Source organism: Cynocephalus volans, chromosome 2, assembly GCF_027409185.1.
Source record: "Cynocephalus volans isolate mCynVol1 chromosome 2, mCynVol1.pri, whole genome shotgun sequence".
Taxonomy (NCBI): Eukaryota; Metazoa; Chordata; class Mammalia; order Dermoptera; family Cynocephalidae; genus Cynocephalus; species Cynocephalus volans.
In genome coordinates this window covers 212,606,980-212,747,399 of record NC_084461.1, presented here as the reverse complement: position 1 = coordinate 212,747,399, position 140,420 = coordinate 212,606,980, and the positions used below count along the sequence as shown (strand labels likewise).

Below are 140,420 nucleotides of genomic sequence, written 5' to 3'. Positions count from 1 at the left end.
GCTGCTATAAGAAAATACCATAGACTTACAAACAACAGAAGTTTATATCTCACAGCTCTTGAGACTGGAAGTCCAAGATCAAGGCACCAGCAGATTCAGTGTGTGGTGAGGGCCTACTTTCTGGTTCATACATGGCACCTTCTTGCTGTGTCCTCACATGTTGGAAGTGGTAAGGGTCTCTGTCAGGCCTCTTGTAAAAGGACACTCATACTGTTCATGAGGACTCCACCCTCATGACCTAATCACCTCCGAAAGGCCCCACCTCTTAATCCTTCATATTGGGGATTAGGATTTCAACATATAAATTTTGGCAAGGGCTAGCAGGTTAGCTCAGAGTGCTGCCTTGTAACACCAAGGTCAAAGGTTTGGATTCCGGTACTGGCAAGCTGCTAAAAAACAAACAAAAAAAATTTGGGGGGGACAAAAACATTCAAACCCTAAGATATCTCAGCTAGGTCAATTTTGGTGTAAATGTGTGATTCTTTCCTAAACACTGTCACTGCTTACTATAAGCCATGTTAAAGTGGTATCTTACACTTTAATTTTCCTGACTTATTACATTTGACATTTACTATTTTTTCATGACCATTTATTTGTACTTCTTCTCTGTAAATGTGCAATATGTGTTCTTATTCGGTTTTCCAGAAGTCTGCCAATATTATATAACTGATTTGTAAGAACAATATACAGTATGTGAATATAAAAACTTCCCATATATGTTACAATTTTTTATTGCATTTTGCCATATAATCTCATTTATTATTTTTTTGGTGAGAGAATTTTACTTTTTATGTAGTTATGTGTATATACACATATACATATACGTGTGTGCATATGTGCACACACATACATTTTTCCGTTATATTGTATGCTTTGCTCTTATGCTGAAAACGATTTCCCTCTACAAAGATAATATGTATTTTTTTATTTATTATTTAACTATTTTCTTTTCCATTTGAAACTGTAATCAACCTAGATTAACTTTGGTATGTGATGTGAAATAGAAAGAGAATCTTTTCAGATGTGTAGTATTTTTACTCAATAACATTTATTGAGAAAGCAGCAATTACGTATAGTCATATTTATCATATTTCATACCCTCATAAAATAAACCTGCTTTAGGGCTTCCTTATCATTTCATCAATCTTCTGTTCATATTTGCAGCAGCTGTTCTTGGCATATTCAGTTTCAAGGTGCTTCAAAATTAGTAGCAACGTGTTAACAGTGATTGGGTATGTCTCCCAATCTATCTTCTGACTTTGCAGTTCCCTGGCTGTTACCGTGTGTTCATTCCTTCCAGATGATTTTAAAATATCATCACATAATTAGTACATTTATGTATTTACTTATTTATTTTAAGGCATTCAAATTTAGGAGTGGGGGATTGTACACCAATTTTAGTGACACTAATGTTAATAAGTTCTGATAACCCACTACCATCGGACCAGCCTAATATATTTAATGAAATTCATGTAATATGTGACAAGCATCTTCATAGATACTAGAAAGATAGTTGATAAAATTAACTGCATTTTTGTGTGTGTGTGTGTGTGTGGTTGTCCATATGAGATCCCCTGCATTTAAAACTTAAAATTTTGGGAGAGGGGAAAGGGAGGAATTGGCGAAGGGCCACGAAAATTGATTACATTGTATAATAAATAAATAAATAAATAAAATTGCTCAGTAGCGTAAGAAATGTTTGTATTTTCTTAATAATCTCAGGTCAGAAGCTAAAATCCACCTGACAAAAGAATCATAGAGCAATCCTTTTAAATCCAAGAAGGAAATAATGATTCTTATTGCCCCAGTTACTAAGTGTTTTTCTACTGGAAGTATTCTCCAAATCTTGAGAGTAAAAACACAGGAAAAGAAATAAAATAGGAGTATTAAAATTGTGAAGCAGAGGATAAGAATAGTCCTATTCACATTAGATAAGGTTTTATACCAGGAAAACCTAAGAGAAACGACTGAGAATTCACTATCATCTCACTCAAAGTGTTGTAAAATGTCAACACCAGTAAACCATGATAGGTTGTACATGTATATTTTAATACACAATGAATAGATATCTATATCTGTATATACATATAGATACACTGTAAAACACTGTAGATAAAAATAGGATTCAATTTATAGGGGAAAAAAGATATTTTCAACAAATCATGCTAAAATAACTGGAAATATGCATGGGAAAAAACGAACATTTCTACTTTCCTCATACCATATACAAAAACTAATTTCAGATGAATCATAGACCTAAACATAAAAGCTAAAACCATAATGTTTCAGAAAATAACATCGGTGAATATTTTTAAGAGTTGAGGGTAGGCAAAATTTTCTTAGATATTTCTCAGAAAATAATACCCATAGAAGAAAAAAATGATGAGTTAGAGTCCATCAAAAATTGAAACCTCTCCTCACCAGACCTACAGCCTGGAAGAAAATATTTGCAGAACATATGTCTGACAAAGTGCTGGTACTCATGACATATAAATAATCCTACATCTTATTAATAATTGTAAAACATCAAGCAGACCAACTGAAAAATAGGCGAAAGATTTGATCAAGCCCATCAGAAAAACATACAACAATAAAACGTCAATAACCAAGAGACCAAAGGTGCCCAGGATGTGGAGCCACCCAACTGTAGCACAGTGGAGACCACTGTGGAAAGATGGCTGGCAGCTTCTTATCAAATAGTATAAACCTGCCCTGTGACCCAGCAATTTCTGTCCCAAGAAAAGTAAAAACCTATTGACACAAACACTTGACCCGAAAGTTCATTGCAGCTCTATTCACAGGAGGCAAAAACAGGTAACAACCCAGATAAATTTCCATCAACAGGTGAACTGTGGTCCATCCATACAATGAGCTACTTTTGGACAGGGAAAAGGAACAAACACTGATACAGGAAATGACACGGATGAATCTGAAAGTCACGGCATGGGCATGGGGTGAGAAGAAGCAGGCACAACAGGCTACCTACTGGAGGAGTCCATTTACACAGTGCTCAAGAACAGGCCAAACTAATCCATGGTGGAAAAAAATTAGAACAGTGGGTGCCAGTGGCAGTGGGGTGTGACAGAACTTTCCAGATCAATGCTAATAGTCGGTTTCAGTAGATACACTTTTTAGACATCCCTGAGTGGCACATTTAAGATTTGAGGATGTTATTGAATGTAAATTTTATATCAAAATAAAAATCCGTAGACAAACGCTAAACTCTAGTTTATTATATGAGTGCAAAGGTATTTGGGGGAAAGTGCACTGTTTCTACATCTACTTTGAAGTGCGTGAAGAGAAATAAGATGGATGGAGAGAGTGACGGATGGATAGCAAAGTGGTGGTGGTGGACTGGAAATGGGAGATCTAAGGGCATTCACTGTAAAATTGTATCAACTTGCTGTAGGTTTGAACACTTTCATAATAAAATGCTAGGGAAAATCTTCACTAAGGAGATGTTCTTTGAGCTGGGCCTCCCTGTGAGGGTGCCGTGGGCATAGGCACCAGCTAGGTCTGTGGGGGAAGGTCAGAGTGCAGGGAGGAGGGACAAAATGGGGAGCAGTAGCAAAGAGAATGCATGGAAACTGACCAGTGGGCACTTTCCCTCGTCCCCAACAAGAGCCCAAGGGAAAACACACATCCTAAGTTCAAGACCACCACTGGGGGTCAACTGCCTCTTTCCAAGACCTGGTGGGAGCCACCACTGCAGTCAATCAGAGCCAAGAAGAAGCCACTCTCGTCTCTATAATGCCAGGCAAGGGTGTGAGGCTGGTTGACTGTAGAAGAAGCCTAGTGGTTAGGAAATGGGCCTTCCCTGTGGGAAGGGGAGCAGAGGCCACCAGGAAAGCAACTCGTAAGGTTGTGGGTACCTATGAGGAGAGAGACTAATGTATCTTTCCCTAGGCTGGAGGCTTCAGGTGATCCTAAAGAGCCTGGGGCATGAGGGCAGTTGATGAGAGTGGACAGGGAAGTAGAGTCTGGCAGGGAAACTCCCCAGAGACTGCCATCCCCAAGGAATTGGGAAGATGGACCTACCAGTGCCCACATACCCCAGGCTGGTGCTGCAGGTGGTCAGTACTGGGGTCTACAGGCTTTTACAGGAGAAGCTCCAATCCCGTTGCTGCTCTGGGGGTGTCCTTGGCACAAAGCCCTTGGGCACAGCGACGTTTCAGCCTCCACTATCCCCTCAGTCTGGCGATGGCAATAGCCCAAGAAAATGAGAAACTCTGCCATAGGTCCTGGAGGAGCAGGGCAGGAAGGGAGGGCACAGGACATTGACCACAGACTCCTCCCAAGGGGTCCTGACAGGACAGGGTTAGAGGGGAATGAGAGACCCACATTTGAACTTGGCTGATCCACCAAGATTTGTGAAGCAAGGAGCCTACATCCATGACATGGACCGTCCCTGATGGACAAATACAAATAGACATCTTTCTATCTATACCTGGGCCTAGTGCCAGCCCAGTAATGTCATCTGAAATAGTTAATCGTATTATTCTCCTTTTTACCAATGACAATTCTCATTGACTGTCATCTCAAAGGTCACGTGTGTAGGAACAGTGGCACGAATTAAACAATGGTGATCACTCCTTGCACTCCTGTGACACGTTCTCCCAAGGTGAGTCTTTAGAAATGGCTGCTGGGCTGGCCAATTTGTTCAGCTGGTTAGAACATGGTGTTATAACACCAGGTCGAGGGTTAGAATCCCTGTATCCACCAGCCGCAAAAAAAAAAAAAAAAAAAAATCTTTGGTGGATTGGCTTCCCTGCTAGTTTTGGCAGGAACCATTCTGGGATAGAGCTCATACTTCTTTGTAAGTCCTGAGGCTGCTGTCTGTGCTTGGCAGCCCTCTTTGCAGCTTCAGGAATTTGCAGGTTTGATGTTGGTGCAGCAGTCTTTGCAGAGATAGCCCAGGACCCTCGTTCCCCCATCCTTGGGGCTGACAGCCCTCTGACTGGCCTGGTATTCCCCATGCAACATCACACAACAGAGAGTGGTGGTTGTGACACTCTCACAGCTGCACAAGGTCCTGGGAATTACTGTGGGATTTTGGGGAACCACAGGAAGGTGCAGCAGGCATCTCCCAAGAAGATATACAGATGTCAAAATGCATATGAAAAGATGCTCAACATCATAGGTCATTAGGGAAATGAGAATTAAAACAATGATATACTACTATACACCTGTTAGAATGGACAAAATCCAAAACACTGACAACACCAAATGCTGGTGAGGACGTGGAGCAACAGGAAGTCTCGTTCATGGCTGGTGGGAATGTGAAATGGTCCAGCTACTCTGGAAGACAGTTTGGCAGTTTCTTAAAAATCTAAACACACTCTTACCATATGATCCAGCAATCACACTCCTCGGTGTTTACCCAAATAAATTGAAAACTACGTCCACTTGGTGTTGATAACACCAATGTCCGGGGTTCGATTCCTGTTCCAGCCAGCACTCAAAAAAAATAAATAAATAAATAAAATAAATAAATAAAAAGAAAAGAAGAAAGAAAAAGAAAAAGGAAACTACATGCATACAAAAACCTGCACACAAATGTGTATGTCAGCTTCAGTCATAGTTGCCAAAGCCTGGAAGTAACCAAGGTGCCCTTCAATAGGTGGTGAACGGAGAAGCAAACTGTGGTACATTCATACAATGGAATATTATACAACAATTAAAAAAAAAAAGCTGCCAAGCCACAAAAAGACATGGAGGAAACTTAAATGCATATTGCTAGGTGAAAGAAGCCAGTCTGAAAAAGCTACATACTTCATGATTCCAACGATATGAAAATTATAGACACACTAAGAAGATCAGTGGCTGCCAGGAGTTCAGGGAGCAGGGTGGGGTGGGGTTGCTGTGGCTGGGGGGTGGGGGGTGGGGTGGAAAGAATGAATAGGTGGAGCACAGGGGATCTTTAGGACAGTGAAACTACTGTGTGATACTGTAATGGTGGGTACATGACATTACGTGTGTGTTGAAACCCATAGAACCATACAACACAGAGTGAACCTGAATTTAAACTGTGAACTTGAGTTAATAATATATCAGTATTAGCTCATCAATTGTACAACTGTACCACACTAATGTAAGATGTTTACAATAGAGGAAGCTGTATGTATAGTGGGGGCAGGAGGTATAAGGGAATTCTCTGTACTGTCTGTTTGATTTTTCTGTAATCCTAAAACAAAGCCTATGAATAAAAATGTCTGTGTTAATAAAACTCATAAGTTAAACCTAACCCTTAGTCAAATACCCAAATTACCTCTCACACTAAGGAACACATAAATTTACCCAAAATGAACACAAATCCTAATTCTGAACTCTTTAAGCCTAACCCGACCCTAATAGCTCTGCCACCAAATTTAACCTTAATCCTTCAGATCCCCACAGCAGCCAGCCACCAACCCCTATTCCGAAAATTACCACTTATTCTAAACTGCAACCCTAACCCTAACCCAAAATTAATGTAATCCTAACCTGATCCTCAAACCTAAAACTAACCCTAACCTTAAATCTAACCCTAAACTAATTATAATTCCAACTCTAACTCCAGCTCTGAGAATTAACTTTACCTTAACTCTGTTTTGTAAACCTAAACACTAATCTTATTCTTCACCCTGATCCTAACTCTAACCAAAATCTTCTCACCCCAACCAAATATTAAGCCTAACCATAATCATAAATCCAATCATATTGCAAAATCCAATTCAAATTTAACCCTAACCCCAGATTTAGCCCTAACCCAACACTAATTCCAACCCTAATATTTGAATCAATCCCAAATGTTAACCCTTCATCACAGTCATACACTTCACCATTTTACCAACCCTAACTGTAGCACCAACATTACCATTAACCTTAAATTTAATCCTAACAGTATCACTAAATCTTACCACTAATCTTAACCCTAATATTAACTCTGATATTAAACAACCCTAGATTAACAAAACCTCGTTTCAATTCTTTTTTTTTTTTTTAAATGACCAGTAAAGGGATCTTAACCCTTGACTTGGTGTTGTCAGCACCACGCTCTCCAAGTGAGCAATGGGTCGGCGCCTAGTTTCAGTTCTAACACAACCATTAACTATAGCATGACTCTTACGTAATTCTTAACTCTAATCCTAAACCTAACCCTGACTCTCCAACTAAAAGAAAAAACTGTAGCCCTAATGCTAACTTTAACCCTAAGCCCAGTGCCAACTCTAGCACTAAATTTATCCTTAAACATAATACTAATCCCAACAGGAACCTAACTCTAACATTAGCCCTCAGATTTGAATAAATAATCCAACCTGAAATCTCTGTCACTTTTTTTTGTATTCCGACATCTAATAAGATGAAAAGAACTGTGCCATCTGACCAGCACACTCCCCACTAATCTGCTGGACGTGTAGAAATTCTGAAGAGAAGTTATGTGATGGTTTTCAGGGAGGTTGGTGCCCATCCCGGGAAGGCCCCTTCTCTGACACCTTAGTCTCTGTACCAGATCCTGGTCTGGTCCTCGTCTTTCCTGGAGCCTCAAGCAGAGCTGGTCAGGCTTTTGGAGACTGACTCATACTAACCCAAATCTAACAGACAAACATACAATTCACAGATTTATTAATTTACTGGGTTATTGAAATATTTGTGCCTGCCATTCATGAGACCCAGCACAACAGTGAGAAGTGACACGGGAGGGTGGCTCCATGTGACCACTGCTCCTCCTCGAATGCTCCTCTTCAGACATCACCCCCTGTGCTTAGGGAAGGGGCCCCCCAGTGGGGGTGAGGCCATTGAGAGACTAGATATATAAACAGACAACCAGACCATTTATACAACAAGAACTCTGACCCACGACCTGTGCAACCTGCCCAAGAAACCTCCCCCTCTGCTGCAGTGACCGGCCCAGGAGGCCAGCCTGCTGTAAGTCTGACTTGCGGGAAGCCAGGTGCTCTTTCCAGTGACAGCCCAGGAAGCTAAACAGTAACTTCTGCAACAATCGGCCCCAAATGGCCAGGACTTGATTAATAACTGGCAGCTTCCCTAATTTAGTCTCCACTTCCAACTAGGATCAACCAGAGAGAGCCAAGTATGCCCCCTAGCCAATCACATGGGAGGTGGCGTCTAGTGAGCCCCCCCGGCTCCCCCAGGCCCACAGCCTCTGATGGCTCAGCCGGAGCCTCCCCCACCCACTAAGAAGCTTTTCCACTCTCGGCCTGTCTGTGAGTCTCGGCCAAAATGCAAGTGAGGGTGGCCGAACCCCTCGCCATAGCCCGCTCTGGATAACCAGCCTCTGACTGTTCTCATTTGGATGGTCTGTGTTTATTTCCACACTGATCTTGGACGTGCTGTTTTCCATGCTGGTGATGGGCCTGGCCACAGGCATAAGGTCTGACCCTGGCTGGGGGTTCCTGGGAGAGATCTTCTCCCTGATAAAAGGCTGCAGTGAGGGGAACCCTTCCGTTCTCCTTTGGACTCAGCCGGGTGAGATTCTGATGTGTGAAGCCACACAGGGCAGCCAGCCTGCATCTGTAGGGCTGGGCATTCGGTGAAGAGCCGCTCGGAAGCCGGTTGTCAAGCCCCACACAGCCAATACTGGCTCAGCACTTCCACCTGGCCGGGGAGCACATAAGTCAGGCACTCTGTCCCCTGCAACCAGAGCATCCTAGTGGATTCACCTGGCAAGCAGATCAGAGCGCGGAGAGCTGCCCTCCAGGTGAGGTGCATCCAGGAGACTGCGGTTGGGCTAAGGTGCCAAATTATTATTTTTAATAAATACAGTATTTGGTTTTTTAAATGTGGCAAAATACACATGACATAAAGTTTGCCATCTTAACCACTTTTAAGTGTGCAGTTCAGTGGCATTGTGCAACCATCAGCACCATCCATCTCCAGGACTCTTTTCGTCTTCCCTGACAGAAACTCCACGTCCATCGAACGCTCGCTCCCCATCCCCCCTGCCCCTGCCCCTCACACCCACCACTCTACTTCCTGTCTCTATGGAGTTGACCACTCTAGGACCTCATTTAAGTGGGACCATATACAGTACTTGTCCTTCTGTGACTGGCTTATTGCACTCAACATAATGTCCTCAAGGCTCATCCACGGTGTAGCACGTGTCAGAATTTCCTCCCTTTTTAAGGCTGAATAATATTCCATTGTATGTGTACGCCACGTTTTGTCCATCCGTCCATCCATCCATTGGTGGACACTTGGGTTGCTTCCACATTTTAACTATTGTGAATAATGCTGCTATAAATATGGATGTAACAAATATCTATTGAAGATGCTGCTCTTTTTTCCCAATGCATTATATAACACTTTATTATAATACAGATTATTATTAGTAATAGACAACTATTTTAAAGTATGTTAAATTTTTGCAAATCAAATATTTTAAAATACACTGACTAGGAAGTTTTTGTCCCCATTCTCTGCAGGAATTCTGTGGTGCACCTTTTCATAAATGAAAAATAAATCTCTTACAAAACTAATTCTGAATCCCAGATTGATGTTTGGTTGTCAATTTAGAGTCTTTATATAAGATCTGTTCATGTAACTATTTCAAGAGAAATTTTTTGAGTGCCCACTCTGCCAGGAACATCAGTTATCTTATTTAACCCTCCCCAAATAAAGTGGGATCTATTATCACCACTACAGAAGAGAGATGTGTAGGCACTCTGCTGTGATAAACCACAAATTCCCTGCTTGTTTCCAGATACCCCTGAACAAATCACTTCTTAACAGCATCCCACAGCCTTTCTCTGCATCTGGTTTCACGTGTCCATGTTGGTCTTCAGACAATAGCCTTAGGGCTTTTTCCTTCCACAGGGACTTCCACACATTTTGCTCCATGCTCCTTTTAGTTTTGGAGGCTGGGAAGTCCATGGTCCAGAAAACACACCTGGTGAAGGCTTTCTTCTGGGTGGGAACTTTCTACAGGGTCCCGTGGTGACCAGGGTATCACATGGTGAGAATGGTCTGAGCCTGATGCTGCTTTTGATTATTCTGTACGTATAACCAGAAATGCGATTGCTGGATCATATGGTGATTAAAAATTTTTTTTTGAGGAACTGCCACACTGTTTTCTGTAGTGACTAGTGCCAAATCCTTATCTTAACTCTTCAGTCCATTTTGAGCTGCTATAACAGAATACCACAGTCTGGGTAATTTATAATGAATAGAAATTTATTTCTTGCAGTCTGGAGGCTGGGAAATCCAAGATCAAGGTGTTGGCAACTGGTGAGGGCTTTCTTGCTGCATCCTCACATGGCAGAAGGCAGAGGGCAAGAGAGCAGGGAGGGCTCCGTTCCATTAATGAGGAAGGAGTCTTCATGGTGTAGTCATGTCATAAAGGCCCTACCTCTTAATACCATCGCATTAGCAACACCTGAATTTTGGCTTTTCTTTTTTTGTGTTTTTTGGACAGCTGGCCAGTACAGGGATTGAACTCCAGACCTTGGTGTCATTAGCACCATGTTCTAACCAACTGAGCAACCAGCCAGTCCCTGACACCTGAATTTTGGAGGGCACACATTCAAGCCATAGAGCACCACCCGTCTCTTGGGAACACATTTTTTTCAGACAAGCCCTGAACAGCCTCTTTGTCTCGATCACCTGGTCTGGCCTTCTCAAAACTCAGTGTCACTCTCTGGTGCCTGGCCTTTCACTCTGTGCTTGCTGCTGTCCTCTCCACCCATGCTGCTGTCCCCACACTCATTCCAGAGGCTGTTTGCTGCCCAGGGGTTCTCACCTCAACACCCAGCCTGTCCTTGCAGCAGCTGCTGCCAGTCTCTCTCCGCGGGTCTCCCCGTGCTCAGCCTGGGGTGGGGGGCTGGGGTCTGCCCCACTTTGGGGAGAAATAGTCAGCATGGCTTATAGCCAAGGAAGAGCTGGGAGGTTAGGAAGTTTCTGTACAGTTATGTTCACTTGGAAAATGTATTGATTGTTTTGATTTCACATTTCGATTTCTGATAAACAGGACAGAATAACTGATGGTATATGGGAAGCGGAGCTGGGGAACTAACCCCATAGCACCGTGACCTGGACCTTGTGACTTGTGCTGTTTCTCCAGCTGCAGGACTATTCTCCCATTTGCTTAGTGAAGATTTAAACTGAACAGATGGTCATGCTTCTATAGATTTGGTTTCTGGAATATTCCGAACTTTTGTAACCTGTGAGGGTTTTTCTCTCCTAAGCAAAAGTAAGAGTGCACCTTCGTTCCACAGGATGTTGACTAACTCAGGCGGTCTGTGCGGGTCTCTGAGTCTCAGGACTTCTCCCAGTCCCTGCTCTGTGGGAGCTGGTGCCATGGACTCCCCATCAGGTGCTGGAGGTGGAGGCCTCACAGGGAGCCCTGCCCGATCCTGCCTCCCAGGCCACAGAAGAGGATGATTCTCACCCACCATGTGCACGCTGACCACAGCCGGGTCAAATTCCCCAACTCCAGCCTCAAGAGGTACAGTCTAACAACTGACAGACAGGGATGGAGGAACAGTCGTGGCCAGTGAGCCTGAGGAGCGGGTAGGGGTTAATGGGAAGCTGCACCCCCAAGCTGCTTATCATGGTCCTGGGGATCCTTGGGGTCCTGGGCTGTTGTCAGGACAGGAGCTGGCCCCACCCCCTGATGAGATACTGGACAGCTGCTAAGAGCCCTGCATATGTGGTATGGGGGCTGAGAGCCCAGACAACCCCCTTATTTTGTCCATAGCCATAGGCCAGTAAGCAAGGCTAGGTAACATTCACTGTAGGAATTTTAGGGAAAACAGAAAAACACCTGCAGAGCTAGGATAGAAACCACCTGCAGTCCCACCAGCCAGACACAAGACTCCCAGCGTTCTGGTGTTTCCTTCTGTCTTTTTTCTACATATGCCGGCAGACAGACAGACAGACAGAGGATGTGGACGCTGCAGTGCATCTTGTCTGTTTCTGCCCAACCCTGGCCGGCACCGCCTATTTCCAGGCCCTTACTGCATCATGCCTGGATCTGTTTCACTCATCGAGGTCTGGCCTGGGCTCCCGGGAAGGATGCCAAGGCACAGTCTCATGGTGGACTCTGGCTCCGTGTGGCTTGCGGGCTGCAGGCTGAGGGTCACTGCTCCATCTCATTCTTCAGGATCCCCCAGGGCTGAGCATCACCCGAGACCATGGCAGAGCTCCCAGAGGACACCACTGCATTCTAGGGGAGAGGCTGAGCAATCTTCCCCGTGTGCGCAAAGCTTTGTCCCTTCTGGGCACCAGGAATGCTTTTGGGGGTGGATGGTAAGTTGGCCTATGTGGCTGTGGGACTGCTGTCCGGCCACTGCCACACTGCCAGGCGGGGAGGGGGTTGCAGCAGACAGAGGCCGGAGCCAGGTGCTGCCTGCTTGCAAAGGAGCACCTGGTGACCACAGGATGATGGCCAATGGCCCATGAATCATCTCTGGTACACACCTCGTCTGAGATGAATGGTGCTCCCATGAGTCAACCTCCTTCTTGCTGGATTGTTGACAGAACAAGCAGCTCATAAGGCAAGAGGGAAACGCCTGGGTTAGATGTCACCTGCACTTAGGGTGTTGGCTTTGGGCTGAGAAGCAGATCTTTTCCTAGTGTTTCAAACACACATTTGAGGGTCTGCCCCCAATATTCATGTGACTCTGATTTTACTCCATGCACAATATAAAAACAAGCCTTACATTTTTTTACTTACAAAAAAGCGGCAGAGTATCCAGAATACATAAATAACTCTTACAACTCAACGATAAAAAGACAAATAACCCAGTTTCAAACTGGTCAAAGAATTTGAATAAACATTTCTCCAAAGAAGATGTAGAAGCGTTAAGTAAGCACATGAAAAGTTGTCTAGCATCAACCTTCATTAGGGAAAGGCGCATCAAAACCACACTCTCTAGGACAGCAAGAAAAAAAAAAAAATGAAGACGTGGAGAAGTTGGAACCCTCATACATTGCTGGTGGGAATGTAAAATAGGGCAGCCACTCTGGAAAACCATCTCAATATTCCTCAGAAAGTTAAACATGGAGTTACCATTTGACCTGGAGATTTCACCCTTAGCTATATACCAAGAGAGTTGAAAACATGTGTCCATGCAAAACTTGTACACGAGTGTTCCTAGCACCACTATTCATAATAGCCAACCCAAGTGTCTATCAACTGATGAATGGATAAACAAAATGTGGAATATCTATGCAATGGATCTGTCCATAGAAGAATGAAGTACTGATATACGCTACGGTATGGTTGAACCTTGAAAACATGTTCAGCGAAAGAAACCAGACAGATGAGGCCATAGATTGCATGATCTCATTTATATGAAATATCCTGAATAGGTTTATCTGTAGAGACAGAGAGTGGGTTAGTGGTTGCCCAAGGCTGGGGTTAGTTAATGGAAAGTGACTGCTAATGGGTACAGGTTTCTTTTTGGGGTAATGAGAAAGTTCTAAAATTAAATACTAGGGTGGGTTGGTTGTGCAATCTTATGAACACAGTAGAAATTACTGAATTGCACATTTTCAAATGGTAAATTTTATGGTGTGTGAATTATAATGTTTCATAAATTTTTAATTTTATGGTGTGTGAATTACCTTCAATAAAGAAGTGGCAGGAGTATATGTGAGGATAATTAAAAGAATTGAGTCTAAGCATTTTTTCAGGGGAGACCAATTTTGATTAAAAAAATAAAAAATAAAAAATGTCCTCCTTTATGGTTCTGTTTCCCCATCTGCAAGATGGAGGTGGACATTCCACTCCCAGAGCTGCCCAAGGACCAGCCACTGTGGGAAGGGAAGCTGACCTGAGCCCATGGATGGGATTCTCCTCTCCCCAAATATTCTTATTCTCCCCAGAATAAGGGTTGCCTCTGTGCACACAACATCTTCCCCCACTGTCTCCTGTGATCCTTGTAACAACTTGAGGGGAAGGTTCTAGCAAACTCGTTCTGTTGATAGTAAATGTGGATGGGCTGGGACAAGTGGGCAGGAGCTGGACCTGGTCAAGGCACTGTCCTTCACCAGCTGGTGACCCCATCCCAATGCTCAGGTTCCACTCCCTATCTGCAAAGTGACGGTCCTATTGGGCCATGGGGGCCGCATTGGTGTGACATGAGCCACTTTGAGACCTCGCACCCTCTCCGCACTTGGGGGTGTTGGGCAGGCCATGGAACCTCTGTTTCCCCACCTGTAACTGGGGTAATGACAGTAACTTCGGCCTTGAAGGTATCAGGTGGGGGATATCTGCAAAGCGCTAGAGCCAGGGCACACAGCACACTACTTACATAGATGTGTCAAAGTGATTGGTGGTGTATGTGAACTGCCTGCTGTGGGGCCAGATTTCACTAGACAGGCTTCTATCGCCTTCTCCTTCCTTGTGCATTTCCCACCCCTTGGGCTAGATCTCAGGACCCCAGGAACCTTGTGGCAGTCGTAACCTTTCTCCCTCGAGGCTCTGGGCCTGGGCAGAGAGTGACCCCCAGCAGGCTAGACTCCAAATGTAGCTCCCACTCTGGGCTTCCCTGAGGTTTTCCCTCGCTTGTTAAGGCCTTCCCCTCAGCCTGGCAGAGGGCCTTCTTGCAGATCTGGGAAGAGCTTTCACAGAGGTGGTTTAGGTTCCCCCCTCCTCTCCCCTTGCCCAGTGCAGAAGGGAGGAGAATTTGGATAGGGAGTGGGCAGATGCCGTGGAGCTCTCTGATGAGGTGATCTGCAAAGGGCAAGGACCCACCTAATGTCTAGGACCATTTAGGATTATGCAATTGAAGGGAACCCTTCACGTCTGATCGCTCTGTGAGGGCGGCGCCTGGCCCAGTCCTGAAGCCACCAGAGCCAGGGAGAGAATCTGGAAGTTGTTATGTGGAGGCTTCTGGAGCCTTCTGGGCTGAGCTGGAAGGCAGCTCCTCCCCTGCAGGAACAGTTAGACACTGACCTGCATGCAAGAGGTGACCCTGACTTCTGGCACCCTCAGATGCCTGGGCATATAGACAGGGAGTCTCAGTAGGTACAGGGGCCCGGATGACCCTGCACACTCATGCCTCACCCAAAGGCCATGGCAGGAGACACTGACCTACTCCCACACCAAAGAGGCACAAGCTATTGAGGATGTCCCTGAATTTAGGGTGCTCCAGGAAAAGGAGGGAGTGAGCAGCTGTGAGGGCAGAGAGGACTCCTGTGGAAGAAAGAGAGGAAGGGCCTGAGGGGCTGAGAGTTAAGAGTTGATGATCTGAGGGGTTAAGGGGCTGAGAGTCTGAGAGTATGAAGATTGAGGGTCTGCGGTTATGAGATTTGAGGGGTTGAGGGGCAGAGGGCTGTGGGGCTGAGGATTGAGGGATTCAGGATCTGAGGGGCTGAGGGCTGAGGGGATGTGGGGGCTGGGGGAGTTGGGAGGACTGGAGATGAGGGGTCCGAGGGTCTGGCAGGGATGGGCATGGCTGGAGAAGGGCTCAGTCTGCTAGAGGAGTGGAGGTGGTATTCACCTTGGCCTCCCTCTTGGTGGCTTTCCAAGAAACCCCAGAATCACACCCTGCTCCCTGATGCTGGGAGGTGCTGGCTGCTGGGCCAGGTCTCTCCGTGGCTCCTCTGCAGATGTAGCTCCCACTGCCTTAGACATATACACCCAGCACCCTATAGGGCTAGCAGCTGGGACAGTGTCAGCCCCGGGCCATGGCTGTCTGGCAGCACACTTGTGATGGCCCTCAGGCTGCTCTGTGCCTCGGGGGGTGCTTTACCCCAGCTTTGCCCAAAGATGACCCTGGGACCCCAAGCCTTCCCCTGTGGCCCAGTAGAAACAGGCACGAGCCACGCAGGGCACAGATGCAGTGTCTTTATTGCGCAGTGTTTGGGCAGGGGCGGACAAGTCCTTGGCCAGCAGGGTGGCCAGGGCCAGATGCAAGGACCTGGTGTGAGGCCAGGGGCTGCGGCTCAGTGGCTCGGCCAGAGGAGGGTGAAGGTACTGCGGCTACAGCGGAAATCGGGCTCTGGTTGCTCTGGCCGGGGCTCCACGGAGATGAGGCGCCGGGCCCCACGCTGGCTCAGTGGGATGCAGTCGGAGACACGGACCTCCAGGGCTCGTCCCTCCCTGCAGTAGGAGGGGGGTCAGGGCAGCAGGGGGTGTGTAGCCCCATGTCCCCACAGCTGCCCAGGCTGGACTCCGCCCCTCCACCTGGACTCACCCCTGGCAGTGTGCGGCCAGCACGCCCACCAGCTCCCCGATGCGGTTGTCCAGTGGTGGTCGGGAGCGGTGCAGACACACTACAAGGTCATCCCGGCCCCGGGAGTGCAGCACCACCAGCTGGTCCTGCCCACTGGTCACACTCAGCCCAGTCACCTGAGCGGGAGCTCTGGATCAGGGTGTGGCAGGCCCCGACCTGAACCCCAGCCCTCACCTCCCCAGGAAGCCTCTCCTGAACCCTGCCCTGGGCCAGTGCAGCTGCCCCAGGGCCCAGCAATCCCCCCAGTGCCCCTTCCTTCCTTTTCTGATCCTTGCTGACAAAGGGGAGGCTTGGGCAGGGCGTCGCACAATAGAATTTCTGCCATGATGGAACGTTCTAGATCCTTGCTGTCCAACACAGCAGCACCTGCTCACCTGTGGCTACTGAGCACTTGAATGTGCTACTGTGGCTGAGGGGCTGAGTTTTCAGTTTCACTTCATTTTACTGACATGCTGTGTCAGACAGTGCAGCACCAACAGCCCCTTCTACTCTGACTGTCATAAGACCCCAAAACCCTGGGACACCCAGAGGTCACCCAGCCTTCATCCCTGCCCCAGCTGCTGCTTGTCCCATGGGGAAGAGAATTCTTGGGAACAAGGATTCCTGGGACGTGAGGGAGTAAGCAGCCCACAGAGCCTGGCAGAAGGTGCGAGAGCAGTGGGGACAGGGAAGCAGCTGATCACAGTGGTGGGGACATGGGTGTGTTTTGCGTACTCAGGTGGAAGAACCCCAGACAGCACAGGTGGAGAAAGGGGCCATTTGGCTTGGGCCAGAGTGTGAGAGTGTGGGGACGACAAGGTAGCTGTGCCAGCAGGGCTTGCAGAGCTGCACCCTTCACCCCGTGGGCAATGGGAAGTCCCTGCAGGGCTTTCAGCAGGGCTACCGCCACTGGCTGAGGTTTAGGCAGCTCTAGGCCATCACAGGAAGTCAGGAGGGGAGGAGACTGAGGCAGGGTTCCCCACCTGGCAGTGTCCCTTGCAGATGTTCCACATGCTGTCCCCCGCCCGCAATGCTCACCGTGTCAAGGGGCACAGCCCGCATCACACGGTACTGGCGACCTGGCTCCAGCTTGTACAGATGCCGGTCTGTGAGCAGGAGGGCCCGGTCCCGGCTCTTGTGGAAGCGGTTCACCTGCAGGAGAGCTGTCTGAACCTAGGCTGCTGCTGCCCAGTCACCCGCCCAGGCCCCAGGCCGTGGCCGTCCCTACCGCTTACCCTTCCCAGGGCCCCTCCTCACTGACCAGGCTGGAACTGACGGTTCCTGAAGTTTAAAGAGCAACTGGCCTGGGCTAGGGCTGCCCCTGCTCCCTACAGAGCCCTTCCCACCCACCATATCCCTCTAAGTGCCCCTGCACCAGCTCCTAACCTTGCGAACATGGCTAGAAAAGAGCACAGCCCCAAAGCCGTCCTTCTCCCGAAGAGCCTTCAGTCGCTGAGTGAACAAGCCTGAGGCCGTCGGGTTGTCAGTGGCCTGAGGACAGATGGTGGGGAGAGGGGCTGTTTGGGATGGGGTTCTGTGAGGGCTGAGGACACACAGTCCTCTTGCTCTGACATTCTAGGCCATGTCTGTGCCCTGCCCAGCACACCCGCCCCCACCAACTGCCACTCCTCAAGTCCCAGGCCTGGACTTGTGTAGCTCTGGTGACAGTCCCCCAGGGAGGCAGGGCACAGGTGGTGATCTGGCCCCTCCCCACAGAAGCTGCCAACTGGATGAGCCTCTAGCACCCTGAGCTTTCATCCCTGAAGAACAGGGCCAGGGACACCAAACTCACAGAAGCCATGTGAAGAATAAGGGAGAGATGGCAGGTGTGGGGCTGGGGGCTTTACTTGAGGACATGGTGGGGGGCACTTGTACCTGAGAACATGGGGAAGGGGGGAGACAGCTATACCTGAGAACACAGGGGGGACAGCTGTATCTGAGAACACGGGGTACAGCTGTACCTGAGAACACGGGGTACAGCTGTACCTGAGAACACGGGGGGGGACAGCTATACCTGAGAACACGGGGGGGACAGCTGTACCTGAGAACACAGGGTACAGCTGTACCTGAGAACACGGCGGGGACAGCTGTACCTGATATATAGAGGTGGGGGAATGTGCAGGAGTCAAGGCTGCTCAGTGAATGCCATGACAGCAGGGCCAGATGAAAACCTTTCAACCCCAGGGATGAAAACCTTAGGGAGATTGGTGGGAGCTCAGGAGCACGGTCACAGGATGGACAACACCAGGCCCAGGAGAGGATGGCTGAGGAGACTCAGGCACAGTGTCAGCTGTGAGCCCTCCTGGCAGTCTGGTCCCCCACAGCCCTGCACCTGCCCAGTACTCACGGAGGACAAGTAGTCTCGGGCCCAGGCTCGCCGGCACCCCCAGTCCTGACGCAGCCCCTGAAGGGCCCCCATGGCGGCCACCTTGGCCTTGATCTGGGCCATGTCTGAAGGTGGGATGTTTTTCACCAGCTGCTGGGCCCGCCACCTAGGAGAGGGCTGCAGTCAGATGGCATGTCTCCCATGGCCCCTTCCCTACAGGAGAGAGCCAAGCCCTCAGCCTGGGGCTGCTGCCTAGCACTCGCCCCTGGAAGGTGGCCTCAACACCTGCAGCCACCCAGCACCCTCCCACTCTGAGCACACTGTTTGCTCTGTCCCCCTCGTCCTGGAGAACTACTCAGCCTTTAAGGCCCTGCTCAGATGCAGAGTCCTCTGCATGGCAGCCCCAACTGGCCATCCTCACCCTGCAGGCTGTAGTCCTGGACCTTGAATGGCCAGCACAGCTCCAGGGATGGTCAGGGCTCTGCCGCCACCCATGGTGGTACAGCCCCCATTTTCCTGCTTATCAAGGGGGCTGGTGTGTCTCCTAGCTGGGTGCCTTGGAGCTGGGATGACAGGGTCAGGTGTTTAGTGGATGTTGGCTGAAAGGAAAAAGTGGCAAGCTGGGTGCAGTACCTGCAGAAGAGTGCGTGGCACGTGTCCTGGAAAGGCTGCAGCACGGTGGGGGGTGGTGGCCACTCAAGGTCACGGCCATAGAGTGGGGGCTGACGTGCAGACTGGAATCGGCGCTGCAGCTCCGCCAGGTGAGCCCGCACCTTGTGCCTCCGGAACCAGCGCATGATGGTGTAGATGGCCCGCAGCCGCCGGCAGCGCCACCTCGCCAAGGTGCCCCGCCACGCCTGGGCAGGCCGGGTAGGATGGGACACATGGTCAGGCCAGCCAGACCCTGGCCTCCCAACCCCAATTCTCACTTTAAGTCTTTCCTGAGCACCCCCGGTTTGTTTCTAGGAATGCTGACCCACCCTCTGGCTGGGGGTTGGTTCCTGGGTGGGCATGTGGCCAGAGAGGCCAGGTGAGCCCTGCCCAAGGCCTGCAGATTCTTGGGAAAGAGCTGCTCACTTGTTCTAGGCTTTTGAAGCTGGTACCTGGGACCACTGGGGACCCTCAGCACCCCTAGACAGAAAGTTCATATGAGAAGAGAGGTGGGGCCAGATGGAAGTGCTTTCCCACCTCCCAGGGCACCTACCAACAAGTCTACCTGGAATCAACCTGGTGTAGATTTAACCTCCAACTCCTGGAGACCCCAAGATGCAGGGATACCCCAAGAATGCCACCATCAAAGCCCAAACTGGAAACCTGACAAAGCAGGCAGCCCAGGCACCCACAGATTAAAACAGACTGAAGCAACACAGCCATCGATAGCAGCGTATGGACCAAGGATGCCATTGTGAGAAGGTGGGGGCAGTCCGAGGATCGAGTGGCCATGGCAGCAGCATACAGTGCACATTTTCTACACTGGAACAGTGGTGCTGGGGCCACGTGCTTCAAACAAAGGGGACACAGTGGCAGCCACCGATGCAGAGTGTGATCATTGATTTTTAGAAGATGTAATGGGTAATGATGGGACATTGCGGACATTTGAATATGGCCTACATATTAGCTATTCAGGTATGTATGTTATTATTTTATCAGGGTTAGATTTCTTAAGTGTTCTAGCGTTACCATGGTTATAAAGGAGAATGTCCTTATTCTTACGACATGCATGCAGAGGTATTTAGGGGTGTCATGACTTCATTTAATTCAGGAAAAAATATAAATAGATACGTGTATGGATGCATGTATATGGAGAGAGATGAGAAAGTGAGAGAGACAGAGACAGAGAAGGAGAGACAGAGGAAGAGAGGGAAGGGGAAAGGAAGGATAGAAGGAAGGAAAGGAGGGAGGGAGGGAAGCCAGATTTCTAAAAACTTTGAGCATTTGGATCCACCTGGACCTGAAGCTGGCAGCCACAGGACTGTGGTGCCTCAACTGCCTCTGTACTCTTTGCTTAAATCAATTTCAATCCTGGCTTGTCTCCATGAAGTGTGCTTGTGGCCCCTGTGGTGCGTCACCCCCCGTTCCACACACACACCTTCTGCAGCAGCAGCACTATGATGGGAATGAGGCGGGCTCGGCTCTGCTCCAGTGTGACCAGCGTCCGGGGTGAGCGGATGAACAGCTTGCTGTGGCCAAAGGCTACATCCCCCTGCAGCCCATGCTGCTCCAGGAGGGCACTCACGGCTGCCTTGTCAGAGCCCAGCAGGTGGTTGGGCCACGTGTACTCACAGGTCATCTTGTACCTGTCACCACAGGACAGGGCAGTGGGGGTTGGGCCTTGGGGAGTGGGTGTGGAGCCTGCCCCTGGGGAGATGACAGCAGTGCTGAGAGTCCCAGGGGGGCCGAAATCCTCTTTGTACATTCCTGGAGCACCTACGACACCCATGTGCACACGGGTCCCCCACTTTTGTGTCCTCACACACATGTCCTCCCTCATGTGCTCATACACATGGCCACACAGACATTTCCGTGTCTAAGGCCAGCAGCATGGTGCCTCCCACTTGCATCTATGCTTGCAAAGCCCTCTTTAGGGACCCTTAGGTCCTACCACTAGGACTTCACTTGGGGACTGCAGCCCACGAGTGGTGGGCATCGGCTGCCAGTACCTGAGCAAGAATCGAGGGTAAGGCTGGCGGGAAGCGAAGCCGGCTCTGCGGACCCTCACATTCTCCAGCAGCCCCAGGTATGCGACCTGGTGGCGACAGTGATCCTCGTCCAGCTTCCTAGGCATCTTGTCTTCGTTGGGCTTGATGCAGCGGACGTAGAAGGGCTCCTGGGGGGACAGAGGGACCTGGGCAGGGGCTCGGGGCAGCGGCGACCATATACACTGTCCCAAGCCAGAGGCTTCCATGAACCCCCCATGGGCCCAGAGTCAAATTCTAACCCAGGGGAGCAGGAGCAGGCCTCACCCCCTGTCTGCGCGTCCTCTCTTCTTCCAAGAGGGACTGCCACCTCTGCATGTTCTACTGTTTAACCGCCCTGCCGTGTCCCCCTCAGCTGGGCCTGAAGCTCCACAGGAAAGCTAGTGCCAGTTTCTGTCCCTGTGGCCCCAGCTGCCAGAGGAAGCCCCGGGTCTCAGCAGGGTCTCCCCCATCCCCTCCAAGAGACAAGGCAGGAGGGGAAGGTCCGTTTGAATCCTGCTGTGTGCTCAGAGACTGACCCAGCCTCAGCCCAGCCCCTGGATTCCTCTTCTCCTACCTGTGCAGTGGGAGGGGTCCCCTGCTGGGGCAGATGCTGCTCCCACAGATGGGAATGAGCCCCATGATGTGCAGAGGTGGTTGGGGGCACTCAGGGCACAGAGAGAAGAATCCAGAAGGGATGGGGTGGGGGTGGGGCAGCATACCTTGGAGGCCAGGTTCTCCACCAGGGCCACCATGGAGTTCTTGAAGAGTGTGCCAGCTGTCAGGGGGCGCTTGGTTACCTCTGTGATGTCCTGCTGCCCATCTGGCCACATGGCCCGCAGGGTGGGGTCTGTGCTGCAGATACAGGCCATATGCCCAGCCGCCCTCTGGGAGAAAAGCCCCACCCGTAGCTGCCTGGCCATAGCGTTGAGCCTCAGGCTGCCCACTTGTCAGGGGGGTCACACTCCAGAGTCCCTGACCCTCCAGTGCCCACACATCCCGTGAGTCATGCTCACCTGTTATACAGCAGTCGCTTGAAGTCCTGGAAGAGGAAGTCTCTGTTCTTGTCAATGAAGCCCTCCACAGAGTACCTGCCACAGGCCGGGCCGGTGAGACAGGAGCAAGGGCCAGGCTGCCGTCCCCCCAAGAAAGCCCCCCACCCTCCTCCCACCTGCCTCTGTCCTCATAAGTCAGCCTCCCCTCCTCCCTGCTGCCACTGGTTCCTCTCCTGCCCCCTCACACCTGCTTTCTCTTTCATCACCTAAGATTCCCTCCTACAGGAGAAGTTTCTCTCCTGGAAGATGAATCACGCGGTTAAGCCCTCAGCTCTGAAGCCAAATGTCCTAGAACTAAGTTCCAGCTCTACCACGTGCCTGCTGTGTGACCTTGGACAAGCTGCTCAACCTCTCTGTGCCTTGATGTACATGCAATGCGTGGAAGAGTGCCTACTGAGTTTTGATAAATATCACCAACTGCAATTATGACCGAGAACTCCTGAGTCTTAGTCTATTTTAATCTTGTAGGCACTGAGAACCTCAGAATCACTGCCTCCTTCTTGGACCACTCAAAGGCTCCATGCCAAATCTTGGCTCCACCTGCAGCACCTGTGAAGGCTGAGGGCATGACTTTTGTGAAACGGATCTGACATCTGGCAGCTTCATCAACTCTACTTCCTCTCCTTATAAAGTTCACATTAGACACTTGTAACTCTCTTTGAGTCACCTCAAATCTGTTTTGGGATGAGGGGATGAGGGGAGCAAGATGTAAATTAACAATCATCATGACAATCTCTGCAGGACACCCTGGGCCTTTGTACTCAGATTGTGGTTGGAGGACTGCGAGCTTGTTAGAAATGCAGAATCTTGGCCCCCTCCCCACCCCCACCTTGCTAAACTGCAGCTCTCCTCCCCCGTAGATGCTGTTATGGGGTAGGGCCTAGACATGGGTATTTTTTAAAAGCCCCTAAATGAATGCAGCCAGGGTTAAGCTCCGCTATCCTCAAAACCTCATTTCCTGCTCTTCACATGCGAATCTAGTAAAGAGCATGTTTCCAACATCTTAAAAAGGCGGGGGTGACAGAGGGGCAATATCATTGTGTCTCCCAGCCACTCCCCTGGAGCTTTCCTGCCCCTTGACACATGCAATGTGGCCTGGCGGGGAACAAGGGACATGGGTGGGCGGGGGTCCTTACGTGACGTCCCCTGCATAGTGCTTGATCCGGAAGTCTCGGCCAAACTCCATGGTCTTGTCTGTGGGGCAGAGCTGTGGGGACAAGCTGAGGTCACGGCACAGAAGGCATGTGTGGGGGGGTCTGTGTGAGGGGACAGTCCTGTGTCCACTCCGCCCAGGCAGAGGAAGGAGGCCCCCCCAGTGACGACAATGGCACCAAAGTGGGGTCCTTGGTGGGGACCAGGCAGCATGGTGCCTGCAGGGCATGCCCTATCAGCCCACCACGCTGGTATGGGACAGCTGGGGGCACCTGGCGGCTGGTGTAGTGTGGGTGGTGACGGTGGTGGGTGTCCAGGGTCTGCAGGAAGATGCGGTCAGTGATGGTGCCCGCGGTGCTACAGGCTTCATCTAGTACAGCCAGGATGCCGCGGTGTGGCCGCTCCACCAGGTCCACAATGGTGGCGTTATTGAAGTACTCCACCTGGGCAGAGGCGGCAGGCAGGGAGGCTCAGCACCTGCCAGGCCAGCCGGGGCCGCGCCCCGTGTACACTTCTGATGCTCCCTCCATGCCCCATCTGCCCACCCCTTCTGTCCCAGCCCCGAGTGCCCCTCCTGGTGACAGCCGGCACTCACGCTCTGCCAGGTGATGCCCTCGCGCTCATACTCCTCCTGCTCCTGCTTCAGGATGAGCTGGATGAAGAGCTGCTGCAGCTTCTCGTTGCAGTAGTTGATGCAGAACTGCTCAAAGCTGCGGGTGGATGTGGGGGGCTTCAGAGGGACTCACTCCTGGAGGAGCGAGTGGTAATGGTGGCTGCCTCACCCTGAACATCTCCCTGGCCATTCCTTGAGGGGTCTGGTGTCAGACCCCCATGGCTTCCCCAGTGGATGATGCATCCCTGCCCTGGGCTGCTCCTTTGCCCCACCCTGACCTCTGGCATGCTTGTTTTGCAGTGGACTTGGGAATCACAGCCAGGAACTTGAGCCCTGCAATTTTCCCTTCCATCAGGATATCATGGGTCAGGGTGGCATGAGCCCTGGGGCCCAGGGGTCAGCTGGGAGAACTCAGACACTGCTGCTTCCCAGTCCCAGCTGAGCTTTCTGGGACTGTGGTGGGGGGTCAGAGGTGGGGACTGTTGTGCAGGGCACTCACCTGTTGACAGGAAACACCTCAAAGCCATAGATGTCTAGCACGCCGATGACCGTGTCCTTGCCATAATGCCGAGGGTCCCGGCCCCGGGCTTCCATGATGCTGTTGATTCTGTCCACTACCCACTCAAACAGCCGCTGGTACACTGCCTGGGGATGGGAACACACTGCTTCCTGCTGCCTGTGCCCTGGCTCCCCCATGAAGGCCTTCTGGGTTTCCCTCCCTCTGCCTACCCACATGTACCTTGGCACAGGCATCCCTGGCATAGCTGGCCTCGGCTGCGGTGTGGCCCTTCTCTATGAGATCCCTGCCTCCTGAAGCCACTGTGCGAGCCAGCAGGGAGCGGAGCACGAGGTCCCGGGGTGTGGCTGTCAGCTCAGCCACGTGGTTCACCAGTGCCTCCTCGGCCACCCTCAGGTTCCCCTTCTGCAGCCCGCCCTCCTCCATCTCCACAAACTCGATGTTTCCCTGTTGATGGGAAAGTCACGAACAGTCCAGGGTCCATTGGGACAGGAGCCTTTGGACAGGGAGGAGGAAGGGAGGCAGGGGACATGGATGTAGTGGAGCTCAACTTCTGCTCAGACCAACACGGTCAGCTGGTCACCATGGGCCACAGACACAGCCAGAGATTGGGGGCAGGGGGTGGGCAGGAGCACACCAGAGCCTTTGCCTCACGTCAAAATGATTCTAGAACGACCCCATTGCACCCTCCCGGCAGCCAGAGGAGCTCTGTCCTACTCACTCATTGAGCCACCAGAGAGAACCAAGGCTGAGAGGTGCTGAGTGATGTTCCCAAAGCTGCACAGCCCATCTGCACAGTGCTCATCTGTTACTGCACCTGCCTGGCTGCCCTGGCCCCTAAGAGCAGCTCTCTACCAAACACTGATGGAAACATCGCCCATGAGGACATCGCAGCCCTGTCTCCCCCTCCTCCTGGGGCAGTCCCATCCAGGAAACCCCCGTGGGGAGGTGGCCCTCACATGACCTCCTAGCTAGGCTCACCAGGTGCAATATGGCAGCCAGGATGCGATGCACAGACTCCACCTCCTCAGGACTGAAGCCGATAACCCGCATGGCTTCAGTCACTGCCTGGTGGCTCCTTTCATCACTGTCCAAGGCCTGGGGAAGAAGAGGTTCACCACCGCAGGGCCACTATGAGCCCAGGGCACCTGACTCTCTGAAGTCCGATTCCTCCATTCCAGACACCTGCTCATCCCTGCCCCCGGTCCCCACACTGAGACCCGATTCCTTCATCCCACGCACCTGCTTACCCCTGCCCCGTCCCCACGCTGAGCCATTTTCTCTCTACCCTGAGTGCCCTCTGCACTCACCTGAGCTGTTCACACCACCCTGGCCTGTGCTGGTCACTGCCCATTTGCTGCCACCCTTCCCAGGACCCTGAACCAAAGCCTGATTTGAGCCCGGTGTCCCTCACACTCACATTGCGCATACTTGCATTGAGCCCGGCTCCCTGGCGTGTGAAATTATACAGAGCAGGGTTTCTCTCCAAGTGCAGTCCTTGCAGTTCCTCATCCTCACTGCCCCTCAGCAACTAGAGTACACAGAAACCCCTTAGTTAGGCGACTAAGTTCTAAAATACCCCCTGAACCCCCACCCATTCCTACACAGGCAGGATGACACAGACACAGGCTTTCTTCCAGCGCTGAACCAACAAACACAGGGGAAGTTCAGACACTATGGACATTTCCCATGTGCCAGTGAGCTCCCAGTTCAGGGGCTCAGAAATGGTGGAGAATCTCCTGCACCCCAAAGAGTTCCACTTAAGGGAGAAGCTCAGAGGCCTTGGAGACACTGTCCATGTGCCAAGGAGCTCTGACTTCAGTGGAGAGCTCAGATCAATGAACACAATTTCATGCCCCAGGGAGCTCACTTTAAAGGGAAGCTCAGAGTCCTTGGAGGCACTGCTTGTGAGCCATGGCACTCCTCGTCAGTGGGAACTCAGAGTTCATGGAGACAGTGCCTGTGTCCCAGGGAGTTCACACTTTAAGAGGAACTCAGAGCCCCTGGAAACACTCCTCATACTCAGAGTTCACGGAGACATTGCTTGTGTCCCATGGAGCTCAAGTTGGTGGAGACTCCGCCCATGTCCCATAGTGCTCCACTTAAGTGGGGAGCTCATCCACAAAGGTACTGCCCGTGTTCCAAGCAGCTCCCACTTCGGTGGAGAGCTCAGAGCAATGAACACAATTCTGTGTCGCAGGGGAGCTCTTCTTCATAGGAGCTCAGAGTCCCTAGAGACACTGCCCATGTCCCAGGGAGTTCCCACCTTAGGGGGAGCTCATAATTTGTGGAGACACTGCCTGTGTCCCAGGGAGTTCCCTTCAGTGGGAGCTCAAGTCCATAGAGATGCTGCCTGTGTCCCAGGGAGTTTTCTTCAGTGGGAGCTGAGTCCCTGGAGACATTGTCTGGTCTCTTGTAGCTCCCATTTCTTAGGTTCTCAGATAGTGGGGACAGCTCCACTCCTGTTTCCTGTTAGCTCCCACCCTCTCTGTGTGGGGCGAGGAGTGACGATTGGGGTGTGTGTGGTGGGGAAGAGGACGATGGCCTGGGACTGGTGGAGTAGGGGCTGGGGGGGAATTGGGGTAGTGAGAGAGGGGTCGCACATGGGCCCAGGCTGCTGCCCTCCCCTCTCCCCCTCATTGCCCCTCCTTGTGTCTGCAGCAGCTCACCTGGTAGAAGGCATGGAAGTTCCTTTCGCCCACGTGCTGCTTGAGGACCCGAGACTGAGAAGAGAGGGGCGGCTGGACTCTGGCCTGGGAAGGGGTCCACCCCTAGGGCTTTATCTGAGTGTTCCCAGGTACAGAGCAGGCAGGGGGTCAGAAGGCCTGGGTCTCAGGGACACTGAGGCCCAGAGAAGCCCACTGCAAGAGCCCAGCCTTCCTAAACTGTGATGTCAGGGCTGGTATGTTCACAGCCCCCTAGGGCCCCCGGGCCTTGGAAGGGTCTCAGCCAAGATGTCCCATGGGGTCTCCTCAGCCCATTTGCCCACCTTTTCCAGCAGGTAACTGTGGATGTGTCCCCCGACAGGGTCTCCCTTGAAGTCGAAGTTGATGTCCATGTACTTGCCGAAGCGACTGGAGTTGTGGTTGCGGTTGGTGCGGGCATTGCCAAAGGCCTCCAGCACGCAGGTGGATTTGAGCAGCACATCCTTGACCCTGTGGGCACAGAGGGGCCAGGGGCTCAAGGCAAAGACCCCCCATCCTGGGAACAGTGTCGTGCTGCTAAGCCTTCCCCACAGACATCACAGCATCTCAGGATGGGTAGAGCGGCTGACTGAGAGGGAGCTGAGGCCAGGCCTCCCAGTGCTTACCCTGGGGCCCTGAGAGGGCCACTTCACCTCTGAGATGCTGGGAAGTGTATTCGCCAGACTGGCTTGTGGTTGACTTGGTCTTTGCCACACTGAGCCCAGGACAGGCCCTTGGCAGATGCTGTTGTCTTTGTTTCTCATGGTCACCTCATCTCCCTCCCAGACCTCAGCAGCCTTGGGAAGAGGGGCTGGTCTGACCCTTCCCCAGGACCTCCAGCTGCAGAGGTGGGCAGCAGGGCCAGCCACATGTGCTCAGCAACTGACATCACTGGCCCCCTCTGAACCCCACAGCACCTGGCACCTGGCACCTCGACAGGAAGAGATGACACAGGGAGCTTCTTCCACAGGCCCCGAGGGTGAGTGTGGCAGCCAGCCCTGCTTTCCTGGTTGCCGTATCCCACATCCCTGCCTGGACTGTTTCTCAGGCTCTCATGCACTCCGCCGAAGGCCACCCACTGTCCGCCTATGAGCCATTTCAGGTGTCCCTAGGCCCTGCTACACTCCACACCCTAGCTGTTCCTGCCACCGCCTCCCCAGCTGTAGCCTGCGCCCCTTGCTGTGTCTTGTCCCACCTCACTTGAGAGGTCCTGGGCGTGGGCCAGCCACGTCCCACCCCTGGGTGTGTGGGGGGAGTTACCCAGAGGCTTCCTGATGGACAAGCCCCCTGAAGGAGGCCTGCACTGGGCTCCAGTCCTCATCTCCTGCTTCTGGGTTCCAGGCCCTTCCCCAGTACCTAGGTCCCTGGCTTTCCATGGCCCAGGCCCTGCACCTTGCCGCTCACCTCTCCACCTCAGCCCTCTGGCTGGGGTTGGTGATGGCCGCGATGTACTGCATGATGTGCTTGCTGGCTTCTGTCTTCCCTGCCCCACTCTCCCCTGCCGGAAAGACAGACGACAGAATTAGCGAGCCTGCGCCCCTTAGTCCAGCTCCCTGTCCCCAACCAAACCCCCAGGCTGGAGCGATGGGGGTTTCTGGGGCTCTAATCACCCCTCATCCCCAGGCTGGGGGCCTGGACGCAGGAACAAGTACCTGAGATGACGATGCAGGTGTCCCTGGACCGGCGCTTCATTGCCTTGTAGGCAGCATTGGCCACAGCGTAGAGGTGGGGCGGCCGCTCATAGAGCTCACGGCCCTGGTACTTGGTGATGACCTTGGGCCCATACAGAGGCAACTCCTGGTAGGGGTTCACAGACACCAGCACCTCGCCGATGTAGGTATAGATGCGGCCTGTCTCGAACCTGGACACAGGAGGGCCAGGCTTCAGGACCTGGGCACAGGCCTCTTGCTGTAGCCACATTGGGGGGAGGGCATCGGGACCCTGGTGAGCCAGGGCTCCCACCTGAGGGGCTGAGAGCAGAGGAGGAAGGGCCCAGCACTCTCCCTGCAGCCACTCAGAGCCTGCCCCCACCGTGGCATAGAGTTTGGGGTTCAGGCTGCTCTCCACAGGGGTCCTGAGGTTACAGCAATCATAACCACCCATTTTACCAAGGGAACCAATTTGCCCAAGACCGCCCTGGGCACGGCAGAGTCAGGGCTGGCTTCTGTGGTGGGCCCCGCAGGGCAGGTGGGGAGTAAGGTTGAAAGAAAGGGGCTGGGCTGGGAATGGAGGGAGGGGTCTTTGCGGTTTCCTGAGTCTAGCCCTGGGCGGGAACGTGGAGACAGAAGGCCCACAGCCGTGGCCAGCAGCTGCGCTCCTCCCCCAGCACACCCCCAGACTTCTTGACCCTTCCCTTCACAAAGCCAGTTGCCAGTGGAGGCCTGTGTCAGTCCCTCTCTTGACCTTTCTGCCCCTGGGAGGAGGACTGGCTGGCCTGCTCCTCAGGCCTGACTCCTTCAGTGTGTGGGATCCGCCCTTCCCGGGCGGCAGCCCTGCCCTCGGGTTCCTCTTCTGCTACCACCTCTGACATGGGTGTTCCCTGGCTCAGCTCTTTCCCTTGTACAAGCTGCATGGTCTGGACCAGTCAGCCACCTCTCTGGGCTCACTACTGTCATCATGAACACAGAGCTGACAGTGCCCGTCTCATGCGGTCGTTTTCATGAAAACAGGGGATAACGTGCACACAGTGCTCACTCCTTTCCTGTCTAGCTCTCTTCTCGGGTCAGGCCCTTGGCCTCTTGACTTCTGGGGATCCTTAGTGGGGTCGCCAAGCTCAATCAGGGAGCTTCCTGAGCACACAGCAGGCCGCCTTCGCCCCTCCCTGGGAGTCTGGTTATGAAACCCACCTGCTTGCATGGCCACCCTGACGTGCCATGCCCTTGCCTCCTGGACTCCTCTCTGCCCTCTGTCCACCCTCAAGGGCAAATTGGGCTCTGATGTCATTTTTTCTACCAGCCATGTCCTGTGATACCCCACGCATCCCCTGAGTGTCATCTCAACCTGGTGAGATTGTTTGAACACCAGGGTGGGTCCTGCCCACTTCAGAGTCCCCAAAGCTCAGGCCGGGCCCCACCCATGAGGTACAGTGAGGGAGCATCAATCAGCTGGGAAGGGTTTGGAAGGAGAGCGCAGCCCCTGGTCCCAGTGCCTGGAGCCTGTCTGTCACAGCGGGGTTGTGCTCTGGCCCTGCCCCGCAGGAAGGAAGGAGCAAAAGGCACCTGGACTGTGTGGGAGGTTGGGTTGGGCAGTGCCAGCCCTAACTTTCCAGCTCCAACAGGGATGGTTGCTTCCTGGTCTGCTACCTTGTCCCTGGGGAAATGCTTTGAGGTGCTCAATTCAGCTGAGCATGGCCTGGGTAGGTGGGTGCCACTGCCCCCTCCCCTGCTGATGGAGACCGGAGGCTTCCCTGTTTCCCACGGGTCTCTGCGAGGCTGAGGGCTGGGGGGCCATGGAGGAGGGGAGCCCAGTGCCCCTGGCCAGGGGTCTACCTGAGTTGCAGGTTCTTCATGAAGTCCTCCATGGTCACTTGGTCCAAAAGCACAAAGTCGGGTTTGCCATACTCAGGGCCTTCCTCCTCCTCCATCCTGCAGCTGGAAACACCCAGGCCAGGTTGCCCTGGCCTTCTCGTGCCGCAGCAGGAGGGCGGAGGGGAGGGGAGGTATGGGGCAGGCTCAGCTCCCCTGTCAGCCTCCTCCAGCGCTGCAGAAAAGTAGGAAGTGGGTTCTGGCCCTGGGAGGGGCTGCCCTCCCCTCTGAGATGCTCTGAGCCCACTTCCTGTTCCCTGCACCTCACAGGGAGGCTGTGCTTAACGGTCTACCCTACCCGTTTGCATGCCAGGGCCTGGGGCTGAGGCTGGATGCCAGCCCCTCCCCTCTGGAGGGCTCCTGGCTAGCCTCCTTTGGAAGCTCTCATACATCCCCAAACAGTAGGCAAGACTCTGTGAGCTGGTTTCCAACCCTGGCAGCATGCTAGAGTCACCTGTGTGACTTTAAAGGGAGATTTCTTGACATGGTTGTGGTTCCCTGCTGTATGTGTCTGTTAACTCAGAACTGAACACTAGATGAATTTTACTACATGTACCTTATACATTAATACAAAAATGAAAAAGGATCCTAATGCCCAGGCCTTTGGGGTGGGAGACTAGATAACATTCTTAACAGAGTGCCCAAGCTGCACTGGGGTGTAAATGACAAAGGGTCTTGTCTGACCTGGCCAAGGGACCAGTGGTCAGTACTCCTCACACTGCAACTCACCACCCCAGTGACCTGGAAGGGACAGAAAACCTATAATGTCCTCTGGGTGAAGCTGGCCTGCGATGGGACCCCTGTGCCCCTGATTGACCTTTGCTTTGTACTTCCAGCTGGCCCACCCTCCATGGACAGTGGCGAGTCCAGACACATGCCTGCAGCCCTCCTGCCTCATCTCAGCTTGCATGGCTCTCAGGGCCTGTTGTCGTCATGCTTTGTCAATGAGGCAGCACATTTAGGAGGTGACCCAGCTGGCCACAGCTCAGATTTGTCTCCAAGTACAGGCTTCCTGACAGCAATGCCCGCCTCCGGGCCAACTGGGGCAGTTCTCTCTCATCCCTCCTCTCCCTGGGAGGCCAGAGGGCAGACTTCAGTATCCTCAACTTGAGTCCTTCATGTGCCACCTTTGAGATATGCTGTACTCAACAAACACTAGTTTAACAACTGTCTTTCAGTCATCTCACTTTTTAAACTTTGAAAACATTATTTAATATGCAAGCTATTTTTTCTCTCAGATACCTTAAAATAAATGCATACTTAATAAAATTAAAACTGTTTATCTAAGTACCTGATAAAACTAAACCATGCATGAGCAGTGGTAAGGTGCCTCTGGCCTGAAAAACCCCCACATCCGGAAATGGTGCTGGCTCCACCCTGGGCTGGGCCTAGGGTTCCTCTTGGGCAAATTCGGGTCAAGCTTCATCCTTCCAAGCTCTGACAAGTGAGGTTCCCTCCCCACCCCCAGCTTCTGGGCTGGTGCTTTTGAAGGGTTTCCCAAACCCACGCTCAAGAGCCTGCGGAATTCTCACTGAGTCAAGCAGACCATCGTGGCTGTGTTCCAGTAAGATCTTAAGAGACACTGAAATGTGAACTTCACAAAATTTTCACCTGTTACAAAAAAGTAATCTTTTGGGTTTTTTCTCCCCTTAACGATTTAAAACTGTCAAGACCATTCTTAGCTCAGAGATCTGGGCTGCAGGCAGTTCGTTAGCCCTGGTTTTAGAGGCTGGTTGCTGTGTGACTGGGCATGACCACAGTCATGACCACGCCGCCTCCGCCCTGAGTTTGCACAAGCACTTGCCTGCATTGCTCGCTTGACTCTCACGTAGCACTTGCTGTCATTCTTATATCTATTGAAATTGAGGCCCAGAGGTGACATCATACCAAAGGAAGTTCCCCGCTGGGTGTGTACTGAATTTGGTGGCTCCTACTCAGACCTCAGGGAAATCCTGGCCTGCTGTTCAGCAGGCAGCACAAATGGTAGCCCTGTTTGCAGCTTTCCCAGGGCATGTCCTTATAGGGTCGACTAGTAGGGGAACAGCTGACAGGTGGGTGGCCAAAGGCAGAGACCACCAGATAGAAGGACAGCAGGAAGGGATCACTACCCACTCTGGCTGTTGTGGGCTGAGGAAACCCTCCTGGACTGGTGGCAGTTTTACTCTCCTTATTTCATCTGGATCAGTTTCAAGATGCCTCCCTCTAGGGGACCCTACTGCCTCACCCAGCTGCCTCCAAGCCCCAGACTAGCTGACCTGCTGCTGACCGCTGCAGCAGATCCTGGGAAAGTATCCCTTTCCAGTTTATCAGCTGTCCTGTACAATTGTACAATGCAGGAATCTGGACACTTTAAAATTTTCATGTCATCTGAGGATATGGGTAGTTAGGTTAGTTGTAGGGGAATGACTCCCCTATGGCATCCTGGAAAGCCTGCACGTACCCACATGGGCCACACAGCTCACCTGAGCCTCATGAGCCTCCTGGAACTGAAGGTAGAGGATTGTAGGAGCTGCTCTGGCGCCACCCAGACTCACCTCACCTCTCTGTGAGTTGCTGCAGTCTCCTGGGTTCTGAGGAAGCATGAAGCTTCCTGCCAACTCCCCCGTTATAGCTGCCGACCAGAAAACTGCTCAGAATTGGCTTCTTAGCAAGGGAACATGCTGTACCTCCAGCTGAAGGCCCTTTCCTTTCACCCTTTTTAGTGTATGAGACCAGGACCCAGGGACCTGGCAGCTTTAGGTACTTTCCCTTTCACTACGTCAGTGGTAAATTGAATGATAGTTGCTCACTGTATCCGTAGTGGCTGAATTTGTCAGGCTTTGGCTGCTGTGACATTCTTTGATAACAGTATCACCAGCATCTAGCTAGATGAGCTAGACCTGGGTGCAGCCACTGGTGGATTGTGACTAGTTACCTTTCAAATGAACTAGGAGATACTGAGGCACACTGCACATACTAAGAGTATTAGCTCACATACTTTGGTTTCCATACTTAGGTGAGTATCTTGAGAGTATCTAAAGAAACACAAGCATCCTATCAAGCCAACTGCTGAATATTACTGGAACCTACTCCAGGATCTCAAAGCAGATGTGCCTTCATGCCCCATCACCCCCACTGCAGAATTCACCAGTCGGCCTCAGATCTGTGATAATTACCACCACAGCATGCCACCATCAGTCCAAGCAGGTGGCACACACACACACAAAAGGTGATCACAAGTTCCAAGTGGCTATTGACAAGGAATGAGCACCAGGAATGGTGAACCACCTGGGGCTCCCAGACTTAGCTGTCAACACCTTCAGGAAGGGGCAGGGTCTTCCTCATCTTTGCATCTAGCATATGGAAAGGAGAAACAGAGGCTGAACTGAACCACACATTTAAGCCATTGTTTATTAAGTATTCCTTATTTTTCATTCAGAAGATGCTGGAGGGGCCTGGGTCCCGATCCACAGTGAGGCCCCTCATTCTGGAAGCAGAGCACTTAGTGTCCAAACCTGGAGTCAAAAGAATGTCAAACAAGCAGCCCAGGCCTTGACCCACTCATACCCCAAGCCTGGGCCAAGAACCAGAAGTTCCTGACTCCTAGAAGGGGAGCAAGTGAGGCTTCAAACCTGCTCAGAAAATTAAGGTGCCAACATCTGGGTTCAAATTCTGCTCCACTCCTCACTATGTGTGTCAACACGGGCTCACTCTGCTTCTCAGTATCCACATCCTCATCTCTAAAAATGAGATTAGAAACACTTCAGAGACCTTGTGGAAACTAAGTGACCCAATACACACAACCCTGGATGTTATAAACATCTATTGCCATGAGTGGCAATAACAGAAGTGACCCTAAGTTCTCGACTCCTAAACCCACTCCCACCATGAGCTGAGGCGTCTGTGACCGACCTAGCAGCAGCCACACCCTTTCCAGGCTGGCACACCACTGACCCAAGGAGATTCTGGGGAAAATGTTGTAGGTTGAATCCAAACCACAAAGGCAGTCAAATACTATCCCCAAGAATCAGGGCCCCATGAGTCCAGATACTACACAACTGTCCCAAATAGTCTCTTGAGCTTCAAGACAACTAACCTTTCTAGGACTCAATCACCTGACTTATAATATAGGAAGGTCAGAATAAGTTCACGGGTTTTGAACTTTTTTTTGGCCCTGAGACTCATGGAAAACTAACACACAAGGCAGTTCCTGCACTCTTACCGCTGCACAGGTTCCACGGGAACAGCCTGACATCCACTGAGGGGATCTCTTCAGGCCTTTGTAGCTCTGGCATCCTGGGATTGCTGCTTCTGAAACTCCAAGGTACAGCAGACACCCTTGTGCCACGTGCTGGGGCAGGAACACAGAGTGGAGCTGCTGGGCAGAGACAGCTGTCAGGAACTGGGAGATGCCCCCTCCTTGCAGCTAGCTTGCCAGCTTCATGGATGCTGGCAGAAAAAATAAAAACTCCTCGAGTAGAGACAAAGGACAATCATGGCTACTGCTTTGCCATGATTATTCATGGCAAAGCAGTAGCCAGCATTTTCCACCACCCTCCCAAGCCCCAGTTTCTATAGGGTGATATAAGCGGAGTTAGAAGGCACCTGCACAAGCAAGGGGCTGTGCTATAGTAAAGGCACCTTGAGTGCAGGACTCATGATATTTTACGATGGACAGCAAGCATGCCTCCGCTCTGCCCTGGAGGAGGCTGTCTGCTGCATAAACATCCTTGAAAAGATTACCTGGGACAAAGGGCAGACAGTGCCTCATTCACAAGACTGTGGAAACATGACACTCCCAGAGAAGCGCTTCCTGACAGCAGACCTGAAGCCTTCAGTAGCTGCTCCTAGACTGAAGAGACAGATAGTCAGCTGGAAGCCTCGACCTTCGAGAGGTGACCCCACCACCCAGACAAACACAGGAGCTGTGCTGCTTGTGCTATGACCAAGCTGGCAATACTCTCCTCACCACACCTCTTCCTTCCCTCACTGCACCTAAAAGTCCTCACACCAAGACAAGAACATAAGCGCATTTCCCTCCAACTCAAACTTCCCACCCGCTTCTAGATCCCAGTCAGCCTTCCTGGCCTGTCATCCGAAAAAAGAGCACAGGCTGTAGGGTTAAGGGACCTAGTGTCAAACCCCCATCTGCCAGTTTTTGGGTCCCTCTCATCTGTACTGGACCTCATGTACTACCTCATGGTGTTGCCTCGAATATTTAACTAGGTGAAAAATGAGCAGGTTTGGCACAATCCAGGCAGTTAACCAACATTAGCGCCCTCCTCTCCCATGAGGTGTTCCTTTAAGATCAGCATACCAACCTCGCCCTCCATTAGCTCCCAGGTATTCAGCCCTTCTGCAGAACAGAGCCTTTGTTTCTCTTTGCTTTGCCCTCTAACTATAAATACCCTGTACCATCAGTCTGTCAGGACAAGGCTCTTCCCTGTTATTTGTCTCTACTCTGGTTCAACTCCCACCATTTAGCTTCTACTCTGGATCAACTCCACCTCTCTGAGCTTCATTTTGCACTTATAAGGCTTTTAAGGACATAATAAAATTTGTACTGAGCTTGAAGCATACACACACTCAGCGAATCCCTTTGCACCTTTTACACCAGTATTGTCCAAAACAACTTCTGCAAAGACAGAGATATTCTCTATTCTGCATGGTCTGATATGGTAGCCACATGTGGCTACTGAACACCTGAAATGCGGCTAATGTGACTGAAAAACCGGATTTTAAATTTTATTCAATTTTAACTTAACCATATGTGCCAAGTGGCTGCCACATCAGTTGGTGCAGATCTGTACAACGCCCAACACCCCAGATCCAGAAGGGAGCAAGCAATTGTCTGAAATTTCTATAACCTTGCTCTGGATGGAGCAGGGCAAGGCCTCAAACCATTTCGAAAGTGTTCTGGCAAGCACTGTAGGAATGCATAGGGTCACTGCAGACCCAAGCACGCTGGAGGCTTGCTGCCCACATTCACTCAAACTCCCCACACCCCAGGCACCTGGCAGTACACTTTCACTGAGACCAGCCCCTGCAGTAGGTTTAGGGGAAAACAGACCATGGAGCTGAATTAGGCACAGTGAGCTCAGTTCCAGGAGCCTGCAGCTACAGATAACTCTCAGGGGAACAGCCCTTCTGGCTGAGGGAGTAAGAGAAGGTGTAAACTAGTATTAAATAGATCAGACAAAAGGAGCTAGACTTTCACACCAGTCTCTGAGACACTATAATTCTAGTGTGGTGCTTCTTAAACTCATATGACTACAGAAATGTCCATACCGGCATGTAGTTATACAAAAACAGCGGTTTTTTCCTTATTCTTCTCAACATGTACTTTATATCTTGCAAAACACTCTGAACTAGGGTATAGACCACGACACATGAGTAGATTCGATAAGGACTTTCCCCACGAAATAATGGTTGAGAGAAAACGTGGGCCCAGTTCCGGGAAGGCGGAGATTGGGCCTCCACAATGTGACTTACCGGGGCATCTCACAGAACAGCGGCTGTGACAGTCCTACTTCGCGGGACCGTCCACCTGGCCACGATTTCCACCTAGAAGGAGACAAATGCAGTCAGCTCCAGCCTATGTCCCTGAACCATCACCCAGCTCTAATTCATCGCCACGCCTGAATCCCTCTACAGCATCTCTTTTTTCATTATCTTTTTATTTTTTTGCGGCTGGCCGGTACAGGGATCGACCTGGACCTTGGTGTTATCAGCTCCACGTTCTAACCAATGAGTAACCCGCCCAGCCCTCTACAGATCTCTTGAGGCGGGCTTACTCGCGATCCAGTCCCCATTGGAGTCCCTCGAGGTTTAGCAGGAGAAACCCCTCTTCTCTTCTGAACGAGACCCTCAGACGGACTGCTTGAGTCACTCTATGGCTGCTCAGTCTTCTCCGGGGAAAATGCTCCAAACACTGTCGACTGTCCCTCGCAAGGAAGCAGCACGCGTAGGCCCGGCCTCCCGCCACCGAGTCCTCACGACCCCTATCCGGGCTCAGGAAAAGGCAGGCATCGCCTGGGATTCCCGATGGCGGGGGATGACGAAGGCGCCCGGGAGTAGGAAGCCGGGAGAAGGGACAGCCGCCATCACCAGCCGCCTCACGCCTGGCGTCGGTGTGCCCCGCCCCGAAGCCGCGCGCGCGCCACGTCACCGCGTCCCGGGCAGATGAGGAAGGCGCCGGCGCGGGGGCGTGGCCTAGGGCGCTCCGGGGCGCAGCGGGCTGGGGTCGAGTGAACCGGTTGTCGGCTGCTGGTGGTAGGCGACCTGAGGCGTCTGCGTGTCTGCTGAGTGCAGTCTCTCCACCGCCTTTAGGAGGCTGGAGTTACGTAAACTGCCCAGGGTCCCGCAGCTGAGAGGGACCGAGCAGGACGGGGCCCGGGCTGCCTGGTCCGGGGAGACGTGGGGGGAGGGGAGAGGCGCTGAGCCCCGGAGTGGCGGGGCCTTCCCGGTGCGGGAAGAAGACTGGGTCGGGGGTTGCGAGGACGACGTGGGCGTGGGGCGTTCCCGTTGCGGCCGCGCCTACTCTGTGGCACCAGGCTAAGGATTACATGAAGGCAGGGCCTTGGGAGTGGACAGGAGGCTGCCTGTGGGACTAGCACGTGGGAACGGTGAAAGAGCAAATACATATTAAGCATAGGGACTTAATTCTCCCTTGGGGGAAATAAAGGAAGAGAAACCCTGTCCCACTCGCCTTTTTAGAATTTCGTTCTCTGTTTCAAATGCGTGCAAGTCTTTTTAATGGCTAAATATGCCTATGGCCAGTCTCAACTCAGGAATGTTTCCTGGGACCTATCTCTTTGAAATGTAATCGTTAGGATAAAGCTCAATCTTCATGTTTCCTGGGAGGACAAAGGCCTAACTTGTCACCTGACTTCAAATTGCAAAACCTACTTACTGTGATGGGTTGTGTCCACTTAGCTCTATAAAAGAGTGAGTTTCTGTCTTTGTGGTTCCTTTAGCGAGTTGCCTGTGATGCGCATCACATTTTGATTTAATGCTTATTCAGTAATAAAATTGTTTTCTTCTGTCTTTGTGGAGAGATTTTCTGGGTTGGGAGATTTTATTTTTGATTATATTCCGCTACACAGGCTGAGGAAACCACATTGGAAAGACCTGAAACTGGGAAAGACGTGGTTTGTTGAAGATTACAGCCAAGTATCACAGGATTGTAGAGTGTTCTGAAAGGGACTGCTCGATTTGTAGAAGATACGGACTACATATTCAAGGGTCTTGAATATGAGGCTGGGAAAGCAAGTACTTGGTTCTGTAGGTAAAGAAAAGCCGAGCAGTGTCTGAAACTCCTATTTTGTGTGTGGCACCTAGTAAACACATTCAATCACTTTACAAAATAGATTCTATATTTCGTTAATGTCAAAACCCTAAGACACAGGACTATTACTTCCAGATTACTAACATGGAATCTAATGCTTACTCAAAAAGGTTAAGTGGTTTGCCCAAAATCTAGAATGCCCAGGGCCTGATGCAGGTTGTCCTAGCATGGGGAAGGTGACCAGGAAAATCAGTGTAAACAAATGTAAGGTTTGTTGTGCAGATTTAAGTCCCTGCCTTCACTGATAAGGGTCTCTAGTAACTTAGTCATCCTCTTCTTCATGGTACAGAGCAGACACCCTTACAAATGGAGATTTCTTTTATAAATGTAAATTTCCCTTACAAAAGGGTAGCTTCTGCTATTTCTGAAAATAATTAGCTCAAAATAATCCTTATGCCAATGAGGCATATTTTGGGGTGGCATATTCTGGTCTCTTACAAATGAATGCCTGAAAAGAAAATTAGCAAGTTGACTCTGGAACAATAAGCACTTATAACCAAGGAGATGTCAAAGTGGGGCTTGCAAGATTGCCTCGGTTGGGGGCCAAACAGGACTGCTGTATTTCTTTTTAAACAATGTTTAAAATTTTAAAATTTTTATTGAATCATATTTGATTATACATATTTTGGGGGTTCGACGTTGACATATGTTGATCAAATCAATATTATTAGCATATATATTGTTACAAATCTTTTTATTCTTTATGCCCTCTGTCCAATCTCTCCCTATCCCCCTCTCTCCCCCCTCCCACCTCTGATAACCCTAGATTTCTTCTCTCCTTCTGAAAGAGTAATGGTTACTTCTGTTGATTTGTTGCCTAGATAATCTGTCCATTGCTGAGAAGTGTGTTCAGGTCCTCCAATATTACGTAGAGCAGATGCTGCTTCTGTCACTCTGGAATGGGCTTTGGGGAGAGAGACGTCCTCTTCTTTTCTTTGGTCTCTTCTGGTGACTCTCCTTGTGTCAATGCATTCCAGTGGCTGGTGGACCATCTGCGTGGTGGTTGTGGCATCTAGCTGCTTTCGTGGCAGCTGTGGTTATTGTGGCTGTGGTGGGCCACCCACATGGATGTGATTTTTTGGCATGCTCCTTGGCACTGGCGATGTACCTGGTTGTGGGAGTGGGGGGGGGTGGTCCCCAGCTTCGTGCCTCAGGGCCCCAGGTGGTCCCTGAGGTGCTGGCAGTGTGCCTGGTTGTGGGAAGGGGTTCTGGTCCCCGGCTCCATGAGGATGGCTATATTTCTGAGGAGTTATGTGATACAGAGTTGGTTTGGTCCTTCATGATTTAGAAGGCTGGAAACTGGATATTATAAATTCATTGAGACTTCACTGTAACCAACTCTAAAGGGACTAAGTCTTTCCTTCATTGATTAAGTCAACACAGATTCATTACATGCAGGGATGGCACAGTGTGAAGTGTTGTATGGCATATGCCAAAGAGTAACTCAGAGACATCTAGTTATGTGCAGGCTGTGAGTTTGCATAAGGACAATTGGCTGAGAGGGACAAAAAGGGAAAAACTGGTCAGCCTCAGGAACAGTAAAAAGATCAACTTTAAAAAAATCAATTAGCTGGAATCTAGCCAAGATGCAAGTCTGGGGACATTGTCTTTGAGTAGGCGAATTAAGGGTAAATTTTCAGTGTTTAGGGGTTTCCTGAAAACCCAAGATTCTATCTGGGAAGCATCTGTGTGAAGCTGTGTCCAGGCAGTGTTGCCAGTGTCCTTCCAACTCAGTGTGGCCAGGTGTGCATCATCTCCCTCATTAGAGTTTCTCAGAGGTGTGTGGAAATGTCCCTTCCTTCAAAGGAGCTTATAGTCGAGTAGAGGAAATGTCCTAAACGTGATTTTCTCTAGCATCATAGCCACACAAATTGCTCTGGGAACCGGAGGAGGGAAAAATTGCACCCAAAGATTTATTGGAAGGGCCAGCCCGTGGCTCACTCGGGAGAGTGCGGTGCTGATAACACCAAGGCCCCGGGTTCGGATCCCATATACGGATGGCCGGTTCGCTCACTGGCTGAGTGTGGTGCTGACAACACCAAGTCAAGGGTTAAGATCCCCTTACCGGTCATCTTTAAAAAAAAAAAAAAAAAAAAAAAAAAAAAAAAAAAAAGATTTATTGGAAGAGGTGATACTTGAGTTAGGTGACAAAGTCCAACAGCCAAATTCACCAGGAGACCAACAAAGTTGGGTTTATTAATGTGCTGCAACCACCTGAGGAAGGTGGGCCACCTTTTATTATGAGGGGGTAGGAAGGGGGTTTTGTAAGGTTTGGGCTGGCCCTGAATAATTCTGAGGAGGGGAGAGGGGAGCTGGGGATCAGCTCTAGATTGTTGCTTTCATGAAGTGTGGGTAATTTAGTAACTGGGTATGTAAGTCATTTTTGATCAAGAGGTGGGAGCCTCAAAACAGGTTAGAGAGTTGTTGGTAAGAAAGCAGTAATTGCTCAAAAGAAGGAGACTATTGGGGCACTTTACAGTCGAGGTATGATGTTGGGAGAAATATTGTTTTCTGTTGTCATTGCAGCTGGTCTTATTGAGGTCTGTTATGAATATACAAACAGAAAATGGCCAGGCCATTTATAAAACTAGAACTCTGACCTGCAACCTACCTAGAAAACCAACTCATTATCTACAGTAATCAGCCCAGGAAACCAGCCTGCTGTAAGTCAGATTTGAAGGAAGCCAGATTGCTGTCTCCTCACAATCCAGGAGGCCAAACAATAACTTCTATAACACTCATCCCGAATGGCTACGACTTGACTAATAACTGAGAGCTTCCCTAATTTTTATCCCCACTTCCAACTTAGGACCAACTAGAAAAAGTCAAATATGCACCCCTAACCAATCACATGGATGCCCTGCCTCCAGCTTCCCCAGGCCAACAGCCTCCAATCAAGGCATTCCTGGAGCCTTCCCTTTTTCCACTAGAAGGCTTACATACTCCTCTGCCTACCTTTGAGTCTCTGCCAAATGCAAATGATGGTGTCAGACTCCCTTGTTGCAGCAAACTGAATAAATAGCTTTTGCTTTTCTCATTTGGTTGTCTTTATTTCCAGTTTTCGCCATCTGATTATGAGTAGGTGGATTTTTACTTAAGCATGGGCTTGTCTATGCAGAGATGAGGCAAAGTTATTCTAATGGGTAGGAGCAGCCTGAGGAAGTCAGCACCTTCAGAATCAGGCTAAGGGAAGGTTTAGTAGTGTTATTTATTGCATTACAAGGCTGGCCGGTTCTCAGTTGGTTAGAGCGTGGTGCTGATAACACCAATGTCCAGAGTTTGATCCCTATACCAGCCAGCCACCAAAAAAACCAAAAACGGAAAAGTCAGTTTATTGCATTACAGAGTGATAAATGTGGAAAGTTACAATAATGGAAGACTGCAGAAGACTTTAAACATCAAACCTTTATTCTGTGAGTTGTGGTGGAATAATGACAACCACGTTTACTGCACCTTTTTTTCCCTGGTGGCTGGGGCTGGCGGTTGCACTGCAACATTTGTGTTTGTGAATGTGGCAAGCTGGCTTATAGCAGAATGTAGACTGAAAGGGCATTTCCTGCACCGCTGCTTTATCTGCCAAAGGGACTGGAATACCTTTGGGGAGTGCTAGGTACCAACTATTTCTTTGGTATCTGTATCAAACAGGTCCAATCAGGAGACAGAAACTCAGTATAGGAAAGATTTAATATAAAGAATTATTAAGTATAACAGGAGGTTAGGGTAACAAGAGATTAAAGAAGACAAGAACAGTAGACAGAAGGAGCAGCTACTATTCTGAGGGCTGACATAAAGCATCCCAGGAAGTACCTCCACCCCCTCCTCACCTCACCCCCAGGGCTGAGACCCAGACCTTGTTGGAGAGGGCATAGCCTCAACTAGCTGAACAGCACAGAACTTCTGGGAGAACTTGTTGGAATTCTGCTCTCTAGGGTGCCAGGGAAGGCTGTTGATGGGGAGCTGTCTTGCTGAAGCACTGGGATATAAAGCTTTCTGAGGGCGTTGCTGGAAGAAACTCCTGGCTGCTGCGTTCCACTGGCAGGTGTGCACTGCAGAAGCCAGGTGCTGGGGAAGCCGCCCGAGCTGCGGAGAACCTAAAACTAAAGAAGCTACCCTTGATGTGAGAGGTGGGCACAGAGGAGGCCTCTCCTTCTGCAGGCACTTGCCAAGAGCGCTCAGCAGAACCAGGCAGCCAGTCCCTCCCTTATGCTGGCTGTGCTTAATATTGCGCCCTCTGGCAAAGGAAGAATGCTTAAAAGGCCCAGCTCCACGTTCTCGTAGAAGGAAGTGAGAAATGAATGTGGAGCTGAGAGCCAATACATTGACAATTGGCACAGTATCCAATATTTTTAAGAATCAGCTGAGACAAATGTTGGTTTCCTTTGGTTTCAGTTTATGTTCTAGTTGTGTTGCAAGGTCCTTACTGGCCATTTCATTTAGTGGCAAAATAGCGGGCCTGCTGGTGACTCTGATTTGCAGTTTGATTTTGGGCAAAATCACCTGATTCCCTGGACCTCGTCTGTAAAATGTGGTAATTATTCTAGATGGCTGTTATGGTTCCACGGCTTTATTCTTATAGGGCCTGGACGCCCTTGCTGTTGCAATAATATTTTCCTGTGTCGTCCAAGAAAGGCAGGTATTAGAACAGAAAGAAGGTCAAGGGTTTGGTGTTCCAACCGGCCAGTCGCTTTCTCCGCCCCCCCCAAACCCAGGCATTTTGCTGTCCGGTTAGCTCACCTGAGAGAGCGTGGTGCTGACGACGCCAAGGTCAAGTGTTCGGAGCCCCTTAGCGGCCAACCGCCAAAAAAAAAAAAAAAAAAAGGAGAGGAAGGATTAGAAAAGGGTTTCCCTGAGGCGGAGGGAATCACAGGGGATAACACAAGAAAAAGGAGGAAGTGGCGTCACACCCCGCCCCTGAACGGAACGCCCCGCCCCTCCAGAGGCCCCACCCCTCCCCGCGGACCCCGCCCCCTACCCACGCACTTGAGTCCGGCCTCTCTATGCGCGATGCAGACTGGGAAGTCAGACGACCTAAAGATGGCAGCAGAGTTGAAAAATTGGAACTGTGCGCGCTCCCGCGGCCTTGAAGAGGCAGGGAGAAGGGAGTCGGTCCGGGCGGCTCTCGCGAAGGGCGCATGGCGGGCTAGGGGCGGGGCAAGGCAGGCGCGTTCTCAGTGGCCCTGGAGAGGGCCTTGTGGGCTGTGGGCGGGGCCTCCTCGAGGAGCGGGGCCTGCGCGCTCCGTCCTCACAGAAGGGGCGGGGCAGGGCGCCCTCGGGCCCGGAAGTGTGGGCGCGGGGCGCGGCCGGGGCGGGGACTCCGGGGCTGGGCGGGCTGGCAGGCGGTGCCGCGAGCGCGGGGGTGGCGGGCTGGGGTGAGCATGTAGCGGCCTCCGGCAGCGGGGCTCCCGGGGCGGGCCGGGCGGGCCGCGGGGGCCGCTCGCGGCGACATGGAGGAGGAGGGCAAGAAGGGCAAGAAGGTGAGCGGTCGCGGGCGCGTGCTGCGGCGGCGTCGGGGCGGCAGGCGCGGGCGTGGGTCCCCCGGGCCTGGCGGGTGGGGGCGCGCGGCGGGCGGGCCCTGGACAATGGTCTGGCGGGCTTCTCGGCGGCTGCGGACAGGAAGCGCCGCGCCTTTCCGTGGGTGCAGCCCGGCCCGGAGCCTTCCGGGGCCTTCCGCTGCGGGGCCGGGGCTGTGGAGGAGTGGGCCGGCGAGGGACCACACGGTGTGCGGTAAAAGCACAGATGGGCTCGCTTCCCGGTCCGCACGCTCGTGGAGTGTCGCTCTCACCTACAGCCATTGCGTGGTTTCGGTGACGTTACATTTGGCAGTGGGGTTTAGGACATAGTTCAAGAGGCTCCTTAGTTAGTGTAGTTTTAAAAATATGGCTTTAATTACAGGCTAGAGTAGTTGATAAAGAAACAACACTTTAAGGAGACTGGAAAATTGATGTGGGATAAGTTATTAAAGTGGAAAAGGGGTTTAATAAAATGTATCCTTTTCAAATAAATGCTTTATAATCTTCATGTCTTGCCTATCATTTTCTTTTTGACAAATGTGTGTGGGCACTTTCATGCACAAGTTTAAAACAGACCTTGATAAGTCCTAACTGTGATCTTATCACCTGGCACTCTGCAGAGCAGACACTGTCCTTTCATTGACTACTCCTCTGCCATGTTTTACAAGATGCCCCGTTTTTAAAAGTTGAATGTAGCCAGATGGCCTTCAGGGAGCCCTGTGGTGCTGCTTCTCTACTTTCTCTCCACTCATTGTTTTGTTATGTTAGGAACACGCATGTCTAATTTAGATACAATATCAATTGTGGTTACAAAGATGGCTTAAAGTAGAAAAACAGCCCAAGAAAGTGATTCAGCTTGCAAGCATTAGAGTAGAGAGGGGTGTCGTGCACCTCTAGAAAAGGGGGAAGCTGAGCAGCATCAGAGGAGGTGGTAGGAAAGGAGACGTGCTAACCCAGTGACTGCTTAGCAGGGACCAGCAGCAGGCCTGAGTGGACGATGCTGAGCTTTGCTGGAACTGAGCCTGCTGTTCTGGGGAATGCAGGCAGCTGAGAGCGCTGGGGACTTTCAGCTCCTCAATGTGCACAACTTATTTGGGCACCTGGCCCTCCTACCTGTCTGCCAGGCAAGGATGGAATTGACTGTCTTTTGGAGCCTTCTACCAGCTTTGATAGAAACACTAAACATTCAGCAATATTAAGAGAGAAGCAGTAAGACCTTCCTGAGCTTTTGGAATAGAACTGAAGAACCAGTAAAACTATCAAGAATTTTTCTTTCTTTCATTTTTTTCTGGCAGCTGGGTGGTACTGGGTTCCTAACCTGTGACCTTGCTGTTATAAGGCTTTGCTCTAACTAACTGAACTAACAGGCCAGCCCCCCCCAATTTTTAATTGGGGGCAATGAAAAAATTTAGGCATAGACAAGATTAATGATTAATTTTATCGTCCCTACTTTTAGAGGAGGTAATCAATTGTTATGTAGTTGCCTAAGCCAGGAGTTTTGTGTTTTTTTTTTTTTTTTAAAAGATGACCGGTAAGGGGATCTTAACCCTTGACTTGGTGTTGTCAGCACCACGCTCACCCAGTGAGCTAACCGGCCATCCCTATATGGGATCCGAACCCGTGGCCTTGGTGTTATCAGCACCACACTCTCCCGAGTGAGCCACGGGCCGGCCCTGGGAGTTTTGTGTTTTCTTTGTATTTTGCCACTTGCCTTAGCTCGTTTCCTGTAGGCAGGCTAGACAGAGAGCTTTGGGGCGTGGATTTTTATTCAGGCTGTGACTTCACACATTTTACCTAGTATACCCTGCCCATCTCAAGATGGCAGGACATTCCTTCTCTGCTCCTCCAGTCAGTGTGAGATCACCTCCAACTTATGAACTTTGGAGCTTAAATCATTCCCATTACTGTAAATTAACCAGAGATACCTGTCTTAAACTCATACACAAATTGAAGCTTAAATAGCAGAAGTAATGACTTCATAGTGTTACACTAGTAGTTTGGACATTTAAATTCTCTTTCTAGGTTAGCTCCTTCAAAAAAAATGCAGATTTAAACCTTTGAAAATGTGGATTGGTAGGCTTTTTCCAGATCTCAGATTCTTGTCTTGGTGTCTTGTCAAGCAGTAATTCAGTCTTATTCTATTGTGGCCTCTTTTCCTTGGGACACAGGAATCAGTGAGCTGCCAGAGAACCGATAGACCCAAGTGGATTTCGTGGACAGTGGTCCCAGGTGTAGTCCTGCCCTTCTCAAGGTACTGGGCACGTCTGGTTATGGTGACTGTACACCTGGGATTTCCTCGAGCAGGCTGTAGATCATTCAACAAACATGTGTTGAGCCCTAGTTGTGTCCCATGAAACCCACTGGGTGATAGGTATGCAGGAGGAGCCAGTGACCTTGAGGAGCTAGTGGGAAGACAGCTCAGTCCTGGTTATGTATGGAAGGATGAATGCATTAACAGAGAAGTCCACTGGCCACTGGAGGCATGGGGCCCAGGACAACTTGGGAGCTGCCCTCCTGTCCTGATATCTGGTACTTTTTAAACTGCAAGTCCTGATTTGGGGTTTGGGGAATAAGCTTCTGTTTTGGACCTACATTCCATGCATTGTGGCACTGTTCTGTCAAGTTGTAATTCCTTTTTGTGGGAAACTTAGGTGTACACTTGAGTTGGGTTGTGTGTGTTTTTATACTTGACTCAGATCCATTTGGCCTTTTCCCTGTTGGGGTCTCGGCTTCTGCCTCTGCTCTTAGGTCTTAGTTCACCCCACCTGGTGGCCATGATTTCAACCTGAACAAAGTTAAACATTTGCATTGATCTAATTCATTTGCATTGTTTAAAAAAAGGTTATAAGCTTCTCTAAAAGTATGGAAGTGAATATTAAATGATAATAAGGAATAATTATTAATTTTGTTGGGTATGATATCTGTATTATGTTTTGTTAAGTTCTGATCTGATAGACATGTGTACTGAGGTATTTATAGGTGAAATAATATGATTTCTGGGATTTGCTTTACTCAAACTAGAAGTAAAAAAGGAGGGGGAGTGGCTGAATGCTTTGGTAATGGGTATACATTCTGTTTACTTTTGTGTATTTTTGAGAGTTTCCATAATAAAAAGTGGGTAGGAACAGATCCTCTAGGTTACAGGCCCTGGGCTAACACCTCGCTTGCCTGCCGTGTCACCCCAAGGCTAATGTCTGTGCAAATTTGGTAACTTAGGCTGGAACAGCTCCTTTTAAAGATTGGTCACTGCAGTTCCCAAAAAGCCAGGCCTTCTCCACACTGACCCAGTGCCCAGACGTGTGTGTGTGTGTGTGTGTGTGTGTGTGTAAATGTCTATAACTAAAATGAAAGTTTAAGGACTGGTACTTACTATACAACACACTCAGATATTTTTATTGTCTTCTGTTTTGTTTTTTTTTTCCATTAAAAAACTGCTGGTCATGACCTACTAAATTGCCTTTATAACTAAATTGATTCTGTAACTGTCACAAGCTGAAACATGAGTTAAGAAAGTGAATTTGGGCCTGCTATACCTTATTTCATCTTTCCTCTTGGATAGTTGTCATAGCAATTCTTGGGTGGCAACTTGTTGACCCTGGGTCAGGAGGCTGGAAGACCAGGGCAGGATGTGGAGGGCAGAGACCCTAAGTCAGGTGGTCGGTAGACAAAGCTGGAATGACTGGCAACATGAGGCTTGTTATTCTTCTGGCTTAGAAAGTTATCTTTTACAGAATATCGTGTATTTATTAGTTTTCACCATATAGTCGGATTCCATAATCATAATTTAGATTCAGAGAGCACACCAGAATCTTCCAGTGCTTCTTCGAGGGGAAGATAGCATAGAGGAAAACATTTATCTTAGCAATAGTGCTGCAGTGTGGAGGGGCGCACCCTGCAGATGAGAAGGGCTCTGAGCATTCTGTCCCCATGAGGTCAGTTACTGTTGACCTGCCTGTTTCTTCATTTCTGTCACCAGTGTCCCCATATCATCATCACTCTGCAGTGTGTGAGTAAATGGCCATGATCAAGTCCTGTAAATCTAACTGTTCAGCATTTAAATCATCCTCTTTATTTTCTCAAGTGCCTACAGTGAGAAGAGGGTTAGGGACATTGTACTTTGGAAAGTAAGCTGCTCACACCTAAAATTAGAGAAGGGCAGATGCTACGATGTGTCAGTAGAGACATCAGGTAGATGTTAGCCGATTCCAGAGGGGGACCGAGGATTGTGGACTGAAGTTCAGAAGTGTAGAAGAAGTGGAGACAGCCCCATGGTGCTGTGAGAGCCTGGGGCCGGGTGAGTTTGGTGTTGGTCCTGTGTGCACCTGAAGCCACGGATGGTGTTCAACAACTGCTGGTTCATTTATCCATTAAATGTTCGTCAGCACTCACTGTGCCAGGCACAGACGCCGAGGAGACCGAGCTGTGTGGGATGAGCCTGCGGCCTCAGAGCAGGAGATGAAGCTGAGGACAGATGGAGAAAGTGGGCTTCGATAAGAGTGATCAGGAAAATGTTTCTCTTAGTGAAAATTTCAAGAACAAGTATAGAGAAGAGCGTGTAATGAAGCCCCCATTCCTAACTTCAAACAGCGTTGATGTGTGGGCAGTCTATTTCATGTGCATCTTCTCGTCCCTGCTCCCCTAACCGTGTGCTGAGGCCCCATCCACAGGACCTCGGGATGTGACTGTGTTTAAATGGGGACTTTATTAGTGCCATGCTCTATCTACCTGAGTTAACCGGCTACCCTATAATAGATAGGGTCTTTAAAAAGGTGATTAAGGTAAAATGAGGTTGTTAGGATGGGCCCTAATCCAAACTGACTGTGTCCTTATAAGAAGAGGTTAGGATACAGACACAGAGAGATGACCACGTGAGGACACAGGGAGAAGACTACAAGCCAAGGAGAGAGGCTTCAGAAGGAACCACCTTGCCCACATCTTCATCTGGGGCCTCCAGCACTGTGAGAGAGTAAGTTTCTGTTGTGGAATGCGCCCAGCCTGTGGTCCTTAGTGCTGATGGCCCAGATAGACTAATGTGCCAAGTCACTTTGAAGCAAACCTTAGAAGTCAGTTTGTCAGTAGATGGGAGTGCTGTGGTCCTGGGATGGGTTCCAAGGACCGACTGGGTCTGCATGTTGCCTTGGACACTAAGGGCCGCCAGAGTGACAGGATGACCTGCACCATGCTCTGTGTGGATCATAAATCAAAGCTCGCTGTTTGTGGTTGGGAAAATGTGTATGGCATTTCAGGGTCAGTAGAACGAGGGACGGCTTTGTCACCTGGGACAGGCTTTGTGCTCAGGAATCTGTAGTGGGAGGAAAGGGCCCCTCTGCATGTGTCACTGTGTCATTGTGGACGGTAGACCCTTGTTAGTGCACTTTCCATTTCTTGGCTTTCTTATTCCTCAGTCCGAGGACAGCAGCTGTTGAAATGATTACTCAGGTGTGAGGGCATTTACCTTTGGATTTTCAATCGAACCAGGAGGTGTTTGTTTTTTAGTAGAATACGACGTTTTTTCCTTAGCTCTGTGCCTGTGCCAAAAATGTGACACTTTTTTTTCTCCCAAGTGTGCCTGAACAGTAACAGTTTTTTGCTTGGATTGTGTTAAGAATTAGGGCATTTGATTGCAGGCATTAGATGTGCTCAATGAATATAATCCCCTTTAATAGCATAGTGGGAGTTGGAATTTGGGCTTTTGTTTGCAGCTTAGGATGGTATATCTTGTAACCCAGGGAGGTGGAAAGAATAGTTGAATTCTGAAGGTGAGAAAACTGGTCAGCCTAAATCCTTGGGGTTACTGTTCCTAAGGGAAACCTGGTGTACTGTGTGACTCAGTTGGGAGATGCTGTTTCACGTATGTTGTTACTGTTAACTTTGAGAAGAAAAAGAGAGAAGCCTTTACTTAATCTTTATATCCATTCTATAGTTTAAAATTCCATGCAAGTTTTCCCCCCAAATCTTTTTTGTTTCTTTTTTCTTTTTTTTGGTGGCTGACTGATACAGGGATCAAACCCTGGATCTTGGTGTTATCAGTAACATATGCTCTAACAAACGGAGCTAACAGACCAGCCCCCCCCAAATCTAATTTGCTTCCGGTGTTGTTATCATGTACTCTTGGGTCAGGCGTGGTTTGCAGTATAGACAGTCCCTGACTTGATGGTTTGATTTACAATTTTTTTGACTTTACAATGGTGCGAAAGTAGAATGCATTCAGTAGAAACCGTACTTCAAGTATCCATGCAACCATTCTGTTCTTCACTTGCAGTACAGTATTCAACAAATTACATGAGTCATTCAGAGTTTTCTTGTAAGATAGGCTTTGTGTTAGATGATGTTGCCCAGCTCTAGGCTAATGTAAGTCAGGGAGCACCTGTATTCATTTTCCCTTGTTGGTTTGGGTGGGGACACATGTTACTAAAGAGGTGCCTTGGACAGGTTTGAGTGTCAGTTATGTTACCCTGCATGTTGACTCTCTGTCACATGTGAGAAAATGCCCCAGGTCTGATTATGTCTAAGTGTTTTGTTACTGCCATTAAATGGGTCACCCTAACCAGCTCTTACATTTTGTGCTCTTATGTTCTTAGACATAGTAACTGAAGCCCACCTGCACATCTGAAGTCAGACCCAGTTTGAGCTCCTCTCCACAGTATTATCTGTCTTCACACCCACTCCTTGAAAGAGGATTGTGCAGCCTCTGTCTCTGCTTTTTGCAGCCTGTTCCCTTCACCCCCAGCATTTTATGATAAAATTTTTTGAATACATCAAAGTTAAAAGGCTTTTACAGTGAATATTCCCACATCCACCACCTAGATTCTTTTTTTTGTTTAAATTTTATTTTGTCGATATACATTGTGGTTGATTATTGTTGCCCCTTACCAAAACCTCCCTCCCTCTTCCCTCTCCTCCCTCCCCCACAACAATGTCCTTTCTGTTTCCTTGTTGTATCAACTTCAAGTAATTGTGGTTGTTATATCTTTATATCTTCTCCCCCCGCCGGTTTTTTTTTTCTTTGTGTGTGTGTGTGTGTGAATTTATATATTAATTTTTAGCTCCCACCAATAAGTGAGAACATGTGGTATTTCTCGTTCTGTGCCTGACTCGTTTCACTTAATATAATTCTCTCAAGGTCCATCCATGTTGTTGCAAATGGCAGTATTTCATTCGTTTTTATAGCTGAGTAGTATTCCATTGTGTATGTAGATGTACCACATTTTCTGTATCCACTCATCCGATGATGGACATTTGGGCTGGTTCCAACTCTTGGCTATTGTAAAGAGTGCTGCAATGAACATTGGGGAACAGGTATACCTTCGACTTGATGATTTCCATTCCTCTGGGTATATTCCCAGCAGTGGGATAGCTGGGTCGTATGGTAGATCTATCTGCAATTGTTTGAGGAACCTCCATACCATTTTCCATAGAGGCTGCACCATTTTGCAGTCCCACCAACAATGTATGAGAGTTCCTTTTTCTGCGCAACCTCGCCAGCATTTATCGTTCAGAGTCTTTTGGATTTTAGCCATCCTAACTGGGGTGAGATGGTATCTCAGTGTGGTTTTGATTTGCATTTCCCGGATGCTGAGTGATGTTGAGCATTTTTTCATATGTCTGTTGGCCATTTGTATATCTTCCTTAGAGAAATGCCTACTTAGCTCTTTTGCCCATTTTTAAATTGGGTTGCTTGTTTTTTTCTTGTAAAGTTGTTTGAGTTCCTTGTATATTCTGGATATTAATCCTTTGTCAGATGTATATTGTGCAAGTATTTTCTCCCACTCTGTTGGTTGTCTTTTAACTCTGTTAATTGTTTCTTTTGCTGTGCAGAAGCTCTTTAGTTTGATATAATCCCATTTGTTTATTTTTCCTTTGGTTGCCCGTGCTTCTGGGGTCGTATTCATGAAGTCTGTGTCCAGTCCTATTTCCTGAAGTGTCTCTCCTATGTTTTCTTTAAGAAGTTTTATTGTTTCAGGGTGTATATTTAATTCTTTAATCCATTTTGAATTGACTTTAGTGTATGGTGAAAGGTGTGGGTCTAGTTTCATTCTCCTGCATATTGATATCCAGTTCTCCCAGCACCATTTGCTAAAGAGGCAGTCTCTTTCCCAGTGTATAGGCTTGGTGCCTTTGTCAAACATCAGATGGCTGTAGGTGTGTGGGTTGATTTCTAGATTCTCTATTCTATTCCATTGGTCAGTGTGTCTGTTTTTATGCCAGTACCATACTGTTTTGATTATTATAGCTTTGTAGTATAGTTTAAAGTCAGGTAGTGTTATGCCTCCAGCTTTCTTTTTTTTTGCTCAGCATTGCTTTGGCTATGCGTGGTCTTTTGTTATTCCATATAAATGTCTGGATAGTTCTTTCCATTTCTGAGAAAAATGTCATTGGAATTTTGATGGTGATTGCACTGAATTTGTATATCACTTTGGGTAGTATGGACATTTTCACTATGTTGATTCTTCCAATCCGAGACCGTGGGATATCTTTCCATCTTCTTGTATCCTCTCTAATTTCTCTCAGCAGTGGTTTGTAGTTCTCATGATAGAGATTTTTCACATCCTTGGTTAACTGAATTCCTAAGTATTTTATTTTTTTGGTGACTATTGTAAATGGGCAGGCTTTCTTGATTTCTCTTTCTGCATGTTCACTATTGGAGAAAAGAAATGCTACTGATTTTTGTGTGTTGATTTTGTATCCTGCTACTTTGCTGAAATCATTTATCAATTCCAGCAGTTTTTTTGTAGAGGTTTTAGGCTGTTCGATAAATAGGATCATGTCATCTGCAAACAGGGACAGTTTGACTTCATCTTTTCCAATCTGGATGCCCTTTATTTCCTTCTCTTCTCTGATTGCTCTGGCTAGTACTTCCAACACTATGTTGAATAGGATTGGTGAGAGTGGGCATCCTTGTCTAGTTCCTGTTCTTAAAGGAAAAGCTTTCAGCTTTTCCCTATTCAGGATGATATTGGCAGTGGGTTTGGTATATATGGCTTTAATTATGTTGAGATACTTTCCCTCTATACCTAACTTATAGAGGGTCTTTGTCAAGAATGAGTGCTGAACTTTATCAAATGCTTTTTCAGCATCTATAGAGATGATCATATGGTCCTTGTGTTTGAGTTTGTTAATATGGTGTATCACATTTATTGATTTGCGTATGGTGAACCAACCTTGCATCCCTGGAATGAATCCCACTTGATCGTGATGAATAATTTTTCGTATGTGTTGCTGTTTTCTGTTTGCTAGTATTTTAGTGAGGATTTTTGCATCTATATTCATCAAGGATATCGGTCTGTAGTTTTCTTTTTGGTTATATCTTTACCTGGTTTTGGTGTCAGGATGATGTTTGCTTCATAGAATGAGTTTGGGAGATTTGCGTCCATTTCAATGTTTTGGAATAGTTTGTAAAGAATCGGTGTCCATTCCTCTTTGAATGTTTGGTAAAATTCTGCTGTGAATCCATCTGGTCCTGGGCTTTTCTTTGTTGGGAGCCTTCTGATAACAGCTTCAATCTCCTTTATTGTTATTGGTCTGTTCAAATTTTCTCCGTCTTCATGGTTCAGTTTTGGGAGCTTGTGTGTGTCCAGAAATTTATCCATTTCCTCCAGATTTTCAAATTTGTTGGCGTATAGTTGTTTATAGTAGTCTCGAATGATTCCTTGTATTTCAGATGAATCAGTTGTAATATCGCCTTTTTCATTTCTAATTTTTGTTATTTGAGTCTTCTCTCTTCTTTTTTTTGTTAGCCATGCTAATGGTTTGTCAATTTTATTTATCTTTTCAAAAAAACAACTTTTTGATTCGTTGATCTTTTGAATTGTTTTTTGGTTTTCAATTTCATTCAGTTCTGCTCTGATCTTATGATTTCTTTCCTTCTGCTAACTTTAGGTTTGGATTGTTCTTGTTTTTCTAGTTCTTTAAGGTGAAGTTGTTAGGTTGTTCACTTGCCATCTTTCCAATCTTCTGAAGTGAGCGTTTAATGCAATAAATTTTCCCCTCAAAACTGCTTTTGCGGTATCCCACAGGTTTTGGTATGATGTATCATTATTTTCATTAGTTTCAGTAAATTTTTTGATTTCCTGCTTGATTTCTTGGACCCATATATCATTAAATAGAATGCTGTTTAATTTCCATGTGTTTGTATAGTTTCCAGAATTTCGTTTGTTATTGATTTGTAGTTTTAATCCATAATGGTCTGAGAAAATACATGGGATATATCCAATCTTTTTGACTTTGTTGAGACTTGATTTGTGACCTAATATGTGATCTATCCTGGAGAATGATCCATGTGCTGATGAGAAGAATGAATATTCTGAGGTTGTTGGATGGAATGTTCTGTAAATATCTGCCAAGTCCGATTGGTCTAGAGTATTGTTTAGATCTTGTGTTTCTCTGCTGATTCTTTGCCTAGATGATTGGTCCAATATTGACAGTGGGGTGTTCAGGTCCCCTGCTATTATGGTATTAGTGTCTATTTCCTTCTGTAGGTCTAATAGAGTTTGTTTTATAAATCTGGCTGCTCCAACATTGGGTGCATACATATTTATGATTGTTATGTCTTCTTGATGGATCAGTACTTTTATCATTAAGTAGTGTCCCTCATTGTCTCTTTTTATGGTTTTTAGTTTAAAGTCTGCTTTGTCTGATATAAGAATAGCTACTCCAGCTCGTTTTTCTTTTCTGTTTGCATGGTAAATCTTTTTCTATCCTTTCACTCTTAGTCTGTGTGAGTCTTTATGGGTGAGGTGCGTCTCTTGAAGGCAGCATATAGTTGGGTCCGTCTTTTTAATCCAGTCAGCCAGTCTGTGTCTTTTGATTGGGGAATTTAAGCCTTTTACATTAAGAATTGTTATTGAAAAGTGTTGATTTAGGGCCGGCCCGTGGCTCTCTCGGAAGAGTGAGGTGCTGATAACACCAAGGCCCCGGGTTCGGATCCTATATATGGATGGCCGGTTCGCTCACTGGCTGAGCGTGGTGCTGACAACACCAAGTCAAGGGTTAAGATCCTCTTACCAGTCATCTTTTTAAAAAAAAAAAAAAAAGAAAAGGGTTGATTTATTCCTAGCATTTTATCGGTTGTTTGGTTGTCTTAGGTGTCTTTTGTTCCTTTCTTTCTGATTTACTGTTTGTTTTCTGTGTTTGTTGGTTCCTTGGGTTGTAGATAGCGTTTTTATTTGTTTTCTCTTCATGAATGCCATTTTTATTATACTAGTGGGTTTAGATTTTTCTTGAGTTTTTATGGCAGTGGTAGTTATTTTTCAGGAACCAAACCCAGTACTCCCTTGAGAATTTCTTGTAAGGGTGGTCGTGTGGTAGTGAATTCCCGCAGTTTTTGTTTCTCTGAGAAATATACTATTTGCCCTTCATTTCGGAAGGATAGCCTTGCAGAGTAGAGTATTCTTGGCTGACAATCTCTGTCTTTTAGTATTTTGAATATATCATCCTATTCCTTTCTGGCTTTTAGGGTTTGTGATGAAAAGTCTGATGTTAGCCTGATTGGGGCTCCCTTATAGGTGATTTGACGCTTCTCTCTTGCAGCTTTTAAGATTCTCTCTTTGTCTTTGAGTTTTGCCAATTTGACTATAACATGTCTTGGAGAAGTCCTTTTTGGGTTGAATACGTTTGGAGATCGTTGAGCTTCCTGGATCTGAAGATCTGTGATTTTTCCTATACCTGGGAATTTTTCTGCCACTATTTTGTTGAATATGTTTTCAATGCAATCTCCTTTTTCCTCCCCTTCTGGAATACCCATGACTCGGATATTTGAGCGCTTAATGTTGTCTGATATCTCTCTCAGATTTTCTTCAATGCCTTTCATTCCTTTTTCTTTTTTTTTGTCTGCTTGTGTTATTTCAAACAGCCCATCTTCAAGTTCGGAAGTTCTCTCTTCAACTTCCACAAGCCTGTTGGTTAAACTCTCCGTTGTGTTTTTTATTTCGCTGAATAACTTCTTTAGTTTTGCAAGTTCTTCTACATTTTTTTTCAGGGCATTGATTTCCTTGTACATTTCTTCTTTCAGGTCCTGTATACTTTTCCTCATTTCATCATGATGTCTAGCTGAGTTTTCTTGTATCTCATTCAGTTTCCTTAGAATTATCACTTGAAATTCCTTGTCAGTCATTTCACGGGCTTCTTGTTCTATAGGGTCTAGAGCTTGAGATTTATTATCTTTTGGTGGTGTACTTTCTTGATTTTTTGTATTTCTGGTATCTTTTTTTTGATGTTTATTCATTGCGGCAGGGGGTTTCACAGTGCACAGGTTTGACACTATTGACTGACTAAGATGTTGCTGTCGTTGCCAATTTGGTATAGCTACCTCGGTGATTCCCTGTTCCGTGCACTCTGGCCCGGGCTGCTGGGATGCGCCGAGGCACCGCAGAGTGTGTGGTCTCTGCAGAGCTTCCTCTTCCCTTGCAGGATGTCTCCCTGCTCTGTGCGTGCTAGGCGGGGCTTGGGATGGAGCTGGGTGGCGGCGGTGAAGCCTACCTGCTGCTGCATCGTGCGGCGGCGGCCCCCCCCACAGGGTGTGTGGACTCTACGGAGCTTCTGTCTCCCTTTCTGGATGACTCTGTGCTCTGTACACATTGGGCCAAGCTGCAGGATTGCGTGGCAGCAGCGTGGACCCTGTGGAGTTCCTGCCTCCCCTGCTGGACGTCTCCCTGCTCTTTGTGCACTGGGCTGGGCTGGGAATGAAGCCGGGTGGCGGAGGTGAAGCCTACCTGTTGGATCACGTAGTGGCTGCCCCGCAGGGCGTGTGGTCTCCACGGAGCTTCTGCCTCTCCTGCTTGACGTCTCCCTGTCTTGGCCGCGGGTTGATTCACTTCCAGCCCCAGGGATGGGCGGGTGGGGGCGGGGGGGTCAGAAGCCACAGTCACCGCTGCAGCCTGGGGTGACACACGCTGGCTCAGGCCTCCATGTTTCCACGTCTGCGGCCACAGCTGCAACGCGGGCTGTGGCACACTGGTGGGTCGTGCGCGCGGGTTGGGGGAAGATTCCCGGTTCTCGGCAGGGTAAAGACACCCTTTTGAAGCTGTTCCTTTGCACCGATTCTCCTACAGCTGCATCTGGCGTGGGCCTCAGGCTGCTTCTACTCGTGGCGGAAAAGTGGCAGGCAGCTCTCCTGCCATCTTGACCTCCACTAGTGTCTGAGGCTGGGAAGTCCAAAGACCAGAGAACACATTGGGTGAGGGTCTTAGTGGTGGTGACAGTGACCCAGGGGTCTCACAAGGTAGAAAACGGCCAGGTTCTATAAATAGTTTCTGAGGCTAGGAAGTCCAAAGTCCCAGGAACACATCTGGTGGTGGTGACAGTGACCCAGGGGTCTCACACTGCAAGATGGTAGAAGCAGAGAAAGCAGAGAGACGGTAGATCAGTTTTTAATCTTTGTCCTTACTCCTAGAACAGATCTCTTAGTATTGGGATATACTTTTTACTCCTTAGGTATGGGTGGCCCCTGTGTGTTTTTAAATGGACAGACTGGGGTGTATGTCAAGTCCTGCTAACTTGGTAGGACTTGGACTCTATCCTGCAGTTGGGCAGCTGTAATCTCTGCTTAGCTCTTTAAACTTCCAAGCTGTTGTGTTCTTTCTGGACTCTATGGAGTCTAACCCTGACGTGTGCAGTTCAGAGTTCAGCCAAAGACTTGAGGGGAGCTTATTCTCAGACCTTGGGCTACTCTTTCTGTGGGTCCCTCCTTTCCAGGATTTTCCCCTCAATTTCCAGCTTCTCTGGCAGTCTCAAATCCTCTCAGACTGGAGAGCACCCTCAGGAGTAAAGCAATATAAAGGTGAATTTTGCCTGATGATGTTCCCTTCTTTCAAGGGTCAAGCAAATTCCTAGTTTGTTTTTACTTCTGGTTCATCTACAGTGCCTTCTGAAGGCTATTTTTCATATTTTATCTAGAGTTCATCATAGTCTTGCTTGGAGAAGGTTAGTCTGATACAGTCTCCCCTTTATTATGGGGAATAGGAACCTCTTTTTATTTTTTGGTTTTCTTTTGATAATATTTTTTGGAGATCTTTCATTATGGATATATAGTTTTTTATTCCTCTTTAAGGCAGAATGGCACTTTATCTGTGGATTACTGTAATCTACTTAAACAGCAGTCTTTTTATGGACATTTAGCTTGTCATTTTGCTCTGACAAATAATGAAACGATTAGCCTTCATACTAATCTTTCATGTGTATATAATGCATTTATAGGGTTTATTCCTGAGAATGCAGTTGCTGGGAAAACATATGTGCATTTGTAATTTTAGGAGATATAACAAATTGTTCTCTGTAGGAGTACTGAGTTTTATTCTTAACAGCAGTTTATGATGAGAGTGCTTGTTTTCAACCTGCCTGTGTTGCACATTACCAAACTGTTGACTGTTTCCCAGTATGATAATTTTGGATTTTATTTTCCAAAATGACCTTGTGAAATTTTTCTAACTAGAAAGTACATTTACATCTCAGAAAACATAGTAAACTATATATTCAATGAAAAAATAATGAAAGAAATCCTACCTGCTGGAAACAACTATTTTATTAGAGTCTTTCAGATTACTTTCCTGTATGTGTGTACTTTTTTGTGTTTGTGTACACAGTCTTATTACCATGGTAGTATCATTTATTTGAAACACTAGCGTAATGCCCACTGGGTAAAGAGCTTTCTGGGGAGCTGTCTTCCCAAATCTCACTCCACTGTCTGGAGAGGGGTCTTAGTGCCCCTGAGCCCAAGAGCACTGAGTGCTGTGTCAGAAGAGCAGAAGGCAGTGGGTCAGGTGGATTTAAAGCTGTGCACCAGGCACCCTTCTCCCTGTCCCTCAGGCCTGCAGAAACCTGGTCTGCAGAGTGGGTGTTGTGAGAGTGGGGAGGAGGGAAGGGAGCAGGAGCAGGGAAAGAAGGGAGGGGGAGAGGGGAGGAAAGGAGGAGGAAAGGGTGAGGGGAAGAGGGGCAGGGGAGGGGAAGAGAGCCAGGGAGGAGGGCTGGGTGGTTCTCCCTGCCATGCTGAAGGGTGGTGGCTGAAGCTGGGTCTTTGGGCAGGATTTAGTGAACTATGAGTCATGACTCAGTGGGTCATGAAGTCAACCATATAGGTAGCAACCATTTTTCACATAAAACTTGATAAGATACAAGACTAAAGTTAGAGACCTTAAGGTAAAATCCTAGTAGGTTCGTTTTGAATTAGAGCTGTTTGAATTTATGATTTTTCTTTTTAAAACCAGCCATTTCCTAGCTGTTTCCATTGAAAACACGAAGTGCTGGCAGACTCAGAGTGGCGAGCACACCTGGTATTTCACCATTGTCTGAATTCTGTTTCAAGTAGTGTGCTTATACTGAGTGGGAGGATGTGACTTTTTTGCCTTGAAATCTGTAGTTTGGAAGGAGAATGTGTCAAGCAACGAGACCAGATGGAGACCGTTGGTCTGTGCTCCCTTTGCGTTCATAAGTAGGCCACGTTTTAGTATGCTTCAATGGGGATCATGATTTTTTTTTTTTTTTTTAACCAGCTTTTTGTTTTTACTAGAGTTTCTAAAAAGTTGCTTTTCTTTCTAAAGAGATGTGTTTTTATCACCAAGAACTTCTGGGCTTTTAGTCATGTAGTTTATGTAATAGAGTCTTCTTGAAGATTTTCTTTTGTTGGCTTGCTGCATAGCTGTCATTATCACCCTGGAGTTTCTTTTTTTTGCCTCCTGGTGTGGTTACACTGTTTCTTAGAGTCCATATCTTTTTCTCTCTTGGATCCTTTTTCTTTTGCTGGGAGTATATCCTCTAGTGTATTTTTCAAAAAGGTTTTTAGCATGGAAAGATCCTAAGACACTGCAAGTGTGTAAATAACTATTTTACCTTCAAACTTGATTGACACTTTGACTTTAATTTCTAGATATGAAATAATTTCTCCTTAGAATTTTAAAGGTATTACCATATGCCCTTCTATCACGACACATCTAATGTGTATCTTATTCTTGTTCTTTTACAGGTAACCTTTTCATTTTTTTCTTTTTGGAAACTTTTAGAATTCTCTTGAAATTCTGTAGTTTTTATAAGGATGAGGCTGCATCTAGGATGCTTCTTTTACATTCAGCCTGCTTGTCACTAGGCTTTTTCTGTCCATAGAGTTGTGTCTTTCAGTGGCTTCTTCTGCTATTTGTGTCCCTCTTTTGATTCTTATTCTCTTATTCTCTTCTTAGGTGACTGCTAGACTTCGTGGATCTGGCTCTATGGTGTTTAATTTTTCTCATATTTTCTAACTTTTTATCTTTTTGCTTTATATTCCAGGATAGGGTTGGCAAACTTCATGTAAAGGGCCAGATAGTAAATATTTTAGGCTTTGTGGGCTAAGAGGCAATATTGAGGCCATTAAGTATATAATGGCCTTATATAGTAGGAGAGAAAATGAATTTGCACAAAATTTTTATTGACAAAGTTCAAAACATAATAATAATTGAGTACAACTTTTTATAATATGGTTTTCTGAGCAGAATTCTTTTGGGGGGCTGGCATTTTGCTTAATTAATGTTCAAAGTTAGTGCTCCCTCATCAAATAGATGGCAAATGTTCATTTGTAAAAGGATTGCAGCTGTGGGCTACAGCAGGCAGGCAGGCCTTGGCCCACTCTGCAACTCCATTTTATTATCCTAGAGAACTTTTTATTTTGGCGATCGTATTTGTAATTTATGAGATACTTTTGTTCTCTGTTCTCTCTTTTTCACAGCTGTCTATTCTTGTTTTACGGGTGCAGTTCTTCCCCAATGTCTGTAAATTGTGCCTGCTTCTTTCTGTTTGCTCTTTGGCCTTTCTGTTTCACACGGATTGTGGGGATCACTGTGTGAAGGAAGGATGGCGTGACTAGTGTTCCAAGCGTGTGAGTTTCCTTTTTTTATTTTAATAGAGTTTTATAATTTATTTATTTATTTATTTATTGTCTTTTTGTGGCCGGTAAGGGGATCGCAACCCTTGGCTTGGTGTCGTCCGAACCGGGCTCAGCCAGTGAGCGCACCGGCCACTCCTATATAGGATCCGAACCCGCGGCGAGAGCGTCGCTGCGCTCCCAAGCGCTGCACTCACCCGAGTGCGCCACGGGGCTGGCCCTGAGTTTCCTTTTTATTCGTGTCTGTTTCCCCAGAAATGCCCTTCCCCCTTTCCCCCAGTAGTCAAAGTAGAAGTGGGCTGCTCTGCTGAGTAGCATCTCTTTCTGTATCTTATATCTGGCTTCCTTTTTTCCCCTTCAAGCCTGCCCTGGAGGTCAGGGGCCCCTGGTTCTGCTCTGTAGAGGCACCTTTTAGAAAGGAGTCTGAGCTGGTGAATCTGCTCTGGGTTTTAAAGAGATAAAGTGACAGTCCATTTAATACCAGATATTGACTCAAGCCAATCTAGATTTAGTACTGCTTTCCCCACTTCACTATACTTTCTACATTCAGGCCTTAAGTAACAATACGAAGCACAAAACTATTATTCTGAAGCAGTCTTTTCAGAATCAAGAAAAATTAAACTTTCTTTGTTGCATTTTAATAAAGCTGAACCATATGAAATTGTCATTTTTATAGGTAAAACACTGTTGAAAATCAGCATTTTGGTTCAACCTGATATTAATAAATTATATTGGAATTGCTGTGTTTGTATATTGATCTGTGTGTGTGTATATATATATATATATATATATGGTCACTCATTAATCAGAACATTTAATTAAGTAGCCTGTCCTATTTGCAAGCCATCTGGAATATTCAGAGTCATAAGGGTTTTCACCAGCAACTTATCCAACTTCTCCTTTTCTCGATTAGGAAACTTAACCCTAAAGAAGTTGAAACGAGCTTGCCCAGGGACACACAAGTTTAGTTTCAAAGTACTGACTCGAGCTCATGAGTCCTGGAGGCAAGTAGAGGCACCTGTAGGCCAAGGACCTAAGAGCCAGGTGTTCCTTGCCCAAACCCCACCTGGAAATGCAGATGTCCCTGTAAAAGTCTTGTTGCCTTAGAGCAAAGGCTGAAAATAGCATGGCTGGAACGGTGTTGCTGCCTCTTCCCACCACCAGCGGGGCCTGTCGTTACCAGGAAGGGGCAGTTCCAGTGGTGGTCTCTGCTCGCACAGTTTCAGCATTTGAATTTGCAGTCTGGTCAGACTTCCACAGTAATGGCTTCTGCTGACCGCTCAGCGCTGGGTGGGAATGCAGTAGCTGCCTGTGGCACCGGCTGCCTGTGGCACCGGCTGCCTGTGGCACTGGCTGCCTGTGGCACCGGCTGCCTGTGGCTTCGCAAGCGGTGAGCAGTAGGAAGACATGCGGGTTTTCCTTGTGTCTCTTTGTGCATGCAGCCTGTTTGGATTTTGCCAGCAGTTTCTGGGTGCTGCCTGCATTTTCAACTTTTTAAAATTGTAAACAGCTTCACTGGGCTCTGCAGAAGGAAGCTGTGGTTTCTGGTCTTCCTGTTCACTCATGTTTTCTTCAGAAGGAGGGCTACATCCGACCATATTTTTCAACAGGCGCCACAGTGAATAGAGAATGCACAGTAACTATTGGCAGAGGGGGAGGACTCAGAGTTCCTCCAAAGAAATTCCTCCTCTAACAGAGTTTCAAACGGGGTGTTCCATGGAGAATGAGGTAGGTTCAAACCTGCATGGAAGAGCTGTCCAGAAGATCACGTGGGTCCCTTGTGGGTGGCATTTGTGGCCAGTTTCCATTGTGGCTAGGATGGCCTGGTCCCCATGACCCCTGCTTTGGGAGGAGAGGGCGGAGGTGTCATCTGCCGCTTCCTGGCCTGAGACCCTGTGGCTCCTGGTGGAGGCCGAAGACTCCAAGGTGCACGTGGGAGGGGAGGAGCTGTCCCATCCAGGTGGAACGTGTGGGTGGCACGTTCATCCATCTTAAGGAAGAAGAGGCCACAGGTCTTACATCTTCCAGGGAAGAGTAATTTTCCTGTGGATTTGTAGTCAGTTGGGGCCCAAGATCTGAGTTGAAAAATGATGTAGGGAAGATCAAGAAATAGCACCTAAAGCTGTAGAAATTTGTGCCTGGAATCTCACTGTGAGGCTTGCGACAGACTAGGGGTGCTGCAGCAGGACCCTCGGCTTGGACCCTGGCCCACCCCGGTGGCCTCCTGTCACATTGAAGTGCCAGCATGTTGGTCATTGGAGCAAACAGGCAGCAGTGTGCAGAGATCCTTGCCAAGTCCTGAGATGGGGATGCACGGGCTGTGTCGTGCCTGTTATTTAGGCCTCTGTAAGCACCAAGGAGAGGTTCTTTTTCCATTGGTAGGCACTGAACTACTTAGTTTTTAAAAAAAGATAGTGGATCTGTCTGCTGGCATCGCTGTGACTGCTGGTGTTGAAATGTAGATGAGTAGTGTGGTGGTGCAGGTGCCCATAGGGAGGCTCTTCGTCCTGGAGTTTGTGAGGGAGGGTTCGTTGCAGTGCCTCCGATGCCACTGGGGCAGTGTGATTTATGAGAGATGGCAGGTGTTGATCCATAGGGACAGCAGCCTCTTGCTATCCAGCTGGCCAGAGTTGCAGCTTCAGGTTTCTGCCGAAGCTGGGCTGTGCTGAGTTTGGTGCCAGGTCTGACGACTGGCAAGCGGTTGCTATTTGTCTCTCTCCCGCTTTAGAATGGGAGTCCCCGGGGGGGCAGGGACAGTGGCTCCTTCGCTGTTGCAGCCAAACATCCCGCACATAGCGAGTACTCGTGAGACACCCAGGGCCTTTTACTTTAAATGTCTTTGTTCAGAGACAGTCTTGTTTCATTAATTAGACAGCACCTACCTTGCAGTTTATTGTAAGGATTAAATAAGATGCACATGTGAAAACGCCTCAGCACTGTACCTGGGACGTACTGGGCACTCGGTGCCTCTTAGTTTTCCTCTTCTCTTCCTTCTTAAAATTCTTAGCACTTTCTCCAGGATAATGCTGAGCTTAGCATTTTGCATGGAGAAACCAGCTGGTATGTGTGGCCATGTTATTTATGTTGGCCCCCAAGTATAGGCGACTATTCTGGGAGTCTGGTTATGTTGATTCTTGCAGTGGATGCATTTCTTATTGTGGATTAATAAACAGACGCTCTGACTTGGCAGTTAGTCTCTGAGAATTTGTTTAGTAGACCCAGTTCCTCGGAGCCTGTTCACCCAAATGAGCAGATAAGGCTGAGCTTCCGACCTCACACCCTCCACTCTCTTCCACTTGTGGAAGAGAAACTGCATTTAGCTGGTGCTCCCTCTAGGGGCTGAGTTGATCCTTTGGTCTCGGGATCATTTTGGCAGTGAGGGACATGTATGCTCAGTAAAAGAGTTGCTAAATGAAGAGTGGATGGTTATGTGGGCCAAAACCGCTTTGTTTTAAAACTCTGTGTATCAATCTGTAGAACATTCTAGTGAGTTAAAGAACCCATCGTGGTTTACTGGAATTCTGATTCTGGGCATCAAAATATTCTTAATTATTTCTCAGTTTATTTTATTTTTGTTTTTATTTTTTAGTTTTATTGTGGCTGGCTGGTACAGGGATCGAACGTTGGACCTTGGTGTTATCAGCACCACGCTCTAACCACCTGAGCTAACTGGCCAGCCCCTCTCAGTTTGTTTTTTAACTAGAACTTAATTATTTCTCGGTTTATTTTTTAACCAGAACTTCCCTTTAAATTTTCGTGTTCAAAAGCAACTTCAGTTCCAAAAGTCTGAGGTGCCCTCTTGTTCAGTTTTGTTTCTGGAATAACAGAGAACCTCCAGCAGTGTCCGCTGTCCCTCCCGTCGTCCCCTGCCGCTGGGAGCTGATGGGCGCCACCTCGTGCAAAGCCCTTGGGGAGAGCAGCCGCCTTCCCGCTGCCAAGCGTGGAGAAATGCAGAGGAAAGCTGCAGCAGGTGTGCGAGGACACGTTTCTCAGTAGTTTCAACATTCCGCTTTCTAGGAAGACTCATCCACCAATCAAAATGATTCGGACATTTAAAAAAAAGCCTGTGGTGCCTGCGATATTCAGGGCAAAGGACTAGGGTCAGAGAGACACGCCTGCCTCCACATGGTCCACAGAGGCTGCTGCACTTGATTAAGCTGTGATTTGGAGGCCTTGGTTGAAGGGACAGGTCCCCCTGGCCGAAGTACTCCCGCAGCCCTGACTTTGGTATTATGGGGTCGGTCTCTCTGTTGATCTGTGAGCAGACAGAGGGTTACATCTCCTTTTTGTCACCTCTGCTTGTTCCCTGCTGCTTAGGGTAGCACCTTTAAAAACACAGCAGTTTTAGCACTAATGTGCACCTTCGGGCCATCTTGTGAGTCCTTAGCACTGGCTGGCCGTTTTTATTGTGGATATAATTCCTGTTACTCTGAACTGATCTTATTTCTCCTGCTGCCTATGACATCCTCGAAGGCAGGGGCTGTCTCCTCCATCCGTAGTGCACCCCTGGGTACCTGGCATGGGGTAAGCTCCCAGTCAAGAGTTGGTACCAGCATTTTTGCCCTCCAGCCCTGTGTAGGCTCCATGCTAGGTGCCAGGGTCACACACAGCATCAGGGACAGAGGAGAGTGGAGCTGGGCTCAACCCAGGCAAGAACTGCCCCTGGGCAGTACAAGGCGCCCACATGGGCCATCCTGGTTTGCTTGCCCTGCATGAGTTGTGACAGACGCCACCTAAAGGTGCCCCACCACTTAGTCACAGAGGGTCTTTCTTTAGGAGTGGAATTGTAGGATCCGTCCCAGCACAGACCATAATTCTGTGTGCAGACTATAATTTTGTAACCTGTATATCAGCACTGTAATAACAGTGTAAGTTGCGTGTGGTTTGTGGATCTGTTGATTTGGCGTGGGCCTCTTGGTTGGAGGTTGATCTTGGTAAATCTCTTGTCTCAGAACTGGTTTCCTCTTGTTCCCTCATGTAGGTTAGTAACTTGAGTGGCTAACAAGCAGCTTTGGGAAGAGCATACAGATGGAACTGAGCTGCTTGTGTGCACTGACGAGTTCAGAACTCAGTCACTGTCCATGCCACAGCTAGCCATTGTTTAGGAGGAGTGAGCTTTGTGGGGTTGCAGGTGGAAATGTTTTAGGGGCAGCCATTTTCTTCTGGCCAATTTGAGATGCTCTATGTATGTGGAGATGTAAGCTTCCTTCCTAAGAGCCAGGCTCATGCCATGTGTCTTTGTACTTCCATAACCCCCAGGGCAGGTCCTTGTGAATCATAGGAACCCGGAAAATAGATGAGTGATCCAGTGTAATGCATTTGAAGAGTATTTCATTTGCCATCTGGCCACTGAGGGTGGTACCAGCAGAGAGGAAGTCCCAGTCGAGTGGAGCCTGATCTGTATTTGGTGGGGCTGATGAAACATGATTTTTCCATTGCTAAAGTTACATCACTAAATTTCGAGGGTCATTTTTTACTTACAGTTTATTGTCAGGGGTTGTCTGACAAATCATAGGTGACATTTTCCATCATTCTCCTCTGTGAATCCCGTACTGCCACTGCCTGGTCCAAACACCATCACCACCCCTTTCACCCCCTCCCCTTCTAAGTGCTACTTGTCTAAACTCATCCTGGGTATCAAACTCGTGGGGGATTAAGGAGAATGAAGCCTGAAAGGTGCCGCAAGGATGGCCTGTCTTTACTCTGTCTTAGAGCTGGAACCCAGGGATCCATGTGCTGTCCTAGACTGGGCCAACCCCAACGAGCTCTCAGGAAGCACTTTCTGTCCATTCTGCAGTTTGTCTTGTAGACGGTCTTCTTATAATGATAGTGGTTATCTTAACTTTTCATGCTTTTATATCTTGTCTCAATTTATGTGTAAGCAGCAGGAGGTAGCAGCCATATTCGTCCTTTTCAAAAAATGTAGTATTATGGAAAATTTCAAATATAAAAAAAAGTAGAGAGAAAAGTAAATGAAGCTCTGAGTTCACACCACCCAGCTCCAGCTGTTACTAGCCCTGAGGATCTTATGTCATGGTTGCTCCATACCCTCCCCCTCCTCTAGCAAGGAGTGCTGAGGGGCTGCCTCTGGGAGCTGTGGCGAGTGGGACAGGGGGACTACTCCTGGTCAAAGAGACTATTTCAGTTCAAGGGGGGGTCTATTCCAAGTCAAAGAGGTGACTATTCCAGATCAAGGAGGGACTTTTCCAGGTCAAGGGGGGACTATTCTAGATCAAGGGGAGACTATTCCAGGTCATGTAGGGACTATTCCAAGTCAAGGAGGTGTCTGTTCCAGGTCAAGGGGAGACTATTCTAAATGGAGGGTCAAGGAGAGGCTATTCCAGGTCAAGGGGGGCTATCCCAGGTGAAGGGCAGACTATTCCAAGTCAAGGGTGAACTACTCCAGGTCAAGGCGGGACTATACCAGGTCATGTAGTTGGATGCAGGGCGGGTCCAATAACCATGTGATGGGAAGAATTTAGCAAGTTACAGGGCTCCAAGCTGGGTCACAGGCCAATCACACATCGGGGGCAGGTATAAAGAGCTCAGATGGGGTGCTGGACCCTGCTTTATTTCCTAGTCTGTGGTCATTATGTATAGAAAATAGTCTGAGACTTTCGTGTCATCTGTGTAATGACAGCAATTAAAAATGGAGAGATGAATTTATTGTGTATTGTCAAGAATAAAAAGTCATAAAAATAACTGCTGACATGTGTTTTGTTTGCTCACGACTTGTCAGATTCACGTTCAGAGCTTTACATGGATTATATCTCATTGACTGCCCATGGCAGCCCTACAAGGTTCCTTAACCCGTTTACAGATGGTGAGAGCTCAGCTAACCAGTGTGCTTAGTAAGTGGCGCAGCCCAGACCGTGGCAGAACAGAGGCAAGCCTCGGACCTAAGAGCATCTGCATTGACATGCAGAAGAAAGAGCCAGCAAAGGGCCCGTGAGACTGGGAAACCCTTGGTAGAGAGCCACATAGGCACAGTGGCAGTGCCAGGTAGTGCACAGCTGGAAAACCAGGGATTTTTGTTGTATCGTTTTGCTGAACAAGCCTCCTGATTCTGTATCTCTGTTAGTGGATCAGTGGAATAAAACCCAGGTGTCACAGGGCTAACTATTAAAAGGTAAGGAGTGAAGCTGAGGAGCAGAGAAAGCTCAGCCTTGGCTGTCATGGGCTGCAGGGTCAGGAAAAAGGTTGAGGTTTTGCTTTGTGAGGTTTCGTTTTATTTGGAGGGGGCCTTCTGTGCTTGCTGACTTTTCTCCTACTGCTGAAAAGCCAAGTGTGTTAGTCAGTGGTGGGGAGGGGCCTGTGCAGGGCAGGGTCTGCTGGGAGTCACCGGGCCACCAAATCCTGCCTCTGTCAGGAACAGTCACCGATCATTCATCTGGGCAATTGGTGGGTTTGACGAGGCATCCTCATCAGACCACAGATTCTGTGACACCTTTTTTACTGGATTCGGTATATGGTTGGATTTCCCATTTGCAGGGGAGAAACGAAAGCTCTTAATAAATGTGTGGTAATTCATCTCATATATATTTTGTTTGTTTCTGGAAGTGTTTGGTGATAAGGGGAGTCCCAGCTACCATCTGGGTGCTGGGTCACCCCATCCGGATGGGTGAGCTGTAGAAGGAGGCTGTCATCTCCTCCCTCAGTTATCTGTTGAGTCACAGAGAAAACATGGGGCAACAGTTTTTCACTCTGACATAGGTCACCAGCTTTGGTCTTCATAGGCCTGTGTTTGTGACATTTCCCTGCTGAGGCTGTGTGTCAGTATCCCGTTTTCTCTGGGTTTGTGTTCCTTTGGGTGACTGGAAACAGGGACCACAGTGAGATCTCTCAGCAAAGGCCAGGCTTTTCCTGGGGCGTCACAGGCAAGGCTTGTGGTTTTTCTGTCTCTCATTCTCACTTTTGCTTTTTATGTTTACGGTGATTATGGGATTAGCCTTCAGAACCCTCCAGAGATGCTGAGTACGGGGTGAGGTTGTCAGAGCATGGGGGCCAGCCAGCTGCTAATCACAGCAACTCCCCTGTTGATCCTTGTGGTGCTCGGTGTCCTGCATGCCAGTGCCCAGACCAGGGAGGCCCTGTTGAGGGAAGGGACTGCCTAACCAGCATGTGCTCCCTCAAGAAAGGTGCTCCCGCAGAACGTGTTCAGCTGTGGCGATGTCAGCACTAGCCACACCTCCCACCTCCTTCTCAGAGTCCTCTGAAATGATGTGACCCAGCAGAGCCGGGGAGAGCTGGAGTCGTGTTATGCTTGGTCTTCCAGGGGGAATCTCCCACTTTCTGTCTTCTTTTCACCAGCTAAGGTTACTCACCTTCTAAGTGTCATGGGGACAGGTGCAGACTTCATGGCGCCCTGCCCTGCCTGACAGCCGTGGAGCCTGGGTCCACAGGCTTGTGTGTGTGGTACTTTCTCACCAGTCTGGCAGCACCAACCCCTGCTTGCATGGGGACCATGGTAGTGGTTTTGGCTACATCTGTTTGTTAGCCATAGGGACAACACAAAGCATTTGTCAATAATGAACTCCAATCATTGCCATTTCTGCCTGCAGCCTGGAATTGTGTCGCCATTTAAACGAGTATTCCTAAAAGGTGAAAAGAGTAGAGATAAGAAAGCCCATGAGAAGGTGACAGAGAGGCGCCCTCTGCACACTGTGGTGCTGTCACTGCCCGAGCGCGTCGAGCCAGACAGACTGCTGAGCGACTATGTTGAGAAGGAGGTGAAGGTAAGTCCCGGGCTGCAGGGCGCGCCTGTCAGCGACACAAGTGTTGTGCTGTCTCCAGCAAATGAGAGTGGGGTATACGTCCACACAGACGCCTGAGCTGATTGCCCCACCTGTTATCTTGCCTGTGGTCCTATTTCTAATAACTGCCACACCTAGATTCCTGTCTTTGACCCCTGTTTCTGGATCTTTCTGCAGTAGCAGGCCACCTTCTTTCTCTTGAAGGTCTGGCTGTGTGGTCAGCGAGTGCTGCTCCACCAGAGGAGGGCCTTGGAGCTGGGAGAAAATTCATGACTCCTTTAGTTTGCAGGTGAAAAGAGTTACCCAGTCGAGGCCTTGGGGCTTTGTGGGTGTCACAGTCACAGCTGGGGCCTGGTCCTGATCCAGACCATGCATTAGAGGCCTGTACCCAAAAGACTGTGCATAAGCTATGTGAGGTGCATGAGTTGATTTTTAGTCCTTCCCCTAAAACGAAAGGAAATGAATAAAGAGTTATAAAGCCACAAGGTCTGGGCCGGCCCCGTGGCGCACTCGGGAGAGTGCAGCGGCGCTCCCGCTGCGGGTTTGGATCCTATATAGGGATGGCTGGTGCGCTCACTGGCTGAGCGCGGTGCGGGCGACACCAAGACAAGGGTTGATCCTCTTACCGGTCACAACAAAGACAAAAAAAAAAAATAAATAAATAAAGCCACAAGGTCAGAGAGAATGGGGGGCCAGCCAGTTGGTTAGAGCGTGATGCTGATAACACCAAGCTTTGATCCCTGTACCAGCCAGCTGCCAAAAAAAAAAAAGAAAAAAAGAAAAAAGAGAATGGGACAGGAGACAGCAGTGGATGAGGGTGAGCCATAAACCTGGAAGAGAGAGACCAGTGAAGGGGACATAACCAAATGAGAGCTGAGGCAGCTGGGGCCAAGTCCCCCAGTGGACACAAAGTCCAGGGGGCTCGGGAGCACAGGGCTGTGTGAATGTGTGTGGGAGGCCCAGCTGGATGACTGGCCTGCCCCCACCATACTGGGAGGTGGGGCTGTGGACGTGCAACACCTGGCACAGGGAAGGGTCTGGGGAGACCCAGACGGAAGGCAAGGGAGTTAAGTCAAAGCCTGTATGTGGAATGGTGAGAATCCCAACCCCTTTCTCTGTCAAGCTTCCAGAACACCTGCAGCCAGACCTCTCCCACAAGGGGATCCTTGGAAGGGTGGTTAGCAGGGAAGCTGAGCAGCCCCTCACTGACCCTGGGGTTAACCTAACCAGCCTGAATAAAGCCCGGCAGTCAGCACCTCCTGACCACACACACAGCTTCTGTCAGCTCTTCAGAGCCTCATTTTAAACACAGGTAGCCAGGCAGATAAGTACACGTTTGAGGAATACTTTTAACTGAGAAAGATAGCGATCAAGACAAACACAGAAAATAAACCTGAATGAAACTGCAACAATGCAGAAAATAGAAGAAATTAAAAAATATATAACAGTCTCAGAAAGATTAGAGGAGATACTGTTAACAATGAAACAACAGGATTCTACCTTTAGATAAAGAAAAGGTTGAGGGGGAGAGCTTTTAGAATTTAAAGTATGTTAATTATATATCTCAAAAAATTCAGTAGAGGAGTTGAAAGGTAAAAGTCAATGTCTCCCAGAAAGAATAGCCAAAAGACAAAGAAAGTTAGTTAAAAAATGAGAAAAAGAAAAACAGAAAATTAGAGGATTAATCAAGGAGGTTCAACCTCTGACTCAGGAAGAAAAAATGGAGGAAAGAGTGAGAGGAAACCACTGAGCAGTAGAGTGAGAATATTCTGTGGAGTTAACTGAGGGTTGTGTCTGCACACTGGGAGGCTCCCATCGTGAGGACTGGAAAGCTGTGAGGAATGGAAAGTGAGGCCTCCAGAACCTGAGCGTGCAGGAGCCCGTTCTGAGAAGTTGCTGGAGGATGTGCTACGTCAAACACAGGGCGTGCTGGAAGGAAGAGTCACAGGCTCAGAGCCCCAGGCTTGAAGGCAGGGAAGATTGCAGATGATTCCTGGGGTGACGGAAAAGCCAAGTCCTAGGACAGGAATCTGAGGAGCAGGCCAGGGAAGCTCCTAGAGAGGGAAGTGCAGATCGTTCTGTATCTTTGAGTGGAAGAATATTTTGAGAGGCTGCTGAAGAATTGGGGAAGAGTTAGAACAGTCCATAGAAAACAAAGCAAGTGGTGGGGGTGGGATCTAGATTAAACAATGAAATAGTAAAACTTAAAGGCTGGGGACTTCTTTTTCTGGGAAGATGGGGCAGACATGCTTTTCTCTATTCTTCCCATTAATTACCAATAAGATCCCTGGATGTTATATATGCAATAATGTAAGACCTTGAGAGGCAGAAAGAAGGCAGACCAGCCAGGGACACTAGGACCCAGACAGTGACCTGGTGGTGACCTCCTCAGGTTCTTTTTGCCTCACAAGTAGCCCAGACTAGGAGTTGAAGAAGCCATCAACCCGGAAACACCAGTAGGTGCTGACAAAACCCCACCAAAAGCCTAAAACTACTCAGCCACAATCAAATACCACAGGAAAAGCTGTGGTCCCACCTCTGCCCCTGCCAGCAAAGGCTGAGGGGGCCACATCCTCCCCCAGAGAAGGCCAGGTAGGGAGCAGGGACTTTCATCCCTCTGGGCTGTAACAAACCCTGGAGGACCCTTGAGTGGTTCTGTAGTTCAGTGGAGGCCATGTGGAGGGCCTGAACTCTCACCCTGACCAACAATAGAGAGACCCCCCCCCACTCAGGGTCATTGGAGGCCATGTGGGGAATCTGACATTTGACCCCCACCTGATGGTAAGAAGATGGTAGTCCCCTCCCCTCAGAGCGACTAAAGCAAATTTTCTAACATTTGTGTCATCAGAGCTCTGGAGGGAGAGGAGAAAGGGCATGGCTGAAAATCTTCGAAGGTATAATGACTGAAACATCCCTAATTTAGCAAAAGACAAGCTTAGAGATTCAAAAAGCTGAGCAAACTCTAAACAGTATAAACCCAAAGAAATCCGCACTAAGACACATCATAGTAAAACTTTCGGAGAGTAAAGACAAAAAATCTGGAAAGCAACAAGAAAAAAACACTTTAGCCATAGGGGAAAACAGAATGATAGCAGATTTCTAAGTCATGGGGACCAGAAGGAAGTGGCACAACATTCTTCAGGTGTGGAGAGACCCTGCAGAATCAAAAGGATAATGAGAGAATCCTACAAGCACCTATACACAGACAAACAGTGGGCCAAAAAACAGACCCGTTCCTCTAAAAGCACAAACTACCACAGGTCACCCTGTATGAAATAGATAATTTGAATAGCCCTCTAACTATTAAATAAATTAAATATCTAATTTGAAAACTCCCATAAAAGAAGTCCCCAGGCCCAGATGGTTTCCCTGGAGAATTCTAAAAGATTTAAAGAATTAACACCAATTCTACAGTCTCTTCCAGAAAAACAGAAGGGGAAGGAATACTTTCTGACTCATTTTGTGAGGGCAGTATTATCCTGATACCCAAATCAGACAAAAGCAGTATGGAACAAAAGGAAACGACAGACACCAATATAGACATAAAACTCCTTAGCAAAATATTAGCTAATAGCATTCAACAATACATGAAAAGAATTGTACATCATGGTCAAGAGTTTGTTTCAAGGATGCAAGACTGGCTCAATATTCAAAAATATAATCCATTATATTAACAGATTAAGGAAGAAAAATCACATGATTATATCAATTGATGCAGAAAAAGTATTTGACAAAATCCAACACCCATTCCTGATTAAACACTCAGAAAAACAAAATATGTTTATGGACAATGAACAAAATTAAAATAACACAAATTAAAAATGTAATACCATTTACAATCACTTAAAAAATGAAACAAGTATAAATCTTACAAAATGTACAGGATTTGTATGCTGAAAACCATACAACACTGATGAAAGAAATCAAAGATCTGAATGAATGGAGAGACATACCATGTTCATGGATAAGAAGACTCACCTGGTTAATATGTCAGTTGTGCCCATGTTGATACAAATGGACCAAGTCCTTGAAAAGTACAAACTATCACAGGCCACCCAGTGTGAAGTAGATAATTTAAATAGCTCCACAACTATCAGAAGTGAATGGTACAATTCCTATCAAAACCCCAGCAAGATTTTTTTGTAGATATAAACAAGATTATTCTTAAATTTATATGGGAAGACAAAAGAATTAGTACAGCTAAAACAATTTTGAAAAAGAAGGATGAAATGAATCAGACTGCCTGTTTTCAAGATGTACCTCATTGCTACTTCAGTCAAGATGATATGGTGTCTGCAGAGGGAACGACACATATTGGGGACCAGAAGCGTGAACCTAGAAACAGACCCATGCGGGCATGCCCAGCTGATGCATGACAGAGGTGCAAGGGCACGTTAGGGGAGGGAGGACAGCCTTTCAGCAAATGCGCTGGAGCAGCTGGATATCAGAAGGCAAAAAGTGAACCTCACCCTGAGCTTGACACCTTATACAAAAGTTAAATCAGAATGGATCACGGTCTTAAATGTTAAAAAAAACTCTAAAACTTCTAGCAAAATACAGAAAATCTTCAGGATGTAGAGCTAGGCAAAGCATTCTCAGACTTGACACTAGAAGCACAGTCCATAAAAGGAAAAACTGATAAACTGGACTTCATCAAAATTTAAAACTTTTGCTCTGCAAAAGAGGATGAAAAGATGAGCTACAGACAGAGAGGAGATATTTGCAAACCACATATCTGACAAATGGCTAGTATCTGGCATATATAAAAAACTCTCAAAACTCAACAGTAGAAAAAGCAAACAATCCTGTTAGAAAATGGGCAAAAGGCAGGAGGAGATGTTTCACCCAAGAGGATATACAGATGGCAGATAAGCACATGAACATTATTAACCATTAGGGAAGTGCAAATTAAAATCACAATGAGCTATTACTACACACCTGACAGAATGACTGAACTAAAAAATAGTGGGAACTCGAAATGCTGGCAGGGCTGCAGATCTGTCATACATTGCTGGTAGGAGTGTAAAATATTACAGCCGTGCTGGAAAAAGTCTTTGGCATTTTCTTAAGAACTCAACTGCAGCTATCACATGACCTGGCAATTGTGTGCCTAGGCGTTTATCCCAGGTAAATGAAAACTTATGTTCACATGAAAACCTGCGTGTGAATATTCAAAGCAGTTTTCTTCATAATAGTCCCAAACTGGAAACAGCCCCAACATCCTTCAGTAGGTAGATGGTTTAACAAAATGAGGTCCATCCATACCAGGGAAGAGTGCTCAGCAATAAAGAAGAATGAACTACAGATAAACGCAGCAGACCAGATAGGTCACCAGAGAATTATGCTGCATGAAACAACCTTTCCATCCAGCAGGTTCCATAGTGTATGGTTCCCTTTATATAGTATTCTTGAAATGACACAGTTACTGAAATGGAGGACAGATTGGGGTTTTCCAGGACGGGAGGGAAGTGGATGTGGCTGTGAAAGGGCGATGGGAGGGACTGTCGTGATGGACATGCTGAGTTCTGACTATTGACGTCTGTGTCCTGGTGTGGTGCTGTGCTGCTCTTCTGCAGCATGTTACTGTTGGGGGTAATAGGGTCAAGGGTGACGGATCTCTCTGTGATGTTCCTTACAATAGCGTGTATCTTAAAAGAAAAAGTTTAATTATAAAGGAATAAAAGATTACACATGAATAAAATCGTAATTTCACTACTACTTGGCACAGCAGTGAGGTAGAATGTAGATAACAAAATGATATAAGCACTAAGTAATGATTAAGTAAAAAATTAAATTGTAAGAAAAAAGGAAGGGGAATTGGGAGAGGTGATATAAGTGTAAATCAGTAGATAATGTCTTAAATTTATAAACCAAGCAATGCAATATAAATTCATTATTTAGAAAAATGGCCCTAGATGCCAGAAAAAACAGAAGACTCCAGCATGGCTGCCTTGCAAGTGGTTTAAGGGGTTGTCCTTGTTGGGACAGGAGATGGTCGTTTTTTGTTATGTTATATGATTTTTTAGACTATGTTTTTACTTATTTATTTTTTTAAAAAACTTTATTTTTTTCGCTCTTAAACATTTTTATATATATTTTCTTGCTTATTGTACATATTCATGGGTCACAGTGCTGACCATCAGCAGCCAAGATGTGATAATCAGATCCGTACTATCAACATGCCCATCACCACAAATTGCAGTTATTCCTCGTGTCCCCCGCCCAACCTCTCCCCAGCAACCCTAGGTCTTTTCTCTTCCTCTGCAAGTCCAATGCACTGCTGTGGTCTGTCTTTCCTTCCTTCTTTCTCTCTTAGCTCCCACTTGTGAATGTTTGCATTTTTAAACTGTACACTTTCATAAAAACGGTGACAACAACAAAATCCTCCGGTGATGAGGAAATATTGAGTCCCACATTCTCCAGTGTAGTTCTTTGTTTTTAAAGCTGGCCGGTACAGGGATCTGAACCTGTGACCTTGGGATTATAAGGCTGCACTCTAACCAAATGAGTTAACCGGCCAGCTTTTAGAAAGTATTTTATAATTAAAATGAACGTTAATAAAATAAAGTCAAGAGGAACTTAATAGTAGGTTCTGTTTTTGGAATGCTTACTGTCTGCAGCAGCACTGTTTAACATTTTAAGTACATTTTTCTTATTTAATCCTCATGAAACCTTCATAAAGCAGAAATGTTCTATACTTTCTGTCACAGGCCAACATTTCCCACAGCAGCGCTTGCTGTGTCTCGTAGGTGCCTGGTGACTGTGGGAGGGGACTCACACCAGGTTCACTGTATGGTGGTAATTCTGGGCGGGACAATGGATAATCATATCAATGATTCCAAACCCAAGATGCTTCTCTTGTTAGATTTAATGGAATATATGATTTAATTGAATATATAATTTATGTACGTGGTACAAAAGTCACATTGTACAAAGATTTTTGGTGAAAAGAAGTCATCACCTCCCTCTCTGGAAGGAATTCCTGACACTAGTGTCTCATGTGTCCTTATACAGGTAGTCTATCCATATGCAAGCACACATGTGCATTTGTTTCCCAAGTATTACATGGGCTGCACTCTTTGCACCTTGCCTTTTCTTTTCTTTCTTTCTTTTTTTTTTCCTAATTTGCACCTTACTTTTTACTCTCAACAATATGAGGGTACTTCAGAAAGCTCATGGAACAAATAGAATTAGAAGATAATGGGAATCAGGGAGCACATACTTTCGGTTTGTTGGGAAGCTGTGTTTCCTCAATCTGCAAAATAATAATAATAGTAATAATAATAATAATATGAATCTATCCATGAACTTTTTTTGAAGACCCCTTGTATATCTCAATATATCTCAGAGAGTATTCACATTAGGACATATAAAGCTGCCTTGTCCATTTTAATGGCTGCATGGTATTCTATTATATAACTATACTATGTTTTATTTAATCAGTGATCTAGTAATACATATTTAATTTGTTTCCAACTGTTACACACATGTTTTACTATACCTATAGGACAAACTCCAGAAGTAGAATTTCTGGGTCTAAGGCTAGGTCACTTTTGAATTTGACAGATATTTCCAAATTGCTCTTCGTAGGGGATTTAAGCCAAAGTACACCACCAGCAGTCTCTGAGAGTACCTGTTTCTGCACACTGTCAAGAACAACACTGTGTACTCAAACGTCGTGATCTTTGCCAATCTTTGCCAATCTGAGTCGTGAAACATTTTCTTGTTACAATTTGTACTTGTAAGTGAGGTCGAGTATCTTTTCACATGGTCAAGAGTCAGATCTCTATCAAACTGTCTTTCTAGATTCATTGATCATTTTTCTTTTGGGTCGTTGCTGATTTTCTTACATCTTTTCAGTAGTACACACACGTCTGTTAGTCCTTTGCTGTGCAGTTAGTTGTAAATGTTTTTTCCCATTTTGTCATTTGTCTTTGTTTGTAGTTGTCTTTGGTTGGTTCTCTAGCAGTAGAGCCTGAAGGTAGGGATTGTGTTCGACGATCTATTCTGTTACGAGCATCCTCAGGAGAAAGAGAGGAGGCGGCAGGGTAGTGCAGGGGGAAAAGACTCACGAGGATTGCAGGCTCAGGGGTTACTTTCAACCTGATCCTCTGCTCCAAAGCCTGGCTTGTCAGTCATGGGCTAGGAAGCGTGAAGTGGGGAGGGCGTGCGTGGGAGTGGGAGGTGCCGGGCAGCACCGTGAAGAGGGAAGCAGCTGGGGGCTCGGTGGGACACGCAGTGCGAGTGCTACACCCCACCCTGGGCCTCCCGATCCATGTGCTTCTTAAGTTGAGTTCACTCAGTCCAGACACAGCTTCTCCAGAGTCATCTGGTCCTAATTTCTGGAAACCTTTCTGGATGGACTCCAGCCCCCACTACCTCAGTGGGTGCCAAGGCTGCTCTGGTACTCTGTATCTCCCCACTTCACTGCCTCTTCAAGGGTCTTCCCTGGCTGATGATTCTGCTGGTCCAGGTTGTCTGTGTTGGGATCTGAGCCCTGGGTGGTCCTGTCCTTCCTGGGACATTGTTGCCAATTTGCCCACTTAGGGGCCTGGGGATATCCAGAGACCTGTAAGGGTCCCCTGACCTCTCTGACCCTACCTCTTCATGGTGATCCAGGTCACCTACCCCTGCTGAGCAGTCGCTCCTTCCTTTGCTGGCTTGTTTGCTGGCACAAGGAGCCCAAAGTGACCAGCTAGCAATTCAACCTTATCGTGTCTCCTGGTAGAAGCATTTTGCCTCTGGGAGCCAGGCTCTCAGAGCCCACAAAACCTGAAGTTGAGTGGGCAGCTGCACAAATTCCCCCAAATGATGATGCGGGTTGATGGTGGTTGGAGTCACTCCTCCTTGGTTTTTTGGTTTTTTGTCTTTTTTGGCAGCTGACTGCTACGGAGATCTGAACCCTTGACCTTGTGGTGCTGACAGCACCACAGTCTAACCAACTGAGCTAACAAGGCTGTCTGTTCCTCCATACTTTGGATCTCAAATCCCTGCATTCTCTTACTGGAGACACAGCACCACGTAGTGGCTGTTGGTTTAGGGTGTCACCCCCAACCCCCCAGCTGGCTCCGCAGCTGAGCCTTTGGAAGGCATTCCACCCCTCCATTGGGCTGGACCATTGAATTCCATGGTCACATGCCTGCTGCTGTGCCTCCTTTATGACAAGGTAGTGTTACGTGCTGTCCCACTTCAGATATCAGACACTCCACGAGCCTTTGGAAAGTGGGGCTGGCTGACACTGCAGGCGGGGGAGACAAGCCCATACCTTGAGTACATGCTAATCCCCCCCAGGAAGAAATCCTTCCTGTTGCAGGGTCAACGGAGCTCCGATGTATTCAGCTGGCCATTGAGTGGCTGGCTGGTCTCCTTGAGGGAGAACAGCTTATCAGGGTTTCTGGTTAGTATCCCACTGGCATGTCTGCCTCTCGGAAGGGCTGTGGTGCACTGGCTTCTTCCCAAGTACAAGCTCGCTCTTCCCCTCCATCAGCTGCAAGTCAGGAACCCTTTCTGAGGCTGTAGGTATAAGCTAAGGGAGAGGCTTCAGTACAGCACTGCTGGGCATCTGTGGGCCACCTGTTCCTGCAGCTGGCGCTCTTAGCACAGTCCTGGATTCTTAGCACAGTCCTGGGGTGTTCTGTTGTGCATCCCTTGAGAACATGAGCAGTTCCTGATAGGTTTGAGAAAGAAGTGTTTGGTGCATCAGCAACTGAAACCCTGTACCCAAGACTATGCTTATTTACTGTTGACTCTTGAGCAACATGGGTTTGACCTGTGCGAGTCCACTTATAAGTGGAATTTTTCAATAAATTTATGTACTGTACTGTAAATGTTTTTTCTCTCTCTCTTTTTTTTTTTGACTGCTGCCTGGTACAAGGATTGAACTCTGGACCTTGGTGTTATCAGCACTGCACTCTAGTCAATGGAACTAACCAGTCAGCCCCTTATGGTTTTCTTAATACCATATTCTTTTCTCTAGCTCACTTTATTGTGAGAGTATAGTATATAATACATATGACATACAAAGTATGTGTTAATCAATTGTTTATTAGTTAAGTTTTTGGGGAGTCAAAAGTTATACTTGGATTTTTGACAGAACAGGGGTCAGTGCCCCTACTCCTGCCTTGTTCAAGGGTCAACGGTGGTTCAGTTTGTAGCCGTCCACTGTCATCTGCCATGATCCATGCAGTGTTTGCAGGAGCCAGACTGGGCCTGAGATGGGGACTGCCATCCCTGCATCATTTAAGTCTTTGAGAGCAGCACTGATCTCTGCTTTTCCTGTTGGAAAGTGATACTGGTTTTGATTTACTACTTTGGCTGGGGTTGGGGGCCGGGATTAGTTTCAGGGGCTTCCAAGTGGCCTTTTCTTTTTAAACATAGCTCCCAAACAGTCACCAAGTAGCCTTTTCTGCTTCAATAGCTCTTATTCTGCAGGTCAAAGATCAGTGTGAGGGTTCTGCAAATGGCTTAGTGTGTCTGTCCTTATTGCGTGTTATGTCTGTTATATTCAGGAAGTGGGAGATGACCACTGGCTGAGTCTTTACCCAGTGGACACACTGTGAGATAGGCCCCGGCCTGGACACTATTTATGCCTCCCTGACCCCGTATGTTCCTCCCTACAAAGGACCTTGTTGGCAGTTTGGTCCCTAAGTATCAGCATCATCACAGACCCTCTGTCCCCAAAACTGTTGAAAGGTTTTCATTTCCTCAAGGTACTTTTGCCCAGGTAAGTGAACTCCCTTTGGAAAGAGCTGGGCAAATTGCTGTGGTGTGTGCTGCCCTGGTGCTGCAGGTCCATCCTCATGCAGGCTTGGCCTCTCCTTCACGTCTGGAAACTGAGTCAGGGGCTGATGCTTTCCACTGCTGTGCACCTTGGCGCACACCTTGGTCTTCTGCTCATTCAGTTTTGATCTCGTTTGGGTATATTAAGCACTGCCCTTGTTGGCTCCCCTAGGAATAGAAGCATCCTGTGAGCCATCTCCGTAGGTCCCTGCAGATCTGGCTTCCCCAGGTGCTTGTTACAGCGTCCACTCACCCCCGGCTTCTGCTGTTCCAGGTCCTCTTGCTCTTGGGGAGTACGCCTGGATGACCATGTCTGAGCATTAGCTCCCCCTGCAGGGGCCAGCCAGTTTGAGGTTCTTGGGGTGCCAGGCCTGTTCCTGCACACTCATTAGTGCCATGATGGGTGGAATGCTGTTCAGGTCCTCCCAAGGATTGTGGGCCACTGGTGGGTTCTCCCGTCATTCGGTAGACCTGTTCCAACATGCCCACTTCCCCAAGCCTTTTGATACCATTGTGCCGTTTTCTATAGCCTCTGCTTTGTTTGACGTGAGCCACTGCTTCTGCTGAGCTTCTAAGTGCTGTACCAGCAGCATCTTAGGACAGTTTCTGACCCCTTGTCAGGGCTCAGTGCTGCGTCGTGGGATGTGCCCTAGTAGAGACAGACTCCTATCCAATTTCATATTCCACCCCCTGGACCCAGCACCTTGGGACCCTCCCCAAGCATGCTGCCAGCTCCTGCCCATCATGTTGGGCAATGCCTGTAGTGGGTTGTCTAGCTGGGAGGGTGGAGAGGGCAGACTCTGAGGAGGGCAAGCATCATCTCACGAGACACCCATCTCATCTGAGGCTTGTGTCACTTTCAAGCAAGAGGTGTGGGTGTATGTAGGCAGGGGACGGGGGTTTTATCTTCCAACAAGAGGGGATGGGCCACTTCTGCAGGCCCAGAGCATTCAGAAGAATTTGAGGACTGAAGTTCTCAAGGGCTTTACCCAGATGTCCCCATCCCACATCTCAGAATCCGTTCCTTCCTTGTCAGGGCCCTGACTCTGCTGTGGAAAACTTAGCCATCGAGGCCAATAGATGGAGGTTATGGGGAGGCTGATTTGTGATCAAGTGTAAAAACGGACTTACTGTATTCTGTTGAAGATTAGTTTTTGAAGAAATTTCTCCCCCACCTGAACCCCCAAACGAGGTGCCTGGTGAAGTGGCAAGCTGGCCAGGTCAGCATGGAGGTGGGCAGACGGCACAGGGCTGGGTGAAGGGGCGTGGGAGGCCACCTGGCCACATCATCTTCCCTCTCTCTCATACTAGAGCTGAGCTGGTGACCAGACAGTCAGATGTCCCCGTGCTCTCACTGGTTCATCATGGTCATTTCTCTTGGAGCTGTGCTCTCAACTTGCTGTGACTAATCATCGGTACAGCACGCAGTGAGTGTGCGCCGGCAAGGCATTGCCACAGGAAGCACCGGGTGTTGGCCAGGGGACACCAAGAGACAGTGCGTTCACCCAGGGCAGACAGGGAGGACTGTCCAGGAGGCGCACTTTGTTCCATCTGGAATTATAGCAGGGACTAGAGCGGTAATCTTTATTGACAAAAGTTGTTTTACTAATATAAATATTTTACAGTAAACAAAATCTCAAATGAGTGAGGGCTCATTCCTGTATAAAGAAAGTAGAATCCTCTCTGGGTATCTGTGAGCCTGAGTTTGAGGCATGGTGGCTGAATTTTGGATGACACTCAAGAAAACGAAGATAGTGTTGGTGACATTGTGTGATCCTAGGCCATGGGAAGGTTGGGGGGAATTCCTGTACAATTCTCTAGACATAATACCAGGGTATTTTTGTTTCAGCAAAGCACTTGACATATGACCCCATATTATTCAATATTTTTTATTACCCATTTGCGTGAAAACACAAAACAATATTTTTGGATAATACAAAGCTAGGAGGGATAGCTAACGTACAGTATAATATTCATTATTCAAAAAGTTTTTAAGCAAATGAAATTTTTAAATAAAGATAATAAGATGAATTTTTTTATTGTGGTAAAATATATAACACATAAAACTTACCATCATGACCATTTTTCAGTGTGTAGTTCAGCGGCATTAAGTACATTGACGCTGTGCAACCCTCACCACCATCCATCTCCAGAACGTTTCATCAACCCTCCCTGAAATCCTGTGCCCATTAAACAGTGACTGCCCATTTCGCCTGCCCCCAGTCCCTGTTCTGCTTGCTGTCTCTATGGATCTGATGACTCTAGGGACCTCACGTAAGTGAGATCATACAGTATTTGTGCTTCTGTAACTGGCTTATCTCACTTGGTGTAATATCTTCAGTTCTCCTCCATGCTGTAGTGTGTCAGAATTTTCTTCCTTTTTAAGGTGGAATAGCATTCCATTGTATGTATAGACCACATTTTGTTTATCCATGTTAATAAACATTTGGGTGGTTTCTACCTTTTGTCAATAGTGAATTATGCTTCTGTCAACATGGATTTACAAAAATGTTTTCAAATTCCTGCTTTCAATTCTTTTGTATACCCAGAAGTGGAATTGCTGGATCATATGCTAATTCTGTCTAATATTTGAAGGAACCACAATACCGTTTAACACAATAGCCACACCATTTTACATTGCCACCAGCAGTATATAAGGGTTCCAGTTTCTCCACATCCTCACCAACACTTGTTATTTTCCTTTTTTTGTTTTTGTGGCTGGTAAGTACAGGGATCCGAACCCTTGACCCTGGTGTTTCAATATCACACTCTAACCAACTGAGCTAACTGGCCAGCCCCACCCACCCCCCTTTTAAATAGCCATCCTATTGGTTGTGAAGTGGTATCCCACTGTGGTTTCATGTGCATTTCTCTAATGACTAGTGATGCTGAGAATCTTTTCATGTGCTTATTGGCCACCTGTATATCTTCTTTGGGGAAATGTCTGTTCAAGACATTTACTCATTTTTTAAATCAGGTTTTTTTATTGTTGGGTTGTAGGAGTTCTTTATATATTCTGTATATTAACACCTTATCAGATATATGATCGCAAATATTTTCTTTCATTCTGTGGGTTGTCTTTTCACTCTTGATTGTGTCTTTTGATGCACAATCTGTGGAAACGTTCCAGAATGTTCATTGATGCCAGGCAAAGTATAAGCCAGTAGATGGATGTGCTACTTAATTTATTCTTAAACTGCTCTAATTGTCAAAGGGGGATTTTCAGCCCTGTAGAAATTAGGGAGACAAAAACACGCTTTTGTTTCTCCCTGTCTCTACCTCATGAGATGATGAAATCTAAAACTTTTCAGAATAAGGGACTTCTGGTCAAGATGGTGGAGTAGACGGTTCCTAGAGTTGCTTGCTCTCACAAAGTGACCAACTTGCAACTATTAAAAAGCAACAACAGGAGACATGAGATCTGTACCAGAACAGGCAAGAGCTACATGCCATGGGACCCCAGTCCAGGCCAGTGTCTGCTGCCCAGAGAGGCCTGAGAGCCTCGGGGCCCACATGCCCTGAGATAGCCGCACTGGGAAAGGCAGGCGCTGTGGGACTTCCAGCCCAGGTTGGTCCTCACTGCTTAGAGAGACTTAAGAGCCTTGGGGCCCATACGCTCTGAGACAGCTGTGCCCGAAAAGGCAGGCGCTGTGGGACCCTCAGCCCAGGTTGGTCCCTGCCACTTAGAGAGTCTTAAGAGACTTGGGGCCCACACATCCTGAGACAGCCGTGCTGGAAAAGACACGTATCATGGAACACGCAGCCCAGGCTAGTTCCTGCTGCCCAGAATTGGCAGTCCCTTCAGGATCCAAGCCAGACATCAGGTTGAAATGAGTGGACTGTCATACCCCCTGCCACAATGACAAAACACCAAAGGAAAGATAACAGAAATATGAAAAATCAAGAAAATACATCACCACCAAAGTAAAACAACTCTCAAGCTTTAGAGCCTATAGAACAGGAAGTCTTTGAAATGACTAACAAGGAATTTAGAGCAACAATTCTAAGGAAACTAAATGAGATACAAGAAAACTCAGTTAGACAACACAATGAAATGAGAAAAAGTATACAGGATCTGAAAGAAGAAATGTACAAGGAAATCATGCCTTGAAAAAGAATGTAGGAGAGCTTGTGGAGCTGAAGGATTTATTCAGTGAAATAAAAAACACAACAGAGAGTCTAACCAGCATGCTAGAAGAAGCAGAAAAGAGAATTTCTGACCTTGAAGACAGGCTGTTTGAATTAATGCAGGCAAACCAGAAAAAAGAAAAAAGAGAGATAACAGACAACCTTAAGTGCTCAAATATCCAAATCATGTGTATCCCAGAAGGGGAGGAAAAAGGAAATGGCATTGAAAACATATTCGGTGAAATAACAGCAGAAAACTTCCCCGGTATAGGGAAAGTCACAGATCTCCAGATTCAGAAGGCCCAAAGACCCCCTAACATATTCAACCCAAAAAGGTCCTCTCCAAGACGTGTGATAGTCAAACTGGCAAAACTCAAAGACAGAGAATCTTAAAAGCTGCAAGAGAGAAGTGGCAAGTCACCTATAAGGTAACCCCAATCAGAATAACATCAGACTTTTCATCAGAAACCCTAAAAGCCAGAAAAGAATGGGATGATATATTCAAAATACTAAAGGACAAAAATTGCCAGCCAAGAATACTTTACCCAGCAAGGCTATCCTTCCAAAATGAAGGACAAATAGTATATTTCTCAGACAAACAAAAACTGTGGGAGTTCAGTACCACATGACAAGCCTTACAAGAAATTCTCAAGGAAGTACTGGGTTTGATACCTTATAAACATCCATCACTGCCATGAATACTCAAGAAAGAACAAAACCTACCAGCAAAACAAAAATGCTAACAATAAAGAAAAAACATACTTTATCTACTACCCCAAGAAACCAACAAATACAGAAGACAAACAGAAGATTAGGAAGAAAGGAACAAAAAGTACCTAAGACATCTAAACAAAAATCAGTAAAATGCTAGGAGTAAGTCAACACCTTTTGATAATAACTCTAAATGTAAAGGGATTAAATTCCCCACTCAACAAACACAGACTGACTGACTGGATTAAAAAGATAGACCCAACAATTTGCTGTCTTCAAGAGACTCACCTGACCTGTAAAGACACATAAACTAAGAGTGAAAGGATGGAAAAAGATGTATCATGCAAATAGAAATGAAAAACGAGCTGGAATAGCTATTCTCATATCAGATAAAATAGACTTTAAAGGAAAAACGATAAAAAGAGATTAAGAAGGCCACTATATAAAGATTAAAGATAAAAGGATCTATCCATCAAGAAGACATAATGCACCCAGTGTTATGCACCCAGTGTCAGAGCAGCCAGATTTATAAAGCAAACACTGTTAGATCTAAAGAAGGAGATAGACACTAACACCATAATAGCAGGGGACCAGAACACCCCACTCTCAACATTGGACAGATCATTTATGCAAAAAATCAAAAGAGAAACACAAGATCTAAACAACACTTTAGACCATTTGGACTTGGCAGATATCTACAGAACAGTCCACCCAACAACCTCAGAATATTCATTCCTCTCATCAGCACGTGGAACATTCTCCAGGATAGACCACGTGTTAGGTCAGAAAGAAAGCCTCAACAAATTAAAGAAAATTGGAATTGTTCCATATATTTTTTCTGATCACAGTGGATTAAAATTAGAAATAAATAACAAATGAAACTCTGGAAACTATACAAACACATGGAGATTAAACAGGAAATCAAAAAATTTCTTGAAACTAATGAAAATAATGACACATCATACCAAAACCTGTGGGATACTGCAAAAGCATTTATTGCATTAAATGCTTACTTCAGAAGAATGGAAAGATGGCAAATAAACAACTTAATGCTTCACCTTAAAGATCTAGAAAAACAAGAACAATCCAAACCCAAAGCTGGTAGACAGAAAGAAACAATTAAGATCAGAGCAGAACTAAATGAAATAGAAACCCAAAAATCAATACAAAAGATCAATGAAACAAAAAGTTGGTTTTTTGAAAAGATAAATAAAATCGACAAACCTTTAGCAAAGCCAGCTAACAAAAAAAGAGCAAAAACCCAAATAACAAAAACTAAAAATAAAAAAGGTGATATTACAATTGACACCTCAGAAATACAAGAAATCATTAGAGATTACTATAAACAACTATATGCCAGCAAATTTGAAAATCTGGAGGAAATGGATAAATTTCTGGACGCATACAAACTACCACAACGGAGGCAAGAAGATATAGAAAATCTGAACAGACCAATCAATAACGATAAAAGAGAATGAAGCTGTTATCAGAAGGCTCCCAACAAAGAAAAGACCAGGACTGGATGGGTTCACTGCAGAGTTCTACCAAACCTTCAAAGAGGAAATGATACCAGTTCTCTACAAACTGTTCCAAAAGCTTGAAATAGAAGCCCTTCTTCCAAACTAATTCTATGAGAAAAACATCACCCTGATACCAAAACCAGACAAAGGTACATCAAAAATAGAAAACTACAGGCCAATATCCTTGATGAATATACATGCAAAAATCCTCAACAAAATACTAGCTAACAGAATACAGCAACACATACAGAAAATTATACACCGTGATCAAGCGGGATTCATCTCAGGGATGCAAGGTTGGTTCAGCATATGCAAATCAATAAATGTGATACACCACATCAATAAAAGCAAAGAGAAAAACCATATGATCATCTCTATAGATGCTGAAAAAGCATTTGACAAAATTCAACATTCTTTCATGATAAAGACTCTTTACAAGTTAGGTATAGACCAAAAGTATCTCAACACAATTAAAACCATATATGATAAGCCCACTGCCAATATCATTCTGAACGGGAATGTTCTCTACAAACTGTTCTGAAAGATTGAAGTAGAGGCCATTTTCAAGGACATTGGTCTGTAGTTTTCTATTTTTGATGTATCTGTGTTTGGTTTTGGTATCAGGGTGATGTTTGCCTCATAAGAACAGGAACTAGACAAGGATGCCCACTCTCACTACTACTAATCAACATAGTGTTGGAAGTACTAGCCAGAGCAATCAGAGAAGAGAAGGAAATAAAGGGCATCCAGATTGGAAAAGATGAAGTCAAACTGTCCCTGTTTGTGGATGATGTGATCCTATACATTGAACAGCCTAAAGCCTCTACAAAAAAAATCTCCTAGAGTTGATAAATGATTTCAGTAAAGTTGCAGGATACAAAATCAACACACAAAAATCAGTAGCATTTCTATACTACACCAGTGAACATGCAGAAAAAGAAATCAAAAAAGCTATCCCATTTACAATAGCCACCAAAAACAAAACAAAACAAAAAAAACTTAGGAATAAAGTTAACCAAGGATGTGAAAAATCTCTATAATGAGAACTACAAACCACTGTTGAGAGAAATTAAAGAGAACACAAGAAGATGGAAAGATATCCCATGCTCTTGGATTGGAAGAATTAACATTGTGAAAATGTCTATATTATCCAAAGTGATGTACAGATTCAATGCAATCCCCATCAAAATTCCAATGACATTTTTCTCAGAAATGGAAAAAACTATCCAGACTATATGGAATAACAAAAGACCACACGTAGTCAAAGCAATTCTGAGAAAAATAAATAAATAAAGCTGGAGGCATAACACTACCTGACTTTATATTACAAAGCTACAATAACCAAAACAGCATGGTACTGGCATGAAAACAGACACACGGATCAATGGAATAGAATAGGGGACCCAGAAACTAACCCATACACCTATAACCATCTGATCTTTGACAAAGGCAGCAAGTCCACACACTGGAGAAGAGACTGCCTCTTCAACAAATCGTGCTAGGAAAAGAGGATATTCATATGTAGGAGAATGAAACTAGACCTGTACCTCTTACCATATACTAAAATCAATTCAAAATGGATTAAAAAATTAAATATACATCCTGAAACAATAAAACTCCTTAAAGAAAACATAAGAGAAACACTCCAGGGAGTAGAGTGGGTACAGACTTCATGAATAGGACCCCCAAAACACAGGCACAAAGGTGAAATAAACAAATGGATTGTATCAGACTAAAAAGCTTCTGCAAAGCAAAAGAAACAATCAGCAGAGTGAAAAGACAACCAACAGAGTGGTAGAAAATATTTGCAAATATACATCAGACAAAGGATTAATATCCAGAATATAAAAGGAACTCAAACAACTTTACAGCAAAAAACCAGATAACCCAATTAAACAATGGGCAAAAGAGCTGAATAGGCATTTCTCAAAGGAAGATATACGAATGGCCAACAGACACATGAGAAAATGCTAAACATCACTCAGCATCCAGGAAATGCAAATCAAGACCACTTTGAGATATCATCTCACCCCAGTTAGGATAGCTAATATCCAAAAGACTGAGAATGATAAGTGCTGGAGAGGTTGCAGAGAAAAAGGAACTCTCATACATTGTTGATGGGGCTGCAAAATGGTGCAGCCTTTATGGAAAATGGAATGGAAGTTCCTCAAATAATTATAGGTAGATCTACCACATGACGCAGGTACTCCACCAATAGGAATATACCCAGATGAATGGGCATTAACATGCCGAAGAGATACCTGTACTCCCATGGTTATTGCAGCTATTTACAACAGCCAAGAGTTGGAACCAGCCCAAATGTCCATCATCAGATGAGTGGATAAGGAAACCATGGTATATCTACACAATGGAATTCTACTCTGCTATAAAAAAGAATGAAATACTACCATTCACAACAACATGGATGGACTTAGAGAAAATTATATTAAGTGAAACAAGTCAGGCACAGAAAGAGAAATACCACATGTTCTCACTTATGTGTGGGAGCTGAAAATAAACACACAAACAAAGGGTGGGGGGGTGGGGAAGAAGACACAACAATCACAACAATTCCTTGAACTTTTTAAGACAAGTGAACAGATATGATGTAGGGGGGAGGGGAGAGGGAGGGGGGAAAAAGGAACAGGTAAAGGATCATGAAAATTGGCTACAATGTGTATCGAGAAGTTAAAATAAAAAAAAAAAACTTTTCAGAATAAATATGCATTTCCCTATGGAGCTGTCCAGCACACACTAACAGTTTTTGAAAGTGGCTTTTCTGAAGTTTAGGGTGCTCATCTGACTAAGCCCAAACAAAACTTATTTTTGTTAGTGCACCCTGAATGTGCTTCAGCCAGTTCCTCTTTTCTCTGCTTCCTCTTCCATCTGGTGTGAGGGTCACATCATACAGCACTAGGTAGACTGGTTCATGTTGTCATGATTAACTGTGTAGATTTGGAAATCCCCAGAATGACCTCCCTGCTTGGCTCCTTAGCCAGAAAGGTCATCTTCAAACAAGGACAGTTTTATTTCTTCCTTCCCAATCTGCATACCTTTTATTTCCTTCTCTTGTCTCATCACATTAGCTAAGACTTCCATTATGATGTTAAATTATTGTGGTGAGAGGGGACATCCTTGCCTTGTTCCTGATCTTAGGGGAAAAGGATCTAGTTTCTTACTAGAAGTGTTTGCTGCAGGTTTTTGCAGATGTTCTTTATTGAGTTCAGTAAGTCTCTGTATTCCTAGTTTGCTGAGTGTTTTTGTTGTGAATGGGTGTTAGATTTTACCAAATGCTTTTTCTGGATCTATTGATATGACCATGTGATTTTTTTCTTCTTTAGCCTGTTGATGTGATGGAGTACATTAATTGATTTTCGAATATTGAATCAGCCTTGCACACTTGGGATAAATCTTACTTGGTTATATTGTGTAATTTTTTTTATATGTTGTTGGCTTTTATTTACTAATATTTTGTTTAGAACCTTTACATCTATGTTCACGAAAGACATTGGTCTATAGTTTTCCTTTCTTGTAATGTCCTTGACTAGTTTTGACACTATGGTAATGCTGGCCTCAAAGAATGGGTTAGGAAGTGTTTTCTCTTTCTGTTTTCTGGAAGAGACTGTAGATAATTGGCAAAATTTCTCGCTACAGTGTTTGGTGGAATTCATTAGTGAGTCCATCTGGGCCTGGTGTCTTCTGTTATGGAAGGTTATTAATTACTGATTGAATTTATTTAATAGTTCCTAGTCTATTTAGTTCATCTTTCTCTTGATGTGAGTTTTGGTACATTTTATCTTTCAAGGAATTCCACTGTGGTCTGAGGAGCAGACATTGTATGATTTCTTTTCTCTTAAATTTGTTCTAGAGTGTTTATGGCCTGAAATGTGGTCTCTCTTGGTGAATGTTTCATGTGAGCTTGAGAAGAATGTATACTCTGCTGCTGTTGGATGAAGTTGTCAATAGATGTCCATTAAATCCAGTTGATTGATGGTGCTGTTGAGTTCAACTATGTCCTTCTTGATTTTCTGCCTGCTGGATCTGTCCATTTGTCGTACAGGAGTGTTGGAGTCTCCAACTATAATGATAGATTTGTCTGTTTCTCTTTGCAGTTCCATCAGTTTTTGCCTCACATACTTTGATGCTCTGTTGTTAGGTGTGTTCATGTTTAGGATTGTTATGTCTTCTTGGAGAATTGACTACCTTATCATTAGTAATTCCCCTCTTTATTCCTAATTTTCTTGCTCTGAAGTCTGTTTTATCTGAAATTGATATAGCTACTACATCTTTCTTATGATTAGTGTTAATGTGATGTATTTTCCTCTGTCCCCTTACTTTTAATCTGTATGTGTCTTTAAAACTAGTTTTTCTGTAGGCAACATATAGTTGGGTATTAATTTTTTTTTATTCCAGTCTGACAGTCTTAAAATTGGTGTATGTGTTTAGACCACTCATGTTTAAAGTAATTATTTATATAGCTGGATTCATATTTACCATATTTATAATTATCTTCTATTCATTGTCCTAGTTCTTTGTTTCTTTTTGCATTTTGTCTTCCACTTTGTCCACTTTCTCTCTTTTTTTTTTTTTGTCTTTTAAAATTTTAAAATTTTAATTTTTTGATGGTTGGTATAGGGATCCAAACTTCCAACCCTGGTGTTTTCTTTTTCTTTTCTTTTTTTTTTTTTGTGACCAGCAAGGGGACCGGAACCCTTGGCTTGGTGTCGCCCACACCGTGCTCAGCTGGTGAGCGCACCGGCCATTCCCTATGTAGGATCCAAACCCGTGGCCTCGGCGCTCCCAGTGCTGCACTCTCCCGAGTGAGCCACGAGGTCGGCCCCAACCCTGGTGTTTTCAACATTGTGCTCTAACCAACTGAGCTAACCAGCCAGCCCTGCTTTCTCTGGATTTATTTGAGCCTTTAATATTGCATTTTTCTCCTCTCTTATCATTGTCAATTATAATTCTTGTAAAAAATTTATTTAGATGCCCTAGGGTTTGCAATATACATTTATAACTAGTTTAAATCTACTTTCACATAATGCCGTACTGCTTCATGGGTAGTGGAAGTACCTCATAACTGAACATTCTCAATTCTTCCCTCACATCCCTTATAATGTTTAGATAGATCAGAGTTTCTAACCAAATCACTTTCATTCTCTCTGAAGATGTTCTTTTTAACATTTCTTGCCAGGTACCTATGAAATCTCTCAATTTTTGTTCATCTGAGAAAATCTTCATTTCTCCTTCACTTTTGAAGGATAATTTCACTGGATATTAGATTCGTAAGTTGGCATTTTTTTCTTTCAACTCTTTCACTTCTTGCTCTTCTTGCCTGCATGGTTTCTGAAGAGAAGTCCGATGTCATTCTTACTTATGCCCCTTATACGTTGGGTGTTGTCCCCTCCCATGGCTTCTTTATTATTTTGTCTTTGTCTTTGGTTTTCTGCAGTTTGAATATGATATGCCTAGGTATAGATTTTTTTGCTTTTTATCTTGTTTGGTGTTCTTTGACCTTCCTGGATCTGTGTGTTGGTGGCTGACATTAATTTGAGGAAATTCTCAGACATCATTACTTCAAATATTTTTTCTGTTCCTTTCTCTCTTTCTTCTCCTGGTATCTCAATTATGCACATGCTCCACCTATTGTAATTGTCCCACAGGCCTTAGATAATTCAGTTTCTTTCATTTTTTCCTCTTTGCATTTCAGCTTTGGAAGTTTCTATTGTCATATTCCCAAGCTCGGAGATTCCTTCCCCAGCCCTGTCCCGTCTACCAATGAGCCCATTGAAGGCATTCTTCATTTTTGTTAGTGTTTTTTATTTCTAGCATTTCCTATTGATCCTTTCTTAGAATTTCCGTCTCTCTGTTTACATTTCCCATCTGTTTTTGCTTGATGTCCACTTCTTCTATTGAGTCCTTAGCATATTAATCATACTTGTTTTAAATTTCCAGTCTCATAATTCCAGAATCCCTGCTGGCAGGCCAGTTAGCTCAGTTGGTTAGAGTACAACCTTATAACTTTAAGGTCACAGGTTCAGATCCCTGTACCGGCCAGTTGCAAAATAAACCAAAACAAGATACAGAATTTCTGCTATATCTGAGTCTGGTTATGGTGTTTACTGAATCTCTTCAAACTGTTTCTTTTTTTGCTTTTTATTGTGCCTTATAATTTGTTGTTAAAAGCTGGACTTGATGTATCAGGTAAAAGGAAAGTTAGATGTGAGGTAAAAAGGCCATAGTGTGAGGTTGTATTTCTGGCTGGGACTTTGGAGTGTGTTTACTGTTTGCTGTAGCTATAGGTGTCAGGGGCTGAAGTTTCCTCTGGTGCCCTTGTTTTTGTTTCCTCTGTTGTTTGGGGGTTTCCTGCAGTTCTTTCTGTTGCAATCCCCTGTTGTCGTGGATATAGGAGCCCTACTGATGGGGGGGGTAGGGGGAGGGCAAGTGTTCCATAGTCCTGTGGTTGGGTCTCAGTGCTTCAGTGGCCTGTGCTCCTGGGCTTTGACCTTCACAAGTGCTGCTCAGTTTTGTTTTGTTTTCTCCCCCTTAGGAGAGACCGAAAGGCTAGAGGGGGCAGGAGTTGGGTATTTCCCTTTCCCTAGGTGGTTTAGGTGCTGGGAGGATAGTTTTCTTTGAGGAAGGCCTTTGTTAAAGACAACAGAATGCTCTGGTCATATTTTTAAGTGATGTTTCCTGGTCACTGCTAGGGGAGATGAAAGCTATGGCAGAAGCACGAGAGAATGTTTCTCCTGTCTTCACCCTCAGAACCTGGAAGGATTCCTGGAGGTAAAACTCAGCCAGCATGGGCCCCCATGATGGGCCCCCATGATGAGCCCCCGGGAGTTTCTATCTCAAGCTTGTCTGGTTCAGGCTCCAGCATGTCAGTTCTGCCTTCTGCCACTACCAATTTCAGTTCCATGGTCTCTGCCCCTGGTGAGCTGTGATTCTCAGCATCCACCTATCTGTCTCTCCAGACTTGAGGGCCATGGGCTGCCCTGTGACCTCAGTTATCTGATGGATCTAAGAACAGTCATTGATTTTCAGTTTGTCAGCTTTCTTCTTCTTGTGAGGATGGGAGTGATGACTCCTACGTGTCAGACTGGAAATGTCCCACTTTATCCCTTTGTAATAGAGAAATATGAGAGTTAATGAACAAGTGAGAAATGTTGAGTATAGGAAGTCTGTTCTTGGGAAGAAATCAGTAACCCATTAAAAAAAAAAAAAACAAAACCTCAACCACATTGCATTAGTTGGTGAGATGCAGACAGAAACCCGGCAGACATGATGCTGCTCCTTACAGCCTTCCTCACTCCGAGGCCCTTCATCATGGAAGTGGTGTGCTGAGCCACGTGCCTCATGGCCACGTTTTACAAAGGAAACCTATTACTTCATGTCCTAGTCTTTAGAGGGGGCTGAACTCATCCTTTTATAAGGAGCCCACTACTGGGATAACTAACCCACTCCTGAGTTAATGGCGCTAATCCATTCATGAGGGCAGAGCCTTCATGACCTAATCACCTCTTCAAGTCCCAATTCAACACTGTTGCTTTGGGGATTATTAAATTTCCAACATGTGAGTTTTGGGGACATATTCAAACCATAATACTTCATTTGTCTACTTGTGCTTATGTCTCAGCTGAGTTGACCTTGGGTTGGGTTGTGCATGGTGCTATAGCTTTCAGCACCCCCGGCAGTGACTGGGAGGCACCAGCCATGACTGTTTTAGAACCCAGATTCTACTAAAGCTAGTTGGGAGATACCCTTTGCAGGACTTTTGGTGATGACCTTGAGTGCAGTAGGAAAGGGGGGTGTCCTCAGCCAATAGAGTTTTTTGAAGGAATTCAGGATGCACTCCCCGGAGTCAGGCTCCGCTTGAGCTGGCGGAGGTGTGAGCGAGGCCCGGGTCTGTGCTCTCTGGGCAGCAGTGGTGGTGTTGGCTCTTCCCTTCTCTCATGTTGCTTCTCTCCTTCACTTTTTTTCAGTATTTAGGTCAACTAACGTCCATACCAGGATACCTGAACCCCTCCAGTAGGACTGAAATCCTGCACTTCATAGACAGTGCAAAGGTAACCTGATCCCCTTAACCCTGTACCCTGCTTCTTGGCCTGCAACAGCCTTTGGTCCCCTTCCTCATGGCTCCATGGCCCCAAGGCATGACCCAGTTCCATCACATTGCGGGTGCCCTTGGCTCTTGGCTGTAAAGATGGTTCCTCAGTCTGAACATTAACTTCATTCTCCAGATTTGCTCCACGTGGTTTGGGGGTATTGCCAAAATTTATATTTTCAAGATACTTCGAACTACATGCTCTTTGTCTGAATCTAAAGACTGTTCTGGAAGAACCCCCCAGGTGGCTTGAATGCGTTGGTGGCCCTGGAGTAAGGACCATTGTGCTATGGGGAACAATGCTGACCTTTTTCAGTCAGCACTGGTCATGTGCGTGACATGGGACAGCTCGGTGCTGCCAGGAGAAGAGCCCGTTGCTGGCCCACAGCTGGGTCTGGCATTTCGGATGCCCTGTGCTTTCTTCCAGAGAGCTCACCAGCTTCCTGGACACTTGACCCAGGAGCACGATGCTGTGCTCAGCCTGTCTGCCTACAACGTCAAGCTGGCCTGGAGGGACGGGGAAGACATCATCCTCAGGGTGCCCATCCATGACATTGCTGCTGTCTCCTACGTCCGGGATGATGCCGCACACCTGGTGGTCCTGAAGACAGGTATAAACATGGAAGGCTGGGAGGGTCCGTGTCCTATGGAGAACATCCATGAATTAATTTCATGGAGCTCTGGAGACCGTTTCTGCAGCTGTGTGTCAGGTGCCGATGCTTGTCCTGACTGAGAATTGGCCCTCCTACCTCTGAGGTCAGCTGCCATGACCCCGGGGATCTGACACTCAGAGCTGTTGGGGACTTGATGAAGGATCCAGTATTTGGGACTGGTGTCAGGAGAGTTGGTGTCTTGTCCCTCTGCCCCGCAGGCCCTCTGGGGCCTCCCTCTGGTTACACTGGAGTCACCTCCACAGCCCAGGTGTGGCAGAGCCCCAGAGAGAAGGCTCAGGGAGGGATGTCACTTCAGCTTGGCTGACATTTTGAGCCCTGCACAGCATTCTCAGAACCAGGACAGCAAAGACAAGGTCCAGGCAACCAGGAGCGCTTGGTCTACGAGGCCAAGCTGAGTGTGTCCTTGCAGTCAGCTCTCTTCATGTTAGGGCAGAATTGTGCAGAACATTCTTTTCAAATCACTCCCTTAACCTGTCAATGAGTACCACAAGTGCCTTGCTGAATGCCAGTGCTTCTGGAGGCCTCGGCCTGGCATTCAGGCTGCTGAGATGTGAGGGCAGACACCATGGCCTTCCGTCTTGGTTGTGAGTTTTGAGGCTGCATTGCAGTGGGGACACCGTCCTGGTCTCGCTGAGTTTATCCTGGCTGGCAACTGAGTTGATCTTTTTTTTTTTTTTATTAAAAGATGACTGGTAGGGGGATCTTAACCCATGACTTGGTGTTGTCAGCACCACGCTCTCCCAAGTCAGCCACGGGCCGGCCCTCAGCTGCGTTGATCTTGAAGGCCTTCATTTCCAGAGGGCTGGTGGCAGGGTTAAAGGGTCAGAGTGCATCTGCCTGGGTGTCATGCCATGCTTTAGGGAGCAAGGAGTGAACGTAGTTTTTCCACTTGAGGTTGGTAGCTCACTGGGAATCTGCTGAGCCTTCTCGTTATTGATATCTTCAGCCATGATGTCGCCAGCGGGGCTGAGCTCTCAGGAACTGTCCACAGAAAGTCACCAACCTGTGGATCTGGTCGGGGAATTGCTGCGGTCACAAACCACAGAGGTGACTGTGGAGGGGCTTATGGGAGTGGCTGCTGGGAGTACAGCCCTTCTCCCTGTCTTCTCTGTAGCCATAGCTAAACCCACCCACACCCTCCCCAGTACACACACCACCACATGTCCACGTGCACACATGGACTCAGTCACAGTCACACATGCACGCACACGAACTCTCACATGTGCTCACACATGTATGCTTGCACTCACACTCGCACTCATGTTCACACATGCACTCACATGTACATGTACATACACACACACATGCTCAAACACTTGCACATGCTCGCTCTCACGCTCACACATACACTTACACATGCTCATACTCATGCTCACACATACACTTGCACTCACGCTCACATGCACACTTGTACTCACATGCACGCTCGTACTCACGCTGACACATGTACACTCGTACTCATACACACTCGCACTCGTTCACACACACTTGCACTCACGCTCACATGTATACTCGCACTCACGCTCACACGTACACTTGCACTCTCACACACGCACACACCCTGTGCACTATCGCCACACACATCTGGGTGGGGTCCCTTTTGTTCTCCGCTCGTCTCTTGTTTCCCTACATGGTAGTGTTTCATGCCAGGTATTAAATTAGGTTGAACAGTATGAAACTGCCAACATTTAACCATTTTTAAAAATCTGTAAAATGGTGATTTAATATGGTTCAAGTTAGTACAAAGCATCTGTCATGAATTATCTCATTCAGTCTCTATAATAAACCTATAAGGAGGCTTCCATTTCTTCCCACTTTTCAGATGGAGTGACTGAGAACAGAGAGCTTAAGTAATCTGACGAAGGTCACACAGTTGGTAAATAGTGGGGCTGGACTTGAAGGTTCCATCTGGCTGTATTATTTTTCTTTCTTTCTTTTTTTTATTGGTTATGAATATTCATGGGGTACAAAGCAAACTGTTATGACTTGTGGCTAAGATGTGAGAGCCAAATCCATACTGGCAGCATGCCCATTACTACAAATTGTGATTATACCCTGTGCCCCCCACTATTTTTATTTATTTCTATTGAAACATAATTGATTATACATATATGTGGGGTATGGAGTTGAATGTCAATAGCTGTGTACGATATATGATGGTCAAATCAGGATGATTAGTGTATTCATCATTACAAAATGTCATCATTCTTTGTGTCCATTCCATCTGGCTTTAGCTACCCTAGCCACGCTGCCTGACTGTGGTGACCCCCCTCCCCCAGCTCCCGTGTCTGTACCCTTGTCCCTACAGGAGGCCCTAGGTCTGGGGCATCCATAAGGACAAGAACAAGGAGACCAGCTTCTGACCAGGTTCCTGCAGGTGTTTTAAGCTGGTGGGGAGGGGAGATGGGCTCTCCCCTTTGTTTCTTTTGCTGCATGGCAGTTTCTCAGTTTTAGTCATCAGAATAAATTGCTAAAGAAAATGGATAGTAGATTTTTTTTAGAAAGAAGTGCACAGAAGAAACTTTCCAAAAATAGATGAAAAACAGCACTGAAGTCTTTGAAGGAACTTTTGATTTAAAGGGAGAGAGTGCATTTCTGCATTTCAGCAGATGCGCAGGAGCAGCAGCGTGTCTCCATCCATTCACGTTTCTTTCACATAGGGGCTCATTCTTAGGTAAGGTGTGCTGTGTTTAGGATCATGAACACAGAGTTCCCAGCACAGAGGACGCCAGATGAACAGCCAACGCTTGCTCCATGCCCACCATGTGCAGGCGCGTCCACATGACTCTTCAAGCCCAGAGGACACTGGCTTTTGGGGCAGCACAGGATGGGAAGGCTGGAGGTCAGGTTTGGCTGCCAGAGGGTCCATGTGGCAGGGGCTGTGCAGGGGATTGTGACTTGAGTTGGTGCCGGCTGAAGCAGGGTCACCTGTGCCTCCGCTGAAGCACTTTCTGTGCAGTGGAGGAGAGATAGGCAGCAGATCTGAAGCAGTGGCATCTTGAGGTGGCCCATGTGGCCACGACTCATGGAAGGTGGGAGTGTGTTATCAGAGACACACACTCGCTGGCGTGACTTCACAGCTGTCCGTCTGCTTCCACGAGAGCAGTCAGGGAGCCAATCTAAAATGTTAAAAAGGTAGAGGAACAAGTGGGATTAGTTTCCATAATATATTTTATTTAGCTCTATCTGAAATACCATGTCAGCATGCAATTGGTATAAAAATGACTGAGCTGCATCATGCCTTTCCTTTCTTTGTGCCTGCTCTGGGGCCCCGTGTGCAGCTTGCATGCATGCAAATCTCAGCGTGGACTCGGCACGTTCCACATGCTCAGTACCTCTGGCTGCTTCCACCTTGGTGGCCAGTGGCTGCTGTAGGGACAGTGTAGCCCTTGGAGTCTATTGTGGGGTTTGCAGAGTAGCCGTTACGGAGCCCTCATCTCTGCACATGTGCCCACCCACATCTGGCCTCATCTCCCCAGCAGCTGCCCGGTCTTGCCTTCCTCTCCCTCTGACACCCTAGCACCAGGGGCACTCTGGGCTTTGTTTCCAGTCCTGAGGTCCTCCCAGGTTAGTCTGACCTACTGTGCTGTCTCTCAGAGCCTGCTTCCTGAGCTCAGGGCTCCTTCCCGCCATCAGGCAAGCCTGGAATCACCCCATGTATGGCCAAAGCCTTGTTTGCCTGGGGAGGAAGTGGGTAGAGTGAGGAACAAGGGCACCGGATCTAACTGTGTAGCTCTGCACCTGGACTCTGCCATCCATGCACTGTCAGGCCCAGGCCTTCACCCCCGGTGCCTCAGTTTACCCATCTGTAAGAAGGGAGTGCCTTGGGTCAGAACACCTGGAAACCTCCTGGAGGTAGATAACTCTCAGGATTGCATTTGTGGTCTATTGTATGTTAACTTGAACCAAGTGAAATGACCTTTTGTATAAGTTAAAAGCAGTTCTTGTGTATCTCTGCCGTCTTTAGCAAGGATGCTTGGCAGTCACTTGGGGTGACACATGTGGGGTGGTATAGTCCTCCATGGGATGACACGCAGCTCTGGTTCCCTGGAGCTCATGGCTTACCTATTCCCACCTGGTTTACAGAAGTGGGGGAAGGAAGAGGTGGTGGGAGGCCCTGCCCAGAGGGTGTGCTTGGTGCAGGCCTGTCACCCAGGTCATTTGGCGGACACTTGAGCCAGGTAGAGGGCTCCTGAGCAGTGTTTTAAATGCAGCCCCAGCTGGTGCCTTGAATGCCCTCCTTCCCATGTGCTAACCTGAGATGGTGTTGCCTTCTCAGCCCAGGACCCAGGCATCTCCCCCAGCCAGAGTCTGTGTGCGGAAAGTTCCAGAGGCCTCAGTGCAGGCTCCCTGTCAGAGAGCGCAGTGGGGCCAGTGGAGGCCTGCTGCCTGGTCATCCTGGCTGCAGAGAGCAAGGTGAGACCTCCCTGGCCCTGTCCCATTCCTAGCCCATCACAGCTCTACCCATGGCTGGACACTACCTGTAGCCACGCCCACCACCTGGCCCCGCCCAGGCCCATCCCAGGCCCCCTCCAGCCCCCCACCCCATACCTGAGGTAGGCTTCTGAGCTTTTGCTCTTGGTTCTTCTCTTCAAGGTACCTCTCCCTCCCCTCAAGCTGAAAGGTGGGCAGTGGCCCCCTGTGTGGGGACCACACCCCAGACTTGCCTGTGTTAAAGATTGTGCCTGCAGGTCCCTGAAAGTGTGGAAGAGCCAAAACCAGGAGTTTGTGGGTCTGGGTTTGGAGCTCCCCTCAGCCACCCAACAGTGGCAGGGCCTCTGCAAGTTACTGAACACCTTTCCGTTTAATTTTTCCATCTGTGAAATGGACAATACTGACAGCCCACCTTAAATATCCTCCAATCAGCGTTTCTCAGCCTTGGCGCTATTGACATTTTTAGCTGGATAATTCTTCATTGTCGGGGGCTGCTCTGTGTGCTGCAGGGTATTGAGCAGCATCCCTGGCCTCTCCCCTTGTGACAACTGAAAATGTCTCCAGATACTGCCACATGTCCCCTAAAATGGGTGCAAAATTTCCCCAGTTGAGAACCCCTGCTTTAGACATCACACTTTGTAAAACTGTTTTATAGCTGTGGTGCTGATGGTTATCTTCGCCCCTCTTTCCCAAGGTTGGGGTAGGAGTTGTGAGAGTGTTGGTGGGCCAGGTTAATGGTTAGAGGGGGCAGTGCCCTGATGGTCCATGTGCACCTGCCAGGCCACACCTAGGCTACAGTCCATTCCTGGGTAGAGTCTTGGAGCACTTAGCTGGGTCTCCTTTTTGATAGCCCTTTGGGCAGTGAAAGATGGAGATTTGATTATGGAGTCTGCTCGTCATTCATATTTATTGAGCATCTGAGACATTCCAGGTGCCCTGGAAGCCACCCAGAAAGGCATGGTCCCCGGCCTCTCAGCCAGACTGACCAAAGCAGCTGCTGTCCTCCTCCCACTGCAGGTTGCTGCAGAAGAGCTGTGCTCCCTGCTCGGCCAGGTCTTCCAGATTGTTTACACGGAGTCCACCATCGACTTTTTGGACAGAGCTATATTCGACGGGGCCTCCACTCCCACCCGCCATCTGTCCCTGCACAGTGGTACGTTGAGTGAATGGGGGCAGTGGGAGAGTGGGGAGCAGGAGCAGGAGACGGGGCACATCAGGGTCCTCCCGTCCCCCTCCTCTGAAGGTTCTGCTGTGAGTGACACCTGGAACAGTTAGCCTGCAGTGATGTTGCGGCCCTTTGTTTCCAGACTTCACTTAGCCCATGTTAGTCTGTCTCCCTCCTCGCTGTTGTTTTCAGCACAAATGCTAGGCCATCTTGGTGGCTTTCTGGTATCACTTTGGAGACCTCGAACACTTCTTCTGAAACCACATGAAGCTGAAGTCACTTCACCTAACTGAGAGCAAAGACAGGGCCAGGAGAAGGCTCCCAGTGGTGGGGCATGTTCCAGAATTGGGGAGGCCGAGGGTGGGTCTGGGGAACCTCCCTCTCAGCGCACCCAGACCATGGCTGCTCTCAGTGTGAAGGCCCCTTCCAGGACTGTGGCTGGGCCCTTGGGGGGCTGCTCAGGTTGCCCCAGCAAGGCAGGCAGTGGTGGCTGGGGAACAACCAAAGGAACCCCGAAGGCTACAGCGCTTGGAGCTACTGCCTTCTGCACGTTCCAGAAAAGCTAGCCAGAGAGCATTTTCGGGACGCTGTTAGTCCATACAAAACGCTCCTTTATAGACAAGCTCATTTGAGCTAAATCTTCTAAACATGAGAGCATCTATTTTTCAAACATATTGTTGATTAAGGATTAATGGTCTATGTAAATCAGATGCAGAAAAAGATATTGCAAACAGTGCAGCTTGTTGCATGCAGTTTCCTCTGTTTATGGAGGTGAGTCCCAGCCCTCTCCCCCTCCCTAGTAATTCACATATCTCAGCAAAGAGGGTGGATGGCGGGGAGTCTACAAAGCTTTGAGGAAGCGAGTGCCTGGCTATCGTGAGGGCTGCCTCTCAGCACCACCTCCCTCCTGCTGTGGGTGCTAATGCTCCTCTGTCTCATTTATTCCTTTACCACCCAGTGAAGTAGGTCCAATCTCTTCCCCATTTTAGAGATGGGGAAGTTGAGGCTTGGAGGTCAACAGATTGTCCAGAGTAACGTACTGCATGAGTAAGAGATGCTTTATTGAGCTGTAGTTAAACATTCCATTTTAGTGTGATTGGTTTGGCCCTTGTGCATTAAAATTCCCAGTCAGGTCTTTTTTTTTCTTTAATACATTTTTTTACTGAAAAGTACTCAAGTCATAATTATATAGTTGAATGAGTTTTCACAAAATTAGCTCACAGTGTAACAGCACTACTGGGGGCTTCTTGAGTGGACTTCCTTCCCTGCTAGCCTTTCCTGAGACCTCACCATGGGATCTGCGCCTGCATGCACACGGATATCACACAGACATGCGTGCACGCACACATACACACATGAACATCATGCACATGCACGTGTACTCTCTGTTTATCTCTGCCTTGGGTCTTTTTCTTGCTGTGTTAGTTCTCTACTGCTGCCCTAACAGAGCTCTAAAATGTAGCAGCTTGAACAGCACAGATACGTTCTCTCTCAGTTCTGTGGCTCCTTCTGGGGGCTCTGGGGGAGAACCCATCCTTGCCCTCCCAGCTCCTGGAGGCAGCTGCATGCCTTGGCTCGTGGGTCCTCCTCTGTCCTCACGGCAGCCATGTGGCATCTCTGCCCTTCTCCATGGTCACATCTCCCCTGACTCAACCTCTCTCCAGACGTCAGGACCCTTGTGATCACACTGAGCCCACCCACACAATCCAGGGTCATTCCCTATTTTAAGGTCGGCTGATTAGCAAGTCTAATTCCCTTTTGCCGTGTAATGTAACATAGTCACAGGTTCTGGGGATGAGGGTGTGGACCTCTTTGGGGGGCATTAATCACCCGCCATACTCACCTTGTTCCCACTGCCAGAAATGTTCCTTTTTTCTCCCATTCTCTCCCTTCTGCTCCCATTTAAAGTCTTATATTTTCCCCAAGACTCATCTGCCTTTCTCATAAAACTTACACTCACTGCCTATACCACTGTTGAAATGTCCCTTCAGGTTGGGAATAGCAAACTGCAGTCTGTGTCACATGGACCTGATGTCATTTATTGAGTATCACCCAAGCAACTGCTCTCTCCCAGACCCTATGCTGGTTGGAGGGTCTCAGGAATCCCAGGTCTTTGGCTGTGTCCAAGCTGAGGGTCAGACCGCTCGGCTCTGACTATGGCTTATGCTGTGTGACCTGGGCCAGGCTGCATAGATTCTGATTCAGTTCCTCATCTACAAGTGAGGACAGGGATGACACGTGCCTGGGTTCAAGAAGACAAAGCTCCTGAGGCTCTGCCTGGCACGTGGTTGACACCTCCAAAGGCTGCTTTTGTTATCTCGGGCCATGGGTGTGTCTTCCATGGACCCCAGCCCAGCCCCCAGCAGGGTGTGCATTTGACAGGATGGGTGAGTGTGAGCTCAAGTCTGGAGAGGCCTGCCTGGCGGGGCACACAGCAAGTTCTAGGGCATGGGTGGCTTGATGACGAGGGACTGGGAGGTCACTGAAGGCTAGCGCTGCCTCAGCTCCTGTGAATGTAGCAGTGTCTTCTGAGTGTTTAATTAAAGCTTGATGGTGGTACTTGAAATTCCTCCCCCGTGTACCTGAAAGTTGTCTTTGTTTTCTGCATCTTCCTTACAGATGATTCTTCCACTAAAGTGGACATCAAGGAGGCCTATGAGGCAGAGGCCGGCACTTTGTGAGTACACACACCAGAGCCCTGGGGTTGAACATGCATGCAGACCAACACCTCAGCCCACCATCCCCGCCTTCCCGCCTTCCCTGCCTTCGCTGCCTTCCCTGCCATCCCCACCAGGTCCACCTTCTCCGCATTCCCCACCTTCCCCACCAGGCCTTGTAGAGGCACATGGGATAGAATGGTGATATTCCTCTGCCCAAGCCTGAGGGGGCTCTGTGCCATCCAGCCCTGTCCCCTCCATAGTGGCTCAGTCCATGTTCTCTCTCCTTTCTGGCTTTCCTTCTTGCCCTGCCCTCCAACTCCAGGCACTTCGCTAACAGTCTATCTCCTGGCCTCCCTCCCAGCCTTTCACCCCTTCCCCCCACAATACACACAATGCTGCCCACCCCCTCGGCCCATGTCCTCCTTCCCTTCACTCAGAGCCTGTCCGAAAGCCACACCCCGGGTAGTTCCAGGACCAGGCTGAGCTGATGGCTCTCCTGTCACCTGCCTGGTCTCTCTCTACTGGGTGGCTGTGCCAGCCCACACTGGGCCAGCTCTCTTCTCATTGTCATCTTGTCATTGTCATCGACATTTCTCTGTTTCAGGTTGGGGACCAGTGCACGCCTGGCACTGACTAGGCATCTGGGGAGGGTGTGGGGTGGGGGGTCAAGGAGCTGCCTGCCCACGTGCCATGTTCCTTTGCAGCTCCTTCCCTGACTCTGTGGATGCAGGTGGCCTATCACCCTTGTCCTTCTGCATGCCAGCGTCACCCCATGGCAAGACTGCCAGTGAGAGCGAGCTGAGTGCCAGCGCCACCGAGCTGCTGCAGGACTACATGCTGACGGTAGGCAGCTGGGGCACTGGCTGCACCAGGGAGAGCCCTGAGAAGGAGGAGGAGCAGTGGGGGGTGGGCTTCCTACTGGGGTGGGCTGAAGTGAGCAGAGTGCCCTACCTACACCTGGTCATTCTTGCTAACATCATCTGCCTTTTCCCAGGGGACAGTTTGGGGGGACTTGGTGGGCCTGGGGTGTGGGGTGCTGTGGCCATTGGGGCTGGACCCCAACCAGTGCCTGGATCTTAAGTGGGAACAGTGGCTCTTGTGATACTGGGTGCCTCCCCTCACCCTCCCAGTCTTAACACAGCTGTCATTGAAAACTCTGCCGTGCAGTTGTTTGCACCCCAAGGATATCGGCATGGGCCCTGGGCCCAGGTCACTAGCTTCCCGCCCCTGCCCTGCTGATTTGAGTGCTTGCGGATCCTCTGCTGCTTTGTGTGGAGTGCGTGGACATCCGGGGAGCTGGCCTGGCACTCCCTTCCTCCTGCCGTGCCCAGGAGGCGGCCAGTGTTCCAGCTCAGGAGAGTGTATCTGCCTGGGAGCCTTGGTCTCCTCCAGGTGGCTCCCAGGATGGGCCTGATGGGATGGGGATGCCTTGTGGGCATTCTGACCCCACAGCGGGTGCAGATATGAAGCCAGAGGTGGCTGGCCCGCTCTCCGGGTGTCTGCCATGCCCAGCCACGCCTGCTCTGCTCTCTCATAGCTGCGCACCAAGCTATCCTCGCAGGAGATCCAGCAGTTCGCGGCGCTGCTGCATGAGTACCGCAATGGGGCCTCCATCCACGAGTTCTGCATCAACCTGCGGCAGCTCTACGGGGACAGCCGCAAGTTCCTGCTCCTCGGTGAGCGGGAGGGTGACTGGTCCCCTGGGAAGGTCCACATGGCACCCTCAAGGAGGTGGGGTGCACGCTCTGTCGAGAACGGCATGTTTGAACCAGAGGTGGTCGTTAGAGCGCAGCCGAGGCCAGGGCATCTGCTGTGACTATTGGAAGGGCACTTCCCGGGGCCTGGTGGTTTTAGCCACACACACCACTGGCTCCAGGGCACATGTTTTCAACCATGATGTGGACATTGTTCACATGGCATCAGTTCTCGGGCTGTGCAACCCTGAGCTGAGCTGGGTGGGCCCTGCCAGGGATCAGGAGAGGGTCCCCTGGGAGTGGACAAAACCCTACATTTCAGGAGGAGAGTGCTAGAGAGGAGTCAGGGAGGTTCTTCAAGGAGGTGATGCTTGAGTGGGTTTTGGTGAGTGTGTAGGAGTTGCTGGGCAGAAGGGTGAAGACACCGTTCTCAGCTGGAAGGACCAGGCTTTGCCAAGACCTCCCCAAAGAGCCCAGCATATTAGGTCAGAATGCAGGTGGCTAGGTGGTCTGTATGGCCTGCCTCGGACAGCTGGGCCTCAGCCCCTTAATGTCTGCCTAGCAGTCGGATATCAGCCCCACTCCTCATGGGGACAGTGACGTGGCTGTGGTTTTCCCCTCTGTTAATGTTTAGAACATTGTGAGTTGGTGGTAGCTGAATGAGAATTTCTGGGCCCTGGGCCTCTGGCCCCAACAAACCAAGGAATTGTCTGTTACCCTTGTGCCAGCCTGGCAAGGGCTGCCTGCTCATGGGAGGAAGAAGAGCTGGAGGCCGGGCCTGCTGGAGTCCAGTCTGAACTCTTGCCAACCCTGCAGCTTCCTGGGTCAGTCCCAGCCAGGGTTTGGGTCCGAGGCCCCTGACCCCCAGCCAGAAGTGTGCCTTTGTTTTACTCAGAGACTGTCCAGCGCCCCACTGGCTTGTTCTCAGATAGGCGCCTCCTTTCCAGAAGTTGTTGGTCCCCTGGAGGTGGGAGTAGAGCTGAGCAGCGGGGTCCAGTACTTGGGGCCTGCATCAGGGTGGACTATCCCTCCACCTCAGGCCTCACCTTAGCCATCTCTTGGCTCTTGCCCTGGGCAGGTCACTTCCCTTCATTGAAAGCCCTGCAGGGCCTTCACAGCACAATGGGTGTCAGGGGCTCCAGAAATGCCACCCCTTCTGCACATGGGACCTGAGTCCCCTGCCTCCTCTTCCCCCAGCATGGGGCTCTGTCCACCTCCTGCAGTGGGGAGTAGAGGTTTTGAGACACTGGGCTCCCCTATAGGAGGGAGTCTTCAAGTTGGGGTGCTTACCTTGGGCTGGGCTACAGCAGGAAACAGCAGGCTTCGATGTGAGGCCTGGCTCTGAGGACTGCACCCTTGTTGCTGGATGCCAGAGACAGCTTCGAGGACTGCTCTGAGCCTCAGTTTTCTTTCCTGGAACATGGGGGTTCTGTGAGGACTGAGAGAGAACAAGAGGAGGCCATGCTGGGGAGGGCAGGTGGGGCAGAGGCAGTAAGCTTTCCGGGCTGGTGGTACCTGTCAGAGCTGGGGTTTTAGCCATGCACACCACTGACCCCAGGGTGCATGTTTTCAAACACGATGCTGGACATGGTTCGCATGGCATCAGTTCTCGGGCTGTGCGCCCAGGGACAGCTGCGGTCCTGTCGGGGGCTCTGAGCCCATTTGGAGCTGCTGTGTTGGTATCATGTGTCTGCAGGTCTGAGGCCTTTCATCCCCGAGAAGGACAGCCAGCACTTTGAGAACTTTCTGGAGACCATCGGTGTTAAAGATGGCCGTGGCATCATCACTGACAGCTTTGGCAGGCACCGGCGGGCCCTCAGCACCACCTCCACTTCCACCACCAATGGGAACAGGGCCGCAGGCAGCTCTGATGACCGGTCGGTGCCTTCCGAGGGGGACGAGTGGGACCGTATGATCTCGGACATCAGCAGTGATATTGAGGCACTGGGCTGCAGCATGGACCAGGACTCAGCGTGACAGGCAGCAGGGAGCACCCACACCTTCCACACCGTCATCCCAGGCCTTCCTGGAGGAGGTGCCTAGATGTGCACGTCAGCCCTTCCCACTGGTTGGGGGCTGGGGAGGGGCTCCAGGCAGAGGTGGCCCAGGTCCTCTACTGTGAAAGAGCAAGGAGCTACCGAGCGACATCTGCCCTGGAGTGGGCAGGAGGCTCTGTGCCACGCCCTGCACCATGTTCCCATTTGGGGAGGGCCAGGCCAAGCTGACAGGGAGAGCCGTCCTGTCACCCAGGCCCTGGACAGCTGTCAGTTTTGCACACGATGTTCCTGTTGTAACTCTCAGAGACCTTAAAAAGTTTACTGCAATGTGAATAATTTAATCTTTGGTTGCCAAGCATGTTTATGATTCAGTTGGGTAAAAGCCATGGGTACCAGGAGGGGTGTCCACTCTGGCCTTGTCCCTGTGGCCACGTCTGCTCGGTGGTTCCCAAGGCTGGGCACAGTGGGCTCAGGGGCTGAGGCAGGGAAGGCAGCAGGCTCTCATGCTGCAGGAAGGACATGGTTTGGGCTTTTGCTTTGTGGTCGTGGGGCCTCTTAACAGGTGGCAGGGGCAGTGTGTAGCATGTGAGCATCAGGATGCCTTCGTCTTTCTGTCCTGTGCCCTGAGAACTCCATGGACACTGCTGTCCTCTGGCCCCTTGCCTGAGGGTTCCCCCACCCCCCAGTGTTGCAGGTGGTTTCCTCAAGAGCAAACCCTGCACCAGATAAGAAGCACCATCTTGGAGACCTTGTCTTGGAGCCCCAGGTCAGGGTCTTCAGAGGCCCACGGGGGCCTTGTGCTCCTCCGTCCCCTCCCCCTGAGCCCTGTCTCATCTTCTTCCCCATCCCCATTCCCAGTGAGTTCTCCCCAAGCATTGTTGGTCCCTGTCTGGCTTGTGACTTTCTGGCCCCAGTGACCTTTTCTTGGGATATGGAGAGGGGAGGGGAGGTGACCTGGGGTTGGGATGTCCTGGGCCTCTCCCACCACTGGAGAGTGGTCTCAGACCTGTTGAGAACCCCGAAGGCACATCCAGGAAGTCCCCAGGCTGAGGAGACTGGACGGTCACATCCCCCTCCTGCCCATACTGGGGGCCTGTGTCTTGGGTGGAGGGCTGCATGGCAGGACCAGGGTCTTCTCTGGTCCAGCCTGGGGAGGGAGGAGGCAGAGCCCCTGGGGCTCCGTGGATGCCCAAGCTGTGTCCAGGCCAAGCCAGGGGATCTGGAATGTCTCTCAGGGGCCCTCCTGAGCAAGGTGGACAGGTCCTTTTGGTATCACAGCTTCAGGACAGGAAGGGGCCTGGACAGTGTTTTGGGGGAGAATTTTTCTGCTGTCCTAGAGCTGGTCTTGGGACTTTAGACTAGAAAAAGCTGAGAAACTGTACATTGTTGATGCAGTCTCTATGTTTCTATGCCAGTGGTCCTGCTGGTAGCATCAGGCGGGGCTGAAGATACACCACAAAGTCTCCTGGGCCCGACCCCCACCAGAGTCTACCCTGTGCCCATGGGTCACAGTACCCCTACTCCATGCACAGATCAAGTATGGCCTTACATGGATCTCTGTGGAGAGTCACAGGAACCACACACCTGCCCCTCCAGGGCCCCCCATTCCTAACGTTCCCCCACTCTGCAGGTCACTGCTCTTTGCCTGCAGAGACAGTATAGGACATGGAGTAGATGGCCACTCGTAGCCAGATGTGGGCCTGAGGGGACACTAAGGAGCAATGAGGGGATGCCAGGGGGTGATGAGGGGACACCAGGGGAGATGAGGGGAATCCAGAGATGGATGAGGGCACACCAAGAGGCAATGAGAGGATGACAGGGGAAGATGAGGGGAAGCCAGAGATGGATGAGGGGACACCAGGGGGCGATGAAGGAACACCAGTGAGTTTGAGGGGACAGCAGAGATGGATGAAGGGACATCAGTGAACTTGGGATGCCAGAGAGCAATGAGGGTACATCAGGTGGCAATGAGGGGACACTACTGAGCTTGAGGGGACTCCAGGGAGTGATAAAGGGACACCACAGATGGATGAGGGGACTCCACCAAGCTTGATGGGATGCCAGAGGGTTATTAGGGGACGCCGGGGGCTGACAGGGGGACTCCAGAGATGAATGGATTCCATGGGGCAATGAGGGAATGCCACAAGGTGATGAGCGGACACAAGAGGGCAATGAAGGGACACCATAGGGGATTGAGAGGGCCCCAGAGGGCAGTGAGGGACACTCGGGAGCAGTGAAGGGCACTGCTTTATTGAGCAGCAGAGCTGAGGGAAGGGCAGGATGGACCCAGCTTCCTTGTCAGCAGTTACATCGTCAGTTCCTGTAGAAAAATGGAGAAAGAGTCATATTGGGGAAAGCCCTCCCCAGCAGAGTCAACAGCATGACCTCTCCAAGGCCCTTGGGAACAGCTGGGGCGTAGGGAAGAGGCAGGTGCTCTCTCACCATAATGGCATTGACAATGTCACTGTGGTTGTCCCTCAGGGCACGCACAGCCTTGGCCCTGGACACGTTGGCCTGGGCCATCACCAGCTCAATGTCACGCAGCTCCAGCCCTGCCTCATCCACCTGGATGGGGGGAACAGGGAGGTGGCTGGAGCTGCCTGAGGTGCCTAAGGCAGAGCCCACCCCCTCAGGGTCCTGGAGACCCTGGGCCTCACCTCCTCCTCCTCCTCCTCCTCGCACTCTGGCCTCACCCTGGGCCTGGGCGCTGACTCGGGGACTAGGGCTGAGGGCTCTGAGGGCACCTTGAACTTCTCGGCTGCAGCTTTGTGCACTTGCTGGGACAGGTCCTCGATCTGCAGCACGGGAATGGCCATGTCAGCAGAGCTTGTGCACTCCCCGTTTCTTGTCCTTCTGCCCCCCTATCCCCCAGGCCATGGCCAAGGGCAGGACAGACCTTGGCCTCACCGAAGACCACATAGGTGTCCGAGGCTGGGCTCTTGAAGACATCGGGCTTGGCAATGACAAAGAGGATGTTCTTGGACTTCTGGATGGTGATCCTGGTGACTCCCTGAATCTGCCGCAAGCCCAGCTTCGACATCGCCTGGGGCAGAGGGCAGAGGGGGGCTTAGACCTGGCATCAGGCAAGTTGGGGGAGGAAGGCTGCACAGTGCCTGGGAAGGCAAAGGCTCTGCCATTCCCCGTGACCTTGGGCGCTCAGTCCTTCCCCATGTGCAGTGGGGGCTGGCCTCAGTCTCAGGGCTCTCATGACATTCCAGCCTCAGCTGTTTAGGGGCAGGTGTGTGGGTTACTGCCATTGACCCACAGGCCACCCTACAGATGGGATTTCATTAGCCATAGGGTGTGAGGGATCTTGGTAAAGACACTCCCCTATGCAGACCGTTCCAGTCCTGGGGTCCCCAGGGGAGCCCCCAGCCCACCTTTCGGGCCTTCTTCTCACTGCGACTCTGCTTGGCTTTGGCGATGGTCTCCTCGCTGCCGCCTGTCGGGGCCTGGAGAGAGGTGAGAGCTGAGCACCCGTGGGTGGGGGTGTGGAGCCCTCCCAGAGGCCCACCCTCTCCCCTGGACCAGGAACCTGGGCTGGGCACTGGGTGGTCTGAGGTGCTGAGATGTCCTGCTCGTCCAGCTCAGCCGATGATTCCCCATGGCTCTCTGAGTGCTGGCCCGAGCCTGGGGCCCTCGTTGAGTCTGGGGAAGGGAAGAGTTGTGAGGACGGACAGCCTCTCACGTCTAGATGGGGGTTCAGGGGGCTGCCATATCCTGGCCAGAGAGAGCAGCACTGGCCCTCCACGGTAGAGTGTGAGGTCTGGGTCTGTCACGCTGCTGCCTTGGAGGTGTTCCAGCCCAGGACAGCAGGACCAGACATGGGGAGAAGTCCAGCTGGGCTGAGCCCAGGGCCCCCAACCTGCACACCCCCTTACCTTCCTCCAGGCTGTCCTCGTCCTCTTGCTGCTCGGGGGCGGGGAGCCCTTGAGGGCCAGGCGGGCTCTGGGTTCCAGAGCGAGGAGGCACTTGGCAGGGGGCTGACATCTGTGAGGCCAGGTCTTTGGCATCCTTGGGGGCCTCCTTGGGGATGAGGAGGGGGGAATGGGGCAAGAGGCTGACCCGCTGCCCAGCCCCCAGAGGCTGCATGGTTCCTGAGACAGCAGCAGTGGCCTGCTGGGCTCCTACCCGGGGCAGTGGGAGGCCCGGAGAGCCTGGGAGCTCCTTGTCCTCCATGGAGTCTTCTTGGGGATCCTGGCACAGGCAGAGGACTGGGGACCCCAAGGGGGGCGGGGCTACCCGGGCAAGAACACCAGGAGCAGGGGTGTCAGGACTTGGGAGCCTGTCCTGGGGTGAGCTGGGCAGGTTCCTGGCAGGGTTTTCTGGGGGCTGCAGTGGGGAGGGGCTGAGGACACTGGGTGCTGCCTGGGGCTGCTCTCCACTGCCCGGGCCTGGCACAGGCTCCGGCTGCCAGGAGGGTGGTGCAGATGTGGGGACAGGCTCTTCAGGGCAGCCCCTGTCTAGCCTGGATGCAGCCCCTGCTAAAGACGCTGGGCAGGAGCCCAGACCGGCCTCTGTGGCCACATCTGTGGGAAGCCCGGGTCCCACCATGGCCTCGCTGCTTAGGCCTCTTCCCTCCCCAGCTGGGCTCAGCGGCTGCACCTGGCTGACCTTGGGACAGGCAGTAGGATGTACCTTGAGAGCCTCTCCTGCACTTAGGGGCACTGATAGCTCGGGGCCTGCTCCCATCTGGTTCTCAGTCCCCAGGGCCTCCTCTGGGGCCGAGTGGGGCTCGGCCCTATCACCTGTGTGCACACTGGCTTTGAGACACGCTTCCTGCTCAAGCACAGAAAGGCCCTTGGCTACTTCCTCGCCAGTGCCAGAGGCAGGCTCAGGGGGATGGGCCACTTCCTCCCCAGAGTCAATGGTGGGCTCAGAGGGACGGGCCACTTCCTCCCCAGTGCCAGAAGTTGGCTCAGGGGGACAGGCTACTTCCTCCCCAGAGTCACAGGTGGGCTCAGGGGGATGGGCCACTTCCTTCCCAGTGCCAGAGGTGGACTCAGGGGGATGGGCCACTTCCTCCCCAGTGCCAGAGGTTGGCTCAGGGGGACAGGCCACTTCCTCTCCAGAGTCACAGGTGGGCTCAGGGGGACAGGCCACTTCCTCCCCAGTGCCAGAGGTAGACTCAGGGGGATGGGCCACTTCCTCCTCAGTGCCAGAGGTTGGCTCAGGGGGACGGGCCACTTCCTCTCCAGAGTCACAGGTGGGCTCAGGGGGATGGGCCACTTCCTCCCCAGTGCCAGAGCTGGACTCAGGGGGATGGGCCACTTCCTCCCCAGAGTCACAGGCAGGCTCAGGGGGACGGGCCACTTCCTCCCCAGTGCCAGAGGTGGACTCAGGGGGACGGGCCACTTCCTCCCCAGAGTCACAGGCGGGCTCAGGGGGACGGGCCACTTCCTCCCCAGAGTCACAGGCGGGCTCAGGGGGACGGGCCACTTCCTCCCCAGAGTCACAGGCGGGCTCAGGGGGACGGGCCACTTCCTCCCCAGAGTCACAGGCGGGCTCAGGGGGACGGGCCACTTCCTCCCCAGAGTCACAGGCGGGCTCAGGGGGACGGGCCACTTCCTCCCCAGAGTCACAGGCGGGCTCAGGGGGACGGGCCACTTCCTCCCCAGAGTCACAGGCGGGCTCAGGGGGACGGGCCACTTCCTCCCCAGAGTCACAGGCGGGCTCAGGGGGACGGGCCACTTCCTCCCCAGAGTCACAGGCGGGCTCAGGGGGACGGGCCACTTCCTCCCCAGAGTCACAGGCGGGCTCAGGGGGACGGGCCACTTCCTCCCCAGAGTCACAGGCGGGCTCAGGGGGACGGGCCACTTCCTCCCCAGAGTCACAGGCGGGCTCAGGGAGATTGGGGGCCACCATGCCCAAGGTGAGACCTGCATCTTCCCATGAAGCCTGAGGGGTCCCAGCTTCTGTGGCGGGCTGTGGGTCATCCTGGTAAACCTGGTCCATGGCTGGAGGCTCTGGGCCTCCAGGGAGGGCTGTGACTCTTTCCTCAGGTGCTGGCCTTAGTCCTAAGGCCACATTTACTTCCTGCAGAGCAAGGAAGGTTGAGGACACTGTCCCTGGGGAGCAGCTTGCTTCTGCCTGCAGGGCCTGAGGGATGGCAGCAGCTACAGGCTCCCAGCCTGAGGCAAGGCCCGGGTCTTGCAGGGACAGAGGTGCTGCCACAGCAGAGTCCTGGGGTAAGCCGAGAGCCCCTTCAGCCTGCTGAGGCACGGGCGTGGCCGCAGCCACAGGCTCTGGGCCTGAGGGGAGGCTGGGCCTTCCTTCCTCCTTCAGATTCTGAGGACAGCCCGGGCGTCTGTGGCTTGCTTCTTCCTGTGGAGTTGGAGGCATCTCTGCAGCGACAGGCCCTTGGCCTAACGTGGGGCCTGCACCCTCCTGGGAGGGCTGAGGCATTGCCCCAGCAGCAGGCGCCTGTCCAGCGGGTGAGTCCACTTCTTCCTCCCCAGCCTGGGGGGCCACCCTGGTAGCTGCCTCCATCTGGAGGCCTGGGGCTGCCTGCAGACCGTGAGGGGTCACAGTTGCAGTGGACTCCTGGCCTAAAGCGAGGCCCTCTTCTGTTCTGTCCACGACTGGTTCCCGGCTTTGGCTGAAATGGGCCTCTCCCTCTGAGACCTGAGGAATGGCCTCCTCTGGGCCCCAGGACACGGCCCCCTCCCGAGCCTGCGGTCCCTCAGCCCCGTTGCCGCGCTTCTCCTCTGTCTTCTGGATGTCCTGGAGCAGGGCGGTGGGCTGGGCGTGGGGCTCCCCACTGTACAGCCGCTCATCGTCCGCCCCCGCGTAGGAGGCCGAGTCTGAGTCAGAGGAGGCCGCCGAGGTGTCATCCCGGAATGCGAAAGCCTCGTCCACGCCCTCCACGATGGACAGGTCAGACAGTGACTGCAGAAAGGACGCGGACGTGCTGTCCTCTTCACCCTCCCCGGCCAGGTCCCCATCTGGGGTGGGAGCCGCTGCCTTCACCTCCTCCTCCTGGGGCAGTGGTGTCACCTCCACCTCCTCCACCTGGAAGATGAGGCTGCCCCGGAAGGGCAGGAGGGCTGCGGGGATCATTGGGTCATTGGCCAGGAAGTCCAGGTCGAAGAAGTGACCTTCCTGGTCCCAGGAAGAGCCACTGTCTGCTGAGAGGCTGGACTCGGAGGAGGGGGGTCCGGCAGGGTGCAGCTCTCCTTCATCCGCCACCGACCCTGGTGGGGAGAGGCCCCAGCCTGAGGGGAAGTCCAGCCCTTCGGCTGGAGTCAACAGGCTGAGGGAGCAGGACGGTGATGAGGCCCAGCTGTCCCCATCGGCTGTGATGTAGGAGCCGGAGGGCGAGGCGGGTGGTGAGTCCAGCGACTCAGCCTCTGAGTCTCTTGTGTCCCTGTGGGGCCCGTGGCCAGGGAGCAGGGCATAGGTGGTCTTGGTGGGGGTGGAGGGAGGCGTGAAGTAGGAATCAGGCTCTGGGGGAGGGGAAGGCACAGGAGGATTACCCTGAGAACACAACTCGGGGGGTGGGTGCAAGCCGGGGTGCCCACCCTCCTGGTCCCTGAGCGCTGGCCGGGCTGCCCTGGGCGATGAGGAGGCCTGGCACGTCTCCTCACCCATCACAATCCGAGGCTCCAGGGTGGCTGGGAGAGGAGCCTCGGAGGGCAGAGCTTCGGGGGGCAGGCCCTCAGGGAGCAGCACTGGGCTCGGGCCACCCTCTGCCGGGTCTGCCCAGGCTGAGGGGGCCCCTCCAGGCCCTGCATCCCAGCTGGCTCCCTCAGGCTGGGGCCGGGTGCCTGGCTTGCCAGGCAGGAACGTGAGGGCCAGGGGGCTGGGCCTTGGGGTCAGGGCATGGGGCTCCCGCTGGTCCCCTCTTGGGATGGTGGCAGCAGCTGCATCACAGGAGAGATCTGTGGAGACAGAGAAGGACATGAGGCTCCTGTGGATGTGCCTCGGAGGTATGGGCTGGGCCAGGTGGGGAGCTGAGCTTGCGACGGGGGAGATGGGTTTCCACAGAGGAGAGCTGGTTGGGGGAAGCAGGAGAGAAAGAAGAGCCCTTGTGAATGGTGTCTGAGGGAGAATTTCCAGGAGTTTTGACAGCAGAGTGGCTAACAGCAGCTTTGTGGAAAAGGGGTTTGTGCGGAGCGTTGCTCTGTGTTATAAACGAATGGCCCAGCAGCTTTTCTCAGGGACGCTAGCAAATATGCAACTAGTACTTCTATCTCTTTTCGAAGACCGGCTTGCTGTTTCTCTTGCACATAACCGACATGCTTCAGCTGGGCTTGGCAGGAGAGACTGGCAACTGGAATCTGCTGGGTGGCACCACCCCTTCCATGACCTCCCATTAGAAGGACCATGTGAGATGGGCAGGGGCCCACACACAGTGCAGCTTTGGAACATTCCAGGTCTCATTCCTGCTGTAAAGTGGAGGTCTTGCCTCTTTGGCCCTTCTCTCACCTATCCTTGCTGCCTACACTTGAGGCCAGCCAGCCAGGGTTTTACCAGGGCTCTGCCCCTGACCCTGCTCCTCTCCTTGGCACAGGGAGAAGGGGAAGCCAGGGGCCACCACATATAGCCAGGTTTCTGGAGAATGCAGATGGAAGTGTCCCACTGAGGCTGAGTTGGAGCATCTGGCCAGAAGGGTAGTGGTGAGCAGTGATGGTGACCATGGAGCCCAGTGAGAGCACAGGACAGCTGAGGGAGGGCAGCAGCAGCCTCTGGCCAAGTCCTCTCCATGGTGGCAGCCACCCCTTGGGTGAGTGCCAGGTCCTTCCCTGGAGCTCCCATCCTGCCTTGTGGCCCTTCTCTGGGCCCATGGTGCCCCCTACCCCCACCCCCAGGCCAGGCTTCACCATGAGGAGGCTAAACCTCTATGGGCTGACACCTCCAGCTGATATGTGCATGGATCAGAAAGTACTTACTGGACTTAGGACAGTGGAAGAAAACCCCTCCATAGTTGCACCACACCACCTGGCTGTGGTTTTCTGCCTCCCACTCTCATACTGACCAGCATTTTATCCCAGGTGAGATCATACTACACATTTGGTTTTAAATCTTGCTGTTCTCAACGTTCTCTCGAGTGCTTTTCTGTGTGCTCCAAATGCTCACAGTCTCATTTTAAACGGCCCTGTGACGTCCCCTTCCTCACCTGGACCAAGGCTAAGGACACCTCTGTTTGAAGCATCTGTTGAAGGCCCTCCTACTTCCCCTAGAGCCCAGGCCAGGTCCTGCCCAAGAGATTGGGGGTGCAGGGAGGGGCAGCGTGCAGGAGCTGTTTTCCAGGGTGCAGACACCTGCCCAGTGATTCCTGCTATACCATGCTCAGCGGTGAAAAGGACATTTTCTGCACCTTGGCTTCCTCGTCTGCAAAGCAGAATATCAGCCAGGATTAGAGGTGCAGAGGAAGAAGAGGATAGCCCCCTTGCCTGGCTGCCCTATCCTCCCCCAGCAACTTCAAGGCCCTTGGATCTCAGCCACCAGCTGGTACTCATTACTAGAGGGCTACACTGCTGGGGTGCTGGGGCAGCCAGAAGGTCCGGGAGAAGGGGGTCCTTTGGGTCCACTGGGGCATGCCTGATACCAGGAGTGGGTGTGGCTGATAGAGTGTCACTGGTTACCCCCAGGCTAAGCTCTTAGCACTGGGCCCTGACGTGGCCTCAGGGCCGGGAAACAGCAGAGCTGGGCCAAGGTTAGAGAGGAAGAGAAACCAAAGGTCGAAGGTTTTTTGTGACTCATTCAAGGTCACCAAGCAAGCCAGAACAGAGCCAGCACAAGACTGTGGGTCTGGAGAGTCCTGGTCTGCACTGCCTGCCTCCTATCCAGAGCAGCGGTGGCAGACTATGCTACTTCTTGGCCAGGCCCTGGGACCCAGCACTGGTCCCATCCTCAAGTGATTTTTCGCCCACAGCAAGGTGCCCTTGGCCCTATCCGAGCCCTCTCTCCAGGCAGGGGCCATCCAGGCGCTGATATTTCCAGCCCCAGGTGGACCTCATCAACTTCCACCAACATTTGCTGACCCAGCCTCTCCAGGGACGCCAGTGGTTTGCACACGCCGCGGGGGGTGGGGAGTGGGGGACACTGCTGGCCAGGCCACCTCCCCCAGGGCCTCCCACCTTCCAACCCAACTCGGCCTTTTCTCCCACAAGTCGGCCAGCCCTCCGTCTGGACGTCCCCAGACTCCAGCAGTCCGGTCCTCCCTCCTTAGCCGTGAGCAGTCGCTGGCTCTGGGCAGCCTGGGATGCAGCTGAGGACCCTCCTGGTGGCGACGGATGGGCTGGGCCCCCTGCCTCCGGAACCCACCGCCTTCGGTCCAGAGCGGCTCGTCCCCGCCAGGCCTGCAGTTCCACGCAGACAATGGGGCGCGGCCAGGAGCACACAGAACCCTACGACCCCTTGGGTCAGAGGCCAAGGGCACAGGCCCCCGCATCGCTTCTGCCTGGCGGAGGACACTCCCTGCGCCACCCTCCCCCCGCCCTTCCCCGCAGTTCTGAGTTGGGGGGGCAGGGTTCAGGTGGAGGGCAGGGCGCGTAAAGGACCAGGGAGGGGATGGCAAGGGCGGCGGGATGGAGAAACGAGAGGGACCGAGAGAGAAGCGGGGCCGGAGAAGAGAGCGGCCGGCGGAGGGGAAGGAGCGACAGCGGCCTCACCTGTGCGGGGCGCGGGCCCGCCGGCCTCGGGCAGCAGCAGCTCCGCGCGGGCGGCCTCCCCGGGCATGTCCTGGTCGTGCGCCCGCCCGTCCCTCCTCCGTCAGTCTGTCTGTCCGTCCGCGCCGCCGCCCCGCGGAGCCTGCGCGGCCGCCGCCCCTCGGCCCGGATGGGGGGAGTGGGTGACGTCAGCCCCGCCCCGAGTGAGCGTGCGCAGGCGCGCCCGGCGGTGCGCAGCGTCGGGGTCCCCCGCCCCACCGCGCTCCACCGGGCCGTGCGCGGGTCCGAGGGGGCGGGGGCGACTGCGCCAGGCCCCACCTTTCCCGCAGCATTCCAACTTACGAGGGAGGGGTTAGGGCCTATTGGAGGCTGGCTCTCCGCCCCCGCACCAAGGTGGCGTCACCCCTTAGCTGGGAAGAGAACCCGGGGTGAGGGGGCCTGGGGTGCACGCACTCCCCTCCTTCTGCTGACCAGGCAGAGGGCGTGGGGAGCCCAGGAAAGGGAGGGGGCCCCACCCGGCTCGATGTCTCCATCTGAAAGGTGAGCTGGAGCCGCAGCTCCAGAGTGATTGGTTGGTCCTCGCAGTCGTCGGTCTCCATGGTAACCGCCTCCTGTCACCATGGCAACCAGAGATAGAGCCGGCTGGGGCTCAGCAGGCAAGGCGGCCTCAGACGAGTTCCCGGGCGGGCTGGGTATCCGAGGCTCTCCGCAACTCGATCGTCTGCACCCCACCCCTCAGGTCTATAGGCAGTGGAAGGAAAAGGGAAGAAACGCGCCTCCCTCCATTCCTGGCAGCCACCTCTGTCACACCTCCCAAGAAGAAGCCCGCCCCTTGGCTTTCCTGAAATGCGCTCTTGCTTCCACAGAGGCCGGCTGCACCACCCTGATTCACTTAGCCCCCTCCGCTCCGCTTCTCGTCTCCCCTCCCTTCCACTCCCCGTTCCAGGCACCAGGAGAGGGATGAATGAGACATTGTCATCACCCCTGAGGTGGGTGGGGGGAATCAGAGCAGCCATTGTCATGGGAAGGGAGGGAGCTTCCAAAGTCCTCAGTCTTCTGCTGGTTTTACCAGCTAGTTCATGAAGCTAGGGGCTGCCCTCCGACTCCCCCAGACCTGCCTCAAGGCCCAGTGCCACATACCTGGCTGCCTGCTGGGCATCTCTCCCCACTGGACTCCGGGCAGCAGACCCACCACGCCCAAACCTAAGCCCAGAATCCTCCTGCAGAAGTGCCGGACCCTGCATCCCTCTCAGTTGCCAGAAGCCCATCCATCTGGTTGTGGATCCTCTCTTCCTCCTGTCCTTCACAACCTCCGCTTACAGACCTTCATCTTCACCGCCCAAGCATTTCTAAGTTGTCCCCTCCTGTGAGCCTTCTCCCATTGTCTTAACTGAATCCTTCTAACCCCACTGCTCTGACAGCTGCCTTCCATTTTGCCAACACCACTTACTTTTCAGAAACCAAAAGTCCTTCAGTAGGGCCTGAGGGGCTTCCAATCTGAACAAGACGGCCTGGGCTTGTCTCTCTGCTCCTGCAAAGTACACCTATAAATCCAGGAAATAAGAGAAAACTAAAATAGAACTCTCAAGGACGAAAAGGGGAGCTGGTGAGGGACCCCTGGGCTGGATGAACAGCACAGCAGCAGAGCATCTTATGACCTCCCCACCCAACAGAGGAAGGAGACCCAGGCCTGGCATTTCTTGATCTGCATCCTACCAACAGGAGGACCAGGTGGTCTTGTTCATCCACATATAGAACTGAAGTCCTGACAACACCAGCCGAGCCTGGCAGAATTGGTAAGGGGGACTGATGGGAGGCACACTGTCTCTACTGAGGCTGAGACTCCCTCATCCCACCCAGAGCCTCCTCCAGGGTGGGGGCACTGGCAATGGCATCCCACAACAGAAGCTATCACTCGAGAATAAAGGAGAAATAAGGGGCTGACCAATTAGCTCAGTTGGTTAGAGTGTCGTGTTATAACACCAAGGTCCAGCGTTCAGATCCCTGTACCAGCCAGCTGCCCCCCACCCCGCCGCCAAAAAGGATGAAGGAGAAATAAAGATTCTCAAATGAAGGAAAACTAAAGGAATTGGTCACTAGCGGACCTACACCTATAGAATAGTAGAAGTAGAAGTTCTTCTAACAGAAAGGAAATGATAAAAGAATGAATATTGAAGCATAAGGAAGAAAGAACAATGGAAAAAGCAGGAATATGGATAAATACAACAGGCAATCCTCATGAGTTTTCTGGAGCATATGAGCATATCTGATGACTGAAACAAATTATAAAACCACCTGATACTCAAGACAGTATTTACAAGTAGAGAAGGTAAAGGGACTAAAATGGAAATAGAGTTTCCACACTTCACTCAAAATGGTAAAACAGAGGGCCTGCTCGTGGCTCACTTGGGAGAGTGCGGTGCTGATAACACCAAGGCCACGGGTTCGGATCCCTATATAGGGATGGCCGGTTAGCTCACCTGGGTGAGCGTGGTGCTGACAACACCAAGTCAAGGGTTAAGATCCCCTTACTGGTCATCTTTTAAAAAAACACCAAAAACAAAAACAAAATAATACCAAATGAAAGAAGCCAGTCACAAAATATCACATCCTGTATGATTCCATTTATATGAAAGTTCAGAATAGGGAAATTTACAGACATAGAATAGTGGTTAAGGCTGGGTGGTCGGGAAGGTGGGAAGATGAGGGGACACGGAGGTGTTAACTAAAGGGTACATGGTTTCTTTACGAGGTAATAAAAATGAAAATTCATTGTGGTGATGATTATACATATCCACGTCGAGACTAAAAACCATTGAATTATACATTTTAAATGGGTGAATTGTATGGCATGTAAATTATTTTAATAAAGCTGTTAGAAATAAAAAAGATAAAGGGCATACAGATTGGAAAAGGAGAAAAATATCCTCATTTGCAGAGGACGTGACTGTCTACATAGGAAATCCAAAAGGAAAAGAAAAAATGCATAAAACTAATAAGGGAGTATAGCAAAGTCACACAAAAATCAACCCCACTCTATATACTAACGATGAACACGTTAATACAAAAATTAAGAATACAATTACAGTCACTCCAAAAAACATGAGAAATACTTTAGGTGTACATTTAATACAACAAAAACCACAGAATGCTGATGAAAGCAATCAAAGACCTAAATAAACAGACATACTATGATCACGGATTGGAAGATTTGACACAGTAAAAATGTTGAATCTGGGCCAGCCCGTGGCTCACTCAGGAGAGTGCGGTGCTGATAACACCGAGGCCCCGGGTTCGGATCCCATATAGGGATGGCCGGTTGGCTCATTGGGTGAGCATGGTGCTGACAACACCAAGTCAAGGGTTAAGATCCCCTTACCGGTCATCTTTAAAAAAAAAAAAAAAAAAAAATGTTGAATCTTTCCAAATTGACCTGTAGGTTTAATGGAATTCCTATTAAAATCTCAGTAGGTTTTTTTTGTAGACATAGAACAGATTATTCAAAAATTTACTTGGTAAGGCAAAGGAACTAGAATAGCTGAACTAATTTTGAAAAATAAAGTAGGACCTGCTCACTTTAACCAATACTAAGGCCTACATTATAGCTACAGTAACCAAGAACATGAAATATTGGCACAGGAACAGTTAACACAAATTAATGGCACACAACACACAAAAAAACCCCAGAAATAGACCCACATAAGTATGTCCAGTTGATTTTATTTATTTTTGTATTTTTGTTTTGTTTTGGCAGCTGGCCTGTATGGGGATCTGAACCCTCAATCTTAATGTAATCAACACTGCGCTCTAACCAACTGAACTAACCAGCCAGTTCCCAAGTGACTTTTTAGTATAAGAGCAAGCCAATGGGAGAGGACAGGCTTCTCAACAAATGGTTCTGAAGCAATTGGGCATCTGGAAGGCAAAAACAAACAAAAAACCCTCAATTTAAGACTCACAAAAATCATGCAAAATCTATCCTCAAAATGGATCATGGACTTAAATGTAAAATATAAAAACACTTCAAAGTTCAGGACCAAAGGTTAGGCAAAGAAGTTTTAGACTTAACACCAAAAGTATGACCATAAAAATTGATAAACTGGACTTCATCAAACTTTAAAACTTATGCTCTGCAAAAGACCTTAACAGGATGAAAAAAGTTAGACTGGGAGAAAATATTTGCAAATCACATTTCTGACAAAAGACTGGCATCTAGAATATATAGAAAAAACTCTCAAAACTAATAAAAAAGCAAACAATCTATAACACGTGCAAAAGACATGAAGAGACATTTCGTGAGGATAGATTGCAAATAAATATCAATTTATCAGAGATACCAGGATGTTCATTATCACCAGCCATTGGGGAAGTGCAACTTAAAACCATGAGATGTCACTACACACCTATAAAAATTACTAAAATAAACAAAAAATAAACACCTCCAAATGTTGGTGAGGATGTGGAGGAACTAGGTCCCTCTTACACTGCTGGTGGGAATGTGAAATGGTACAGCCACTCTAGAAAACATCTCGATAGCTTCTAAAAAAAAACTCAACACATAAAATCCCTATGACCTGGCAGTTGCACTCCTGGGCATATTTATCCCAGAGAAGTGAAAACTTACACAAAAATCTGGACAGATTTTATGGCCACTTTATAAGTAATAGTAAAAAACAACTCAGATGCATTCCAATGGGTAAGTGGATAAACAGGTGAGTGTTATAGCCACACCATGGAATAAAGAGCAGCAGAGGTCCAACTGCAATGAAAAAGAATGAACTATTGGTGCATCCCACAACTTGAATGAGAATTCAGATTCTCAGAGAATTCTGCCAAGTGAAGAAACCCAATTCTCAAAGTCCACATCCTTTGATTTCCTTTATGTAACATTCTTAGAATGACAAAGTACTAGAAAAGGTGAAGACTCATGGTTACCAGTGGTTATGGACAAGGGGGAGGTGTTGAGTATAAAGGGCAAGGTGAGGGGTCCTAGTGGGAATGGAGATGTTCTCAAGCTTGACTTCTGTTCATATCCGTGTCGGGGTGTGACCCTGCACCCGAGTTCTACTGCTGAGGGAATCAGTGGATTGTTTCTCACAACTGCATGGGCAGCCAAGATTATGTCAAAATAACTCAGTGGCCCCAAGTGGTGGACAGGACGAGTTTTTATTTCCTCAGTACCTTACATACAAGGCCCTCCCTGGCCTCGTCCCTGCAATGTTACTTCCCTTTGGAATGCTCCTCCACCTTCAGAAAGCCACTCTGGCTGCTCCTCCACCCTCTCCCTCCAACTGTTAGGGACCACTCCTTTGGTGACCTGCATTCTGCTCACCTGTGCTCTACGGCTCCCTGTGCTGCTGGCACAAAGCCACCCTAATGCCTGAGTGGCCAGGCTGCAAGCATAGCAGGGACTAGTCTTGCTCTTTTTGGGGGAATGGCTTCAGGTGGAGAGCTGAGGGGCGAGAAGACTAGTCTCCTTTGCTCTCAGCTGCTAACTGCTCCCCCCAGCCTCCCACGCACATTGTTGGAGGCAACTCACAGTTCTGACTCCCTTTACTCAGTTCTGCCAGCAGGAGTCTGATGAGATTGGAAGGGCAAAACCCTGTTGCTTTTCAGCATCTGGCAGGGAAGAGGCCCCTGGGCCAACTCTGGCTAGGTGGTAATGACAGCAGCAGCAGGATCTGGCCAGGTGGTAGTGACAACAGCAGAGTCTGGCTCCTAGCCCTGCAGTGTCAGCTGAGGCAGCTCTTCTCTCCCAGAGCCAGTACTTCCCAGGTGCCCATCCCTCACACTACCTATCACCACAGGCTGTCAGGGTCCCTTCCACTCACCTAAGTGTGAGACAACGGATGGGCGGAAGCCTCCTAGGACTGTGGTTCAGTGACCACAGCTCCATCACAACCCTTGCCATGCACTGAAAACCCAACTGGCCTCCTTGGGAAGCTCCCCACCCCTGGAGGTTCATAGTTGTAGGACTCCATGTGTCTGCCAGGGCTGACACAGGGCCCTAGACAACAGGCTTGCATGTGTGACACACACAGATGATGGGAAGGGTCCCCTGTGGGAAGTAGAAAGCAGCTGGGACAGACTTAGGTCTTGTGTCCCTCAAGCCAGTCAGTCCTTTGCTGGGCTCCTTGCCTCCCTGACAAAGTTCTGCTGGGGGTGGGGAGTGCACAGGGCAGTCACTTCCTGCCCTCCAAAGCACACACCCAGGTGCGCAGGGGTGCGTGTGCGACAAAGCCTGGAAGCCTCCTGGTGTCAACATCAAAATTAAAGATTTATTACCCATGAGAGGACCATCTGTCCCTCAGAGCTGCTGGCCATACCCCCACCCTGGCCAAGGTCCTGCACTAAGAAGGGTGGGCTGCAAGGGTGACACCTCTTGCCCACCCAGCGCCTCCTGGCAGAGGGGCCCCCAGGAATGCAGTCCATGCTGATGGGACTGGTCACTTGGCCAGCTCCTCAGCCACTGCTTTGCGCATCTTGTCCTTGAGGTAGGCGCCTTTCTGCCATCCAGACTTGAGTTCCAGCCACTCGTAGTATGGGACCTGGAGAGAGGAGGCAGAGACAGGTCATGCGGGTGAAGGGACCCCCTTCCTGCCTGTGCCCGGCCAGTGGCTCACCCACTGGCACTTGCTGGTGACTGACTGCTCTGCAAGCCTACCCTTCGGCCTCCAAGTGCTCAAGGAAGAGCCTGTGGGGCTGCAGGCAGAGTGGGTGGGGACAGGCCCTGGTTCTGTCAGTGCCACAGGGGTCTGCAAACTACGCAAGGCCCAAGAAGGACTCTAAATCTAAATGGGTTGTTTTTTTTAAAAAAATACCCACCCAAAGAAGAAAACGTGACAGAACCCTTATGTGGTTCATAGAGCCACACGTTTATTTTCTGGCCCTTGAGGGGAAAGCAGGAGCCCTCTGGTCTCACCAAGCCCTAGTGGGAGCACCGTGCCAGCCCACAGCAGTGGACCCAGCCCAGGCGTCGTGCCATCTAGTCTTTGTGAAAACAAGCCCTGACTGAGGAGATTGAGCAGCAGTCCTTGCTCTCCCCCTTACTTTGCTTTCCTCATGTGAGTGGGGAGCCCAACCCTGTCTGCTTCCAAAGTTGCGACCTTCCAATGCACCCAGGGGAGCCAAGCACGGGCTCCTCTGAGAGGCTGGGCGGGCAACAGGGGAGATGTGCTGGGTGCTACAGGCCGGGCACCTGTCTGGCTCTAGGCCTGGCTTCACCCCATCTGACCCCACTCCAGTGTGAGTGGGGGCTTCTCCTCATGCAGAGACTGCTCCCCACCAGGTACTCACATCCACCACCAGGAAGCCTGCAGCCACCACATGGCGCCGCATCAGTACAAAGCGACCCAGCAAATCCTTGCTTCGGCTGTTGAAGTTGGGGAACTCCCACCGCAGGAAAGCCAACCTGACAGGAAGAAGGAGGGGCTGACAGGTGTCTGCTCTCCCAGCCCCTCAGTGGAGGAAAAGGAAAAGCAGAGAAGAGAGCCATGTATGCTCCCAAGAGCTGTGGAGCCACTGCATCAGCGGGTCCCTGGCCACCTACCTCATAGCCCCCACAGGCAGCGGCTGGTTCCCGGCTGGCTCGGCAAGGTGAGGGGCGACAAAGTCCCTCAGGGGCAGAAACTGACCATCTTTGTCCAGCAGCACCTCAGCATCTGAGGAAGGCATGTGGGATGAGTACATGGTGGGACTGTCCCTCAGAGAAAGATGGACAGAGATGGGCAGGGGAGCAGGGCAAGCCGATGCCCTGCAGCTCTGGGGCAGTCCTGTTATATTCAAGTGACATCAACCAGGGGAACCCTCACCCAGCACCCAGCCATACTGCGTGGCCACCTCGAGGCTGCCCCTGTCAGCGCTCCCCAGCAGCCCCTTCAGAGTCTCCTGCAGGTCCTTCTGCAGGGGAGTCTCCTTCTTGTCAAGGGCTGAGGGCCTGGGGACCAGGGCCGAGGCCGGCAGAAGGGGGCCTGTGTATTCAGAGTGCTCCAGGCAAGCTGTGGCGTTGATGTGCAGCAGCTTCTGAAAGGTGCTCTGATCTTTCAGAGATTTGCCCCCTAGGGGACAAGGAGAGAATGAGAAGGGAGGGGCCGGGCTGAGAGCCAGAAGGACCAGACATGGGGGAGATGGGGAGGGCCCAGATGGGAAGGCAGAGGCACCCCATGCTCAGCCCCAGCTGGTTCTCCTGGGCAGGAAGCAGCAGAGTTAAGGTCTGCCAGCACCCGTGGTGTGGATGGAGAAGGGGCAAAGGGTGGGGTGAACCCTGGCCGTCTCCCGTCTGTTCCCCAGCTAAAGTAGTGGGGGGAGGGGGGAGATGGCAGTGGCAGCATGGGGCTCACCTAGAAACTGGGAGTGAAATTCGGGATGCAGAACAGCTTGCAGCTCTGCCTCCAGCGCCTGCTGCAGCACACACAGAGCCCACACCAGGTCCACCTGCAGGGAGGGCTCCAGCTGTGCCAGCTCTGACCCCAGCCTTTCATGCACCTGTGCAAGGACAGGGTGCACTGGAGAAAGCAGGCTCTGCCCATGGGCTGCAAGTATTCACAGTTGGACTGCAGCCCATGTCTTGACCTGGTCACTCTGAGGCCAGAGGCGGTTCCTGGGAGCAAGAGAGCAGACCCTGGCCTTTGGTCAGGCCTCGGGCAACCCCGGGCTGGAAGGCACCAGGAACCTTCCTCATGCCCCAAGACCACTATGGATGGCAGAGTGATACCTGATGCTGGCCTTCAGCTAGGTTCGTCTATACCCCCTGCCCACTGGCAGGGGCCTAGCGCACAAAATCCCTTCTCCATAATGTCCCCAAGTGGGCACCTGGTCTGAGAGGATCAGAGCATCCAAGAGGCAAAGATGTTGGCCCCTGCTGGCTGCTCTCAGACTGCACCAGGCAAGCCCTGATGAAGCCTGGGGTAAACCTGGTCTGCTTGCCCCTGCAGATACCCCAAGGGCTTCATAAAGAATGCTCCCTCCCTCCCCTGAGCTGGTGTACTTCGCACGGAGGCCCACATCCCCACCCCTCAGCCCCCGTACCAGGCTGAAGAACTGATCCTCTTGTTCTGGATGGAAGTTCAGATGTGCAAAAGCCAAGAGAATGCTGCACAGGTGGGGCAGGGTGATGTTCTTTGCTTTGTTCAAGATGTGCTGGGCAGTTCAGGGATGGCAGAGGGACAGGATAAGTCTCTGCCAAGCACATAGTCCTCCTGCCTGTCTAAGAGGAGCCTGGGTGGCCAGGGGCAGCTACAGGACCCCCCCACCCCTACCAGTGCCCATGAACACCTGGTCACATGGGGCGATTTATACAGAGCCAGACTCTTCTCTACCCAGCAGCACCTACCCACAGAAAACAGGGACACCTAGAAACTGCTTCCCTTTGACAATGACTTTAAAAATACTCTCTAACCAGTAAACTTAGTTTAGACCAGTTGAATGTAAACTTAAGTGCAGGCGTCATCTTTCTTTATGATTCCATTCTGGGGCAGTCAGCACTCTACGGAAGAGTTCCCAGTGGTGCTCAGCCTCACCGCCTGCGCTGCTACCTGCCACAGCTACTCTGAGACAGATGGAATGATACTAACTCTTTCCAAATAAACCAAAAAGTAAGAAATATGTTTGCCACCCACAAGTGAGCACTGTAGGGCTGCCTAACTTTTCCCTGATTCAAGCAATGGTTCACAACAGAGGCCCACAGAGCCAGCTCCTCTGACTTGAGGCCAGGAATGGAGAGCCCCCAGGACCTAGCTGTCCTCAGTGGCCAGGCCCTGGCTCACCTGGGCAAAGGCTTCAAACAAGGGTAGGTTGAGGTACTTGAGGAAGGCGAAGGACTTGGAGCAGCGGGCCACCTCACTGGGGGTTAGGCTGGGCACGAGGGACAGCAGGTCGGCGGCCAGGCGCTGAGACACTTGGGTCTGGTGAAAGCTGAGTTTGCCTTTGGGACAGGGCAGACCACTGTGTTGAGCTGGGGAGGGCCAGCGGCAACCCGCCAGCCCCACCCCACCTGAACCTTGAGGTCTAGGGGCTTGCTGTCTGTAACCAGATTTATCCCTGAGCCCAGGAGAGAGGAACAGGGCCCATGAGTCACAGTGTTTCTATGGCAGCCTTCTGGGCCAATGCCTGCCACAGGTAGGCAGGTACCGAATTTGACACAGCTGCAGGCATCTGCATGGCCAGAGCTCCCTTCCACCCTGTTATTCTGTCCAAAGGACTCACCATAGGCGTAGGCCAGGTCCAAGAGTACACCTTTCGTCAGAGGGAAGGGCTTCTGTACCAGATGGTAGGAGATGGCCCGCAGCAAGGGCACAGACCGTCGACTCTGAGCTGCCAGCGTCATCAGCACCTTCCGCAGCTCATTGGGGCCAAACTGCTCCACCAGCTCCAGGCACTGTCAACCACAGCCGCGCAGGGGTCAGCTCGATGGCCTGAGGTGGTGGGACGAGCTGGGGGCAGGGGTCCCATCCAGTGCAGCCCCTGTGAGATAGCAACTGGGCCTGAGCTGACTCAACACAGGCCTGTCTGTGCAGGGCCTGCCTCCTCACCCACCGCAGGGAACCTCTTGACCTGGAGCAATGTCCGCAGTAAAACTTATCCCCAAGTCCCAGGGAGGGGGACACAGGGCCCATGAGCTGCGTAGCTTGCTGTGGCAGCCATCTGGGCCAGCCCCTGCTATGGCAGGAACAGAGGCTGAATTTGACTCGACTGCAGGACTAAAGCTGAGGAAGGGGGCAACACGTCTCCAGAAAAGTCCTGGGCCTGGGCCACGCAGGGGCTGGCCCAGGCCTGCCAGCACCTGTGTTACCTCAGGAGCTGCCTGCCATGCCCACCTCACGGGACCACCCACGTGACGAAATTTTGGAGGAAGATAAAGGAACAATCAAGGGAAGGAGACTGTGCTCGATGGAGCCAAGTGGGCGAGTGGTACTTCATTAACCTGGTCCCAGAGTGACCACCTGCTGCTGCCAGAGCCCTCTGGCTCCTCCCCATGTGACGCCTGAGACTGGAAAGAGGCTTCCAGGGCTCCTGTTCCAGTGCACATGACACTCTCCTTCTGCAGAAGACCATCACCCAAGGACCAAGCCCGAAGTTGCAGGGAGGCAGGCCTGGCATGCCTGCTCTCAGCCCCAGTACCTTGTCTTCCAGGCGGTTCATCAGCGTCTCTGACAGGTGCCCGGCCTTCACCATGATGGCCACCAGTGTGCGGCCATCTTCAATTTCTGTCCAGCGCCTCTCCAAGTGCATGAGCAGCTCAGCCAGCAGCTCTTGGGAGTGCTCCTCCTGCATGGAGGTGACACAGGACTCTGCCAGGGAGACCAGGTACTTGTACTTGAGCCTCCGCAGGCGCCAGCGGACCTCCTGCTCAACCGACTGCAGCTCCTTGGAAGACTTGGGGAGCTCCAGCGCATACAGGCTCCGCAGCAGCTTCACGAGTGTCCCATGCCAAACCAAGGTTATCTGGACAGGGAAAGGACACAGGCAAGGTCACATGTGGCACCCTGTTGACCCTGTGCCTGAGCTGGAAGCCACCTTTGCAAACCTCATTTCCTGGGCATTTACTACAACTCTTCAGAGAAGACAGAATTCCCCATCCTGTTATAACAGGGCCCCGGTGCCCGGCTGCCCCCTACAGCCTTCCTTAGCTTGTTTTCTGAGCCTGGTCCTCTAGCTTCCGTTAAATTGAGTACTTCCATTTTGGGTGGCCAGGGCTGTTTGCTACGGCTTGCGTGCAAGAACTCTGGGTGGTAAGAGAAATTCTGTGAGTTTCCCTAATACAGATTTGACCTGATGTGGCTGATTATATGGAGCCACAGCCCCCATCATGTGGTCCTAGCCATAGCTGTATGTGGTGGACAGCAGACCCCAGCTGGAAGTAAAGCTGTCAAGTCAAGAACAAAGGTCAGAGGAAGAGTGGGGCCTCAGGGCTGTGACTTGATGGCAAAACAGGCAGCACTCAGGCTAAGGTCAGCCTGTCTCCAACCTGTTACTTTTACTTACAACGACAATTAAAATTCTTAGCTATTAAGAACACTGGCTTCTTCAGGAAAATAACTGGTATTTTGAGTCTGAGAAGCTCTAAACCCTAAGCTTTCTCCAACAAAAACAACTGTAAGTGTCTGAGGAATGCAGCTGCTGGAGAGGCCGTCCTGCAGAGCAGGCCAGGGCTCGAGTGCACCATCGCCCTCACCCTCCAATGGTGTAACACAGGCATGCCAAGCCCTTGACTGCCCACGGAGGCAGGTCTTCCCATGTGTGAAGGTTTGCAGGAAAGCCTTTGACCTGTGGGTAAAGACCCCCTCGTATTATTAAGCCCAGCTCACCCGAATGCCAAGGCCTCCTGGGGATGAGCAAGCTGTGGCTGCCACCACCAGCCCCTTTGCACAGTTTCTTTCTACATGCCAGCACCATGCTACGCATGTGCCTGCATGAGATGCCAACATCCTGTGAGGTCTCATCAGCTCCACAGCATACACAAACAAATGCAAACTCATTACCCCAAAGTCTCAGAGTTGTTCTGGGTCCACACCCTGCACCCCAGCCCTGCCATCCCCCACTGGTGCCTGCTTCATTTCTGCAGAGGCTGACTCTGCTGTGCAGGAGTGTCCCCAGTCCTCAGAGATCCAGGCCCAACGTGCCAAGAGCCCTTGGCCCCGACTCTGTCCTGGCAGAAGACAACATTTGGTAAAACGAGTACAGCTCTGGCACTGCCAGTGCCAAGTCTCTCAGCACTGACCCTCACACACGAGGAGGTGAGCTGGGAACAGAGAAGCTGGTGTCTGAATGGTTGGGGAGGAAGGAGAAAGCAGTAGAGTCAATCCTCGGCTCACACGAGGTATCTGCGTCTTTCTAGTTTCCTGAATAGCAGGAAAATCTTTTAAAAGAAAGCTCGGTCTTCACTGGCTTTACAAATACTTTTTCCCACTTTGTCTTACAATTCTGTTAAACAATGTTCAGTCTTGTATTGTAAGACTTGCTTCAATTATGTGCACAATAGTTAGTAAGTACAATTAGAATTACTACCTGAGAACAAGAAGGGGCCTAATTAAGTTCATGTTATGAGCTACAGTCTCAGCAAGAAACAAATGTGTACTGTGACTCTAGTACACATAACACATATGTACTTAACTAAAACAAAGTTCCATAAGACAGCACTCACCCTATTTTGTGTGAATTCTGGTATTTTCTATACTACTCCACCTCATTAAAAAACAGCTGGCAGGGCCAGCCCGTGGCTCACTTGGGAGAGTGTGTTGCTGATCACACCAAGGCCACAGGTTCAGATCCCTATATAGGGATGGCCGGTTAGCTCACTTGGGAGAGCGTGGTGCTGACAACACCAAGTCAAGGGTTAAGATCCCCTGACCGGTCATCTTTAAAAAAAAAAAACAAAACAGCTGGCTATGTCCCACTACACTAATTTTATAACTTGCAGCATGACACTCATTTAGTGCAGCCCCTTCCTCGAGTCATACCTATCCTCTTCCTCACACCTGACAACTGGGCACAGGGTCTCAGTGCCTAAGCACCTCCCTCCCAGCACAGACCCGGGACTGGGGGCCAATTCGGCCACAGCAGGGGTTTGCACATCCTTTTTTTTGCCACAGAGGCCTGGAGAAGACCCTGTATAAAGGGAGTCCTTCCTCACAGTGAGCAGAAAGCAGCTTCCGTAGTCTGAGTTCTGCCCCCAGTGCCACACAAATGGATCTCATCTCCTCTCTTCATGCCCATCCTGAGGGTCTGAATGTGGCTAGATTATGCCTATGGCCAGCTCAAGTTTCATGGACCTTCCACCAGGTCCATGATGGAAGCTCCATCTCCTCTGACTTCAAGAGCAGTGCCCAGCTGTCAGCCAGACACTGCAGGGAGCAACACAGCTAAGACTGAATGGTTGGGGAAAGGATCCAAGGAATGGAGAAGAACCAGGCTAGCTTCCTGGTTGCCTGTCTGTGAGACAAGGACAGCAATAAATATGTAACAGGCTCTTGTAAGGATAAACAGAGAGAAAGCACATGGAAGTACTCTGAAATTTACAGAAAGATGAAGCTATCACAGGATGTCAAGGGAGCCTTCTATAGCTGGCAGGCGCCGGCTGCTCTGGGCTCCATCTCCAGCTGTTCTCTCTTGTCCAAGCCCTCAGAAAACTCTCTGGCACCCACCTGACTGTTGACCAGATGGAGCAGTTGCTGAAAGCGGGTATCTTGTATGAGTGAGGCCTTGTCTTCTGGCTTCTCGTATAGCAGGCGAGAGAGTTGGATAAGTATGAGGGCTGCGTGGTTGTGGTGCAGGCTGTGACTACCACCAGAAAGCTCCAGGAGCTCCTCTGCCCTTGTGGCTTTCTCGATGAGATGGTCCACCTCCTGGCGCTCTGGGTAGGGAGTAAACACTTGTTCCTTTTCCAGCAGCTCCGTCAAGGAACTTGGGAAGTGGGAACTTGCTGAGGTGGCTGAGGAAGTCAGAGTCTTATGGGCTACCCTGGCAAGTCTCAGTTGGCCAACTGGAGAAACAGCAGGGGCCAGACGGGCAGCTTCTCTCAGGAGGCACGTGCATCGCTTCACCAGGCAAGCTGCCATCATGGCCTGGGTGATGGGGGGTAAGCTTCCTAGCCAGTGAGTTTAAAGCCCTAAAGAGAAAAGGAGAGAAAATGGGGTAATACAGGGCAGTTAGAAGAAAACCTAGGAGAAAAAACATGACAAACAAAATGGAGTCACAGCCACCCTCTCTGTATGTATGTGACAGTATTTTCTGAGGCAAAAATCAGTTTTTTGTCTCAGTATAGAATACCACCAGATATCAAAATTCAGGAGCATTATAGCTTGGGTTGGAGGGTTTTCAGTTTTGGTTGTGCTTCAAAATCACCGAGAAAGTGGTTCAACAATTCAGAATTCCCAGGTCCTGCCCAAGACCTCTGAATGGGAATCTCTTTGCACACAGGGCTTAGATGGCATTCATTTACTGCAGAGGTAAACAAGATTAAGAATTACTGGTTTACAGAAAAAACAGTACAGGATATTTTATATCAGAACGATCCTGAAAAACCTAGGCCACACAATTCACATTCCCAAAGCTTCTGTGGATATTTTAACACTACAGACATGGGCGCGAGCTTCCCAAAACCAACGTAGATTACATCACTAACTTACTCACAAAACAAAAAAACCTCACAAACTTCCAAGAGCAAAAGTGAACCAACCGTAAAAAAGCACTTCGTAAGATGGCCCAGAAGTATCTTCTTAGTTGTATCCCCTCTCCCTCCTCAAAATACATGCCCCCATTCTAATCAGGCCTTGCACTTCCACCTCACCTGGCAGGGCTTACCTCTGGAAGGGCCCCCCACTTCTATCAAAGGGTCCAGCAAAACACACTTCATCTTTCCAAGCCCAGACAAAATATTATCTCCCCCAAGAATTTGTTACATATCCCTACCATGTAGATTTAAACAATTCTACCTGTCACTCTTGCTCACTAGGTTGACTGAATGACCTAGGTAGGGCATATGACAGGGGCAAGATGAAACGTTAACCTTGGCCTAGCTTCTGCCAAAGCAGAAAGCATGTTTGATCTTCTTCCATTTCCCAGAACTTGGTATACGGCCAGCACATAGTTTTGCATGAGTGGAGTATTACAGCTGTAAAAAGCTTAGTCTAACTCTATGTACACATAAAGGAAAAAAAATGAGGTTCAGAGAGGAATATTTGCCCAAGTGCAACACTTCCCGAGCCCAGGCACAGCAGGGAAGCCCTGGAAAATGATTTTGAAAAAAAAGAAGACGAAGGTCTTCTTGCGGAAATGCAGGCAATTTGTCTAGACCTAACGATTAAAAAATCTCGAATTCTCGATTTCCGATTAAAAAAGAAAAAAAGCCCTAAGAGCAGTTTAGAGGAGGAAATTGCAATTCGGAAGCTGGACTTGGTTTTAGGCAAATACCAAGCAGGAAGTCTGGTGCCAAAATGCAGAGACAACGACCTACACGAAGTCACGAAAACACGAAGGGTCAACTGGGTGGCGCTTTCCCGGCCGGGCCCCGCAGGCAAGACAGAGAGACGCGTGCGCATTGTTGGGTCAGCCACGAACGGGCGGCCGGCCAGGCCACCGCATCCTAGCGCCATGCCTGTCCGGTTCCCCGGGCCCAGGGCCCCACCCTTCCTGCCCCTTTCCCTGGGCCCGAGTTCCAGCGCTCCGCCCGCCCGCGCTTCCGGGCCCACCGCGTACCAGCGCCTCTCGCCCCTTCCTAGCCACACCTTCATGCCCTCAGGACCCACGCTCCGTAGCCCCTTCTCCCCGTGACGCGAGACCTACGCAAGGAACACCACCGCTGACCTCCACAGGCCGCCCGCACCGTCCTGGGGCTCAGGCAGGCCGGCGTGCTCGCCTACGTCACTCAGCGCCGCCGGAAGTGAGGTTCGCCGCGTGTCGTGCGGCCGGAAGCCACGCCCGCCTCCCCGTTCTTGTTGGGTGGCACATTTGCTACCGGCACAAGTAACGCGGTGGGAAGGGCAGTGATAAATGGGTGATGGGAAACTGAGAAAAAATTGGAGGGATAATGAGAAAGAACCTGGAAACGAAGGCTGCAAGATTTGGGTGCGTTGCGGCCAGTACTCCGTCCTCTTGCGGAGTTCGCGCCACGTGGCTCTGTAGGAGAGCTAGGGGCGGTAGAGGGCTGCCGGCGTGGGCGACTGTGGGCCTGTCGGGGCTGGAAGGGCGGCGGAGTGGAGACTGGAGAACTCTAGACCGCACATTTGCAGCCCCAGCTGAAGGTCTTCTTGCGGAAATGCAGGCAATTTGTGTAGGCCTAGCAATTAAAAATCGAGAATTTTTGATTTTTTTTTATGTGCAGTCTCCCGACTTTTAAATACTGGCATTTAATTACAAAATAAGAAAGAGAGGCTGGCGGGGTGGGGGGTGTAAGCCAAACGAAACGTATCTGAGGTCTATACTCCTATATGGACTTGATTAATTTTCCTTTCTGCACAGCTTTTTATTTTCCATGGAATTATTAATTACCTTGTTTTTTTGTTTGATTAGTTAAGATTCCATTATTTATCACAAATTCTACCCCAAATTCTTCACCAGTTGTCTTTCAAAATACAAAATTACATTAAATTAGGGGCCGGCCCGTGGCTCACTTGGGAGAGTGTGCTGCTGACAACACCAAGTCAAGGGTCTGGGCGTCTTCCCGGTGTCTCCCTTTACCAGTATGTTGGGTGTTCCTTTTGCTTCTCTTCTGTGTTGGCTCTCTTATTTCCTATATTATGTATCTTTATTTCTTGGTTAATGCTCTGGCTTGAGTGGAGCATATCTCTAGTATCCCCAGGAGAAATGATGCAAGGGAGGTAAATTTTAAAGACCTTGCAGGCCTGAAAAATGTCTTTGTTACATCCTTCCAATTGGTTGATAGTTTGGCTGAGTATTTTAAAAATCATTTCCTGATTTTGAAGGCTTACTCCATGAACCTCTGGCTTTCTAGCTTCTCATGTTTCTGATGATTCCAATATCATTCTTATTCCTGATACTTTGTATGTGGCATGTTCTTTTCTTTCTTCCCTCCTTACTTTCTTTTCTCTGTCTTTCTTTATCTCTAAAAACTTTTATCTTCTCATCATCCCCAGAGTTCTGAAATTTCACAATAATGTTCCTTGGAGTGAGTCTAAATCCATTGCCTGAGTGCTTGATAAGACCTCAGTCTAAAAATTTAGGTCCTGGGCCGGCCCGTGGCTCACTCGGGAGAGTGCGGTGCTGATAACACCAAGGCCCCGGGTTCGGATCGTGAGCGTGGTGCTGACAACACCAAGTCAAGGGTTAAGATCCCCTTACCGGTCATCTTTAAAAAAAAAAAAAAAAAAAATTTAGGTCCTCAGTCAGAGAATTTCGTTTTGATTTTGTTGACTACTTGCTTTCCTCCATTTTCTCTAATTCTCCCTTGCTGAAATACTAGATTTGAACATTGGCTCTTTGGACTGACTTTCTGATTTTCCTATATTGTCCCTCCTATTCTTCATCTTTTTATCTACTTACTTATTTTGCTCTACTTTCTGGAAGATTTGCTCAACTTTAGCTTCCAACTCTTCTGAAAATGTTTCTATCATATTTTTATTTATAAAGAGCTCATTTTTTGCTTTTGGATGCTCCTTTTAAAAAATAGTGTTATTTTTTAATGACTGCAAACCTTTCTCTTAAGTTTTTTCTCTCTCTGTATAGTTGCCATTATTTTTTCGCTTGTTTTTTTGTTGGCATTGCTTTGGTTTCTATCCTCAGCTATCTGCTCATATTTAAGAATGGTTAGGAAAAGCATTTCTTGAATAGTGGAGAAAAGACTTTTGAAAATCTGCTCGTCCACAAATACAACAAGAACAATAGCAAAAGAGGCCAAAATAAACTTTTCAGAACTTTAGCAACTATCTAAAGTCTTGCAAAAATCCAAAGAGCATTTATTTAAAAGACAAAACAAACAGAAAACCAAAATGCTGAATCTTGGCAAGAACAGCAAGTTTCGTGGTGTAGCTTGCTATAATCCCATCCCCTTTATTCCCAACTCCATGCCAGCTATGGAAACCAGCAGCTTACCGGCACCTGGAAGGGGCAGAAAGGGTTTGTAGCACTCCAAAAGTCCTAGCTTGGGAGAATTGTCACTAATTGACCTGTCTGGAAGCTTGCAGAAAAGCCTCCTCTTAGGGCTTGTACTGATTTAACCTGAATCGAAGCTCACTGTGTGTGAATAGCTCTGTCCCTAGGGCATTTGTCCCCTCGAATCTGTAACAGTTGTTAACATTGCAGCTGCCCAAGACAGCATCACAATTTGGGGCTAAAAAAAGACTGACCAAAAACAAACCACCACCACCAACAACAGAAATGCAGAGAATGAGATATCCATAGGGGGCTTTGAAAACCTCTGTCAGATTCCTGGAAATCTAGAAGACCACATGCATGTGTAGGATGGTGTGCATGCCCAAGGCTGTGGGTGTGTTCAGAAAAGACCTGAGGAAACCCAAAGCATTAACTCTGGCTGACCTTAAGACTCTGCAAGGCCAAAGTGCAAGGCTCCCAAGCAGAATAGTGAACTGCTTAGTTGAGTGCTGAAGGAGTACTCCAACATGCACACAGAGTTTCTCAGCAAAGACTGGGAATTTTATTGGTTCCAGGTGTTCTTGGAGATATTTGTCCAATCATTAACTGACCACTATAATAATTGGGTAGAGACTTCAGTAGTCACACATGAAGAAGAATACAGACTTTAAAGAAAAGTCACAAAATAAAGCGAAACAATAACAAAAAACAACAAAGAAACTCTTGGGAGGAGGGGAAATCTGATTTCTGCGGTTGTCCTATTTAAAATATCTAGTTTTTAACAAAAAGTTACAGGATATGCAAAGAAGTGGGAAAGTATGGCCCATACACAGCAAACACAAACAAAACACACACAAATTCCCCAGAAACCAATCAATAGAAACTATCCCTGAAGAAGCTCGGATGTTAGACTTTTAAGACAAAGTCTAAATCAGATACTGTAAATATGATCAAAGAATTAAAGGAACAATGGCTAAAATATTAAAAGAAAGAATGAGTGGGATATCTCACCAAACAGAAAATATTAATGAAGAGATAGAAATTATAAAAAAAATAGCTAAGTAAAAATCCTGGAGTTGAAAAGTACAATAACTAAATGAAACATTCACTGGAGGGGATCAACAGCAGATTTGAACTTGCAGAAGGAGAAATTACAGACTCAAACTCATCAATTTTGGTTATCCAGTTTGAGAAACAAAAAAGAACAAAGTAAAATGAACAAAGCCTCAGAGATGTGGGCCATTATCAAGCATATCATCATATGCATAATGGCATTGCCAAAAGGAGAGAAAGAAGCAAAAAGAAAAAGAAATAATAGCAGAAAACTCCCTTAATTTGATTAAGAAAAATACATTAATCTGTACATCCAAAAAGCTCAATGAACTCTAAATAGAATAAACTCAGGTCCACACCTATAAACACAGAAGTCAAACTGTTAAAAGACAAGGACGAAGAATCTTGAAAGCATCAAGGCAAAAGCCACTCATCAATAAAATAAATACATAACTTCTCATCAGAAACCGTAAAAAACAGAAGGCAGCAAGATGACATAGGTAAAGTGATGAAAGAAATTCTTTCAAACAAAAATCCTATATCCAGCAAAACCATCCTTCAAAAACGAAGCAGAAATTAAGGCATTCCCAGATAAACAAAAAGAGAATTTGTAGCTAGCAGACCTGTCCTAATATTTTTAGGCTGAGGGAGTCCTTCAGACTTATGTGAAGGACACTAAATAGTAACTTGAATTTATGTGAAGAAATAAAGAGCATCCATAAAGGTGACTATATATTTAAATATAAAAGGCAATATAAGTATGTATTTTTGTAATTATTTTCTTTTCCTATCTGATTTAAATGACATCTGCATAAAGAAATAGTTATAAAACTGTGTTGATAGGTCTATAATGTATAATGATGTTATTTGTATGACAATAATAGTACAAAGGAAAAAGGAATGGAGCTATATTGGAGCAAAGCTTTTGTGTGCTATTGAAGTTAAGTTGGTATTAATTCAAACTGGATTTTAAAGTCAAAATGTTAATTGTAACCCCCAGGGCAATTTTGGGAGAATACCTTAACAATAGTAAAAGAAAATAAATAACAAAGAAATTAAAATCCTATAATAGAACATATATAGTTAGCAGAAAAGAATGTAGAGGAGAAACAGAGGGACAAAAAGACATGACATATAAAGAACAAATAACGAAATTGCAGATATTAATTGTACATTATCAATAATTACATTAAATATACATGGATTAAGCACTAATTAAAAGGTAGAGATTGGCAGAGTGAATTAGAAAACAGTCAACTATATGCTGTTTCCAAGAGACACACTTCAGATTCAAAGATACAAATAGGTTGAAAGAAAAAGAACGGAAAAACTTAAACAACGCATGGAGTAACCAAAAGAGAGCTGGAATGGCCATACTAATATTAGACAAAGTAGACTTTAACACAAAAATTGTTAAAACAGACGAAGGAATATATGTATATATATCTTAATACATCAAGAAGATAGGGGATATAACTACTGTAAACATATATGTGCCTAACAACAGAACCCCAAAGTACATGAAGCAAAACCCAACACAACTGAAGGGAGAAATAGACACATTGACAATAATTGTTGGAGATTTCAATACTTGACTTTTAATAATGGATAGAAAGACTGGATAGAAGATCAACAAGGAAATAGAAGACTTGAACAGCAGTATAAACCAACTAGACCTAACAGATGTCTATAGAACAATTCACCCCAAAATAGCAAGGATACACATTCTACTCAAGCATACATGGAACGTTATCCAGGATAGACCATATTCTAGGTGTAGTAATTTGGCCAGGCTGCCATAACAAAGTACCACAAACTGAGTGGCTTAAACAACAGAAATTTATTGTCTTACAATTCTGGAGACTAGAAGTCCAAAATCAAAGTGTAGGCAGAGTTGGTTCCTCCTGAAGGCTGTGAGGGAGAATCTGTTCCATGTCTGTCTATTAGCTTCTGGTAGCCTTAGGTAGTCCTTGGCTTGTAAATGGCATTCTCCCTGTGTCTTCACATTGTCTTTCCTATGTGTGTCTGTTTCAGTGTCTAAATTTTCCTTTTTTATGAGGACACTAATCAGGTTAGGGCCAACACTGATGACCTCATCTTAACTTGATTGTCTGCAAAGACCTTATTTCTAAAAAAAGTTCACATTCACAGATAGTGGGGATTAGGAATTCAACGTCTTTTAGGGGAACACAATTCAACCC

General features: G+C 49.0%; 4 protein-coding genes and 3 non-coding genes across 14 annotated transcripts; 1 reads left to right on the top strand and 6 right to left on the bottom strand.

Annotated features, from left to right (window-relative positions):
• Positions 1 to 15,778: 15,778 nt before the first annotated feature.
• On the bottom strand, positions 15,779 to 30,765 carry MYO1G (myosin IG). The gene is made up of 22 exons (XM_063085700.1): positions 30,671 to 30,765; positions 28,835 to 29,043; positions 28,587 to 28,680; positions 27,488 to 27,653; positions 27,168 to 27,221; positions 25,919 to 26,029; positions 25,480 to 25,596; positions 24,721 to 24,945; positions 24,481 to 24,626; positions 23,964 to 24,078; positions 23,641 to 23,811; positions 23,353 to 23,423; positions 22,178 to 22,252; positions 21,884 to 22,016; positions 21,147 to 21,313; positions 20,576 to 20,783; positions 19,120 to 19,343; positions 18,508 to 18,652; positions 17,547 to 17,651; positions 17,199 to 17,312; positions 16,143 to 16,297; positions 15,779 to 16,048 (listed from the first exon to the last, which is right to left on the bottom strand). The coding sequence occupies exons 1-22, from the start codon at positions 30,763 to 30,765 to the stop codon at positions 15,892 to 15,894; spliced, it is 3,057 nt and encodes a 1,018-aa protein (XP_062941770.1). The 3' UTR covers positions 15,779 to 15,891.
• Positions 30,766 to 36,530: 5,765 nt separating this feature from the next.
• On the bottom strand, positions 36,531 to 36,663 carry LOC134371387 (small nucleolar RNA SNORA9). Its single transcript, XR_010022812.1, has one exon. It is a non-coding gene; the product is annotated as a small nucleolar RNA SNORA9 (small nucleolar RNA).
• Positions 36,664 to 44,401: 7,738 nt separating this feature from the next.
• On the top strand, positions 44,402 to 108,363 carry CCM2 (CCM2 scaffold protein). Of its 2 annotated transcripts, XM_063086359.1 has the most exons (10): positions 44,402 to 44,506; positions 69,950 to 70,123; positions 95,262 to 95,345; positions 95,811 to 95,994; positions 100,337 to 100,473; positions 101,509 to 101,644; positions 104,276 to 104,333; positions 105,021 to 105,159; positions 105,854 to 105,992; positions 107,707 to 108,363. In XM_063086359.1, the coding sequence occupies exons 1-10, from the start codon at positions 44,477 to 44,479 to the stop codon at positions 107,985 to 107,987; spliced, it is 1,362 nt and encodes a 453-aa protein (XP_062942429.1). In that variant the 5' UTR covers positions 44,402 to 44,476; the 3' UTR covers positions 107,988 to 108,363. The 2 variants fall into 2 exon arrangements, with proteins under 2 accessions (XP_062942429.1, XP_062942430.1); XM_063086360.1 differs by lacking the exon at positions 69,950 to 70,123.
• Positions 108,364 to 110,236: 1,873 nt separating this feature from the next.
• On the bottom strand, positions 110,237 to 118,779 carry NACAD (NAC alpha domain containing). 3 transcript variants are annotated; one of them, XM_063087262.1, is made up of 8 exons: positions 118,624 to 118,779; positions 111,889 to 115,887; positions 111,543 to 111,655; positions 111,388 to 111,459; positions 110,904 to 111,050; positions 110,665 to 110,802; positions 110,450 to 110,572; positions 110,237 to 110,327 (listed from the first exon to the last, which is right to left on the bottom strand). In XM_063087262.1, the coding sequence occupies exons 1-8, from the start codon at positions 118,688 to 118,690 to the stop codon at positions 110,313 to 110,315; spliced, it is 4,674 nt and encodes a 1,557-aa protein (XP_062943332.1). In that variant the 5' UTR covers positions 118,691 to 118,779; the 3' UTR covers positions 110,237 to 110,312. The 3 variants fall into 3 exon arrangements, with proteins under 3 accessions (XP_062943332.1, XP_062943333.1, XP_062943334.1); XM_063087263.1 differs by having other exon boundaries at positions 110,701 to 110,802; XM_063087264.1 differs by having other exon boundaries at positions 111,889 to 115,452.
• A 6,097-nt stretch (positions 118,780 to 124,876) lies between these two features.
• Positions 124,877 to 134,981, bottom strand: TBRG4 (transforming growth factor beta regulator 4). 5 transcript variants are annotated; one of them, XM_063086967.1, is made up of 11 exons: positions 134,923 to 134,981; positions 132,762 to 133,225; positions 129,739 to 130,062; positions 128,824 to 128,995; positions 128,385 to 128,542; positions 127,648 to 127,758; positions 126,960 to 127,104; positions 126,432 to 126,677; positions 126,170 to 126,281; positions 125,917 to 126,031; positions 124,877 to 125,168 (listed from the first exon to the last, which is right to left on the bottom strand). In XM_063086967.1, exons 2-11 carry the CDS (start codon positions 133,176 to 133,178, stop codon positions 125,067 to 125,069), a joined length of 1,902 nt encoding a protein of 633 aa, XP_062943037.1. In that variant the 5' UTR covers positions 133,179 to 133,225; positions 134,923 to 134,981; the 3' UTR covers positions 124,877 to 125,066. The 5 variants fall into 5 exon arrangements, with proteins under 5 accessions (XP_062943037.1, XP_062943034.1, XP_062943036.1 ...); XM_063086964.1 differs by having other exon boundaries at positions 134,902 to 134,976; XM_063086966.1 differs by having other exon boundaries at positions 134,844 to 134,928.
• LOC134371380 (small nucleolar RNA SNORA5) lies at positions 128,635 to 128,767 on the bottom strand. Its single transcript, XR_010022806.1, has one exon. It is a non-coding gene; the product is annotated as a small nucleolar RNA SNORA5 (small nucleolar RNA).
• Positions 129,178 to 129,314, bottom strand: LOC134371381 (small nucleolar RNA SNORA5). Its single transcript, XR_010022807.1, has one exon. It is a non-coding gene; the product is annotated as a small nucleolar RNA SNORA5 (small nucleolar RNA).
• Positions 134,982 to 140,420: the final 5,439 nt, after the last annotated feature.

Bases quoted from the DNA above. Each gene is read 5' to 3' on its own strand.
- MYO1G (XM_063085700.1), bottom strand. From the start codon at position 30,765: ATGGAGGAGGAGGAAGGCCCTGAGTATGGCAAACCCGACTTTGTGCTT. The intron at 23,812-23,963 runs GTGAGTGCCGGC...GCCTCTGCCCAG, and splicing joins AGGGCATCACCTGGCAGAGC to GTGGAGTACTTCAATAACGC. The intron at 21,314-21,883 runs GTATGCTGCCCC...CTGTCCCCCCAG, and splicing joins TGGAGAACCTGGCCTCCAAG to GAGCCCTTCTACGTCCGCTG.
- CCM2 (XM_063086359.1), top strand. From the start codon at position 44,477: ATGGAGGAGGAGGGCAAGAAGGGCAAGAAG. The intron at 44,507-69,949 runs GTGAGCGGTCGC...TTCTGCCTGCAG, and splicing joins AGGGCAAGAAGGGCAAGAAG to CCTGGAATTGTGTCGCCATT. The intron at 70,124-95,261 runs GTAAGTCCCGGG...ACTTTTTTTCAG, and splicing joins ATGTTGAGAAGGAGGTGAAG to TATTTAGGTCAACTAACGTC.
- NACAD (XM_063087262.1), bottom strand. From the start codon at position 118,690: ATGCCCGGGGAGGCCGCCCGCGCGGAGCTGCTGCTGCCCGAGGCCGGC. The intron at 111,460-111,542 runs GTTCCTGGTCCA...ACCTCTCTCCAG, and splicing joins CCACCCAGTGCCCAGCCCAG to GCCCCGACAGGCGGCAGCGA. The intron at 110,573-110,664 runs GTGAGGCCCAGG...CCCCCCATCCAG, and splicing joins AGGAGGAGGAGGAGGAGGAG to GTGGATGAGGCAGGGCTGGA.
- TBRG4 (XM_063086967.1), bottom strand. From the start codon at position 133,178: ATGATGGCAGCTTGCCTGGTGAAGCGATGCACGTGCCTCCTGAGAGAA. The intron at 127,759-128,384 runs GTGAGCCAGGGC...TGAACTGCCCAG, and splicing joins TGTTTGAAGCCTTTGCCCAG to CACATCTTGAACAAAGCAAA. The intron at 126,032-126,169 runs GTAGGTGGCCAG...TCTTCCTGTCAG, and splicing joins CTGCCTGTGGGGGCTATGAG to GTTGGCTTTCCTGCGGTGGG.